At 46.5% G+C, this 126504-nt stretch overlaps 1 protein-coding gene across 1 annotated transcript; it reads right to left on the bottom strand.

Moving 5' to 3' along the window:
* Nucleotides 1-15887: 15887 nt before the first annotated feature.
* XPO6 (exportin 6) lies at nucleotides 15888-123889 on the bottom strand. The gene is made up of 24 exons (XM_047780235.1): nucleotides 123286-123889; nucleotides 88536-88626; nucleotides 84651-84763; nucleotides 82993-83190; nucleotides 77816-77975; nucleotides 76423-76500; nucleotides 69987-70440; nucleotides 66596-66722; nucleotides 59721-59830; nucleotides 50966-51074; nucleotides 49477-49569; nucleotides 48254-48323; nucleotides 41417-41576; nucleotides 38214-38306; nucleotides 33496-33640; nucleotides 31178-31324; nucleotides 30083-30272; nucleotides 25481-25636; nucleotides 24464-24578; nucleotides 24122-24293; nucleotides 22337-22498; nucleotides 19916-20014; nucleotides 19535-19765; nucleotides 15888-16595 (listed from the first exon to the last, which is right to left on the bottom strand). The coding sequence occupies exons 1-24, from the start codon at nucleotides 123286-123288 to the stop codon at nucleotides 16494-16496; spliced, it is 3378 nt and encodes a 1125-aa protein (XP_047636191.1). The 5' UTR covers nucleotides 123289-123889; the 3' UTR covers nucleotides 15888-16493.
* Nucleotides 123890-126504: the final 2615 nt, after the last annotated feature.

Genomic DNA, 126504 nt, shown 5'->3' with positions numbered 1-126504 from the left:
CAGAGTATCCCCAGCCTCCAGGCTCTGCTAATTATAGCAGGGGATTAGCCAACTTCCAATTACTGGGGAGGTTTGTTTTGTTTTTTTTTTTCTTTTTCATTTCTTTGGATGAAGTTTTTTTTACACATTGACTCCCAAGGTATGTAAGCCTAATGCACACTTTACTTCCTGGTGAAGAGGCCGCTCTAGGGCTTTGGTAAAAGCAGGGCCCGCACTGCTGGCGTGTTTATGAGGCTGCCTGCCGCTCAGGGCCCGTGTTCCCAGGGGAAAAAGGGACCCTGGGGCTCAGCACAATCAAAGAAGTCCCAGGGGGTGGGTTTTCTGGAGGAGAAAGGAACCCACTTCCTTAGCAAGTGATCAGCTGGAATTTCTTTGAAACCGTCCTGGCTCTTCCAACAACTATGCCAGAGGAATCCATCAGGCCCCGGCTCTGTGCCAGGCATTTGTCTCTGGCAGACAAAGCCAACCAGCTCCCTGCCTCTGTGGGGCTTACATTCTAGAGAAGGAGACAGTGTTGAACTGAGAAACGGCTCACATATTCCCGGATTGCAGAGGGTGAAACAGGACAAGGGAAGAAGCCCCCAGGGCCTCGCTGAGGAGGGGTAGTTGAGCTGGGTAGTGTCAGCAGCTGTCCCAGCATTTAAGGCTGGCTTTGCCACATGTGGGCTGCCCCTGTCTCTCAGAGCCTCAGCTTTCTCAGTTCTAAGTGGGGTGGGGGAAGGGCACTGAGTGTCCTCACTGCGGGAGGGGTCTTCCACCTCCTGTCACTCTCAACAACCCTCAGGGGGCTAGTTGCCTCCGTTTGACAGATGGGGAAACTGAGGCAGCAGAGGACACATGAAGAGAAGAGGCTTGGAGGGCAGGGGGCTGGGGAGGCTCCTATCCCACAGCTCTGAACATCAACCCAGCTTAGCTCTTACTCCAGCAGCAGTGAGGACCCTGTGATGGCTGTGGAGCCAGGAGCGTGATAGACCCAGGGCTGTGTGTCTGGAAGGGCACCCACGGGGCTGGTGGGGTGGATGGCTGGAAGGGGAGGCATCTCAGAGATGGGTGATACGTCAAGAGGCCCCTGCCATGGTCCAGGCCAGGCACCAAAGCCTGTTCTGGCAATGAGAGGGGAGCCTGGTCTTGCTACCTGGCTGCAGTTACAGAGACCAAGACCAGGGCATCCACTCAAAAATGTGCTCAGAAACCACAGTGATAACTATTCACAGTCGCCAAGACAGGGAAATGACCTAAAAGTTCATTGACAAGTGAATGGATAAAGACGATGTGGTACATATACACAGTGGAATACTACTCAGCCATAAAAAAGAATGAAATCATGCCATTTGCAGCAACATGGGTAGAGAGTTACTAGAGGGTCTCATAGTAAGTGAAATAAGTCAGAAAGAGAAAGACAAATACCATAGGATATCACTTATATGTGGAATCTAAAATATGGCACAAATGAACCTTACTACAAAACAGATGCAGACTCAGGGACATAGAGAACAGATGGGTGGTTGTCGAGGGGGAGGGGGATGGATGGGGAGTTGGGGGTTAGTTGATGCCAACTATTCCATTTAGAATGGATAAACCAGTGAGGTCCTGCGGTACAGCACAGAGAACTATGTCCAGTCTCTTGGGATAGACCATGATGGAAGATCATATGAGAAAAAGAATATTATATATATATAACTGGGTCGCTTTGCAGTACAGCAGAAATTGGCACAACATTGTCAATCGACTATCCTTCAAAATGTTTTTTAAAAAGAAAGAAAGAAACCACGGGAATAGGATGAACAGCAAATCAGCCTTGGCTCCGCCCGCTGTCCGGGGCAGGGGGGAAGCGAGTCAGGCCTGGAGAGAGGACAGGAGCGCCTCCCACTGGTCCCCACCATCAGTTGTGACGTGTCCTCTGGATGACAAGCCAGGGAAGACCTTAGAGGGAGGGAGCATGAATGCATCACAAGAAAGAGCCAAAGAACGCTTATTTGGGACCCCTGGCATGTCAGGCACTTTGGCCAAAAGGATACAGCTGAACCCTTACAGAATTCTCACTCAATCTCAGCTGGAGAAACTGAGGCTCAGGGAGTAGCCAGGCAGAGGCAAGGGTCCAGGTAAACGCCTCACAGCTCGCTGACTCCCTGCCTTGTTCCCAACACTCAGTGGGATTTTTCTCCGTCCTCCGGGGCTAGAGCTGGTCTGTTTTACTCCTGTCTTGAGGGGGAACAAGGAGGAAGGTTGGGGAGGAAACACATTTTAAGGTGTCTGCAGAAATCAATCAGCCCGTCTTGTCAGTTTTTTTCCCCCAAGCTGTTTTTTGCTTCCCTCTGCTGCCCCCTAGCGGCTGAAAGTGGGGCCACCGGTCTTGCTTCCCTGGACCAGGAAAAAGAGCCCGTTCTCTCCCCATCCACCCACTTGCAAGAAGCTAAAACTGCCCCATCAGCCACCTGAGGGATTCCTGGGACTCGACTAAGTGATTGAGAACAGAGGTCTCCAGTTGGATATAAATATTTATAAATTACATAACGATGCACAAATATATTATGAACAGCATGTTTAAAAACTAGAAAAATTGGGCGTTCCCGTTGTGGCACAGCGAAACGAATCCGACTAGGAACCATGAGGTTGAGGGTTTGATCCCTGGCCTCACTGAGTGGGTTAAGGATCTGGTGTTGCTGTGGCTGCGGTGGCCAGCAGCTGTAGCTCTGATGAGACCCCTAGCCTGGGAACCTCCGTATGCCACAGGTGTGGCCCTAAAAAGATTAGGAAAAAAAAAAAAAGACCAAAAACCTAGAAAAATTTATAGAAGAACAAAAAGGTTAAATAAACACGGTGTTTAAATGTTTTTATTTACTAACAGTATAGTAGACCTTTTGGCCCTCATTTAAACTTTCTCGGGAATACTTTTTTTAGAGCTAGCAAAGAAATAGCATATGCTTTTTTTGTTTTGTTTTGTTTTTTGAAAGGCATGGGTTGTGGGGTGCCGTGACGATTCAGGGGTCTGGTTCTAGATAAGGTTTTTCCATACTTGATTTGAATGGCCGTTAGAGCTGAAAACAGTGCTGAAATTTGGATTTATACAAAGAAAGATTTCTAAATCCACATGGAAGAAGCGCCTCGTGGGGTCTGCTTTCTAAATATCAATATTCATATTTAAGCCCCTTCTCAAAGGAGGGAACTGTTTTTTGGTGAAGTCTGGCTCGTAAACCATCCATCTTCCTTATTTCTAGCTCTAAATCTTGCAAACAAATCAGAAGATTGGCATTTGTGCATTTTAAACAAGCGGGTTCAAAACCCCATGGAAGTTTTCGTTCGGAAGCTTTTTGAAATGGGTTGGAATTTTCCGTTTTCAAGTTCTTGATGTGTGCGGACTTGGGGTGGTTTTGAGGGAAACCAACTTACCTTGCTTTTTGGCAACAAAAGCTCCTAACAATGGAACCATATCCAAACATCTGTTTTCAAAATGCTCTTTCCATCAGGAGTGTCTCTCAAAAAGCAGTTAATATTCTCTGCATTGTTTTAAAATTCTCTTCCTCTTGGAGGAGCAGATTGGGTGCTTTATTTGGGGAGGGACCACACAGTCAACAGTCACATGTCACTCCAGAAGAGGTCCGCAAATGCAGGTGGCACTTGTCTTTTTCACAAAAGAAACCCAGGAAACTCATCTCCAGGCTCGGCACCTGTTTGAGGTGCCACTCAGTGTAACAACATATCGCTGAAGAGCCTTCTGGGCAAAGGTCTTGCTCTTAGTAGGAATAATTTAAGTCATAAACATGATGATAAAGAACACGGGAGTTCCCATAGTGGCTCAGAACCTGACTAGTATCCATGAGGATGCAGGTTCGATCCCTGGCCTCGCTCAGTGGGTTAAGGATCTGGCATTGCCGTGAGCTGTGGTGTAGGTCACAGACGTGGCTTGGATCTGGCGTTGCTGTAGCTGTGGTGTAGGCTGGCAGCAGTGGGAGCAGCCCTAGAAAAAGACAAAAAAAAAGACACATCTTCTGGAGCCCCTTAATCTTTAGCACACAATCTGTTAACCAGTGGAGATGGACACACACACACACACACACACACACACACACACACACACACACATGCTCCTGACACTCCTTTTATTGATTTAGTCTCCCAAGTAAAGCAAAGAGAAAGACGATTTATTGAATATATGCTAAGTGCCATTCAAGGTATCCAGACTTTTTTTCCTTTCTTTTTTTGGCTTTTTAGGGCTGCATCTGCGGCATATGGAGGGTCGAAGGCTAGGCATCGAATCAGAACTATAGCTCTCAGCCTACACCACAGCAACAGCGACACCAACACCAGATCCGGGCCACACCTACAACCTACACCACAGCGACGCCAGAGCCTTAACCCACTGAGCGGGGCCAGGGATCGAACCTACAACCTCATGGATACCAGTCAGGTTCTTAACCCACTGAACCACAATGGAAACTCTAGCCCCATTTTACAGATGACCAAACCGAGGCTGAAAGAGGAATGCCCTGCCCAAGGTCAATGGTCAAGTCAGGGTTCAACCCCAGTCGTGTGACTCCCGTTCCAGGGGCCCAGGATGCTCTGACCTGGCAGCCATCACCTCTAAAAGTCCCACCCGGGAGCTCGCTGCGTGATCAACTCCATTCTGTGTGTTGGGAGGGGGGGTTCTTTATTTATTTGTATTTTGGGGGTTTTTCTAATGGAATAAATATTTCAGGTACCATTGTGTGGAGTGTTTGAGCAGGAAAGAAATCTATTGAATTGAAAGAGGGTTTTGTTAAAATAGGTGAAGGCGGTGAAACGTGGAGAAGTGGGAAGGATGGGACCTCTTCCCATCCTGCCCCTCCCTCCCCTGCCCCCCAGGAGTGAGGCGAGCCAAGCATTGGGCTCAACCCCGTGGAAGGGAGAGAGGCTGCCTTGTCGGGTTAAGGATACTAGGGCGAGAAAATCTACTGCCTGACCAGCACACATGGGGGGAGGCTGACCCAGGAAGGGATTCGGCTGGGGTTTGTGCATGGAGCCACGGATCGGCACACAGGGCTGGATTTAGGGTCTTGGGATGAATCAGTGAAGTCAGTCCCATGCTTGGCTTCCATTCTTTTTTCTTTTTCAGGCTGCATTTGCAGTATAGAGACGTTCCCAGGCTAGGGGTCCAATCAGAACTGCAGCTGCCAGCCTGCGCCACAGTCACAGCAATGCTGGCTCCTTAACCCACTGAGCGAGGCCAGGGAGGGAACTCACATCCTCACAGACACGGTGTCGAGTTCTTAATCCACTGACCCACAGCGGGAACTCTTTGCCCTCCGTTCTATATCCACCCTGTATCTGTGCCCTTTGCCAGTTAACACTGCCCTTCCCATGGGGGCGGGGCCTGCTTCTTTGCCTCTGAACTGTGAACGTGGCTTTGCCAGTAGCATGAGATAGAAATGTTGGTGGCTCCGTTCTCAGTCTAGGCCTCATGAAATTTTTTTTTCTTTTGTCTTTTTAGGGCTGCACCCGTGGCATATGGAGGTTCCCAGGCTAGGGGGTCAGTCAGAGCTACAGCCACTGGCCTACACCACAGCCACAGCAATGCAGGATCCGAGCTGTGTCTGCAACCTATAGCACAGCTCACAGCAACGCCAGATCCTTAACCCACCGAGCAAGGCCAGGGATCGAACCCGCAACCTCATGGTTCCTAGTCAGATTCATTTCTACTGTGCCACAACAGGAACTCCCGAGCTCCAACTTCTTTAAAAAAAAATCTATAAATACACCCCCAAGTGTATTTGTGCCTCAGCTTGGAGGGAAGTGAGTCATTTAGGGCTGGTTTAAACCATTCAAAGGGGACTCATTGAGAAGCCCAGTGGGAAAGTCTGGTCAGGTATGGCTTGATCTAGCAGCTCAAAGCTGTCGAGGACTTGGGTCCTCTCTACCCTTCTGGCTTACCTTCCACAGTGTTGGCTTCATCTCTCCAACCTCTGGGTGCACATGGAAGTCCCCCTGAAGGGACTTCCCAGGCAAAAAAAAATTGCTGCCTTGACTCCTGACCTCACAGTCTCACACCACACCAGCTCTTTCCTAGATGGTGGGGAAATTTCTCTTTCTCAGAAGTCCCAGCCAATGGTTTCTAATGTCTCACTGTAGACAGAGAGAATGGGATGCTCCGATTGGCTCAAGGCAGTCAGGACCCACCCCTGGAGCTGTGTCCGGGGTCAGGACCTGCCCAAACTTCATGGCCGAGACTGAGAGAGGTGGCTGCAACAATTATTAAAAAAAAAAAAAAAAAACTTGCAAAACTTAGCAACAATTACTGTTTCTCATGCTTCCGTGGGTTGGAATCTAAGCAGCTATGCTATGCTCTCCTGGCACCACTTCTGATGGCCCGACTGGGGCGATAGGATCCGTGATGATCTCACTTGCACACCTGGAAGTTGGTATGATGCTCGTTGGAGTGCCTCAGTTCTCCACGTGAGCCCCCCACCCCTGCTCAGCTAGATGGGGCTCCCGTTTTGCACCGAAGTCTTGGGATCTTAGAAGGCAGAGGCGGAAGCCTCAAGGCCCCCCCAAGCTCTGCCCTGGACACCCACGTGGAGTCACTTCCATGCATTCTATTGGTCTAAGCACCTCTGCTGAGATCTAAAGGGAGGGGACCCCACCTCTTGAGAGGAGGGGCCTATTGCAAAGGGCTACGAACAGTCCCCAGGGGTGATTAGGGCAGAAACAGGGGTAGCTTCTGGACAGCCAAAATGGCCAATGACTGCCACAAGAGGGCAGAGGGAGGCAAAGGCAGAGAGGCCTGGAGAGAGTGGCTCCTTCTGCCCAGGGTGCCCCCCAACTCCCAGAAACCTCAGCAGGAGATGCCCCTGAAGACAGCACTTGTGTCAAACCCAGGAACGTTCCTGGGACCAACGCCCAGGGATAATCTTTGCGATCAGGACAGGAGGGGCTGGGATTACATGCCTCCCTCGCTTAATTGAGTCATGAAACTTTTATTAAGGGATATAGTTTTTCAAAGCCGAGAAAGCACGGCCGTGCTGGGCAGACCCATTGAGAGTAAATCCTTCTCGCTATGGCAATCCTTAGTGCTGAGGTCCTTGCGAAGGGACAAGGTGAAGACAGGTGGGGGATTTGCAGAAGGCGAGTCTGGTCCACGCATTGCATGCCAAGTGCTCTCCCAAGCCCCCTAAGAATGCGGCCATAGCAGCCAGAAGAGCCACATCCAATTTCCCCCGCTTTCCTTGCAGGAGGGCTGCCTCCTCCATGAACAGGCGTGACGACTGCTTCCATCAGACACGGGAGCGGGTGCCCGGTCCCATCCCTGTCAACCAAGAGGGAGGGTCACAGGTGGCTTTGTCCCTCCAGGAACCTGAGCATCACCTTCCTGCCCCCTCTGACTGAAGGCTTCAGGAAGCCAGCCCTCCTAGCTGGAGAGACCCTTGGAGCCCCCCTCTCTAGGGAATGGAGCCACTCAGAGCCCCCACTCAGAAGACCGTGAGGTCACCCCACCCAGACAGGCCATCTCAATGCTGTGTGCTATTCATCAAGCAACTTAGCACCTCTGAACCATAAGATGCCTATAAGAGGGTCCACTTAACCTGTGGAAAACTCCTGGCATGACTTTTTTTTTTTTTAATGTGAGCCAAGATTTTATTTATTTATTTATTTATTTATTTATTTATTTATTTATTATCTTTTTAGGGCCGCACCCGCCACATATGGAAGTTCCCAGGGTAGGGGTTGAATCAGAGCTACAGCTGCCAGCCTATGCCACAGACCCAGCAACGCCACATCTGAGCCACATCTGCAACCTACACTGCAGCTCATGGCAATGCCAGATCCTTAACCTACTGAGCACGGCCAGGAATAGAACCCGCGTCCTCATGGATACTAGTTGAGTTCGCTTCTGCCGAGCCACGATGGGAACTCCTGAGCCAAGATTTTAAATCAGGAGTTTGCATATAAACAATTGGACTCTCCAACTTCTTAGAAACAATCTGAACGTCTGCTGGCACTGGGCCTGCATGCCCAGCTGGCAGACTTGGCTGGAGCTGAGCAATTTCTTTAGATAGGAGACAGTCTCCCCATTTCACCACAGTCCCCACCACTCCCTATTGTCTTCCATCAGATCTGCTCGCTCATTTCTATCCCTAGTCTAATCCTGGCAGGCACTGGAGGTTGCCACCACAGGGTTAGAGTTTCAGCTCCACTGTCCTCAGGGCTCCACCAGATCTTTATCCTGGGATCCACTCTCACTAAACCCACAGCTCAACATCTCATCATTGTAGGGAGACGGTGTTGCCCCCCTCTGCGTGCTCCATCTCTCCAGCTACCAAAGCACTGACCAGCACTGAGGACCTGGAAACAACCTCTCTAGCCAGGCATCCGTGTGGTCTGTCAGCCCTCAAATGAGCTCAATCCTGCCCGTGGCTGAAGATCTTGGAGTGAGGGCTCTGCTTTTTTTAATTTAATTTAATTTTTTAAATTTATTTTTTATTGTTATTTCCCCCAACACACTTTTTTTCCCCCCACTCTTCTTTAAGAAGTTCCCAGGGCCCCAGAACCCAAGTCTCTTTTGAGATGTTTTTGTTTTTTCTTTGTAGGGCTACACATGGAAGTTCCTGGGCTAGGGGACAAATTGGAGCTGCAGCTGTTGGCCTACACCACAGCCACAGCCATGCCAGATCTGAGCCGCATCTATAACCTACACCACAGCTCTTGGCAACACCAGATCTTTAACCCAACCGAGTGAGGCCAGGGATCGAACCTGCATCCTCCTGGATACCAGTCAGATTCATTTCCGCTGAGCCACAATGGGAACTCCCCTAAGTCTGTTCGAAACCTTGGGGCACTTAGTCCAGAAATGGTTTTATCTCATCTAAGTCTCTGGGCTACTTGACTGGGCGCATCCAGCTGTCACCTCTGATGCTCCTTCAACACTTCAACAAATATCCATCCTCCGGTTCGACCCCTAGCCTGGGAACCTCCATGTGCCAAGGGTGCAGCCCTAAACAAACAAACAAAAAAGACTCATCCATACCAATTAGCCAACAGGAGGCAGAGCTGGGAACCAGGCCCTCATAGCCCCATCGCAGGCCTTTCTTTTCTTTTTTTTTTTTCCAAATGTTTTTTGTTTTGCTTTGTTTTGTTTTGTTTTTTGACTGCCCTGAGGCATATGGAGTTCCTGGGCCAGGGATCAGATCCGAGCTGCAATTGCGGCAACCCCAGATCCTTTAACCCACCGTCCTGGGCCAGGGATCAAAACAGCATCCTGGCAGAGTTCCCATTGTGGTGCAGCGGAAACGAATCTGACTAGTATCCATGACGATGTGGGTTCAATCCCTGGCTTCAGTGGGTTAAGGATCCAGTGTTGCCATGAGCTATGGTGTAGGTTGCCGATGCGGCTCAGACCTGGCATTGCTGTGGCTGGGGTGTAGGCCGGCAGCTGTAGCTCTGATTGGACCCCTAGCCCGGGAACCTTCATATGCAGTAGAGCAGCCCTAAAAAGACCAAAAAAAAAAAAAAAAAGAAGCAAGAGAGAGAGAGACCAAGGATCCAGCATTGTCGTGAGCTGTGGTGTAGGCCACAGATGTGGCTCAGATCCCAAGTGGCTGTGGCTGTGGTGTAGGCTGGCAGCTGCAGCTCCAATTTGACCCCTAGCCTGGGAACCTCTGTATGCTGCAAGGGCAGCCCTAAAAAGACAAAAAGAAAAACAAAAAACAAAAAAACCCGCATCCTGGCCCGGCAGAGATGCTGCCAATCCTACTGCGCCATAGCGAGAACTCCCCAGGGCCTTTCTTAAAGCAGAAAAAGAAAAGGGGAGGCTGCTGGGTTTGACAGAATCAAGCCTCACCCAGACTGCAGAACAAACTCGTTTTCTCCAACAGCAGGAGGCTCTGGAAGCTCGGGAGGGCCAGCTGGTGGTCCTGCTTTGACTTTCAAGGAGGTCAATTATCACAGAAAAACGGCTTTCACAGTCAGAGCCGCAGCGGGCAGGCGGCAGATCTGTCGTCTGTGGTCTTGCCAGGCGGGCCAGCATCAAAGGACACAGAGCTTTGCAAAGGACATGGGGTCCGAAAGCAGGGAATCCTGAGGTGGGTGCAGTGGGGAGGGTCTGCCGAAGGAAGGCAGTGGGGGCTTGTCTCCTCCTGCAGAGGGGGAGATGGGAACCGTTTTTGGAAATGCCGCAGTGCAGATCAGCAATGTCACAGAAGCCCCCAGAGCGTCCTCGGGGCTCCCGGCCCCTCCCCAGGCGGGCTCGGGGCGGGGGGAGCAGTTTGAGATGCTGGGCACATCCTTCTCCGGAGTCAGAATCACTTCTACGCCAGCGCCCTTTAGAGGCTGGAAGCAGGGTCACCCTTTAGAGGCTGGAAGCAGCGACTCCAGGGGAGCTCAGGAATCCTGGACCGGGGTGGGGAGAGGCAGAGCGAGGGCTGGTGGCAGCCTCTGGACCTCAGCCCCACCTCTGCGAAACGGGGATTGAACCCTCCTCGAGGGCTCCAAGATTGGACGGTATCTGACCATCTTGGCTTTTCCAGAAGGAGCCGTGCCTCCAGATGAGACTCGGCCTCAGGCCCCAAGCTAACCCCAGACACCCGTGTGGCTCTGGATATGCGGCCAGGGTTCCTTCGCAGGGTTCTAGGCGCTGCTTCTAGACAGCTGGGGTCTCTAGGGGTCTGTGACCCACCAGAAGGTGTATGCAGAGGCCTGAGGGTACAGAACAGTGCCATGCACGCAACGTCATCTTATTCACCCTGAAAGGGGTGTCTGGAGGGTGAGTTCATGTGTACATACATAGGAAGAGTCTGAAGGGAACATATATTATTTGTATAATAGAAGGAAAACGAATTTGTTTTCCCCTTTTAGGGGGGCTGCACCTGCAGCATATGAAGGTTCCCAGGCTAGGGGTCCAATCCGAGCTGCTGCAGCTGCCGGCCTACGCCACAGCCACAGTCACAGCCACGCCGGGTCCTTAAGCCACCGAACGAGGCCAGGGATTGAACCCGCATCCTCAGAGATAGGAGCTAGATTCTTAACACGCTGAGCCACAACAGGGACGTCCTAAATTTATTTTTAAAAAGAAAATACACCTGGTGCCAAAATGCCCACCCATGTCAGGCCTGTGGCGCTGCTGGATGTGTTTAAATAATTCATTTTCCACCTTCCTTGTCCTCCTGGCCGGCACCAATGAGGCTCTCAGCTCAGACCCAGGAGGCTGCCTAAGCCACGTCTGTGGTGAAACCCACCATCCCACCAAGGGCCTGAACCAATCAATTAACATGGCTTTTAAAAGATGTTTCCTTTTTTTTTTTTTTTTTTTTGTCTTTTTAGGGCCACACCTGCAGCCCTAAGTTCCTAGGCTGGGGGTCAAATCAGAGCTGCAGCTGTCGGCCTACACCATAGCCACAGCAGTGTGGGATCTGAGCAGCATCTGCCACCTACACCACAGCTCATGGCAACGCCGGATCCTTCACCAACTGGGCGAGGCCAGGGATGGAACCTGCGTGTCCTCATGGGTACTAGTCAGGCTCATTACTGCTGAGCCATGATGGGAACTCCCTAAAAGATGTTTCCAAATGATGCAGACAGGGAAGAGCGGAAAAGGGAGTCCTTGAGCTAAAGAAACCCTTCACTGAGGAGCTATTTACCTGAGTGCCATCCCCCCAAGGAGCCTGAAAGTAATGCCAGGCATTCTGAGCAGACGCCAAGGACACAGCTTAATTATGTCAAAAATTAGCCAGAAGTTGTTGCCACAGCTGTGGCACAAGTCACAGCTACGGCTCAGATCTGATCCCTGACCCAGGAACTCCTACACTGCGGGGTGGCCAAAACAGATAAAAAGAAATTGAACTGAAAGAGACATCAGTGTGACTCTAGCTTTTCTCTCCCAGGAGAAACTCATTTGGATAAACCTGGAAAATTCTCATATACCACTTTGGGGCTACATGCTCCAGGCCAGGCCCTACACTGAGTGCTGGGGACACATGCTCCCCTGCCATCAAGGACATTTCATTCCAGTGAGGGATACAGGCGAGCAGAGGGTTGGGGTAGGGGGTGGGAGTGTGACGGTGAGAAGGCTTGCAGGAGAGCTTCTGAGGAGGACAGCCAGCTCAGGTCCAGAGGGTCAGGGAAGACTCCAGCCTCCCCCGCAGAGCTGGTGTGGAAACGACCCAAATTGGTCAAACTGCATCCACCAAAATGCTCGCTCTGCAGAATACGACTTTGCCTGTCATCTGTTTGTCTCGGTGCTTGCGACCAGCTCAGAGTCCATCTGTCCATCCCAGTGAGTCAAGGAAAGATGCCGGGGTCACCTGTCTTCCATGATGCAGCAAGCCTCGAAGGGCCAGCCACTTTTTTTCTTTTTTAATCTTTTTTAGGACCACACCCTCGGCATAAGGAAGTTCCCAAACTAGAGATCGAATCAGAGCTGTTAGCTGCCAGGCTACACCACAGCCATGCCAGATCCGAGTCGTGTCTGCTACCTACACCACAGCTCATGGCAACGCCGGATCCTTAACCCACCGAGTGAGGCCAGGGATTGAACGTGCATCCTCATGGGTACTAGTCAGATTCTTTTCCGCTAAGCCATGACAGGAACTCTGCCAGGCACTTTCTCCTCCAGGACTAGGGGAAGAGAAGTCCCAGTTTACACCTGTTGTCCCAGAATTACTGCTGATACTGTCTCTTTTGACTCAAACCTTCCTGATTTGGAAAAAATACAACTAGAGTCACCTCTTGTGCACCCAAGCTTCATGGCAAACTTCAAATGTCTCCATTCAGGGCCAGCTTGCTCGCCCGTCTTAAGATGCCATCCCATCTATCTTCGCCCTTTCTCCACCTGCTTGCCCACAGGTGACCTCCTCCACCTCCTCAAGGAACCTGCTCAGATGACCATCACCTGCCATGAAGCCTCCCCGGATCCTCGGCCCTCCCCTGGTTCCCTAGTCTGCAAGCCTCTGTCCATTTCCTGGACTCCTAACCCCTATCCCAGTCCTTGGTACTTAGATTCTGCAACAATCCGAGTCTGTGTCCTCATTGGTCTGTGAATTCTTTGCAGACACAAGCTGTGTCTTATCTCAAGTCCAGCAACCTGGCTGATGGAGGCCGGTGGGACGTTTGTGAAACTGATGAGCCGCCATCAGTCATGGTTCCTGTCAAGGCCCAAGAAGTCAACTAGAAGCTCTTTCTTCTGCTTGGTCCCAGTTACCTCGTAGAGGTGTCACTCGGAGACAGTGATATTGCTCAGAGGTGGGCAGGAGGCCTGCTTAGCCCACCCTGAACCAGCCAGGAGGCCCTGGGGCTCAGAGTCCCAGAGATTCCCAAAACTAGGGGCTGATTTGCTCAAAGGATGTTGATGGAATCTTACAGCTCAGACATCTTTCAACTCTAATTTTCATCCTTCTTTTGAACAGATGATCAGGCTCCAGTGGTATCTATCGCAAGTGTCAACAATTTTTCACCTGTAGGAGCTGAACCTATGGAAATATTTGCACAAGCACCAAGATTTATGTTCAGGGATGTTCACTGTAGCATCATTTGTAGTAAGAATGAGCGTAAATAAATCATGGTGTAGCTATATGATAGAATACTATCCACAATTAACGATCATGTTTTAGGAGTTCCTACTCTAGCTCAGTGGGTTAAGAACCTGGCTAGTATCTGTGAGGACACAGGTTCGATCCCTGGCCCTGTGCAGTGGGTTAAAGATCCAGCGTTGCCACAAGCCATGGCTCAGGTAGCAGAGGCAGCTTGGATCTGGTGGTGGTGTGGCTGTGGTGTGAGCCGGTGGCTGCAGTCCAATTTGAGCCCTAGCCTAGAACCTCCATGTGCCATAGGTGTTGCCGTTAAAAAAAAAAAAAAGAGAGAGAAACCATACATATTCACACAGCCATAGGTAAATGTGGAAAGAAAATTCGCCAAAATACTGAGTGGTTTTCTCTGGGCACTGGGACTAGCAGACTCTTTTTAAAAAAAGTTTTCTGCATTTTCCCACATACAACATTTTATGGTCAAAGGGGAAAAAAAAAGACTGTTCAAAAAAAATCAACCCTCCACTGTGTGAGGCCAGTCGAGGAAAATGCTGGAAACTGTGAAAAGGAATGCTTCATCAGATCCCTTCCCAAAGCCAGCAGCTGTGCCCTTGGTGGACCTAAGGACATAAACCAGAGGAAAAGCCGGATATGGACACTAAATGGAGCCGGGACAGCCTCCCCCTCATTGGAAACCCCCAGCTGTGGCCCGTCCCCGGCTGATAGTGACCTAAGGGCTCCCTCTTGCCCACCTCCATCCTTTCCTGTCCCCTCTCTCAGAATGCAGAGACTGCTTCTGGATTTGCCATGGGCCCGAGAACTCATCCAGTCCATCCCATGCTGCTTTTTTTTTTTTTTTTGGCTTTTTTAAGGCTGCACCCTTGACATATGGAGCTACCCAGGCCTACATCACAGCTCACGCTGGATCCTTAACCCATTGAGCGAGGCCAGGGATCGAACCCACAAGCTCATGGTTCCTAGTCGGATTTGTTTCCGCTGCGCCATGACGGGAAGTCCCACCCGTGCTTCTTAAGGCCTGCTCTGCACCAGGCCCCACATGGAGCACTGCAGTCATGAGGAATCAGGTCAGACAGATGTCTGACCCCCCTCCCAGGGGAGGGACCCTTCCTGCAGGTCATCCAGCCACTTCCTATCCACCTCCAAAGACAGGGAGCTCACTAGAGTCCCTATGGCTGGGGCCGTGCCCATCATTGGAATAAAACTCCTCCAACCCCAGCCCACCTGACTCCTCAAGGCCTTTCCTCTGCCATCCTGAGCCCTGCCTCGTGTTCGGTCCAAGGGTGGGCCTCACAGGCTCCATCCCCTGACTCCCTGCATCTCTAAGCCTTCAGAAAGCCCTTTCATAGTCTCAGGCATAGACAGCATCCGCCTTGCCTACTAGGCAGGTGAGGTGGTATTTACAGCTCAGGAATAACTGGGTGTTAATTCTCTGGGGAGAAGAGCACCTGAGGTTTCAAGTTCCCTCCGCGGTGAACTCTGAAGCGGGGCGAGCTGCAGCCGGGAGGCTGTGATTGATGTGGAGCGAGGGGCTGGTGTGCACACACACACTCACACACACACACATGCACGCACACACGATGCTCAAACCCAGCCCAGGTCCCCACGCCCATCAAACTGATGCTCATAAAGAAAGGCCTCAGAAGTAGAAGCCATCAGCCCCAACTCCGTTCCTCCCCAGTGCCACCCAGAAGCCTTCACCGAACACCCCCCCCCTCACTTTTGGGGAAGCAAACCTCTTCCCCGCCAGGGGTGGTATTCACCAGAAATGACCCGGTCCTGTCCGGTCCCTGGGACATCTAAAGCAGAAGGAGCTGCTGATCTGTTGTCCCAGAAACTTTGAGGACAAGTGCCGTTTCCACATGCGAACAGCTGGTCAGGGCCTCAGCTCTCGGACATACCGGGAGCCCCAAGTCCCGGTCAGGCCCCCCCCCCGCCCCCCATTCTCAAGACACCCCGTCAGGAGGCCCTCACCTCCCTGCTGTCCCCAGGCAGGATGTCAGTCACTGAGGGGTCCACCCTCGGAGGGGAGGGGAGGGGAGGGGAGGGGAGGGAGCCCGCGTTCTAAAGAGCAGGTGGATGGACAGCCGGGCTCCAGGCCCACCTCCACCATTAGGTCAACTATGAGACCAAGTCCCCCTGCCCGCCCTGAACCTATAAACAGGGACCCTGTATCTTCTCAGAGTTTAAGCTGTCACCTAGAAGAGGGCGGGGTGTAACCAGACCCCACCCAAGCCAGGCCCCCTCCGATGGGGTCACCCAGGGCACACACACAGGCCTCACCCTCGCTGCCTGGCTCCCCACCAGGGTGGTCCCGCCGCCACCACCTGGATGCTGGCCCTTCAGGAAGTTTTGAGGAGAAAAGAAGCTCCCTCACCAGAGTTTATATAACAACAACATAAGCATTTTATTTCTTCCTTAAGCTTCTTAGTTTCTTAGTATCACAATGGAATGATGAGAAAACAAAAACAAACAAAAAAACCCCCCATGAGTCTGCAAATCTCTGACAAAGAGCAGAGACTTCAAGGCAATCGAGGGGAGGGAGGGGAGGGGAGGAGAGGCTTGACAGAAGTGCCAGAGGAGTTCCACATCAGGCCTCTCCTGGGCCGGCTGGGCCGGGGAGGGGTGGGGAGGTGGAATGGTGAGAAGGTGGCACTGTCACAGCTGTCCTTGGTGTTTCTGCCTCGTGACTGATACGCGCATGATCCGCACGGACCACCCCGCAGGGTTTCCCGGTGCCTCCCTGGTACCTGGCCCCGCGGCCCCGCCTGCTCCAAACGCACTGTGCGCTCCGGCCAGGGCTCAGGCACCCTGGGGCCGGTTCCGCAGGAGCAGAGCGTGGAGCAGGGCGGGGCAGGCGACACCGCTCCGGGTGTGAGGCTCCGAGGAGTGGCCGAGGTCCGCCTGGGAGAGACCTGTGGCAGCAGGCAGAGGTGGTGCAGTGGCAGCGGCAGGAGTCCTTGTCCCCGGGCGGCGAGCAGGCCGTGCCTAGAGCTTCACGGTGCCGGGGGGCAGGCTGTCGTTGCAGAGTCTGTAGTAGCGCAGGTCGTTGACCAGCCGGTGCACATTTTGGGTGAACGAAGGCAGGTCCTGGAAGGCAGGGGCACAGCTGCAGCCCGGCCCCACCCGACGCCCCCATCACCGCCGACCCCACCAGCCACTTCTCCCGGACGGTGCACCCTGGAGTTCTGCGAACATTTTACCGAACTCGAAACTTTACTCATTCTTGTCCCACGTGTCCGCAAAGGCACAGTGGGAGGAAAAAACCAACAGCAGCTCACACTCCCCTGGTGCCCACCAGGGGCCAGGCGCTGTCCCAAGCGATTCAGAGACAAACTCACTTCATCTTCGCGTCGGCCGGCAAGGCAGGCTCCATCACTACCACCATTTTAAGGATGAAGAAAGCAAAGTGCGGAGAGATCGAGAAGCGACCTAGAAGCTCGTTGCAGGTTATGCGGATGGGCGGGGCGGGGATCCAGGCTGCAGTCGCTCTGAGCACTGGTACGGCTCCCTTGCAGCGCAGCCGGCCGAGCCACGCGCGCACAGGCCTTCGCCTAGGGCTCCGGGCAGGCCAAGAGTCACACACGGGCAACAGCCCATGTGCCACACGATACCTGGCCGGCTGGGCCAGAGGGCACAAGCGGAGAAGACCCCGGCCGCTGGAAGCCCCAGTTCAACCAAGGACCACCTGCGGTCTGCTTCTTTATCTTCACATGGGCATTTCTGAACGCCAGATGGCAGGGCCACACGCAAAGTAACATGAACGGTGCCTGTCCACCCCCAGGGCGACCCAGCTAAACCCTCTTCTTCATGCTTCAGCACAAAGCCCGCCTCTTCCAGAAGAGCCTCTCAGATACCTCCTGTTTCCCAGTCCCAGTGGGCCAGGCCTGGGCCTCTGCTCCAAGCTGGCTAAGGCCCCCGGCTCACCCTGCCAGTGGACAGTGAGTGCCGGCTCTACAGCCAGAGCCCCCGGCTCTGGATCCTGCTTCCTGGCGCTACCAATCCCAAGTTCTCTAACTGCCAACTAACTGCTGACCTTTCAGAGCCTGGGTTCCTCTGTCACATGGGATTAACAATCGGACCTACTTCAGAAGGCTGTTGGAAGGCACACAAGGTGCTTGGCTTAGTGTGGTCCACAGAGGGCGCCGTTGCCTGTCTTCCCAGAAAGAGGGGCCAGCTGGCACATCCAGCTTCACACACACAGTGGATGAACAAAGGTGCTGATTCCTTTACTTATTTCATCCTCAAGAAAACAAATCAAGGGATATTTTTTAAATTCAGTGGCTCCCAAATGCCAAATTCAAATTTCTTGAGCAGAACACAAGAGTACATTTCTGCTTCCACTTCTCCTTTTTTGCTTTTTAGGGGGCCACACCCTTGACTTATGGAAGTTCCCAGGCTAGAGGTCAAATCAGAGCTGTAGCTGCCGGCCACAGCCACAGCCATGCCAGATCTAAGCTGTGTCTGAGACCTACACCACAGCTCATGGCAACGCCAGATCCCTGACCCACTGAGTGAGGCCAGGGATCCAACCCGCATCCTCATGGATACTAGTCGGATTCATTTCCACTGTACCACAACGGCAACTCTCATTTCTGGATTTTAAATGAGCACTCCAGGTGCTTCGATGCTTACCTAGATTTGGAAACCACTGCTTTTAATCAAGAAGTTGACTGATGATGACATCATCAGAAACTGATCGTTAGGTATTAGGACTTGGATTCCAGGACAAGGATGACAAAATACCCAAGTGACTGAAGTGAACTTCAAGAAGCTCAGGAGAGGAGTTCCCGTCGTAGCACAGCGGAAACGAATCTGACTAGGAACCACGAGGTTGCAGGTTCAATCCCTGGCCTCGCTCAGTGGGTTAAGGATCTGGCGTTGCCGTAATCTGTGGCATCAGTCGTAGACATGGCTCAGATCTGGCGTGGCTGTGGCGTAGGCTGGCAGCTGTAGCTCTGATTTGACCCCTAGCCTGGGAACCTCCAGGTGTGGCCCTGAAAAGCCAAAAAAGAGAAAACAGAACAATCCCAGGAAGAGAAAGATTCCAAGACAAAGGAGAACAGGAGCTGACTCTGAGAAAGAACTATCCTGACATATATCACAGATGAGACAAGCACGGAGCTCTTATTCCACCAAGAGCAACACATCACCCTGGACCGTGAAGTGGAACTCTGGACAGGCTGTGCACGCACAGGAGTCAGATCAGTTCAGCAACATCAAGAGGATATGCGAGAAACAGAAGATGTCACTGCATCAGTGTGAGGCAGTGAAAGATGAAATTTACTTATTCTATGGGAAGAAGGCCAGGAAAAGCCTCTTGACGAAGGGCAGAGACTCAGCAGCCCAAACAGGGAGGAGGAAGGCAGGTGAGGGCCCAGCAAGGAGGCCCCAGGACAGAGGCTGGGCACCAGGGCATCACACTAGCAACAATGGCTTCATGTGCATCAGAGACCTCACCACCCCAGGTCCCTCCCAAAGGGCTGCCCAGGCAGAAGAGCTGGCCTGACCTTCCCTGAGAGGACAGCAGGGGACCAGAGCGTGAGTGCTCCTCCCAGACATGGCAGCAGGTCAGCCCTGCCGAACCTGGCATCTGGGAAGAGCCCAGGGCCCACCTCTAAGCCTGGGCTCCCAAGCACCAATCTTCTCAGCCTGTCCTAAGTCTCAAGTCTGGGCTGTACGGGCTCACGATCCAGGAGGAGACAATGGCTGGGCCCGTCAGAGGTGCACCCGACGGGGTGCCGTAAGTACAGAGAAGCTGAGACAAATCAGACGAACGGCTGGGGCCGAAACTGGGCCCAGGGCCTGAGACAAAGAACATAACGTGCTGCAGAGGCCACGACCGGGGGAGAGCTTGCGCCCCTCGATCCAGCCGCAGCACCAAGTCAGCCACGGCCGGCATGGGCTACAGCAGAGCCACCGGGGGCGGGAACCATGCACGAGACAGCCTGCCCCCTCCTCTCGGAACAGGTGCCAGGCCCGAGAGCCCACAGCTGCCCTCCCTGCAAGCCTGGCCCCTCTCTCCTCACCCGATCCATCTTGAAATTCCGCCCCAGCACATTTTTCTGGTTGGCATCCACACCGTCGCAGCTGGTCAGGAACTCGGGGAGGAAAGCCGCGAAGAAGCCATCGAAGTCCACGGAGGCCATGTTGTAAATGGCGATGCCGATCTCCTCCTGCAGGAGGTCGTGGGACTTGTGGACCAGGACCTGGAGCAGCACGTTCACAAACTGAAACAGCATGGCGGTCCGGAAGATCTTCTGCAGACAGAGAGCGAGCGGTGAGGGTGGCGGGAGGGCGCCCAGCTACCTCCCGTCAGGCTCTGCGGCTACGACCGGAGGAGGGGGGACTGGGCCCGAGCCCCCGACACCTCTGGGGAAGAAACCCTGATCTGAGAGGTGGGCACTGACCTTGTGGTACAGCTTCTGCTTGGTGTTGAGAGTCTCCAAGTAAAAGAGATTTTGTTTAAATAGGTGGATGTCAGGCTGGAGAAAGGACTGTCCAAAAGCCTAGGGAAATTATAAGCAGCATTTAAACACCCTCAGATCCAGTCCTTCTGGGCCACCTCCCGACACCCAAAGAACTGCCACATCTCGGGGGCTCCCCATGCCGACGCAGGGCGGGGGTGCCCACTGCCTCGTTCTCCTGACCAGTCCGGTCAGATCTTTGGGACGCTCTGTGCAGTCTCAGCTCCTAAGTCCCCCACACTGGGCCTCACTTCTTGTGGTCTCATCTTGCACCTTTTGTAATAAACCCCTGCACCCCTTCATGGATCTGGCTTTGAAGGAAGATGCTAACACCTCTAGGCAAATACCTCAGCCACCTCAGCCGACACTGCGGGCTGCCCTCCCCACTTCAAACCAACCACTGGCCCCTAAGCCCCCTCCCTCTGGCATCCTAGGTCTTATAACCACAAATCCCTGAAGGCTCCTTCATAATCGGCTGCCTCTGCCTTGGCGTTAAGCAATAGCAAATGTTTAAACTGCTTTGCAGTTTCTGGGCTGTGGATGCTACTGGTTCAAAAAGAAACATCCCCGCCCCAAACACGAAGAGCCCTGCTCCTACGGAAAGTGACGGAGGAGGGGTGGGGGAGGCCAATGACGCAAACTCAGCGGGCGGGACCCTCCCCAGAGTAAGCTGATGACGGCCTTGGCATTCTGTCCCTGGCTCCTCAACTACGAGGAGGGTCTCATAATCCCTGCTGCAGGGATGAAACCTGCGGGAGGCCCAATGGTTGTGCTGATTTTTTAAAGGTGGGTTTACTGAAGAGTAAATTTTACAGAAAAAAATTCACCCTTCTGAGTCACCTCTGTGCAATTCTGACCAATGCACAGTCACAACCATCGGGAACGGAACACGTCCCCCTCCCCAGAAAGTTCCTTCGTGCCCCTCTGTAGCCAGTCCTCTCCTCTGCCCCTGGGCAAGCGCTGCTGACGCCGTCCCTCTAGATTTGCCTTTTCCAGCACCTGTGACACAGGACGGGGCTGCTTCTGCCTGGCAGATCTCTTTGGAAGTCATCACGTTGCTGTGCGATGGCTACCACGTTCCTCCACACGGCTGGAGGGCACACGCCACAGTCTGGTACCCAGTCAGCGGCTGATACCTGACTGTTTCCAGCTTTTGGCAGTTATGAAAAAAGCCTCTATAAACCTCTGTGTATAGGTTGTGGGAATAGATATCTCCATTTATCTTAGGTAAGATTAGAAGTGGGACTGCTAGATCCAGTTTAACTCTGTTAAGAAAGTGCCAGCTTGGGAGGCTGTTTTCCACGGTGGCTTGACCAGTCTCGAGTAGAGGACCAGGCATCCATCTACCAAACCGTCTTGAAAGCCAGAACAGAGCTGAAGAGGGAGAGAGGAGGGGAGGCGAGCAAGCACTTGAACTCCAAACCCAAGCCCGCAACGGGGTGTCCGAGACGGAAGGGCAGTGAGATAACTGTGGGAACCAGGGGTGGAACACGCCCTCTTCCACAGAGGACTCTCCACACAGGGAGTGTGTGTGTGTGTGTGTGCGCACGCGCGTGCACAGGGCATATGCGTGCGTGTAAGGGCACGTGTTGTGCCGGCATGGAGCTGAAGGGAAGAACGGTCGACTCCCTCTGGCTTCCCTATGAGGAGAAGCCAACACTGCAAAACCAAAAGTTGACATAACCCTCTACTTCCACGGAGGCGCCCGACTAAGAAGTTGTGCAGCCGAGTGCAACCCAAGGAGAACATCCGGAAGCGGTGACTGCACAGCGCGTTCCCGAGAGGGCAGCAGCCACGCTCCATCTGAGAGGGGGCACGGCGTCAGGGCAGTGCTGCTGCCGATGTGGGACGAGCCTGAATCATCTTTCAAAAATGAAGAGCCACTAACATGGTGCTGCGAGTCGGGTCCACTTCAAGTCTTTTTTTCAAGGCAGCTCCCTGCCCCCGACCCTGACGCCCTGCGGGCTTGCTGGTGAGGAGGGGCCCAGGTGGCCCCCATGCAGGCGGTCTCCTCACACGTGGGGAGGCTCTGCTGTAAGGCGGGGGATCTAACATCTGTCCAGCATTCCAGGTGCCAGGAACATGCATCTGCTCGTCCTTAACCCCACAACAAACCCACGAAATAGGGGGTGGGAGATGGAGCGATTAAGGCTTCAAGAAGTTAACTAACTTCACAGGTACTAAGAGGTCGAGCTGAGCTTCGGACTCAAGACCACGAGGCTTCAAAGACGGCACTTACTACAGTGGCCGTGTCGGAAGAACTGGAACCGCGCGCCAGAGAAGCAAAGCAAGGGACAGTCGGCCAGTGGACCCAGGTGGCATCCAGAACAAGGCCTGTCTGTTCCTGCAGCTCTGGCACATTACCTGCATGATGGCACTGAACTGAGGCTCATTCTCCATCTGCTCCTCAGCAATCCCCCTCTGCACGCTGGCCAGGACCGTGGACTTGAAGAAGTACCTCCAGTTGTGATGGAGCGTCCGGAAAAGGAGCTCAAACAGCTCAGCCTTCACATCAGGAGAGGGGCGCTGTGGAGACACACAGACCCTCTAACCCGCCTTCCTGCGGCTCCAGGAGCCACTCACAGCCTGAGCCCAGAGCGGCAAAGAGGCCTGAGACATCTGGTAACAGTCAGCAGCGTGTCACCTTCCCGGCCACCCACACGCTCGTCCTTCCGAGCCCCCCGGGGGCCAGGTGTCAAAGGAGGGAAGCTTCGGCAGAGACAGGGCGGCAGCTGAGACAGACTGCCTGGGTCAGTGCCAGGGGCTCTTTTTCCGGTGGAAGCCCTCAGCTTTTTAAGCTAGGGGAAAAGTCTACTCAATGGAAGGACAATTAGGAATATGGATTTCCTGCTTAGAAAATATCTGATTTGATCCGTCACATCTTCTTGGTTGGTTGCTCCTTTGCCAAGATTAAAAAAAACAAAACCCACTGTTCCGGCTAACCTGTTGGTCTTATATGCAACCTCTGAGGATAAAGACAAACAAGAAGGCTTCAAAGCAGTCCTGCCCTCTACAGCAAAGGATTTAAAGAGCACCGAGACACCACGTAAAGCAGCACCAGAGGCAGCGTGCGGTGCTAACTGCCCTTCCAGCCTGTCTCCTCGTTCACCGGCAGGAGGAGAGGGGAGGGAGGCAGGCGCAGCAATATTTTCTTTTGTTAATATTTTCTAATTTATCCAAAAATCTCCAAGTCACTGAAGCGCATGACAGGTCACATTATTCTAGGTGTCTCGGCAGAATTTAAAATTATAAGGCCCAGCTCTATTAAATTCAGCCTTGATTAAAATAAAGACCAGGGACACCAGCTTTCATGGCAGGAATCCTCGGAGGGCACAGGTGTGTCTACTGAGGCAAAGCAGCGGGACTTACCCAAGCCTTGGTTTGGGCGGTGGGAAAGTTTAGCCCTTACTTACTAACATTCTGGACTTGGTCATGCTGAGTGTCTGCTTTCTAAAAAGGACAAAGAGCTTTCTAACAGCCAAAACTTTGAATGGTTCCAAGACCTTGTTTTGTATCCTGGAGATCATGAAAGTTCTTAAGGAAAGTATTATAAAACATTGATATTCTTACAACATTTGTTATAACGTTTGCTGGAGAAAACCACACGGTCACCTAAAATTATAAACTGTTTGCCACAGGAGACTGATCTTACTTAGCAACCAGCTCTGTGATGACCTGCTGTCCTCACACTAGACTAATGCTTTTTTTTGTCTCTTTAGAGCCACACCGGTGGGATATGGAGGTTCCCAGGCTAGGGGTTGAATCAGAGCTACAGCTGCCAGCCTACACCACAGCCACAGCCACGCAGGATCCAAGTCACATCTGCGACCTACACCACAGCTCGCAGCAATGCCAGATCCTTAACCCACTGAGAGAGGCCAGGAATCGAACCTGCGTCCTCTTGGATGCTAGTCAGAATCATTTCCGCTGAGCCACGATGGGAACTCCCACACTAGACTAGTTCTAATAAACTCAAGAAACACACAAAAAAATTGCACCAAGCTAATGGCATTCTTCCTTGGAGGAAAAAAAAACTATTTTACAAGAAAAATAGCACATTAGCTTTACAACACATTTCCCTCAGCACTTCATTCCCTCCTCAGTGGCAGACGGGGGCGGGCAGCACAGGGACCACCTCGGCCCTCATACCTCAGCGATGATGGGATACACCTGCTCCATGCACAGGGAGATGATGCTGGGGAGGAAGGGCTTGAACACCTGGCCAGGCTCCTGGACCACCACCTGCAGGATCTTCAGGAACTTCTCCACCACCCGGCAGCCGGTACTGCCTTCGTGGAGGATGCTCTCGGCCAACTGCTCTCTGCAGACAAGAGAAAGCACGTAGTAGCCAAAGCAACATCTCTCTGGGGAGCCCCAAGCCAACGCTTGTGGCAAGTGAAGAAAAGGAGCAAGAAGCCCCACGCTTTGCAGCCAGGTCCCACCACTTGTCACGTGGAGTCTGAAAACCATGGACAGCGGGGCTGCGGTTACCTGGTAAACATGTTGAGGAAGGTCTGTATGATCTGTTCGGTGAAAGGCACGCCCATCTGTACTCTAAGGCCTCGAAACAGAGTGAGGAAGAAGCTCAGCATCTCATCGGTCACATCTAAACAAGGGGACAAGTACACAGGGATGAACAGAAGCCCTTGGCTTGACGGCCTCCCTTCTGCAAGCGGCACCAGCTTCTCTCTAAGGCTCCCTGCTGGGAAGAAATGTCCCCAACGCCATCAGAGCCAATGATGGAAAGTGGGAAATGATTGAGGGCGTGCTGAGAAAACTGCTCTGGTACAGTGAGCTCGGCCTGACGGCTCAAACGAAGGTCCTCTCTGAGCCGCTCCCTGCTCAGCACCCAGGGCGGTACACAGTCCTCACTGCAGGGGGCACGTTGTGCTCACTGATGCGACTACTGAACCGGGTCAGCACCTGAGGGCTTCAGCCATTTCTCCCTATGACCGTAATCCCTGCAGGTGGTCAGGGGTTAAGTGGCTGAAAGTGGATAATGAGGGTGTGCTCAGACTGCACGGCCCCGGGCTACTGAGTGGATGAATTGCAGAGAAAATGGGTTTCATTTAGTGTGGCTTCACTTTCCCATCTAAGCAAGCATCTTGGACAGTATGTTCTGGCTTGAACCGCACACACTCAGGGGAAAGTCAGTGAATGCATGCTCACTGAGAAGCCCCCAATCTTTCTCTCATGAGAGCCAGGCGAGCCCATCCAGAGGCCCAGAGAAATCCTGTCAGGGACCGTGACCGAGTGCAGGGAGGGGCGGCAGCTCAGCAAAGCCACCTTGCCATGTAAGGAAGTAAGTGGAACTTATCAGAAAAGGGTCTCTGTCTGCACCTGCAATTCTAGAGTCTCGGCCCTACTACTCTCACCCACGTTCCCAAGTGACAGCACCACGCGACACACTGCCCTCTGCCTCCCCGACAGGCCTGCTCTACGGAGCTAAGCAGTCAGCCTGGTGCTTGTCAGCCCCACCCAGCAGTGGGGTCCGCCGCCGGCGCCTACCTGACTGATGGATAAAAGCTGGAAAGAGGGCCAGGGAGACCTGAACGGACTCCTGCAGCGACTGGTAGCAGATCTGTCGGGACTTGGTGGATTCCCCAGAGATATTCTCCACGATATCTTCTAGGACACTCAGCGTCTGGTGGATAATCACTTTGGCTGCAAACCAAGAAGGAGTTGCACATTATGACTTGTCTGAGGATGAAGCAGAGTAAGAGGGCAAGGGAGGAAATCCGCAAAGGTATTCGGATGGCAGCCACACGCAAGTCTCTGACTGAGCCATCAACCGCTCTCTGGACCTTTCTAAATCCTTTTCTTCCTTTTTGGTTCCCGTTTTACTGTCAGGGCCCCAGCTGCCCGCCTGCCTGCCAGGCTGCTCAGTGTTTCGCCGCTATCCACCTGAAACGAGTCCAGAAAAGATGAACTGTCCCTCAAGTTAGGCGTCTTGGACTGAATCAAGACTCTAAGATGGTGAATAGACGAGTGAGAATAGAAGCGTCACAAGTGTCACGGGAATATAATTACCACAGGCAAGAATGGACACCTGCAGGTCAGACACTCCTTCACCTGCAGATGCAACTGCAGACTCGACTCCAGCCTAGTAACCTACACAGCACCGGCCGTGCACACCTACTGCTGCTGTGTTAAGGGATCAATGGCCTGATCAATCTTTGGCCTATTAGGCCTGTGGCCTGAAGAAATATGTACTTTGTGTTGTTATTATGTTGTCACTATATGTTATTGACGACAAATACTTCTAGCAATACCCTGATGTAAGAGCTCACAGGTACGCCACGCAGCACACGGGGACAAGAGAGGCCGTGGCCAGCAAACAGGCAGCGCAAAGGCCCAGGTCAGAGGAGCCTGGATGTGAAGTGCACGTGGGCAACGCGGCTACACACCGAAGGCGGGGTCCTCATCAGTACACGGGGTTGGCCAGCAGCCCCCGCCTCCGCAGGTGCTGTGAGGGTTAGAGACAAGGTTCGGCGTGATTCTGGCAAAGCGCTTGGCATATCAGAAAATCCAGCACCAGTGAGATTCTTTTTCCCCTTAGCTGCCTCAAGAAGCCCCCCCCCCCCCAGGACTCAGTCTGAGCTCAGCTGATTCAACCCTGGCAGAGCTCCAGCGGGAAATCCGGAGCTGAGCTGAGAGCCAGTCTCCAGCTGGCAGGGCTCCGCGTGGCCCTGACCCCCCCAGAACCCCAGCCTCTGTGGGAGCTGCAGCAGTTTCCAGGGAAGGGGAGAGCAGAAAGAATCCACGCCTCAGAGGTGGATGGAATCAGGTTTGACTCCTAACTCTGCTTATTCTGAATCTCAGTTTCCTCATCTGAAAAATGTGAAGAGGTAACACCACCTGACTCACACGACCGGGCATGAAAGGAGACAATGGCTCACAACAGGCCTGGTCCACTAAAGGCCGGTCACAGGGAGGCCGGAAAGGGAAGGAAAGGCACCTTCACTCAACACTACCGAGCCACAAACTGCACGGGGCAGGCACTTCCCCCAAAACACACAGGGCACAGGGAAGGCAGCTCGGGGGAAAGCGAACACAATCAAGAGACCACAATCTGACCTTTGGTGTGTAAGGAAATTTAAACAAGAACCAAAACTTAGTCACAAAAACGTGCAAGTGGAAAACCAAAAGCACCATTAAATATGCAATAGGAAAATGGATTAAATATGCACACATAGGAAAAAACAGGAACATGTCAAAATAGGGACTATGTAAATTGCTATTTCCACAGGACAGAATGTTCTAAAAGCACTGAAAACAATGCCGTCGAGAAGAAAGGGGCTAGGTGGCAAAGAGCACAGCATCATTCAGACCCAAGCCTGACGCCTGACACCACCACTTTCTCTAGGATCCAGAGCAACTTACACCTGCCAGGCCTGGGGGTGGAGGTGGGGGGATTTTTACAGTGGAGAGACTGGCAGACAGTGTCTGAAGCTGGTGATCACACTGAGCATCGCCAATAATGGGACAAAGAGAAGTGATGCAGCAAAAGCCCAGGTCACTACCCAGGCGGTACTCCCGCCAAAAACTGCTGGTAACCATCAGACAGAAGAAGATTACAGGACAGTCTATAAGAAAACAGGTCTGGACTCTTAAAAATGTCATGTTATATGGAGTTCCCGTCGTGGTGCAGTGGAAACGAATCCGACTAAGAACCATGAGGTTATGGGTTTGATCCCTGGCCCTGCTCAGTGGGTTAAGGATCTGGCGTTGCTGTGAGCTATGATGCAGGCCAGCGGCTACCACTCTAATTAGACCCCTAGCCTGGGAACCTCCATATGCCACGGGTGCAGCCCTGAAAAAGACAAAACAAAAAAAGTCATGTTATGAAAAACCAAAAAATAGGAGTTTTTGCTATATTTAAAGAGCTGAGACAACCCAATATAACTCACGATCCTTTTTATAACAATTGGGAAAAGTTTAAATGTGGTCTATATGTTAAGCGACATTACTGTCACAATGTTCCACAGCCTGCTTAGTTGTGTTAATTGTGTCCTGGTTATATAAAAGAGAGTATCTCCTTCTCAAAGATAACGGGTAAGTATTCAAGCATAAAATGCTGATGTCAGCAACTTCCTTTAAATGGCTCAGTTAAAAAGTATGTGAGATTGAGGAGAACATAAGTGTGGCAAAATATTAACAGTCGGTGAAAGATATACCACTGCTCATTCATCTTTCAACTATTCTGTAGGTCTGGAAATTTTTCAAAGTATACAGTTGGTATAGGAAAAACTTTCCAGAACTTCATTTCTTCACTTGCAGAGTAGGGATAATTACACTTACCTCAGGGGGCCATAGGGAAGGAGAGAGACAATAATACATAAACTTAAGCTAAAACGGGAGTCAGGACAGGCCTGCAGGGGGAGCTATCACATCCCACCACGTATTGTCAACTACTCCAAATAGGAAGGTATTGCCTGCTTTACTCAGCAGGAAGAAGAAAACTACTCTTCCACCTGAAGATGGTCCAGCCAATCAGACTGTAGCAGCCCAACCAATGAGAAGCCTTCAAACTCTGTGGACTCCCAGCTTCCACCAATGGACTGTGGTTATTACAGGCTCTCCCAACACCCCCTTTCGCCCTACAAAAGCGAGTTCCCCTTAGGAGTTCTTTGGATTTGCCTATAGTCTGCCACAGTCCTCATATCCTAACTCGCAATTCCTCTGGCTATTCCTGAATAAACTCACTTTCCCTGGTAAAATTATTAAGGTTGACAGCAATAACAAGAGAGTTAAAATAGCTATTTTCCACGATACTAAAAATGGGGAGATTTAAGCATTTCTTGGGAGTTGCTGTTGTAGCTCAGCAGGCTAAGGACCCAGTGTTGTCTCTGTGAGGATGTGGGTTCAATCCCTGGCCTCATTCAGTGGGTTAAGGATTCGGCATTGCCACGAGCTGCACTGTAGGTCACGGATACAGCTCAGATCCAGCGTTGCTGTGGCTGAAGTTGCAGCTGTAGCTACAGCTCCAATTTGACCCTTAGCCCAGGAACTTCCATATGCCAAGGGTGTGGCCATAAAAAGACGGGAAAAAAAGTTTCTTTTTCCTTCTGTATACTATTCTAGTATTTTTGTACAATGAGCATATGTTCATATTCCTAATCATAAACGTAATGTTTCAGTAAAAAAGAATGTTAAGTATGTTAACTAACATTTCACAAAGCATTTTTGTCTACATTATCACCGAACGTGTTCTGTTATTTTCTTTCTATGAAAACAAACTGCATTTTCAAAGTATTTCTATATTTGTTATTTCAGGAAGATTTTCTTCAGAGAAATCTGATGCCTGCTACTTAAACTACTGAGTTCTCTTGATTCATTTTTTTTCTTCTTCTTTAATATAAACAATCAAACTTGAAGTGTCATTTGTGACGATACCAAGCTCTTTCAAAGTCTCTAAAATATTTTTATTTGGAGAAAAGTTTAAAAGTTTCAAAATTCATGTTTCCCAGTGTGTAGAAGTGAACACCTTTGATTGCTTATACGAATATCTGAAATGAATCAATAATCATAGGATTTTTATCCACAGAAAGCATTTATCAATAGTGCCTTCAAGAGTTCCCATTGTGGCGAAGCAGAAATGAATCCAACTAGGAACCATGAGGTTGCAGGTTCAATCCCTGGCCTCATTCAGTGGGTTAAGGACCTGGCATTGCCATGAGTTGTGGCAGAGATCACGGCTTGGATCCTGCATTGCTGTGGCTGTGGTGTAGGCCTGCAGCTGTAGCTCCGATTCGACCTCTAGCTTGGGAACCTCCATTTGCCATGGGTGCTTTTTTTCCCCCCCAAAAAAGCAAAAACAAAAAAAAAAAGAGCCTTCAAATGGATGATTTTCCTATTTTTTTTTTTTTTTAACATTTTAAATAAGAGAGGGAGCATCCTGCATTCAGGAAATAGGTCTGGCTGATGTGTTCACTGAATTCCACAGATAAGCAGGATTCTGCCACCAAGTCCCACTCTTCTGCTTAGCTGCTGTGTGACTCTGGACAGATGACTTTGCCCCCAAGCCCCAGATGCAAATTCCACCTGTCACAAAGGAAGAATGATGCCTGCCCTACCTTTCCTCGCTGGCCCTGCCTAGGGGCCACTTACTGTCATCCAGTGGCATCTTCCTCTGCGGGGCAACAGCATTGGGCTTCAGGTTGCGATAATCCCGGGACAGGGCGGAGATGAGGCTGGCGTGGTTGATGGAGCGCACAGGCCACTGCTGCTCATTCTCTGGGAGGTTTGGCCATGGAAGCAGCAGGATGTTAGAGAGGGCTCGGCACACCAACACCTGAGCCTGAAAGAGAGCCCCCGAGGCACCATCAGAAGTTTGCAGCGATGTGAACAGCAGAGGGGCTGCACCTGACCCAACCTTGACACCCACCACACATGCTGAGCTCAGGCCTCAGGCTTCTTTCTTAAAACCTGGGCCTAGGACCTTGGTCCAGTCCAGGGAGGAAAGAGAAATTGAAGCAGTTAACACCAAGTCTGGGTCAAGCACATCCAAGGGTCAGCATCAACCATCATTCTTGGTGCTGTCACTGCTCCAAGCCTTACAGAGGGAGAAATCACAGACACTGAATCTAACTCGTCTTCGAGCTGCCGGCTTCTGACGCCCTCGGAGAAGCTACTCAGAACAGTGCTGTTAAGAGTCTCTTACAGTCAATGTGCCCGTGGCGCCAAGTCTGAACCAATACATCCCTGTCCCAGGTGCTCGTAAGTAACTTTTTGACTCCCCTCTGACCCCCACACCCATTTTGTTGTTTTTAAACTTCTGGCCTCAGCCTCCTGGAGGCTTTTTGAAGAGTATACTTGTCTGGAGTGTCTCAACTCTAAGAAAACAAACATTTAACAGCAAAAGCAGACTCTTAAAGCTGAAAGAATGCAAAGAGGACTCCCACAGCCCCAGCCAAAATGCCAGCTTTCAAGGCAGCACACCCTCCATGCCTGCTGGGAGGAAGATTCTCTGACCGTGTTGGGAGGGGCCTAACAAGAGAGCACTGAGGCTGCATGGACGCCACACATGAAGAAACCCACCTAAGAGCAAGGGCAAACCTGTAAGCTCTAAGGGCAAACAGAAAAGCCAGCCTCTTCTTCCTCAGCTTCCCTGAGTCCAAGCCACAGGGCTCTAGGGACCCCAGGGTAGCCCTTAAACCAAAAGAATGCAAAGAGGCCCCTCAGAGCCCCAGCCAAGGCCCTCACCTTATCAACAAGTCGCTGGGCAGAGGCGTCGGTGATTCTGCTGAACACTTTCTGTACTGCAGGGATGCTGATCAGAAAGACAGGTCGCACAGTGGTGGCCAGTGAGACCAGTAAGTGGCACGCAGACAGCAGCAACTTGTCTTGGACCTGGAGAGGGAGGAGGACAGGTCAGCTCACGACCTCTCCTGTGAGGCAGGAGTAGTAGAACTTGACGAGGCAGCCACAAGCTAAGGGTGGTTCTCGGATGCCAAATGATAGCACCTAGGCTCTATCTCAGAGAAGCCCCAGAACGATGCCCAGTGAAGGGCGTCCTCTTCCTTGCCCTGTCCACAAGCCAAGAGCACCACCTCCGGTTCCTCCGGTTCTTAGTCACCGGCATCTCTGAACGCAGTTACCAATCCACAGTGGCTCCCCATCAGCTCTTAAATCACCAGGCAAACTCCTTGGCACATCATTCAAATAACGTGAGGCTGTTCATCTCAATCCACTTGCTCCAGCCCAGCCACGATCTCTCTCCACCCCCCACCGTCTGTACTCCATCCATCACCCAGGCTCACCTACTTCCTTCACCTCAACATGGCCATCAAAATTCTCAAGTACCATTCTATCCTTTTCAAATTAGCAAAAGAGAAAGAAAGAAAAAAAAATTTTTTTTAATTAGAAAAAAAGAGAAAACTCTTGGTAGACAGGACCTAGTGCTAGTAAGACTGTGGTGATAAGAGCCCACCAAAGAGTCAGTGGAATGCAGAATAATTTAGGGGAAAAAATTACCATGATTTCCTAGAACCACAAAATATCCCTAGACCTTTAATACTATAATCTCACTTACTCGAAGAAAATTACCTAAAGGGATAAAGCTACATTCATAAGTACACACATCTCAAAATTATCTGTAATGACTTTTTATCAAATGGAGGCAATTTAAGAGACCCACAATGGATAGGTCAATTTTGAAACAACCCCCTCACAGGCTATCATAACTCATTTACAAATTACAATTATACACACAACAAAAATTACAGAAAACAATTACTGTTCTGTCACTAGGGGTACAGAATGCCATGTATGATGAAAACTACAAGAAAGAAAGAAAGAAAGAAAGAAAGAAAGAAAGAAAGAAAGAAAGAAAGAAAGAAAGAAAGAAAGAAAGAAAGAAAGAAAGAAAGATAGAAAGAAAGAAAGAAAGAAAGAAAGAAAGAAAGAAAGAAAGAAAGAAAAAGATAGAAAGAAAGAAAGAAAGGAAGGAAGGAAGGAAGGAAGGAAGGAAGGAAGGAAGGAAAGAAGGAAGGAAAGAGGGAGAAAGAGAGAAAGAAAAGAAGGGCAGGGAAGGGCAGGAAAAAGAGAAAGAGTTCCTGTCGTGGCTCAATGGAAACGAATCTGACTAGTATCCATGAGGACATGGGTTCGATCTCTGGCCTCACTCAGTGAGTCGGGGATCCGGTGTTGCCATGAGCTGTGGTGTAGATCGAAAATGGGGCTTGAATCCCATGTTGCTGTGGCGTAGGCCAGCAGCTGTAGCTCCAATTCAATCCCTAGCCGTGGGAACTTCCACAGGCCGAGGGTGCAGCCTTAAAAAGCAAAAAACGAAAAAGAAAACAAGGGGGGAGGGGGAGAAAGGGAAAAGGAGAAGAAAAAGAAGTATCTATGTGCTTTAGTAATGTTTAGTAATAGTACTGGCTGTCTTCTTGGAGGCCACCCGAGAATCTATCAAATTTTACATGGATATAATCTTCAACCTGGAAATTACACGTCCAGGAATCCATCCTGTGGAATGTACATATGAGAATCTAATTTCTATCGACAGAAAACTGATCCTTCCCCCCCCACTACAGAACAGCACCGGTCGGTTTGAAAAACTGAACTTGCTCTATGCATGTAAAGGTCTCCAAGGCATGCTGTTAAGCAAAAGAAGATCTGGCTCCAGCTCTGTACAAACTTTACTTACGTACAGGAAAACAGAATGACGTCGGATTTACTACAAACTGTTGACAGTGCTTCCCTTGGCAAGGAAAATGTTTGGGAGGAAGGGATTCTAGAGTGCCTTAATTTTTCAGTCTGTGCATTTGAACAGTATGGTACTTTTTCGCAATGAGCACGTAGTCATGTGGGACGGAGAGAACGGAACAAAGAGAGTGACACCTGAATTTGCAGGGACTACAACTAAAAAGGAAGGTGAAATGACACAGAGTTCCATCCCAGTGGTAAGGCACTTGGGTCTAGTGCTCTAGCTCACATTCGAGTGTTATAATAAAGGGGCAGGGGAACAGAGGACAGACACAGAGTTAAGGGAAAAGGTGCAGCCCTCGCTGTCTCAAGACCTTGGTGCTGATCAGAGGTGTGACTGCATCCATGGTGGTGGAGATGAGCGAGACGAACTGCTGCGTGTTCTGCCGGTGGGCCTCGCCGCAGTACTGCGCTAACCAGTGAGAGTAAGCCTGCAGGGCAGCCAGGGACTGAGCATGCCTGTGAAAAGGAGAGAAGATGCCGCGTTAAAGGCTAAGGTCAAGCTCTATTAGCACGAAACTTGCTTCCATGTGAGGTGAGCACTCCATCCATCGCATTCACTCTTCCAGGACACATGTGAAAGCCCAGACACCACTTACTTACCATGTAGGGCCTAAAAGGTAACACCCATCATCTAAATGTGCCGCCACTGCCTGGCACACAGAAGGCAGTCCGCTAATGTCTACCAGATCTCACTCAGTCTTTCGGTGGCACATGTGAGTTCACCCAAGAGAAGGAGAAATAACAAAAACAGAATCAAAGAACTTAAGTGGTGATGTACTGCCTTGGGAACTCGTAAAAAGTTTACATCCGTAACTACAGATCAGGTTAGACCAGGAATTACAGCTTTATAAATACGCTTTGGTATAAGACTCTCTATTTTTTTCTTTTTTTTTGCTTTTCTTGCTTTTCAGGGCTGCACCCGCGGTACATGGAAGTTCCCAGGCTAGGGGTCGAACAGGAGCTGCCGCTGCCATCCTACGCCACAGCCACAGCAACACAGGATCTGAACTGAGTCTGTGACCTACACCACAGCTCATGGCAACACCGCATCCTCAACCCACTGAGCAAGGCCAGAGATCGAACCTGCATCTTCATGGATACTAGCCGGATTCGCTTCTGCTGCACCACAACGGGAACTCCAGACTCTTGATTTTTTAAAAGTTTTTTTTTTTTTTGGGGGGGGGGGCTACTCCTGTGAAGTCCCAGGGCCAGAAATCAAACCTGCACCACAGCAGCAACAATGTTGGATTCTTAACCCACTGCGCCACCAGGGAACTCCATGAGCCTCTCAAGTTTAACCTCCCATCGCACTATACATGGTATCTAGCTAGAGGCTTGAAGCAACAAAGATTACTGTTTGGTTTTTGCCAATTTTGAACTGCACTATACACGCAATAAAATATACATCACAAAAGCTCATAATTCATCAAAGATAATAATAATATACCTTTTAAAAAGTGAGGCAGTTGTGTCAGAGCTTATAAACACCAGACCTTCTAAGAAACATAAATGGGGTGGAGTTCCCGTCATGGCTCAGTGGTTAACGAATCTGACTAGGAACCATGAGGTTTTGGGTGCTATCCCTGGCCTTGCTCAGTGGGTTAACGATCCGGCGTTGCTGTGAGCTGGGGTGCAGGTCGCAGACGTGGCTCGGATCCTGCGTTGCTGTGGCTCTGGCGTAGGCTGGCGGCAACAGCTCTGATTAGACTCCTAGCTTGGGAACCTCCATATGCTGCGGGAGCGGCCCTAGAAATGGCAAAAAGACTCCCCCCACACCAAAAAAAAAAAAAGAAGAAAACATAAATGGGTAATTTTTCCTTTTTCTGAAAAAATTAGTAAGTAATCTGTGGGACGATACTTCGAGACTGTACAAATATACCTGTTCCCCAACAAACACCAATTGAGGAGCCCTGCCTAAATCATTCTAACACTGGTGGCTGCAAATCAGTGATTTTTCAAATTCTTTCTTTGCTGTTCATTAGCTGTATTCTTCTGTTAAAAAAAAAAGCTCTCCCTCCCTCATCTTGTTTTTAAAAATTGTATGATGGATTCTTTATACTCCACTTATCATCATTCATTATCATCCTTCTTTCCTGATGATCGAATTGTCGAGAAGGACCAGGAAAAACCCTTTCGAGCTACAGCCCACTGCGTCCTTTTTGTATGTTCCCGACATTCTTTACCAACTTTACAAGATTTTACAGGGTCAACCTGCCCCAGACTTGGAGCATTTCTCCAAGGAGCTCTTATTCCTTTAACTGGAGAAGGTATTTTAGAAACCAAGAGCCTAAGTACTAAAGGCAGCATTGCTGCCAGGGTATCATTGCTTCTAAGACCTTTCAGCAGACAGAGCGAGGATACAGGGAGATATTATTTAAAAGTCAAACTTAGTATCAATCATAACAGGGCACAGTGACCTCCAGTGCTTCTAGATATGATGCAAGGCTATCATCATGGATGCAGGATTCCTGCTAAAACGTTTAACCTCAACCTAATACAGAGAAAAACCAACCAGACAAATCCAGATTTTTTTAAAATGTTCTTAAAAAAAACAAAAAAACAAAAAACCCAAAAAGCAAAAAATCCTAAGGTCTGTATTCCAAAAAGTCAGTCTTTCTCCACACCCCTCCCAAACACACACGATTTGGGGAACTGGTCTAGACTACAGGAGACGAACATAATGTGTGATTCACTAGTTAGAACTTGTATCCAAAAAATATATATCTATTGATATATATGTAAAAAGAACATTCTTGGGACAACTGGAAAAATCTGAATATGGAGTTTTTATTTTAAGAGTACACACATGTTCTTGAAAATATGAAATGATATTACTGTATCTATGAAAGTTTTTGAGCGTTGATAAAGGTTATCATCATTACACAGGAGAATGTCCCTAAGGAGATATGTGAGGATATAAAGGTAAAATAACATGTAGTCTGCATTTTCCAGCAGTTCACACACAAAAATGGATGTGTGTAACACGTATGTTTACAAAGAGAAGGCACAAGAAAAAAATGGGGCAAAACATTTATCACTGATGAATCTAGCTTGAGAGGATATGGGTGTTCACTCCATTTTTCCCCTTTTCTATAGATTTAAACTTTTCCAAAATAAGACGTTAGGTAAGAAATGGTATTATGGGAGTTCCCATCGTGGCTCAGCAGTGAACGAACCCGACTGGCATCCATGAGGACTCGGGGTCAATCCTCAGCCTCGCTCAGTGGGTTAAGGGTCCTGCACTGCCGTGTGCTGTGGCTCTGGCGTAGGCCTGTGGCTACAGCTCCAACTGGATTCCTAGCCTGGGAACCTCCATGTGCCAGGGGTGTGGCCCTTTAAAAAAGAACGAAAGAAATGGTATTGTGTACCTTAAAGTAAAGAAAATGTAACTACTGGGAGTTTGATGTTCCTGTTATGGCTCAGCAGTAATGAACCTGACTAGTATCCAGGAGGATGCAGGTTTGATCCCTGGCCTTGCTCAGTGGGTTAAGGATTCATCGTTGCTGTGAGCTGTGGTGTAGGCTGCCGACACGGTTCAGATCCCACACTGCTGTGGCTGTGGTATAGGCTGACGGCTGTAGCTCTGATTCGACCCCTAGCCTGGGAACTTCCATATGCTGCAAGTGTGGCCCTAAAAAGCAAATATATAAATAAATATTGGAAGTTTGAAATTCATAGTGACAGCAGTTATTTTATATTTTATATTTAGCATCCACTGATCAAAAAGTATCAGGACATGGAATTCCTTATGGCTCAAAGGATTAAGACCTATCACTGTCAGTGCAGTAGCCTGGGTTGCTACTGCGGCTTGGGTCTGATCTCTGGTCTGAGGAGCGTCACATGCTGTGGGGTGTCCCCCCCCCCCACCCCAGCCACCTCCAAAAATGAGGAAGAAGACATTAAAGTCTGTCTTTGGCACATCTAAGCATTTCAGTCAATCGATCAAATTTACAGCGCCCCTTATGGCTAAAGGGAAGAGCGCTAACCCTTCCTCAAATTGTGTGCAAGGTGTTATGTTTATGAGCAAATTAGCATCTTTCTTGGGAGAAGATTTCTCTAAATTCTTCAAAAGGAAAGCAGTGTTAAAAATGTTTTCAACCACCACAGTAAATGACACTTTCTTTCAATTATTTGTCTAATTTGAAGCTCAAGAATGCTCTAGAAGAGGGATTAGAGACTTTTTCTGCAAAAACCAGAGTGTAAGTAATTATTTTAGGTTTTGCAGGCCATCCACTCTCAGTCACAACTACTCAACCCTGCCTCTGCAGTGGAAAAGCAGCCACAGATATAACCTGTGAATGAATGGGCACGGCTGTGTTCCAATAAAACTTTATTTACACAAGCTGGCAGTGGGATGGACTTGGCACAGGCCACAGTTTGCCAATTCCCACTCTAGTCTAGAGCAAGCCTTCTGGGCAGTGTGATGTCCAGTCCCCATTCTTCTATTCCCTCCCTGTGTCACTTTCCTGATGGGCTTCCCACTGTCTATAAAGTTTCTCCAAGTGTGGTCCCTGGATGTCCTGCTTCAAAACCACCTGAAGCTCTTATTTAACATGCAAATGAATACCCGAGCCTTATGCCATCCTTCAGAGGGAGTATGTTCTCCAAGCAATTCTTCTGTACCCTGCAGTTTCAGTCACTAGTCTAAACGACAAGATTCAGGGCATTCAAGGTGAAATAGCCCGAACGTGCCTATCCAGCCTCGGCTCCCACCACACAAACTACGTAACAACCTTCCCAGCAGCGGAACTCTGCAACACTCCCGTGTCATGGCTTGTGCTGTTCTTTCTGCCTGAAATGCAGACTCCATATATACCCTCTGCTCCCAGCTCTCATCTGCCCAATGAATTCCTCTTACTCCAGCCACCTCTGCCCCCCACCCCCAATAAACAATCTTTCTCTCTAGATTTGGAGATAGGAGTTTTTCTTCTTTTCACCGCAGCCGCTAAGTTCCTTTTTATCTATAAAACCATCTGGGGCCAGAGGACAAGGTCTTTCTGAGAACGCACAAACATCTAACTTTACTCACACATCAATGAGATCAGGCTTCAGCACCGAGGGCACAGCAGTCTCAATGTTGTACAATTTGATCTGAGATCCATACAAAGTGACTTTGACCAACCTATTGGCAAAGAAGAAGATAAGAGAAAATATTCACCTTAGGGACTAAGATAGACAAAATAGACAAGGTACCAACAAAAGTCTTGAGGACAGCCTTTTATTCAACCAAAAAAGAATCAAGATCAGGTCTTCCCTTTTATCCCAAAGATATAATCTGAGACATGCACAAAGATTTATACACTAAGATACCATCTAAAGCATTACTTACAGTCTCAAAAATTTTTGCAAACAATATAGATATCAGATACAGAGAACATAACACATACAATACAAATGATTAGGACATAAAATTTTATGTGTATTTTGCCACAATAGAAAAAAAAAAAAACTGGGAAAAAAATGTTTCCAGTGGATAGATATATGATAAAGAAAATACACCAAATGTTCACTGTAAAATCTAGGTGGTGGGTATATGGGTATTTCCTAAATAATTGTTTAACTTTCTGAAGATTTGAAAATGTTCATGATAAAACACTAGGGTGGGAGGAGGGGGACGCAAGAGCTTCTAAAACATTAAGGTATTTTTAACTCCTAAAACAATTCTTTGAGAAGCAAATTACTGAGTCCACCGGCTGCCCCAGGACTCACTAACTATACACAAAGGTTGCATAATAACTAAAGCCAGCTCTAATGAAAATGAAAGAGGCATTTCCCATTTCCCAGTAGAGACTAACACTCCTTTCTGAGTAAACATTAAAAAACAAACAAACAAAAACCCTAGAGACCTGGCTAAAACTAGAGACCTCTCAGGGCCTACTCTGTAAGGAAACAGGGAAGTAGGTCTGAGAGGGGCAACCGGGAAGACAGTGTGTCTCTCTCCCTCAACCCAACAGGGCAGAGGGCCTCAAACTCCGCGGAGCATAAGAATCAACTGGAGTTGCTACCCCACAGACTGACTCTTGTTGCTTTGAGGGGGGTCTGGAAACGTGCATCTCTGAGAAGCATCCAGGGGACTCTGATACATGTGGTCCATACTCTGAAAAGCACTCCTCTCTGCTGGGGCGAGAAAGCAAGACTTTACTCCAAACCACAAGCTGGAGGCACAAATTATTCAGGATTGGGGAGCAGTCAGAAAGAGCTATGTCCAGTCAGTCAAGGAAGTCAGGGTGAAAGAGCCAAGGGCTCCCAATCTGAAGTCCTAGGAAGAGGGACGTGCTGACGGTGATAACCAGACACAAAACAGTTACCATCAATAAGTGAGACATCAGTGCACACACGGTATTTAACTCTTGGAACTCTCCTACCCTCCTCAGAGTCACACAGTCAGTGTACATACAGTTCCGCCGTGGTCAGTATACTCATCTTGTGCAACCATCCCCACCTTCGATCTCCGGTGCACCTTGCATCCTGTAAAACTGACCCTCTGTATCCATGAAAGAGTAACGCCCCATACCTCCTCCTGCCCCGGGCCACCGCCATGCTACTTTCTGTCTCTATGGTTTGACCACACCGAGGACCTCACAGAAATGAAATCGTACACTACGTGACTTTACGTTGCTTTTACCTTCAACAACACTCTTTACTGTTCTACACTAAAAACGAACTTCTAGGTGTCTTTTAATACGTCTATGTTTAAGAGTCTTAACATTAAGTTTGTTTTACGTAACCTTTACGTTCCTGCTCATCAGACTGGCTACTGAGATCACATAGCCACATCAAGGAGGCTTCTCTCGTACTTTGTTCTAAAGGAAGACAGCACAGTATCTTTATGTACCAAAACCTGCAAACCTACGCAGTACAGAAAGCTGTGTGTGTGTAAATGTAAGGACCTACACAGTGACAATTCAGGATCTCGGATCACTTATCTCGCTATGAAGTTGAGATGACTGGTGGATATAACATATTGCTTAAGTTTAAATTCAGAAAACACAGATCTCAGACAGAAAGACATGTTCTATTCCTCCTAATGATCAGTAGAAATAGGCCTTGCAGGAAGAAGAGGAAAAAGGACCCTGGAAGTAGCTCTATGGTTTGGAAAGAGCACAGCATCTGGACTCAGGAAACTGGTTCAAGTGCACGTGCTCCCCTCTCATGAACTGTGTGACCTGAGGAAAGGTGCTCAGCCTCTCTGGGCCACAGTTTACTCAAGAGAAAATGCCAACACTTGTCCCTCAAAGGATAAAAATGAAAGAAATGTACAAAACTACTCTACAAAATTTCCTACTATACTGTATGCGGTTTTATTATTAATATTAATCTGGCCTTTAAAGATTTAATTAAAACTCCTAGTCATCTCTGCTTTCAGCAACAAGCTGGTATGCCAGTAACCTTGGCGTGGGGCCTGAGCTCCCCCACCCGCCGCCCCAGTTACTGGGCCACCGAAAGCACCCGTTGGCTCACCTTTGGGCTAGACCCACACCTACCCGGTTTTGAGCCATCTAATCAACTCCTACTAGCTTGAAACGATCTGACCCGCCTGTCACATTTTAAGCATATGACTTTTTAAGCCTATGAGTTCGTGAGAGGGGAGCGGAGGGACTGGGTGGTATGACATGCTCCTCAGCAAAGGCAGCCATAAACCCTGTGAGGGACCCCGAGGAAGAAGCAGTAACAGCAGCTTGGTGGTGGGGAGGCGGGGAACCACCTCTCAGGCCAGGCTTGGAGGCTGCCCAGCTTCCACTCCTTAGGACACTAGGAGGACTGGAAAAGCCAGTTCTATTCTAACAGGACCAAAGTCCCACCTCTGAGATCTCAGATAGTGCCTTCTGCTTACTCCTTGGTCCTTTTACTGATGGGGCTTTCTTAATGTCTCTTTATCCAATGAGCAAAGACCTATGACTGACCTCACCTGGTTTCTTCTGAGGTTACTCCCATCTTGATACCTATACAAAGATCTTCCAGGAAATAACATCTATATTTACACTCTGCTACAGGCGAGGCCCTGTGCTCAGTGCCTGACCTCATTCAATTCTCAAAATAAGCCTGTAAGATGCTACATCTACTCTGTTTTATGGATGAGGGACCTGAAGCTCAGAGAGCGTTAAGTGACTGCTCCATCAGATATGGCGGAGGGCGCCTTGATTCACCGGGGGGAACAGAAGGTGCCTGGCAACACGCTGCCCCTCAGCCGGGCAGGCACGGCTAAGCTCCCTGCTCTAACTGCCGACCCACCTCTCCACCACCGTGAGGGCGTCGCTGAAGCGCGCGGCGAAGACATCCCCGATGAAGTACTCGGCGAGGCGGCCCACGGCCTGCAGGAGGGAGCTCAGGTCTCGCAGGGAACAGTGCAGCCGCCGGCAGTCGTTCTCCGCTGTGATGTTCAACCTGTGTCCTGGAACACAGCGCCTCAGATGGTTTGTCACAGAAAAACACGCTTTAATCACCACTACAGAGAGCAGCTCATCCAGGCAGGCTACGTTTCGCACAACCAATTTTTGAAGCACGGCGACCTGCAGGCTGCTTCCCAGTACCCAGCAGGGCAACTGGGCAGGCTCCACCTACAGCCAGACCCACATGCACCCCAAGGCCACAGGGAGAGACAGATGGAGTGGAGGGAGAGGGACAGAGAGCCTGGGGCGTGCCCACACGGACCAGTCTGATCCATGACTGCCCCCTGCACGGCTGACAGGTAGGATGCGCCCTGTTCAAAGAACAGGTGCACCGGGCACTCCTGCCCAGAAGACCTGTAAGGAGCACCGTGTGGCACAAGGGCGCAGGACCTGGATCCCTAAGACACAGATCCCCTGCCACTTGCAGGCTCTCTACCTCAGAGGGCCCTTCTAAGCCTCAGTTTCCTCATCGTTAAAATGGAAACGAATGCTACCATCTAAGTCACTACAGGAAGGGCTGAATGTGTAAAAACCCTGTAAATTACAAGAGCCTTATTCCACGGTTGTACTGATGACGAACAACAAAGAGCGAGTGCTTTTCTAAGGCCTGGAGCTTTCCTTCAACTTCATTTCTTCGAGCTGAGCAGGGAGGACGCAGGATGAAGGACAGGATCGTCCCCGATGCCGCCGCCCCCCAGCCCTCCGGAGCTCTCCCCACAAAGGTCTACCAAAGCCAGGAACCGCTGCCGAGCCGGACGAGAGCGCTCAGTCTGACCTAGCGCCCCTCCTGCGTCCAGGAGGAGGGAGGGAGGGTTGGTCATAGTGAAGACAATGGCCACAGGGCACCTCCACTCACTCCCTAAATACTTTTCAAAGCTGCTCCCTTCCCCGCCACAGGATTTCACTCCGTCGGGAGGCAGGAACCTGGTATCACCAGCCCTCTTTCCATGGCGAACCCAGATCTAAGCAGCAGCTCCCCAGAAGCGAGGTGCCACACCCTTCGGGGGCTCCCTCTGGCCCAAAGGGAAAAGCCCGACCTCCTTGGCGTCACCGCCAGATCTGTGCGACTTCACCTCCTCCTCTCCTTCCACTCTATCATTTGGACCCCTGAGGGCCCCCGGGTGCCTCCTCTGCACCTCTGCACGATTGGGGTCTCTGCCTGAGTCCCCGCGTCACCCTCTGGCCCCGCACACCTGGCGCTCTCGCACAGCCCGCAGGCTCACCCAGTACCACCTCTCCCAGGATGTCAAGGATTCCTGCCCCGCTACATCCTCCCAGGGCACCCTACACACACAAGGAGATAATGATGTACGAGCCTGTCTCCTCACTGACGCTGAACTCCTCCGCAGTGAGGGGCTACGCCCTGCATCCAGCACAGCACCTGGTACAGAATGAGCGACTACAAAGGACACGTCAATTTGATACAATGGAACAGAGAGCAAAGCAGAGCAGGAGAGGGAGCCTGGGGTTGGTGGGGGCGGCAATGGTGGCGCTGAATTTCCTCACCCTGCCCTTGGGAGCATTCGCCCAACTGTGTAAAGGTGAACAGGGGCATGCAACACTGGCGAATGGGAGGGGCGTGCAACACTGGCGAATGGGAGAAAGAAGCGCTGACACCGAAGGGGAGGGTGCCATGAAGAGCAAGGTCAATGCTTCAGCTCCCGACTTCCAAGTGATGAGGCTGGAACAGAGCCTGTGACAGCCCCAAAGGGAGGACAGGAGCCTGGAAAATGGGACACCGTGTGAAGGGCGCTGTTACAGTGGGTCACACATCAAGAAGCCGGAGAACAAAAAGGAAGGGGCAACTCCAGGAGAGAGCCGGTGACAAAGCTGGCTCTGACCTGCCCAACCACACCCCAGGCCACAGAAAGCAGAGCTTTGGGGCAGAAACGCCCAGGGGGATTCTCAGCCTGCAGGCAGCCCTGCCAAGGCCACTGAAGGGGTCTAAGGAGGGTGAGAGCACCCACACCACTGGCCGGAGGAGCTCAGAGAACACACAGAACCAAGAAGCGGTTCTCGTCGTGTGTGGTCACGTGAGAGGGAAGAGTGCCTGTCTCCTCTCGCAGGGAACCCAAGTGCCACCATCACACCCCTTCTGAACGTCAGAGGTGTTCAGGGCTACTGCTAGGCAACCGGAGCCCAGGCTACACTCAAACCTGTTGCTCCACCGGTTGGCACACCATCCAAGCCTTAAGGTCCTGTGGGAATGGAACCCGTCAGAAAAACAGACCCTGGAACTAGACGGGGTGGTAGTTCAGGCTTCAGAAAGAGAGAGGCCAGCTCATCTTTCGAAGAGCAATGGGGACAGGTTTTGAATCCACATCAGTACCCCGAGAGTCTCCCAGTACACACCCACCCTCTCCCGCTCCATCTCCCCCATCTCGATGACTACTGTTCCATGTATTTCACGGTACTTATTAGCCAGAATTGGGTCCCCTTCGGTACAACCTAAGAACTCAGTTCTTCAATATTTTAAGCATGAAGGAAACCTTTCTGGGTTTCTCTTTTAAAAACCAAACCGGAGTTCCCATCGTGGCGCAGTGGTTAACGAATCCGACTAGGAACCATGAGGTTGCGGGTTTGGTCCCTGCCCTTGCTCAGTGGGTTAAGGATCCGGCGTTGCCGTGAGCTGTGGTGTAGGTTGCAGACGCGGCTCGGATCCCGCGTTGCTGTGGCTCTGGCGTAGGCCAGCGGCTACAGCTCCGATTGGACCCCTAGCCTGGGAACCTCCATATGCCGCAGAAGCGGCCAAAAGAAATAGCCAAAAAAAAAAAAAAACCAAACCAAAACACCACCCGAAATCAGGTTCCCCTAGCAGGTGGTAATGACAGCTTAGAAGACACGGTGATGCAGCCCGCCTGTCCTCCCCTTTGCCGCCCGCATCCACACAGACATCTGATGCACGGCCTGCCCCAGCACTGCCCCTGCAGCCTCTTCCTGGAGGCCTCGAGCGAACACAGAGAGCCCGCTACCGCCGGAGGGAGTCCTCCGTCTTTGAGGGGCCTGGTCAAAAACACAGGGAAAATCTGCCTCCTTAGAGTCCCTCCTCATTACCCCTGGCCCCAGCCTTTGAGGGAGAAGAAAACACAAGCCGGAGCCTGCTGACACATGACCGTCTTGGGGGGTGGAGAGAGGGCTCACGTTCTTACACATCTCCTCTTGGCTGAAATACACCCCGGGCCTCATCCATGTCCCCTGTCACCCTCCCTCTGAGAATCCTTGCCATCCTGATCACCTGCCCTAATTTGTCTGACCAAAAGCTGTGCCTAGAATGAAAAACAGCTTGGAACTGCTATGTGTGATTTAAACTACTGGTTTGAACCATAAGAAACTGCTGATATTTGACCAAACTGCAATTCCATATAATTCAATTTAATACTGAGTGCCATCGGAACTGCATATTAATCAACGTTGCAGCTGGTTCCTTCCCACTCCGTCTCCAAGGCAGACAAACCCACAGGCAGTAAGTACCCCAAATCGGTCTCCAGGCCCTGCCCCCCACCGAGAAACCTCATACTACCACCACCGCGGAATCAGGAGAGGTACCACCTCAACTTGAGGAAGCAGGCCAGAGTTCCCGCCGTGAAAAGCTCTTCAGATCTACCCACATTTTCTTCTACTTGGTTAAGGTTTAGTTCCCTCCCGGTTCCCACCAGTAGCACAGAACATTTGCAAAGAAATGAGAATACTGCTACACATAGGTTTTAGAGACAAAATATCAGGGCCACACTAAAGCCCTAACCTCCATAAACCAAGTCACCCTGCACCTTAAGGGCACCCTCAGCCACATCCAAAGAACAGATCACCAGCAAATCTCTGCCCTGGAAAGAAACATCTTAACTTTAAATATAGTTCAGTCTTTTCTCTCTTTTTTTGGGGGGGGGGGGGGGGCTGGGAGGCAAAGGTATAAAAATGAGCATTTAGGAGTTCCCATTGTAGCTCAGCAGTAACAAACCAGACTAGTATCCATGAGGACGTGGGTTTGATCCCTGGCCTCGCTCAGTGGGTTTAGGATCCGGTGTTTCCGTGAGCTGCGGTGGAGGTCGCAGACTGGTTCGGATCCCACGTTGCTGTGGCTGTGGTGTAGGCCAGCAGCTACAGCTCTGATTAGACCCCTGGCCTGGGAACCTTCATATGCCTCGGGTGCGGCCCTAAAAAGACAAAAAAATAAAATAAAATAAAAAGGAGCATTTAAGGTATTCCACCCTGAGAGAACAAACACATCATAGATGAACCTAGGCAGAACAAAGACTCTAAGTCCAAAAATCTATACATTGCCGATGAAGCAATCTCTTAAGCAGGGAAGTTTGCAGAGCTAAACAGAAAAGTTAAGAGGGCTGCTAAGACTGGGACTACTGCCCCAAAGAGGGAAGACCCCAGCAAGGAGCGGCCAAAGCCAGACCCCCGCCCCGACAAGACGGATACCTGAGGGTCACGTAAGGACACAAAGGCCACACCAGGGGCACAACCACCAATGAGAGGATTTCTCAGGTCACCAGTGGTGAGAAAGGCAGACGGCGAGAGCAAAGGATGACTCGAGGGGGTGAGAGAGGCACAGCGACGGGTGAGCGAGGGCATGAGCTGCCTTGGCTTTTACTGAGGCGGTGGGAGCAGGAAGATGAGCAGGGGGAAAGAGCAGGACTCCCCTCGCACAGGCTCCAGAGGAGACCCAAGAACTCGGGCCAGCCTGAAGGTAAAGGCAAAGGGAAGGACTGGGCCATACCTGGGCCATACCTAACCCATCGGGGAAAAGAGAACGTGGTTTCTGGTAAGAGGCAGTGAGGCTGACGAATATAGCTTGGAGGTTACGTGAGGGGTAAGTGGCCATGGGAACCAAGGAACAAAACCTACTCAGAGTTTCCATTTTTTAATAGCCTTTGCGTTGGAAACTTGGCTTTTGCTTCGTCAGGGATAAGAGAGCGCCTTTTAAAACATGAAATAAATCTCTCTCGGGCCCGAGAGGTTTTGCCACTGGAGTATATGCACTGAGGACCAGTGCTGGGGACGAGGTTTAGAAACTATCTGGAAGAGCAAACTGTGCTGTGAAACTGCCCGTCAGTGGGCTTCAATGAGAGCAGGTATCTGAGGTCTCATTTAGGGAAAAATCAATCAGATTATACTTCTCAGATGAGAAGCTCTAAGTTATCAATTATTTCTCAGAAAAAGGACTTAAGAATCACTGCAGATTTTCATTTGAAGACAGACTCGGTGCAATGTAAAAAAGTCAGCTACTAATACTAAAAAAAGTTTCGGGGTCAATTTTGGGGGAAAGGAGTACATGCTTGATCTTTTTTTTTTTTTTTTAAGATCAAGAACAATGTCTCTAGGGTCTTGAGTATAGTCTAACTTGAATGGTGACCCTGAGGGAGACCATCCAGTATGATTCTCCTCAAGAATGGATTCTAGAAACATCTACGGCATATGTACCCAGTCAAATGACCTCCATTAATGTTGACAGCATATTTTTTGTAAAAAAAGGTGCATTTGTTTTGAAAAATGGTCTTTTGAAAGTTCTGTATACGCCGTTCTTACCCTCTCTACACAACCAGGGCCCGTGGCTGGGGCATGCCAAGTCCCACCAACCCCCTGGGGCCCACTAGCTAACACAGTCATGGAAATAAGTCATCACAGGCCACCAAGAAGGGCAGCCTCAGAAGGAGCCTCCTGGGGAGGCTCTGCCACAAATAATACGCTCAGTCAGGCAATGGGCTGTACCCTGGGCAGCTCTGTGCCAGGCTGGAACAACAGTTACACAACAGAGGAGCAGCAGGCCAGGGCCACCGCTCCTGTACGGAAAACTGTGTGTGAGGAAGAGCAGTATGAAATGACTGTGTGTGTGTGTGTGTGGCACAGGTGTGTTGGCAAGCACGTTAAGTTTCTGGTGTTTTCAGCTGGCAGAATGAATGTCAGATTTTGACTCATTCAACCGGTTATCATCCCCTATTACACCGTTATGGGCGGGTCTAGCACCAACAAGCCATGTGACCTTGGGTAAACTAACATCTCTCAACATCAAGTTCCTCTTCTGTTAAACAGGGTAACATTATTAGTTCTTACACCTCACAGGACACTTGAGGGAATTAAATAAGCTAACATAAGCAAAGGATACAGTGCTTGGCATGTTTATTATTTATTATTAACAAAATAACCAAAAAATGCTAACCCTGACCCCAAGCTGGGGAGACCAAAGCATTTCCAACTGGCTACCGTCAGAGCCTCCCTCGGGCCATTTACAAGGAGAGCTAACAAGCCCTGGGATAGGTCCCACCAGCTCGCCTGCTGCGGAGCTGCTCCTGCATCCTGACTCAAAGCCAGAGAAGAAAGAACACACTGCAGGAAAGTCAAGGCCATGTTTCTAGCGTACTAGCTGGTTTAAAGGACAGGGGGAAATATTCTGATTGTTAGGGTTTTAAAAAGTCCTACCTCTTCATTCCAAATGAGTTCCTTTTCTCTCACTGAAATACCTCTTTGGAATATACTGTCACGGCCTCCCCCACAGCTCCTTTTTAATCATAATTTTTTTTTTTTTAATTTTCCCTGTTTAGAAATGGAGAGAGATGGAGCAAGCAGGGAGGAGGCAGTGGAGAAAGCATGTTCTGACAACAAAGAAGGCAGCAGTTAAATATTACTCCAATTTTTTTCTGAATTGGTTAAATGAGAAAAATAAAAGCCAGTTTACCTGACCCTGAAGTCACTATAAACTGCTGTAACCCCAGATAAACTTCTAAATTGTCCTGAAGAACTGGGAACTGAAACAAAAACAAAAACAAAGATTAAAAAAATAATAATAATAAATGTGAATTTTAACCGCATTTCAACATTAAAAGAAGTACCTCTGGGGGCAGGGGCAGGATAAAAAACTTTCCTCTGGGGACCTTTACATGCAGCTAAGAAGAGGTGGTTCCCTTCAGTGTCTCCCAACCCTGACAATTTCTACAACTGAAACCACCCGTTAATACTTGGAGTAAGTGAGAAAATATCAGTTCGACACTTCTTCTAACCAAAGCCCTGGATGCCGAGTATGATTATTATGACGCTCATGTTCCTAAAAGAGGACATCAAGCCCTCAAATCATCTACGCCTTCTAGAGCTCTGAGACAGAGCCTACCTCCCCTTCCGAGCCCAAGGAAAACCCTGCCCTTGAAAGAAATAGCAGCTATGCCCTGTTAAAGTATATGGATCTGCTAAGTGAAAAGACAGTCAAATTATTTGGAAGTCAATTTGCCTTACTCAAGTCGCAGACAGGACCGCTATAACCAGTTGTATCTTTTCTTTCGAAAGCTGCTAACTCACCATTAAAATAAAATTAAGACTTTAATACCACAGGTCCCTGAGAAAGACAGATGCAAAATAAAATGACTCTCTCCATAAGAAGAACACACGATACAGCTGGGCTGGGCAATGCAAGTCTATCCCGATAAATTACCTTGCCTTTGGAGGAGTGATGGACTTCATGAAATTGCCTCACATAACAAGCACCACTTGTGAATGAAATCAGCCTCTGTGACAAGATTCCAGCACATAAACAAGGAGAGTGCCCGGCAATTTGCCAAGAGTGAGATTTACAGAGGTTAGCTTTGCAGCAATGTAATTTTTATAAATTAATCTAGTTGGCTTGGCCTCCTCTGAACTGATGAAAGCATGAAGGCATTGGTCAAATTCATATTATACCCAAGAGCTTAGGAAAGAAAAACAGGGCTTCCAAAAGTTGATTTTAAAATATTTTGGGAAACTGTTAACATTTTAAAATTTGAGGGTGGGTTATGGTAATTTATTTTTCTCTGTTTAAGATGTATACATTTTATATATTTAATAGTGGTGAGCCAAAAAAGCCTTACTACTCATGCTATATATATGCAGGGAAATAATTAGACGCTCTGTCCCCTCCAAACGGTGAGTTACCAGTGTTGAGAAGGCGTGTGTGGGAAGGAGCTCCATCACTTTGGCCACTACCTCCAAGCTCTGGCGTAAGTACCGCTGCCACTCTGTCTGCTGCTGCGGGGGGAACACAGAAGGATCAGCTATCCCAGGCGGGCAGAGTCTTGTCATCGTCCCTGACAATCTGTCCTCAACCTCAAGTCCACTCCCAGACATAAAAATGTGAAGAAACAGCAAACGACAGAACCAGGTTACTTGGTACTTTAAAAAGACCAAGGTTAAAAAAAAAAATTAATCCAATGAATTAATTTCTTAGGGAAGCTATTTCCTCAAAAAGCAAATGATCCACATAGCATGACCTACTTTTCTCCCCACTGTCACAGAAGTAATGGATTTTAAAAAGCCCCTTGTGAAATGCTCATTCCCAGCTACCGAAATCGGTCATTCAGCACCTTCTGAGTCAGCCCATGACTAAGTTTGTGTAAATTTAAGGGCCCACACCAGGGCCACGCGAAGTACGGTCTATAGATGGGGCAGCATCAGTACCCCCCGGGGGGCTGGTCAGAAACGCAAATACTGTGCCCCGGCCCCAGAGCTCCTGAATGAAAATCTGGTTTAACAAGCTGGCCCAGTGATTCTTATCCATGCTCAAAAGTGAGACGCACTGGCCTACAGCAGTGAAAAGGATGTGAAGCTGAAGTTTACCAAGCACCTACTATCCATCAGGCACATAGCCAGTACGTCCACGCCTGCTGCCCTCACATAACTAACTGTCAACACAGGGCAGTCAGATAGATCCCTCCCCTCCTGTGAGATGGGGAACTCAAAGCTCAGAGAAATCCAGTGACTCAAGGTTGCAGAGAGTCAAAGCCAGGCCATCGGGTTCCAAGCACAAGCTATTTCTAACTCAAAGATGGCTGCCCTCGAGGTCTTGACCACACCACAGGCAGTGATTTTGAGAGTCATACCACCAACTCGGCAATTTTAAAATGTATGGTGGTTAAGAAAAAAAAAGAACGCCGAAGTTGTGTCCTTGAGGATATTTTCCTTACCAGTGTTGGGCACATCAACATTGATAAATTCAAGACTGATTGTTAAAAGACACCAGTTTACAAAATACAGTCAATAAAGACTTCCTTTCATGCTAGCTTTACCATTTAAATCTCTCTTTTCCCACCAGCATCCAGCAAGCTTTGGTTTGCTGCCCAGAGTGTGGGTGCAAGGCAGGGAAAGAGGAGGGCTGCAGCGTTCTTACTAAACCACTTTTCACAGTACGTATGGTTTCTCTCTTACATCTGCAGTCCATATAGATAAATGCCTATAAAACTTCTCTCTGCGGGTAACGAACCCAGAGAGACCAGCAGAATGTAAGTTTCAAAGACATAACTCAAACCGTAAGACTCCTTTAGCTTAAAAAGAGTCTCCAGAGCAAAGGGCTATGGGTTCCAAGTCTTCGTTCTGGCTCCTATCACAGCCCGGCAGGGATGAAGGTCAGGCAGGGTGTGCCGCTTACATCGTCATCCAGAGTCTCGTCATCCAACTCCTCCAACTGGGCCTGGTTGTATCTGAACTGGATTCGATTCAACACCTCCGTGAGCAAGAGGACTAGGGCATCTTCGTACCTATGCGGCAGGGAAAAATTCAACATCAGGTGAAAGCAGGCTTTTAGCCCAGGGTTTCAAAAAGGCCTCCGCACTCTGAGGGGAATGGTGTCTCTGCCGGATTACCATACAGAAGAAACACATACACCAAACTTTGTTTATGGGTTGGCAAGTGTTATGTGGGAGTGGAACAGGAGCAAGGGATGTTGCTTTATTTAACTATGTTCCAGGCATCTTCCTGATGGACTGATCCGTCTATCGTCATATAATGTCCTTCTTTGTCTCTGGCAGCAATTTTTATCTTAAAGCCTATTTTGTCTGATATTTATTTTATTCTTCCTGTCTTTTTAAGGCCATACTTGAGGCATAGGGAGGTTCCCAGGCGAGGGGTCCAATCGGAGCTGTAGCCGACGGCCACAGCCACAGCCATAGCCACAGATCTGCACTGTACCTAACCACAGCTCACAGCAATGCCGGATCCTTAACCCACTTATCAAGGCCAGGGATCGAACCTATGTCCTCATGGATAATAGATTCATTTCCGCTGAGCCACGACAGGAACTCCCTTGTCTGATATTTAGTATAGCTAACCTTGGCTCTCTTTTGGTTATTGTTTGTATGGAATATCTTTCTCTATCCTTTTACCTTAAACCTATCTGCTTCTTTAAAATTCAAGTCTCTTGGAGTTCCCACCATGGCTCAACAGTTAGTGAATTTGACTAGCACCCATGAGGACGCAGGTTCCAACCCTGGCCTCACTCAGTGGGTTTAGGATCCAGCGTTGCTGTGAGCTGTGGTGTAGGTCACAGAGGCAGCTTGGATCTGGTGTTGCTGTGGCTGTGGTGTAGGCCGGCAGCTTTAGCTCCGATTCAATCCCTAGCCTGGGAATCTCCACATGCCACAGATGTGGCCCTAAAAAAGCAAAAAATATTTTTAAAATTAAAAAAATTAAATTCGAGTCTCTCTTAAACAACATATAGTTAGATCATGGGTTTTTTTTAAATCCATTTTACTAATCTCTGTTTTTTTTTTTTTTTTTAATTTTTAAAAACTTTTTTTATGGTTGCACCTGTGCCATATGGGGCCAGGGACTGAATTCAAGCTGGGGTTGCGACCTACGCCCACAGCTGTGGCAATGCCAGATCCTTAACCCACTGCACCAGGCTGGAAATCGAACCCACAATTCCCCAGTGACCCGAGCCACTGCAATTGGATTTTTTTTTTTTTTTGCTTTTTAGGGCCGCACCTTCAGCATATGGATGTTCCCAGGCTAGGGGTCAAATTGGAGCTACAGCTGCCGGCCCACACCACAGCCACATCAGATCTGAGCCACGTCTTCGACCTACATCACAGCTCACGACAACGCCAGATCCTTAACCCACTGAGCAAGGCCAAGGATCGAACCTGCAACCCCATGGTTCCTAGTCGGATTCGTTTCTGATGCGCCACGATGGGAACTCCTGCAATCGGATTCTGAACACACTATGCCACAGTGGGAACTCCCCCAATCTCCTTTTAATGGGAGAAGTTAATCCTTTACAATTAATGTAATTACTGATAAGAAAGGGCTCCTGCCATTTCACTGTCTTCTATGTCATATCTTTTAATCCTCAATTCTCAGTATAGCCACTTTTGTGTTAAATAGATATTTTCTAGTGTACTATTTTCATTCTCTTGCCTTTCCTTTATTTATTTATTTATTTATTTATTTATTTATTTATTTTATGGCTGCATCTGCGGCATGTGGAAGCTCCCAGGCCAGGGATCGAACTCGCACCACAGCAGTGACCCAAGCTGCAGTGGCAACACAGGATCCTCACTGCTACACGGCAAGAGAACTCCTACCATGTATCTTCAAAGTTTTTTTCTCAGTGGTTTTCCCTGAGGATTACAAGTACTGTATATAAACGTCAATTAATTCAATGATTCAATCCTTTTAACAACTGTGAGAGGTAGGTAGTATTACTGGCACTTTTCTGATGAGGAAACCATAGCTACCAGAAGTTAAATAAACTGCCCAAGGTTACGAAGCTGGCTCATTTGAACCCAGGGCTCCCTAACTCAACATCTCATGTTCTTCTCTCTACATGTAAACCACCAGCAGGCTTTGAGCCTGCTCAGCCCACTCCCTCAAACCTAAATTTTAGTCAACTTTTAAGAACACTTAAAATCTCAAAGAGGAGGTGGAAAAACCCTAGGGAAACCCTGACTCTTTGATCTATGTCTAAGAATAATTTCTCAGAGAAAACATTTGGAGCCCCAGGCTTGGATATTTCCTAAGTGAGATAAGAACGTAACTCAGAAGACACCAAAGTTATGTGCAACAACCGCTACCTCAAGGGCCAACAAACCACTGATTTTCAAGAACAAATCATGCAGCCTAAATGCTTGCCTGTCCTGATATGTTTCTAAGAGAAGTTGAGGGCTGCTTCCACTCACAAAGCAAACCAGGCACACTGGTTATTCAGCGCTCAGCGCCAGTCCACTGTCCCCACGCTGTGATGCTGGGACTGAGACTACGCAAAGCCCATTTCTCCTCTGCCTGCTGGGCTCTGTCAGTGAGGGCACTGGAGAAACACCAGGAGGCAGAAGGGGGGAGTGGGCAAAGGGACTCCACTCTTCCTGTGGGCTTGTGTCCTGGCTGTGTCACCCAACAACGATCACCTGGCAGTAATAACTGGTTCCAGTTTCCAGCTTGCACACTGCCCGAACCAGTCCCATCAGGCACTCAAAGAGGTGCCAGCAGCAGCCAGGTTATATCCTCTCCTCCTCAAAAGCCCCTCTCCTGGGCTCCTGTGGCAGCTAGGTGGTGCCCTCTCCTCAGAGATCTGAGCTCTAGCTGCATGGGGGCCGTCCCTCTGACAGTTTAGATTTTAATGACCTCAACACCTCTTTCCTTTGCACCCTGGGGGGTGGGGTGGGGGGGGTGGAAGTGCTTCCTGTATCGTCTGTGCTGTCTCAGTGTTGGTTTTGCTTTCCACTCCTCTAAAACTCGCTTAATCAATTCCTTACATTGAATTCTTTTTTTTTTCTTTTTGCCTTTTTCTAGGGCCGCTCCCGCGGCACATGGAGGTTCCCAGGCTAGGGGTCTGATCGGAGCTGTAGCCGCCAGCCTACGCCACAGCAACACCAGATCCAAGTTGCGTCTGTGACCTACACCACAGCTCACGGCAACGCCGGATCCTTAACCCACTGAGCAAGGCCAGGGATCGAATCTGCAACCTCATGGTTCCTAGTCGGGTTCGTTAACCACTGCACCACTACGGGAACTCCCCTACATTGAATTCTTAAAATAATTCAGTGAGGTTTCTGTTTTCCTGATGGGACTCTAATAAAACCACCTAATCTTATAGAGGCGAGTACCGGGACGAAAAGATATTCAAAGCTAAAAGGTATCCGGGGCCAAGATCCAACAGAGTCCATCCAGTCTAAGAGCTCAACGTCTGTCATGAGACTCTCTAGAGACAGTCTAAAGACTACTTACAAATCCTCCTGACCTGTCACATTTCAAGGCCTGGTGGGCACAAGAGCTGACTTCATTCAAGACAGAAGCATTGGCCACCCTCAGTGTTTGCAAATGACTGAACAATGGAAACAAAGGATCTATAGATTCGGCATCCACTCTTGACCATAGGTGACTGTGGAGATGGAAGCCCTGCCTAAGGCTGATAGAACAAACAGGTAAATGGATCCAAAACATTAGCTGACATACAAAGAATGAGGAGACACTGAACACACGTCAAGAGAAAGATAATCAACAGGTTGTCGCAGATGACACACACGTGGGAATTACCGAAGATTTTTAAAGCAGCTGTATGACTAATACTTATAACTAATACTTATATCCAGCCTCCAGGAGGTTCTTCAGGTGGAAGGTGTTTTGGACTGAACTGTCCACTCAAAACCGTTGAAGCCCGAACTCTCAGTGTGACTGTATCTGGAGAGAAGGCCTATAAAAGGCAATAAAAGTTGGGTGATGTCATAAAGGTGGGGCCTTAATCCCCTCATATGAAGAGGTGGAGTGCGCTGCTCTCTCCCCGCCTCCTCCCTGTGCACGGACAGAAGAGAGGCCGCGGGAGGGCCCAGAGGAGGCAGTGTCCACAAGCCAGGAAGAGAGCCCTCACCAGAAACTGAATCTGCTGGCACCCTGATCCATGCCTTTCAGTCTCCAGAAGTATGAGAAAATTAATTTCTGTAGTGTAAGCCACCCGAGCCAGTGGTATTTTGTTACGGCAGCCCGAGCTGATTAATAATACAAAAGGTAGATGGTATTGAGAAAGAAACCTGAAACTTCGAGAATTAAGGGAAAGCAAGAGAATTGGCAAATGTCTGGGCAAAGACAATAGACTGTTTCTCTAAAGATAAATTAGGGCTCAGGTTCAATCACTGGGTGCTCTCAGTGGGTTAAGGATCCAGCACTGCCGTAAGCTGTGGTGTAGGTTGCAGATGAGGCTCGGATCTGGCGTTGCTATGGCTGTGGTGTAGGCCGGCAGCTGTAGCTCCAATTAGACCCCTAGCCTGGGAACCTCCATATGCCATGGGTGCAGCCCTAAAAAAAAAAAAAAAAAAAATTGAAAAGAATTAAAATTACAAAAATATGTTTGCAGATCACAATAAATCTGAAAACAATAACAAGACATATGGGAAAATCCTCAAATATTTGGGAATTAGTTAATAAAGAAGAAATCTCAAGAGAAATTACAAAATATTTTAGATGAAAAGGGAACTGTGACACATTGAAATTTGATAGATAAGGCTAAAGCAGTGCTCAGAGGGAAATTTACAGATTAAATACTTAAAATTACAATGGAAATAAACCCATACACCTGTGTGGCTCAAGTCACAAATGAGATTCCAAAAGCACTCCCAACTTCTTCTGGGAGTTAAAATTATACGTGTGAAGGGGACACATAGCAGGTGCTGAGTAAATCTAGGATGAATGAAAGAACAAATGAACAAAAAAATGAATACACAAGCAGGCAATAAACAGATAAAATTCCAAGTCAGAGAACTGTAAGGCGCTGAAGCACAATCCTGGATGACTTTCTCAGCTCAATGAAATCTCTGGGAGGCCATTCACTTGGTCTCTCGGGCAGTCAAGAGCATGAATTTCTCTTGGCAGGAGCTAGAAATCTGCCAGAGCCTTCGTATAAACCTAGTTACTACCTTTTATTAGTTGTATCAAAATGCCATGCGTCACAATGGCACTTCCTCTTTATTAAGCGGAAAGACCCAAGCAGAATGAGAGGGCAGCAATTTTTCTCACGCTTAGTCACATTTGTTTACAATCCAATCTCATGTCAACCTGGCAGGTCTGTGGCCAGCCTTTGCCAGTTCTCTCAGGCAAGAGGGTTCACAGGACATGACTCGATAACTTTAGGTTGCTTAACTCACCTCGAGTTTCCTCACCTTCCCGTAAAAATAAGTTTCTGCACAGGTGTCTCCCTTCACACTGACAGGCACAGAGAGAAGGGTGTGCAAGAGAAAGGGGAAGAGAACTAATGCTTACTTACTGAACAGCTACTGTCAGCCAAGGTACTTGAAACATACTGGCTCAGTTAATTTTCTCAACAACTTGTAAAGGAGGCACAACCATTCCCCAAGCCAAAGAGGAAAAGAAGACTGAAATTCAGTTCTTCCCACACCACTGCTTCAAAAATGGCAAACCTGGACAAGGAACCCTATTAGCAATTTTGCCCCACTCAGTATGTTACAGAACATTTATTCCCTTAACCCTGGGACTGGAGTTCTCTAAGTGCCCAGCAGCTCTGATCAAGAAACTCTTGAACGTCCTTACTGAGCAAGGAACATGCAGAGCTCCAATTTCCAAGCTCCTAGGACCAAAAAGAAATCCACGAACATTTGGGCTTCTCAACTCATAGCCTACAATCCCTACCACTTTGTTGTGATGAATGATGCAAAACCCTTAAACCACAAGGGACAGGAACTGAATGCTGCCTCTGTGACTTAACCACACCTACGTTTCCCATTTAAGACACCAAGAAAACATTCTTGACGACTTCCTGCAAGATCAGTTGCTTCTGAAATTCTGGCTCAAGCCATAAAAGCCCCTTCCAATTTCTTTCAGATATATTTTATCAGCTGAAAAACAGTTGATTGCACTTACAGGCTCTTTGTTGAAATGAATGAATGTGGTAATTATCAGAAGCCAGTCCTCTTTATCAGCTGCATCTACGAAACAGTGCATCTCTAGTATGCTGGGATCGCTAATTTAACCTAGAAAAGTGGTTGCCAAACTTTCAAAACTGTCATGTAAAAATCTTTGGGTACACACTTGTATAAATACACAGCATAAGAGGTGAAAGGAAAACATCAAAGTTCAAAGATTTTCTGTGCACACAGCAGCGGACTACCTTACACACCTTACACACCCTTCTTCGTAGTCTCTACCTTAGACCACTGGCGGGGGGGGGGGCGGTGTCTGACTGAGAAGCAGTTCCCCAGATGATGGTTACCATTTAACGGCACAAACCACACACCAGCTTTGAAGGTTCAGGGTTTGCGTGTGTGTGTTTTGTTTTGTTTTAAGGCATAAAAGTATTATACGTGTATTTTTTTTTTAAGTCATGAAAAATTAGAAAGCCTCGTTTAGGATAAAAATCAAATGATCAAAAAGAAAAACCCCGAGTGTTTAAGGCGGTTAGCCAGACCCACTGACAACTATGCTAACAGATGACAGATACCTGGGCAGGCAGGTCAAGATCAAAGACTGAAGGCCTTTGCTGTCCAGAGACCCTGTCACTTAGTAACATGGTCACCGTCTCAGTCAAATGGCAGCAACATCTTCTATTACTTATTATTACTGTTGCGACCATTTATTGAGGACGTAATACATGACAGACACTGTAGCGAGTATTTTATATACACAATTTCCTTGAATCCTAGCCATTCTGCTCATTTTGCAAGAGGAAATGTGATCAGCATACAATCTGACCAAAAGTAACAGTGCTACCATGAAGCAGCAGATATTTAAACTCTGCACCACTGCCCCTTCTATTGGTGCAATAATCTGCACAAGTGTGTACTTCCTCAATCAAACTATAGTCTCCACACCTAAAGCACATGTATACTGTGCTTTAAAAAGCATTTTCATATCATTTCCTCAGTTTATTCTTCCAACAAGCCTGAGAAATGTGGGGAAAAAATCCACCACTTAAATACAGCAAACTTAGGCACAGTCCCAGAACCAAAGAATGCGACTGCTCGGCATATAAGAAAGAGAACTTGGCGGAAGTGCCTTTTCTTTGAAGAATCTCATTCAAAAGCACAATTACTCAGAGCTGGCAAATTCACCAAAATCAGGATCTATTATTGTGTAAGAAGGTTTCTGCTACACAAATAAACTACCCATAACCACATATGATCTGACACCGTAACAACTTGGAAGCTATTGTGCAATCACGAAAATAGTTTTGGGAACAAAAGTACATATGCTTAAACTTGGAATACAAATACTCCATTTAGAATTTTTAAAACTCATAGGACCTCAGCAATGGGAAGGGTTCCAGAGGTTCAGTCCAACTCTTCCCAGACAGGGGTGGTGGGGGTCTCCTCGCCACCTCCATTTAGTAGGTTTCTGGCGGAGGCGTGTTCACTATCACCACCATCAACCACTGATGCTATGTACTGAGCATCTGCAACATGCCGAACATTCTAGGTAGATTAGATGTCTACACGTAGCTTTAGATAATTAGATGCGTAATGACCGCAGTGTACAGGAAGCATCTTTCTGTGCAAAACGAGAAAAACGAGCTTGAGAAACATGTGGGGGAGAAGAACATTTCCCCATTTTTGTTTTTTAAAATAGCGTAAGAACAAAACTAATTATCTCTGGATTGTGGGATGATGGATCATTTGTCTTCTTTATATTTTTCCACCTTTGCTGGTTTTAAAATGCTTTATTTTCCTCACAAGTTATTTACTATTTTATTTAGGAAATTTTCAAGCACATACAAAGGAGTAAGACAATAATGAACTCCAAGTTCCTATCAACTAAGTTCAAGATCGATGATCAACATATGGGCAACCCACTTTCCCCAGGGAATTATTTTAAAGCAAATCTCAGGCGTCGTATCATTTCATCCAATAAATACTTGTATCTCTAAAATAAGGGCCATGGGGGTGGGGGGAGACACAAAAACATCATTGTATCTAAAAAATTAACACACATATTACTTCTTTAATCAGAAAAAAAATTATTTTTACTTTTATTTATTTATTTTTGTCTTTTTGCCTCTTCTAGGGCTGCTTCCTCAGCATATGGAGGTTCCCAGGCTAGGGGTCTGATCGGAGCTGCAGCCCTGGCCTACGCCACCACCATAGCAACACGGGATCCAAGCCGTATCTGTGACCTACACCACAGCTCACGGCAACGCCAGATCCTTAACCCACTGAGCAAGGCCAGGGATCGAACCTGCAACCTCATGGTTCCTAGTCAGATTCACTAACCACTGAGCCACAACAGGAACTCCAAAAAAAAATTTTTTTAAATGAGATATTTAAGGGGAAAAAAGATGAAATGCTCAATGGCATTACTACCTATACAGCTTATGTGATTCAGTTTCACTAGAGGTCTGACTGTGTGGTTGCCTCTGACAAAAATGACAAAAATGTCTATTTCTAGTTATTAATGTTTCTGCGGTTTACCTGTTGAGAACTGCTTCCTTGTCTCCCAGACGACTTTTAATTTTACTTGTCAGATAGTCCAAAAAGAGCGTCCAGATATCCAAACAAGAGAAGTAACCTTCATGAGTAGGCTATGGTGCAAAAGAAATCCAGACAATGAAATTACTTAATGCAACTACTCCTCAGAAACACACCCACCAGCTTTTACTTCCACCAGAATGTTACAACCATAAGCCTAGGTTCCCTTGGGTTCTGGGTAACCACAATTGGTGTCTTTTATTTGGTCTTCACAACTGGGCCCTACGGAACCTAACAAGACAGGGGTGTCCATGGAACACATCATTAAGGAGATACTATGCTGGACAAACCAATTTACAAAATAAACCGAGCAAACTTCTAAAAATCTGAGTCGGTGATGCAGAGAGCTCTTATAGATCATCCCAATTCAAATCTGTTTCAGAGAAAAAGAAATTGAGATCCAGAGACATGTTCAAGGTCAGGGGTAGGAGCATGTCCCTTTACCCAAAGGCTCTTTCCACTACATGCTATTACAAAACCAAGTTTCAGTGGCTCCAAAGTGACAGGCTTACACATTTAAACATTAGGAAGGAAAGTAACACTTGCAGCCTTCCCGCGCAACAGACAGAAAATAAGCCTGTTAAATCTGACCCATAGGCTTGGGCCCGTCTGCAAAGCAGAGGTGTCAAAAAGTCTAACAGCAACCTCTAGGCAGGTGTTGCTAAGGACAAAGTGAGGAAAGAAGAGCAAGTCTCTCCAGGGTCCTAGCGCCTGGACCCCTGAACTGATCAACTTTCTCAAGAGAGACTGAGAGTCTGTTTCATGCAAAACCCAGGCCCCATACTCTCCAGCATCTACGCCTTCTCATACACATTCAGTTTCAACTGTGCCCTGCCGCCATCCTTATACAGCCACTCAGATTCTTGCTACCTACAAGAAGTCTTTGGTTTTACTTGCGATTACTTCACTGAACCACACCTTTGGTGGCAGGATTAGGTTTAGAAAGAAATAATACCATCATCTTCTTGGATCCGTTTCCTTCCATTTCTGACCCAAGGAAATCCAGAAGTTTACAAGGGCACCTGTGGAATCTGTCCAGAGACAGCGCTGGTGAACAGTGAAGGTTTGAGGCAGGGAAACTATAAACGTAAACGTGGCAAACTTCAACCTCACAATCCCCAGGGGAGCCCTGGTCCTCAATCAGGACCACTAGCAGGGCCATCCTCAGAACACAAAATGAACCCAAAGAATAAGCAGGAAAAAAACGATTCCTAAGGCCCATGGAAATAACATGGGTAAGCTTGTGGACAGGCCCTCAACGTGCAGCCAAGAGATGTAGTCTTGGCCTGTGCTTCCTGTAAGAAGGTCACCCAGTTGCCCTTCCTTGGTTTTAAGTAAATACCTACCAGTCCACTCACCAAAACATATAACCCATCAGATGCATGTGGAAGTGTTTTGAGAAAAACCACCACATAAATCCAAATTTTAAGGCCACATCAAAGTACTCTGCAATTATACACATCTTTCTCATGCCTTTGAATTGAGAATTTACCATGTGGCTCAAGGGTGGTTTAAAAAAAAAAAAAAATATGCAGGGCAGATATACACCCGCTGCAGGATCTGAAACACCACCATTCACATCCTATGCACAGGCCCCACTCTGAAGTCTTATGTGCTGCCCACAGTCTGGCCTTTGACCCTGCTGTGGGGACAGACCATTAAGGTCACCAAGACTAACTGCACTTTTGGAGTCATACAACTTCACAGAGTCCTCACAGACCCTTTATTTATTTTTTTTAAAGGCCAAGCCCATGGCATATGGAAGTTCCCCAGTCAGGGACTGAATCTGAGCAGCAGCTATCACCTACACCGGATCCTTTAACCCACTGCACCACAGTGGGAACTCTACAGACCCGTATTTTAAATGTACCTGTACTCAGATTTACTTTTCAGATTCGGCTGGTTACTCATTGAAGATCCCAGCAAGTCCGTTCAAGAAACAAATGATACCACTCTTATCTCCAAGTGGTTTGTTTGCATTTGCACTGGTCTATTTGATCTTCAAGGTAATCCTGGAAAGTGGACATTTTTCCTCTTCCCACTTTACAGATGAAGAAACCAAGGTTCAAAAGTAAAGTCACTGGCCCAAGATGACAAGATAAGGAACAAAAACAGAACCAGAATGTGGATCTTAAAGACTCCCTGGCTAATACGTATAACTGGATGACTCTGCCGTACAACAGAAATTGATGGAACATTGTAAATCAACTATAATAAAAAAATTTGTTCTAATAAAAACAAAAATAAAGTCACTGTTTAAGAAGAAGGAAAAGGAGTTCCCATCGTGGCGCAGTGGCTAACGAATCCGACTAGGAACTATGAGGTTGAGGGATCGGTCCCTGCCCTTGCTCAGTGGGTTATAACGATCCAGCATTGCCGTGAGCTGTGGTGTAGGTCACAGACGAGGCTCGGATCCCGCGTTGCTGTGGCTCCAGCGTAGGCCGGTGGCTGCTGCTCCCATTAGACCCCTAGCCTGGGAACCTCCACATGCCGTGGGAACAGCCCAAAGAAATAGCAAAAAGACAAAAAAAAAAAAAAAAAGAAGGAGGAAAAAAGACTCCCATAGGCCACACTAGTTCAGGCATGTTTTAGGAAGAAGGAGCAAAATGGTAACTGTGAGACCAAAAAGGAACTGGTGATGATAGAGCAAGAGAAGGAGCAGGAAGACAGAAATCATATGCTTATACAGACACCTCAGAGGCAAGCAAGGAAAGTAACAGTGGAGACACACGCCTGGGGAGGACGAGTGGCAAGAGGGACTGACTGTGCAGGACACGTGGGTGAAAGAAAAAATGCAGGCCAAGAATCAGAAGACAGGAAATGGTTAAAGGATGATACTACCACCATCTGTGTCTTATGACCATTGGTTTTTTTTGCTTTTTTCTAGGGCCGCACCCTCGGCACAGGGAGGTTCCCAGGCTAGGGGTTGAATCAGAGCTGTAGCTGCCGGCCTACACCACAGCCACAGCAACGCAGGCTTCAAGCCGAGTCTGTGACCTACATCACAGCTCGCGGTAACGCCAGATCCTTAACCCGCTGAGCAAGGCCAGGGATCGAACCTGCAACCTCATGGTTCCTAGTCGGACAACAGGAACTCCATGAGTATTCTTTAAAAATATGTTGACCAGTCCTAAAATGTCCATGAATCGTAGGAACAAAAGGCAAAGTACATTCACAATGACCTTCTAAACAAGAACAAAGACCCATTTTCCCACTTTACAGATAATTAAACTAGGATAAAGGAAGAATACACTATATTTGTTTTGGTTTTTGCTTTTTATAGCCACACCCATGGCATATGGAAGTTCCCAGGCTAGGGGTCAAATCAGAGCTGCAGTTGCCGGCCTACATCAATGCCAGATCCTTAACCCATGAGCGGAGCCAGGGATTGAACCTGAATCCTCATGGATACTAGTCAGGTTCATTACGGCTGAGCCACAACAGGAACTCCTAAGGCTACACTGTTAATGAAGAGATGAGTGTTTAAAGCTCCCGCTTGAGAGCAATTTTATTTTTTATTCTTAACTTATCCCAGGGAGTTCCTGTCATGGGTCAGCGGAAACGAACCTGGCTGGTATCCATGAGGATGTAGGTTCAGAATCCAGCGTGGCTATGACTGTGGTGTAGGCTGGCGGCTACAGCTCCGATTCAACCCCTAGCCTAGGAACCTCCATATGCCATGGGTGTGGCCATAATAAAAAAAGACCCCCTCCCCCCCAAAAAAATTTTTTTTTCTTATCCCAAAGAACTCTCCTACCAGCTCCTGAGCCTAGAGTGCACCCTGCCATCTTTTTCCTGCCCCACCTCTCCAGCAAAGGGTGGCCTCCTCTCTGGTAAACCTGGAGCACCTTCCAGGTTCCTGCCACTCTGGCCCCTCTAGCCCCTCCAGCTAGAATCAGCTTCTGCTTGCACCTCAAGGCCACTGACACCCACAGTTAGGAGTCTATACCCAGAAAAGCAGTCTTCACACAGGAGGCCAGCTGACAATGACCTGCTGGTGAGGGAAGAAGAGAGAAGCTTGCTGTTTGCTTCATGATCAATCTATTTCTTTTCCCGGTATATGCATATAACACATTATATATATAAAACCACTGCTTTCAGTTCAATAGAAAACTAACCCATAGAATTCTAGTGGAAGAATCATAGAAGAGAACACAGAAAGACCCTAACGACATCCACTGCAGTCCATCTCCTTAGGAAATTTAAAAGACTTGTCCAAGGACAGAGATCTAATAGAAAGAACCAGAACTTCTGGGTCCATGTCCAAAGAAGTAGGCATAAGACATGCAGCCTCCAAAACATGTTTAGCTTTCTTCTATACCACGTATGCTAAGATCCTATTTTATTTTTATTTATTTATTTATTTTTGTCTTTTTGCCATTTCTTGGGCCGCTCCCGTGGCATATGGAGGTTCCCAGGCTAGAGGTCGAATCGGAGCTGTAGCTGCCAGCCTACGCCAGAGCCACAGCAACGCGGGATCCGTGCCGCGTCTGCCACCTGCACCACAGCTCAAGGCAACGCCGGATCGTTAACCCACTGAGCAAGGGCAGGAATCAAACCCGCAACCTCATGGTTCCTAGTCTGATTCATTAACCACTGCGCCACGATGGGAACTCCTAAAATCCTATTTTAAATAGGGAGCAAAACTGCAGGACACTTTCATTCTGTTTTTCCAAATAAACCCCTTCTTTCTGACCTCAGCATTGGCTCCTTCGATCTCTTTCATTTCTGCTGCACTTATTCTAAGGGACCTATCAAATCCTTCTTTTTTTTTTTTTTTTCCTGGTCCCCTTTAAGATTTCTCTGGATCCATCTCGAAACTCTCCTACCTCTGATGTTTCTCTCCTTCCACCTCACCTCCTTTATCTCATCACTTCTTCTCTCCCTTCTTTGGCCTGATGAGCTCAGAGTGTTTCCTTCTTGCTCCACACTCACTGGCCCTTCTATCAGGGGTCTTGTCACTTTAACCTTTAACCCTCCTCCTCCACCCAGGCCTTTCCAAATCCCCTATTACTTACACACACACACTCCTTCCTAGCCTCCATCCTTGCCTCTCCTCTAGCCTTGTTGTATCAGTGATATTTAAACAACCAAAAAAAAAACCTATAACATCAGATGCCCTCACTGATCCAGCAGCTTCATCTCCAATATATACCAACAGAAAGAGATACACATGACACCAAAAGGCAGGTCCAAGAAAGTTCACTGTAACAGGATTCATGATCACCAAAAACTAAAAGTAGCCCAGATCAGCATGGCGTGGATTTTCTGACTTTCTATAAAACAATGACAACTACTGCCACTCACAACACAGGTGCATCTTGTAAAGGTAATGCTGAGTGAAAAAAGCCACACACAACAAATATACATTGTATGCTTCCATCTGGAGAAGTTCTAAAAGGGGCACAACTAAGCTGGGATGCTGAAGTCAGGTTACTCCTGGAGAGGAGGAAGGGGAAGTGATACGGAAGGGACACGAGGGGGTTTCTGGGGGTGCTGGTCATGTTCTATTTCTTGACTTAGGTCGTGGTAACACGGTTGGTTCATCTGGGGAAACTCATGAAGCTGTACGTGTATGATTTATGTGCTTTTCCATATGTGTGTGATACGTCAACATAAAGCTTATTTTAAAAAGACACGCAAATGGACACAAAAGTGACAGGACATGACAGAAATGTCCAAAACTGGACTGTGATGATGGCTGCACAAGTTTATAAATCTACCAAACATCACTGAATTGTACAATTAAACAGGTGAATGTCATAGTATGTAAACAATGGGTGAATGATCATAGTATGTAAACTGTATCTCAATAAAGCTGCTAAAATATATGGAGAAATAAAAAATACCGGGTCACTGGAATGTAAATTCAGAGAAGGAAAGTACTTTGCTTATGAGGGTTCTATGTCTAGTTCCTGAAATACAACAGGAGCTCAAAAAACATCTGCTGAGGAGTTCCCGTCATGACACAGTGGTTAACGAATCTGACTGGGAACCATGGGGTTGCAGGTTCGATCCCTGGCCTTGCTCAGTGGGTTAAGGATCCAGCATTGCCGTGGGCTGTGGTATAGGTTGCAGATGCAGCTCGGATCTGGCGTTGCTGTGGCTCTGGCGTAGGCCGGCAGCTAGAGCTCCCATTCGACCCCTAGCCTGGGAATCTCCATATGCCGTGGGAGCGGTCCTAGCAAAAGGCAAAAAGACAAAAAAAAATCTGCTGAATGGGGGAGACAACTGGACCCACCAAGGCTTAACTCCTGAGAGCGTCACTATTTATAATCTCCTCGTGGGACGTCGTAGTGACAGTTACAGATTGGAACTACTATACACTTGAATTTCAGACATTTTCTATATTTGGCTTCTCCAACATACTAGTGGCTAAGAGCACAGATTCTATGGGTTCAAATCCTGGCTCCACTGCTTACACTAACTGTACGATGCTCAGCAAGTTATTCTTTGTGCCTCAGTTTGTGGAATGGAGATGATAATAATACCCACCTCATAGGGTTGTTACGAAAGAGCAATGTGTTCCTCTTCACACAGTGAGCACTATTATGATAAATTATGATAAGCACTATTATGATAAATTTTTTTTGGAGGGGGTGGGCATGCCCACAGCATGTGGAAGTTCCCCAGCCAGGGATCAAACCCAGGCCATAGCAGTGACCCAAGCCACTACAGTGACAACGCCAGATCCTTAACCGCTACACCACAAGAGAACTCCGAAAGGTTTGAGAAAGTGCACAAAGACGTTCTTTCTCCCGAAAGTAACAAAGCAGACTTTGGGGGGTGGGAAGGGACAGGCAGCTCTGGTGCTTTACCTGATGAAATGTGTACTTGAACAGAAGTGTCAAAAACTCCACCACGGGGAACTGGGAGTAGGACTCAATTCTTCTTAGGTGAACACTCACAAAGAGCCGCAGAAAGTCAGTAAACTTCTCGATGTAGCTAAATAAGACAAGAAGACAAAAGGCACCAGTCAGAAACTCGGCCACCTCGGGAGAAGAGAACTCAAATTCAATCCAAATTTCTTTCAGTACACAACTGTACAGATTTATAACATATTGTCAGTTAAAAATATAAAGGCCTACAACAATTACCTACAGGTCAGGCAACCCTTCATTCCATTACCACCTGAAACATAGCAGAAAAGCAACTTTAATCCTCAGGCACTATCTAGAAAGGCATCTTATAAGCTAGTGCTCTCATATTTTCTAACTCAGTGTTATGCCCCCATTAAAGTGAAAGGAAATGACACTAAAAAGTCAATGGGCAGGTCATCTGTCATTTCAATGCGGCACGTCTAGAAGGCTGCTTTTCTTTGCTCGGAGGCCGAAATATTAAAACGAATGCACTAAAAAACCCCAAAACAAAACAAGGCTATACAAAAGGCAGGGTATCCAGGTAAGGCATAGTCAGGCTTGCTAAGATATTCATATATTGCGAAGATATTCAATATAATTCTCGTTTCATCCCCACCCTCTGGCTCCTGATGCTAATTAAACGTAGCACATCCCAATCCACTCTAAAACTGAGGTCAAAGGTAAGGGAGGAGGGCTGTTTGTCAGAGCTGGATAAGACCCGGGGACAATTTAGTGCTGCTTCATTTTACAGACGAGGCCCAGAGAGATAAAGCGACTGGCCAAGGCCACTCAGCCAGCTCATGGGACTCCCAATCCAGTGCTCTTTCTTTTCACATCCCAGTGAATCCCCAATTCATTTGTACTCAAAAATCATTTCACAGAAGAGGGTGGGTCACAGCTGCAAGGATAAAAGACCTTTGTTATTAAATTCACAGCACATCATCACTCTCACATGTCAGAAACTGTCATTTTAAGCCCCTAAATACCAAAAGGTGATTAGAAAATGAGATGGCTGTACCTCCATAAATCGTGTATCAGAGACTGATTAAGAACGAAAAACTAGGCCTTAGCCAAAAATTAAATGATCCCTAAAAGCAATTCTGAAACCCTAACTGCAAAAAGCTGGTTTTTTTGTTTTGTTTTGTTTTTGTTTTTAAGCAAAGATCTATGAGATAATAAAGGGGAAGACGATGACTACTACTCAGAAGAGCAAAACCGGCCTGTAAAGAAAATGTCCCATATTGTTCCTGGGACCTATCACCCTGAGGGAGGCCAATCTGTGGGAGCACCACCCCTAGGTAAGCTTATCTGCAGCTTAAAAAAAAAAAAAAATTTGTTTGATAAGGATCATGGGACCAAATACTTGAAAAACACTAAGGCACTAATCAACTGTTTTTAGAGATAGTTAAGTACAAAAAGACCTCTCTCCGAGGCCTTCAATCACTAATACTCAAGAGCAGGAACCTCTTTCCTTGCTCAGCTTATTCAAAGTCATCAACCAGTTTACGGCTTTCCAGGAAGATGCACTCAATTCCCTGCCACCCATAAAAGAATAAGGAGAAGTCCTGGGCCAAAGAGTGCACAATCTCAGTTTTATTTTAATCTCCAACCCAATTAAAAAAAAAAAAATACAAGTAAGACTGTTCAGTGGCTAAAACTCCAGATTTTATTTCACCTCATTTTCTTTCCCTTGCCCACCTTCTGGTACAGGTGCTAATGAGCAGTGGAAAGTTAGGAAAAAAAAGGCAGTAGAGAAGAGCAGCAGCAAGAAACCTGGTTAAGCAGCGCCTAAACAACTGAGAATGGACTTAGCTGTTTAGAATTAGTGGTAAGGGACCCAACAGCCAGGAAGCAAGCACACAGTATTGTTCATGTCACCTTTCTGCTTCCAGGTACCTCTCAGCTTTCGCAGGGCAATAGGAAGCATAGGATTAAAATATAAAACCAAGAGCACAAAAGTTACACGAGACAAAATCAGTACATAGATCATCCATGATGACATTTTTACATGACCCAAATGTAAGCCATAACAAACATTAGACTACAAGTAAAAGTGAAAAAACAACTGCTATCTGAGAGTTCGTATAAGCAGTCAGGTTACTGTTGTGGTTTTTTTAACGTATGAAAATATAGCCTTTCTTAACCAAAGCTGGAAAGGATGTAATATAAAGCTGTGTGTCTGAATGTTGATGCCTTCGAATTCAAATAGAAAGCAACACCAAATGATGAAAAATAAAACATATTACCATACCAGATTATGAGTTCTTTTGGGATTACACAAAGAAAATTTTACATAAAGCTTGTTTACAATGAACCAAACCAAAATAGTCCTATGTACCAATTGTTTTTAACTTTAGGAAGTTATTAAAATTGCTAAGTTTAAAAAGCACGAAAACTGTCTTAACGTTAGGCACTCGACTTTATATCCCGCTACTTACTTACTCTAAGGAAAAGGAAACGGCTTAACTCTGTACTGGGAAAAGTTGATTACGATACTAACAACTTTTGCTGCCAATCTGTAGTAAATATTTACTAATTCAATACAATTTATCTGTTTGAAAGTTTCTGAACAGTCAACATAATGCTCTTAATATAAATTTCCAACTTCCCCTCATTTTCACACCGCAGTAGTGTCATAGTAATGAAAGCTGTAAGACAGATAAACGACAAATCGTCTGTAAGGGAAACAAACAATGAGACGGGGGCCTCAGCATCCTGAGGGGTCATCGTTTGGCGTCCTCCGTGAAGAAAAGCTAGGGGATGCTAAGGCTCTGAACATTCAGGTGGACAACAAAGCAACGCAGGTACATGTGCCCACATTAACTTCTTCCTTGTGAGGAGAACTTGCCGCCAGTGTAAAACACACAATTATGACAACATTCCTACACACTGCGCGATGTCCCCTTGGGGAAAGTCAAAGAGTAAGAACCGACAAGCAACCTCAGGCGAGGAAGGGCGAGTACAGCTCCTGTACCTCCACAGGCCTCCTCTCCCGCTCTTGGCTACACATGAGCAGCAGTCTCAGTTTCTGCACCAAGTCAGACCTGCAGGCAAAGAGTGAGGAAGAGGGCGGACCAGGGTGGAAGGGAGGACAGGAGATGGATGGGCAAAGAAGACAACCAACCTACACACTTCACAAGCACTTTTCCAACTCAACTCCTTTCCCTTGACCACCCTAGCCCTTCCAGCTAAGCTCAGACTTACTGGTTCACACCTACCTCTCCTGTTCTCACCAGGAGCCCCAGATTCTGAAACCAAAGAGGATTACAGACACTAGGCAGCACACAACGGGATCAACAGTCAAGGCCCATTGTCAGGGCACAGCTGACTCCACACCCGTCTGCATTACCTCTCATCGAGTTCTTCTAGCCTGCTCTTCACTGTGTGGGCATTGTTATCCTTGGTGATTTTCTGCAGGAGGTAGAAAGTCTGCTGGAACATACGCAGTAAGTACTCCTCGAATTCCATAGGCACGCAGTTCTTGGACATGAGTTCATTGATGCAGGACATGGCCAGGACCCCAAGCCGGCCGCGCTCCTGACCCAACACACAGTTCTGGCTGCTGCCGTTAACTGATGCCATCTTTCTGGCCCGGATGTCGCAGCCAAAGCGCGCAAAGTGGAAGATGGTGGTAAGGAGGGACGGGGTGATGCTGGCAGAGAGAGGAATCCAACTGAAGAGGTGGGCCAGGCACTCCAAGGCCAGGGAACAGATATACTCACTCTCCACGTCAAGGATGGGGATTGGCTGATTCAACAGTTTGGCTGAACTGGGACTCTGCAACAGGTTACTCAGTAAGTCACCTGAAACACAAAAGGCCTTTGAGATACACACGATCAACTCGCTTACAAACCAATGTACGTAATTCTTCTTTTAAAAAACAAAAAAAACCCACAACCAAGCATTAATATACAGTAGAGGTTCTCCAGCACCTCGGGGGTTCACAAATTCATAACTCTTTTTAAGAGAATACTATTGTCTTCCTCACTTTTATTATCTTACAAGTGTACCACGGAGCTTTCCAGAGGCGACAGTCTATGTGATATGCAACAGAGAAAAAGCAAAAGTTACCTCATTAAGCTACGTAAGAAAGAGAATGACAAAAGTGTAAAGTAATACCGCTCTTGTCAGTACATCTTTTTGTTTACTTTGGAAAAGTTATTTTTCATTAAGATATGTTATCTGTTAAAAAAATAAAATAAAAAATAAAAAAATAAAAAGGTATGTTATCTGTACATATGTACTGAGTTCATCACAGTTACTTTTAAGTACTTCCGAACTGTCTTAGTTTTAATATCAATAGATAAAACCCAGAAAACTCTTTGAGGGCCTCAATAATTTTTTTTAAAGTAAAGGGGTCCAGGGTGGGCAAAAGGGGGGAAGGTGGTAAAAAGGTACGAACTTTCCTTTTTAAGGCAAATACGTCCTGGGGATGTAATGTACACTACAGTGACTAGAGTTAACAATACTGACCGTATATATTTGAAAGTTGCTAAGAGAGTAAAATAAGAAAAAAAAAAAATGTGTATCTATGGGTGGTAATGGATGTTAACTAGATTCACACTTGTGATCATTTTGCAATATACACCTACAGCAAATTATTATGTTGTATATCTGGAATTAACACTAACCATGTTATATGTCAATTATATGCCAATTTAAATTAAAAAAAAAAAAAAAAAGGAGGGACTTCCCATTGTGGCTCAGTGGTTAACCTGACCAGTATCCATGAGGACTCGGGTTCAATCCCTGGCCTCGCTCAGTGGGTTAAGGATCTAGCATTGCCATAGCTGGGGTGTAGGTCAGAGGCGCAGCTCGGATCTGGCGTGGCTGTGGCTGTGGCGTAGGCCAGCAGCTGTAGCTCTGATTCGACCCCTAGCCTGGGAATTCCATGAGCCACGGGAGTATCCCTCGAAAGCAAAAAAAAAAAAAAAAAAAAAGACCCTATTCTTTAGTTCAGAGGAATTTTTCCAGAATGGGAGTCCAAGGAAAGGGAAAAAAGCAAAACATCAATGATAATAAGGTGTTTACTATTAACATCTAAGACAGTGATAAGAACCACTTCGTATGCTCTTGTTATTTGCTTGGTGCTGCACTTAGCACTTTACACACATGTTCTCATTCAACGCTCCCAGCTCTAACGTAAGTATAATTATTATCTGCATGATTTACACAATGTTAGTATAACTAAAACACAGATAGATTAGTTTTTCAGCTAGTCAAAGGCAGAGCTAAAACTAAAACCCAGGTCTGGCCCAAAGACTATGCTCCTTCCCAGAAGCCAGGTCAGGAACAATTATGCAGCCAGGAAAAAAGATTAGTCAGAGAGCTAATATTCAGATATAGAAAAATATATAAAATCTAAAAATCTAAAGTTGTAAGTAAAACAGTATGTGTACACCAGGACCCAAACTGTAAAAGGATATAAGCATGAGGACAAAGACGGAACAGGATTACGAAGAGGTAAAGCCTGTTTATGTGGGTAGGATGATCTCTGATTTTCTTCCCTCAAAACAGGTATCTTTTCTTTTCTTTTTTTTTTTTTTGCTTTTTTAGGGCCCCACCCATGGCATATGGAAGTTCCCAGGCTAGGGGCTCAATCAGAGCTGCAGCCACAGCAACACAGGATGCAAGCTGTGCCTGCAACCTACACCACAGCTCACGCCAATGCCGCACCCGACCCACTGATGGAGGCCAGGGATTGAACCTGCATCCTCATGGATACTAGTTGGATTCATTTCCACCACACCACTACGGGAACTCCAAAACAAGTGTCTTTTAATGTTGTTTCTCAATAAAAATGATTTTACTCAACTTTAAATGTCTGGAGGAATTTTAGTAAATCGTAGGTGAATTTTTCCAAAATGGTATCATGATCAAAGTGAAAGAAACCACCAGGGAAGAGAGAGCCTGCTTCATGCTGCGACATCTCCAGAGCAAAGCTGAGGGAGCTCTAACAAGCTCCTTGTGCACCAGGACACACTGATCACAAAACCTGTGAGCGACATCATGGTCCCTGAACGGGGCCAGATGCTGGTGGTGATAACGTATCCACTCCCACGAAGGAGTACGTGGGCAATGCCAGGGCATTTACTAACTTGGAAATGACCCAGACATGAGTGGGACACTGGCTTTTCATGCAAAGATCCCCTTTTTAATTTTCTTAATTACTGAAATTCTGTATGTGTTCTATTCAGTTCTACGTGACTCACTCAGAGCTGCTCAACCTCAGCACTATTCACATTTGGGTAAAAGATTCTCCAGTGTTGTTCTGTGCACTGTAGGATATTCAGCAGCAGCCCTGGCCTCCGCTCACCAGATGCCAGTGGTACCCTCTTCCTTCAGTTGTGTTAACCCACAAATTTCTCCACATTGCCAAACATCCCCTGCAGGGTAATAAAATCACCCCGACTGAGAGCCTCGGACCTAACTGTAGCCTCCGTCCAGTCAAATGGGGGGGGGAAACTCTTCAAGGAAGCTTTGGGAGGAGGAAACAAGATCACCGGGGTTGTGACTGACCTTCCCAAGCCCTACTTTTCTGGAGGTGAAAAGATGTGCAAGTGCACAAACACGTGCACCTTGGAAAGTTTGCGAAAAAATCAGGAAGGTGTAAACTGGTCTCACGGATTCGGGCTAAGACATCTTCACCCTGAAAAGCTTACCATCACTAGCGGATGCACAGATCTATATTTACAACTAAATACCACGTGGGCAAGGAGAATATGGCCCCTGCATTTTTAGCACCGAACCATCAAAGCTAACTCACAACTACAGTATCAATGTGATTTCCCTCGGTTCACTTTCTTCCCATTTGCCAAGCAAAGAGCAGTGAGGACAAGAGAGGCTGAGGGAGAGGCTGAGGCTGCAAGGGTGCGGAAGGCAGCCGCAGCCTCCGCAGAGGGCGCATCCCCACCTCCTAGGCTCCCTCGCTGCTCAGGAGGGAGCCGCTCTCTGAGAGTGACTGAGACAGCCAAGTGAGGACAGAGTGTCCACGTCCCTGTCCCACCCCTTCCTGGAGATGTGACCTCGGGGCACGTTACCCGCCCACCCCCACCCCGGCCAGGAACCCCAATTTCCTTATTTGTAAATGAGTAGATGAGGAAAGTAAACCATCACCGGCTTCACAGGACTCGGATCTACTGAGGTGAGTTTCGGAGACGAGGCAACAATTCGGGGAACTATTCTGAGACGTAAACTACACACACCTGTCAAACCTTGTTCTACATCCAGACTGTGAGAGCAGCTGTTGCAGGGATTTTACTCTTTGCAAGTGAGCAGACAGAATATGACATTACAAAAAAGTATATGAGAAAAGAGACCAAAAGCCCACAGGGCCAAGCCTGAGGGGCAGCTGGGCAGGCCAGTGAGAGACTGGCAGGGGCTGCTGCGGGGCTGTGTTTAGGAATTCTCTGGCTTACTCTCTGGGCCCTAAGATTCCTCAGAATGAATTTTCTCCATAAAACTGAACTCAAAGTCAAGAAAGCGAAAGGATTTTCTAGAATTTGACTGCTTAACTTGGTGTCTTAAGGACACCAAGGCAATTTAGTAAGCAAATAAATGTTGATTAAATCATCAGCATTGCCCAAACCAGTGGAGCAAGAGCTGATGACTTCACTTGCAACTGTCATAAAGAGGAAAAAAAGGTAACGAATGAACATGCAATTCTCTTTCAAAAAAAAAGAGGAAGTATACCTCTTAAGTACACCAGCTTAAAAGATTACTTAACTCCCTAGTCCACCCCCTGGTCTCAATTTATTTTGCTTTTTCTTGATATTAAAAATCAAGACTTCGGAGTTCCCGTCGTGGTTAATGAAATCTGACTAGGAACCATGAGGTTGCGGGTTCAATCCCTGGCCTTGCTCAGTGGGTTAAGGATCCGGCGTTGCCGTGAGCTGTGGTGTAGGTTGCAGACGCGGCTCGGATCTCGCATTGCTATGGCTGTGGCGTAGGCCAGGGCTGCAGCTCCAATCAGACCCCTAGCCTAGGAACCTCCATATGCCACAGGTGCGGCCCTAGAAAAGACAAAAAAACAAAAAGACCCCCCCCCCCCAAAAAAAAATCAAGACTTCAAACAAAAAAAAAATTTTTTTTTTTTTTTTTTGCTTTTTAGAGCCACACCCACAGCATTTGGAGATTCCCAAGCTAGGGGTCGAATCGGAGCTATAGCTGCCAGCCTATACCACAGCCACAGCAATGCCAGATCCAAGCCTCGTCTGTGACCTATACCACAGCTCACGACAACAATGGATCCTTAACCCACTGAGCAAGGCCAGGGATCAAACCCACATCCTCATGGATACTAGTCGGATTCGTTTCCACTGAGCCACGACAGGAACTCCAAACACCCTCCTTAAAAATGAAGGGTTGGAGTTACTGTTGTGGCACAGTGGAAGCAAATCCTACAAGTACCCATAAGGATGTGGGTTCGATCCCTGGCCTCACTCAGTGGGGTCAGGGACCCAGGAGCTATGGTGTAAGTCGCAGACATGGCTGGGGGCCCACATTGCTGTGACTGCGGCATAGGCTGAGAGCTGTAGCTCCCTTTCAGCCCCTAGCCCGGGAACTTCCACATGCTCTGGGTGTGGCCCTAAAAAGCAAACATAAATAAATAAATAAAAATCAGTAAAAAGAAAAAAAAAAATTAAAATGAAGGGTTACCACTAAGGACAAATAAAATTCAATTTTCTGTAGGCTTTTAATATATTCTAGAACTCTGTAACAGTTTTTGATCTAAGAACTATGACCAATGACTAACAGTTTTTAATCTAAGTATGACAAACAGAATTGGAGTCAGGAAACTATAAGCAGTCCTCAAAACTTCAGTAACTGCAAGAATTTCAACTTCCACATATTAACAACAGGCAACATGGAACAGTCTGGGCTCAGAGAGGTCTGATTTCAACAGCCTATTTCCTTAAGGTAAAAGAGAAAGGTGTGGAAATACTTCTCATTAGCCACATCAACCTTTACAGTAGAGGAAGAAGGGCCGTTTCACAGGATGTACTCTACTTGAAAAGCATTTGTGTTCACTTAGTGTAAACAGAAGCCATTTAGAAACTAAAAGTTCCTGCTCAGACACAATTTCCTCTTTCCATCCATCCTTGAAAGGAGCCATGTTTAGGTGAACTGCACTCTGACTTCTGAAACAGATATTAATACAACTGTGGACAGCAATCAGCCCCCAGTAAACTATTTAATGGCCACTCTAAGTATGCCCACGCTTTATCAAATGCATCTCAAGGGCTGTAAGCCATCGCTGATGACTGCACACTGGTCTCCCATCTCTCTAGGCCAACATGACTTTTCCCTGAGCCCATGGGTGAGAAACCACTCCACGCTCCCAGGTCCCCACCCCCTTCGGGCTGCCACCTGTGGCCTGACCCCTGCCTAACTGCAAAGCAGACCCATCATGCCCACAAGCTCCTATCGACCTCAGCATGAGTCATACAGCCACGAATTTGAGAAAAAGGAAAAACCACACCAGGGGGGACAGCAGTCAGAAGCTGAAGGGGACGGGAGTAGATGACGGAAGATCAAAGGCATCATCTTCCTGATGGGCAAGGAAGAAACAAACTATGTTGAACTATGCTGTTCAAAATATAATATTAGAAACACAAGTAACTCACAAGGAACTAAGAAAGCTACTCAGAAGACAAGGGGCAGAGAGGCCAAAAATAGATTAAGGAAGAATCTGCATCTGTATCTGGCATAGATAAGCAATTGCTACCCTGCTGAGACCCTCGATTGCATTTAAAAAGAGGAACACAAGTGTGTGCAGACCATACCACTTTCTCCTGAGGTCGGGGATGGTGGTGGGGTGGCGGCAGTCACGCTGTGTTTGTCCCAGACAGTCTCCAAGATACCTACCAAGAAAGGAAAAACTGAGTTTAAGAGAGAAATAAAACCCAACATATGAAAATCAGATTCAGAAAAACGATGTGTTGATACCTCTGATCAAACAAACATCAGTATTTAGGAGTTCCCATCGTGGCTCAGTGGTTAATGAACCAGACTAGTATCCACGAGGAAATGGGTTCAGCCCCAGTCTCACTCAGTGGGGTAAGGATCTCAGCATTGCTCTGAGCTGTGGTGTAAGCTGGAGGCTGCAGCTCCCATTCAACCCCTAGCCTGGGAACCTCCATATGCCGCAGGTATAGCCCTAAAAAGACAAAAGACCAAAAAAAAAAAAATCATATCACAATTAAAAATATCTTAACGCCAAGAGATATCAGACATGGTCCCTAACTCTAGAAATTTAACACCTGGTTGTGGATGTCAATACATATGCGCTGAATGAATAAATGCTCTGAGGTCTGGGTTTCCCCCGAAGCATTTGGGGAAGGATGGGGGGTACAAATGACAAGGTTACCTTTAATCAAGCACTCTTACAACCAATTTTAAGTGCTTACTACATGCCAAGCACTTCTGTAAACACATGCAAAAAAAAAAGGAAAAAAAAAGTTCCCAGACATCCAAGAAGCCTGTATAGAAAAAGCCAGAGATATAACACTTCTTTTCCCTACATTTCTTCCAACAGCATGGCTCAGCCTCATGGCCTAGCGATGCCCTGCTCCTCAGAACCAGCAGCTACACGGGCAGCTCAGCAGGCACAGCCCGCTCTCCGTGCAGGGGCTCCACCCTCTCCCCACCTTTCTGTCTCACTCTGCAGTTTGCTTTCTGCTTATTCTTACCCCTCACTCCTGGTCACGAGGCTCTAATACAACAGACAAGATGACGGAGCAAATGCTGCATACGACTACAAGCCGGCTCCACACCTTGTCTCACTTCCCTACTCAGCATCTGAAATGTTCACATCTTCTTCCTCCCCTTTCTCCTAATCTTAAATTCAAGCCACCTTAAATAAATGCTGCTTGCCATCCACTTTGCAATGCAGCAGTCAGAATTTCAATCACATTCCTATGACCTGGTCCATACCTCATTAATCGCAGCCATAGTGAGGACCAAATAAAAGATTTTAAAAGGAAAATAAATCACATTTTTTGAGGTCCTACTGTGTGCCAGGCACTGGGCTAGTTGCTGGAAATATGGCACCACTTTCTTTTTTTATGCTTGGTCTCAATAACAGCTAAAACAGCTGCTCAAAATGTCTCAGTGCCAAGGCCTGGGTTCTGGGCATCTGCAGGCAGCCTGCCTTTTGGTGCCACCCCAACTGCTCACCTGTCAGTAGGCCAAGCACAGTCTGCACCTGGTCCAGCAGCAGCTTCCGCAACTCCTCCTTCCGAGCCACGCTGAGATCCTCACGGGGACAAGCCAGCTCTTCTGAAGTTGTCTTCAACATAATCAGCCCAAGGGGAGTTGTCACAGGGGACTGGATCAACTGCCAAGAAAAGACAGGTTCTGAGCAGAGTGTTTGGCTAATTAGGATACAAGGAAGAGTGACTAAAGGTAAACCTGTGAAGTACAGTCATCCCTCAGTATCCTCGGTGGGGCAGGGGACCCCCAAGGACCCCCAAATCCAAGGACATTCAAGTCCCTTATATTCAATGGTGTAGTGCAGTCAGCCCTCATAGCCAAGGATGCAAATCCCATGGAAACGCAGTATCAACTGTACCTCTGTGTGTTTAATCTTATATGAACAGGCTACATAAAGTCAACTCTTTAGAAAAATGACAGGGTACACTTAAGTACCTTTTTTAACTATTCAAAATATTCTTTTTTTTTTTCTTTTTGCTTGGTAGGGCCACACCCACAGCATATAGAGGTTCCCAAGCCAGGGGTGGAATTGGAGCTGCAGCTGCCGGCCTGCACCACAGCAATGCCAGATCCAAGTCGAGTCTGCGACCTACACCACAGCTCATGGCAACGCCAGATCCTTAACCCAAAGATCGAGGCCAGGGATTGAATCCACAACCTCATGGTTCCTATTTGGATTCATTTCCGCTGAACCACGACACAAACTCCGATTCTCATCTTATTTTAAAGACAAAATTCTAATACCACGAACTTAAAAACAAGAAAACAATGCTCTTTTTCACCTAACATGATAATTTTTATACACGTCCCTACTCCCAACAGAGCCTTGGTTACTCTGCCCAGGTTAATATATTAGTGATTAAGATATGTGTAAACCAATTTGTGATATCTTTCCAACATTCAGGTGTTAAAACAACTTCACAGTTCGAAGCTTTGCATGCTTCACCAAAGTTCAAGATTAAACATGCAGCAGAGCAGAAACATGCATACACATCACTAAACTATGATAGTTATGATGTCGCAAATACCTACATAGCAAATTAACCTACAATATCCACTATACCACAGGAAAGTTTCCTTAAATAAGAGACAGAAAAAAAGGTCCACTTTCAAGAGCATAACACTACTTACATCTTTCTAATCATTTTCACAAAATTCCAAGCATTTATTTTTTTAGTTTCCAGAAATGGTAAAAGTAATCACGGTTTGATTAAAATTCTGTTGGGTTATATGCTACGATCTATAAAAGAGCAAACAAAAGCACCTGACCATTTTCTGTAATCATAATTTAACTTTAAATGGAGTTCATTCCTTGATAAAAGAGTTAAGTTTTTTTAATGTACTCAATCTGTAAGATGTGACCCTTAGGGAAGAGGAGGACACCCGGGAGTGCGCCCAGACAGAAAGGCTCTTCTCCACTTCAAAAAACACACAGGGCACTTCTGGGCCCTTGAAAACAACCCTCCACACGGCAGACCAAGGAACCACGCATCCCCAAAGAACAGTACTCAATTAACGGGGACCTAGGAGGAATCCAGCTGTCCTCAAGGAGCACTGCATAAAACCATCGGCAAGTAATGATGTGTTCCAAACGGTATTAAATCTGTTCTCTTGAATTTTAAAACTTCAAGTACATCCTCCAGAAGCTTTCCCTTCATTTTCCACAAGCGTGGGCTCTTTCTAACACCAACTTCAACTCAGATAATGCAGCAGAGGGGAAACGAGAACTCCCTTCTCCAACCATTTCTCTTTACATGATAAAGCAGAACTTCCTAAGCACCTCCTTTCACTCCGACCCCTTCTGGGGATTGTCCCTAAAGATTTTCCTGACTTCTCCCCTTTCACTTCTTTCTTTCTCCTCCACTTTTGTCTCTATTTTCACCCAAGACCTCATCCTTACTCTCTCAGGTGGGAATGACTCATATTGCAAATATTCCATGGGGCAATACTTTCCTGTATATGTGAAATGCTTCTGTGCTCTCCAGAAATTAAAAAAAAAAAAAAAAAAAAGCCTATAATATGGGAAATATATCTTAAAGGCCCTCCTTTAGTGGAAGGAAGCCAAAAAAGCTTTCAGATGGTTTAATCAAAAGATCATATGATAGCGAAACTGATTTCAGAACCAGTTTGGTCCTGTTTACCAATACCTGAAGAAAAAATTTACTTTATTATCATTATCAGAAATGTCAGCGATTGAGCATGTTCTTGGCATGGCTTTCATGTCTCTGGTTCTCATGCGTGACTAAGAAGCAGAGAGTGATACAACTGGAAAGAATTATAAAGATTACTTAATCCAATACTCTCATTTTACAAAGAAAGGAGGAGGCTCACATAAGCGGCAGGAGTTGCTAAAATCAAGGTGATCCGGAGTTCCCATAGTGGCTCAGTGGTTAATGAATCCGACTAGGAACCATGAGGTTGCAGGTTCGATCCCTGGCCTTGCTCAGTGGGTTAAGGATCCGGCATTGCCCTGAGCTGCGGTGTAGGTTGCAGACACGGCTCGGATCCCACATTGCTGTGGTCTTGGCGTAGGCCGGCAGCTATAGCTCCGATTCAACCCCTAGCCTGGGAACCTCCATATGCTGCAGGAATGGCCCAAGAAATGGCAAAAAGACAAAAAAAAAAAAAAAGAAAGGTGATCTGTGACAAAAATGGATGCAGACCCCAAACCCACTGCCTCCGGGTCCAGTGCCCCTTCCACTGTGAGGTGTTTCAGTCAGGAAGGCTGCGCGAGCTGAAAGGAGTCATTTCTGGACGGTGCAGAGCCGGAGGTGGGGGGAGAAAGGAGGACAACTCTCCCCACTGAGCCTCCAGGAGCACCTCACCTAAAACTGCTCTTCCGAATTCTCATCTATCCTCATTAATTATACTTAATGAGCAGACAGAAAGGACATGCTCCCCCGCGGGGCCACTGCTGCTTCTCGCGAGACAAGCCACTAACCGGCCCAAGAAGGAACCCCCTCAGACCCTCACCTTCCTGGTCCCGTCCATCTCCATGGAGGTCCTGGCTCCCGCCTTCAGAGCCACGGAGAGTTACTACCACAACTGCTTTGCAACGTGGAGTGAAGGCAACCGTGTCGGAGGACACCCTCAAGGCCCCTGGCCTCTCCTCAGGTTCTCTGCACGGCTATTCTCTCCGCCAACAACGGCTCCCCCGGCTGCCCACCCGGCTCACTCCATCCCTTCCACTCAGGTTTCCGCTCACATGGCTCTGCCTCTGGGAAAAGGCTTCCATGGCCATCCCGTCTAAATAACACCCCTGGTATTTTCCTCTTCCTCACCCCAGATTTCGTTTTCTCACAATACCGTTTAAACTACTTGCAAAAAATTTATTTGCTTATTGCTTACTGATGCCTCCGTCCAGGGATTATCAACTCCAGGAAGGCGGGTCATTTGTTCATTACTACACCCCCGCATGTGCTTAGTACATGGCTAGACTTCAACATGGTTTAGGGGATAAATGCATAAATCTCCTTCACAATATCAATTCAATAAATCGATGAGATTTGATCCATCACGATATCAACTACAATCAATCAACTACAATAGCAATTAAATGAATCACTACAGAAAACGAAATAATCGTAAATGAAGAATTTTTGTGCTGCTTTGAGAGGTAATACGAGAGAAGCAACACGGATGCTATAGGGAGAGCAAGCAGAACATGAGAAAATGGGATTGACTGCTCTGAAAGATTCTGAACCTACAGTCCCTGAGACGATAACCAATTTTCAAAGAATTTTGTTTCTATATTCTGTTCATTATACCCATTTCCTACATGCCCAAGACTTCCTCAATAATATAATAACATTTCCAACTTTATCACAGGATTCAAAGAAACAAAAGCATCTTCCTCTTGGCTTTTTGGCTATTCCCGGATGACTTCCCAATCCTGACCCCAGATCCACACGCCCTCATGTCTCACTAGACATGCACAGAAGGAACACACAAATCTTAACTGCATCTTCTGCCAAACTGAATTCACCGTCGTCTACCCAAACCCATTTCCTCTTCCTTCATCCCTGCCCTGTGAGCCAGGAACTTGGAACGCAGTCTGGCTTCCTCCTCCCCTCAGCCCTACATCCTAGCTCCTGCTCAGAGCCTCTTGACTCTGCCTCCTCCGTGCTCGCCGCCCTCCACCAGGCAGGCCCCTGCTTGGGCTCAGGTCCCCGGGCTCACCCAGACTTCTCCAGCAGCAGCCTACCTGGCCTCCTTCACTCCATCCTCACCCCTCTGAAATCCAGACTCCACAATGTTGCTAGTGCTGTTATACCAGCATCAAAATATGGCCACACTGTCCCCCTTTTCCAAACTTTTCGACAGTTCCCAAGGAAACACTATGAATTAAACAGTGACACCCCCTGCAAGAGCAAGGCCCTTCCTGCTCTGGCCTCGCCCCTCAACCTAGGCTCTCACTTGACTACCTCACATCACCATCACCACTGAAAACGCCCCAGCTCTTCAGTCGAAACGCTGTGCCACCACCGCACTCGGCACAATACTCCCTACGGCCATGAACATATATTGTCGGGTAATTATTATTTGCATCACTATCTTCTCACTAAACTCTAACGTCTCTGAAGGCTTCATCCTTGCACCCAATACCCGGCACCTAACAGGCTTTCAAATATTTGCTGGGCAAAACTTCCCAACAGGTTAAAAGCAGCTAGGTCCCCCACCCCCAGCCGCTTTCTCCACTGCGGAGAGGTCCAACATGTGTCAAGAATACAAAGTTAGGTGAATGAGATCATCTACCCCACGACCCCACCCCTGCAGCTCCAAAATTCCTCATCTTGGAGTTCCCGTCATGGCACAGCAGAAACAAATCCGACGAGGAACCATGAAGTTGCAGGTTCGATCCCTGACCTCTCTCAGTGGGTTAAGGATCCCGAATTGCCGTGAGTTCTGTGAGTTGTGGCGTAGGTCGCAGATGCGGCTAGATCTGGCATTGCTGTGGCTCTGGCTTGGGCCAGTAGCAACAGCTCTGATTAGACCCCTAGCCTGGGAACCTCCATATGCCCAAGTGCAGCCCTAAAAGGACAAAAGACAAAAGACAAAAAAAAAAATCCTCAAGACAAGAAAATAATCACTTCCACAAACAAACTATTTACAAGATAAAGTTTCTATAGGTATCTTCCTACCTGTAAAATGTTAGTAAAAAAGTCATGGTAGAACATAGGCCAATCTTGACGGCCAATGTCAACAATCACTTTGCAGAGCTTGTTCCGGATGAAGTAAGGTAAGGTTTTGTGGTGAGCCAAGAGGAGTTTGGGCAGGCAGCTACGGATTTCCATCTTATCCTGAGATGGGACCCCAAGCCACATTTTATTGATCAGATTCTGAAAAACAAGAATACACCTTTTAAGTTAAAAATCTATACACAAAACAAACTGGTTCTCATCCAACAGCAGCTATATCCCTCATCAAGAAACTCTGCCTTGGAGTTCCCATTGTGGCGCAGTGGAAACAAATCCGACTAGGAACCATGAGGACGCGGGTTCGATCCCTGGCCTCGCTCAGGTTAGGGATCCGGCATTGCCGTGAGCTGTGGTGTAGGTCGCAGACGAGGCTCAGATCTGGTATTGCTGTGGCTGTGGCACAGGCTGGTAGCAACAGCTCCAATTGGACCCCTACCCTGGGAACCTCCACATGCCTCGGGTGCAGCCCTAAAAAAAGACAAAAAGACAAAAAAAAAAAAAGAAAGAAAGAAGCTGTGCTTTATAAACACAGGTTTGGAATAACTTGACCATAAGAGTAATAAAATATTCAAATCCTATGATACAATAAATATTCAAATCCCATTCCTAGGAAGATTGACTACATAATTTAACAGAAAACAAAAAGGTATAGGTGCAAAACTTCCTATCACATCACGGTATCTACCAAAAAATAATGACAGAAACAGCAGTTCCTGTCGTGGCGCAGCGGAAACGAATCCGACTAGGAACCATGAGGTTGCGGGTTCGATCCCTGGCCTCACTCAGTGGGTTAAGGATCCGGTGCTGCCATGGGCTGTGGTGTAGGCTGCAGACATGGCTCTGGCATTGCTGTGGCTGTGGTGTAGGCGGACAGCAACAGCTCCGATTAGACCCCTAGCCTGGGAACCTCCATATGCTGCGGATGCGGCCCTAAAAAGACAAAAAATAAAAAACTTAAAAAAATGACAGAAACAACTTTTATGTCCAAAAATAAGAGAATGGCTTGGTGAATAATGATACAGCCACTTATAGGAATACAGTATGAAGATAAATGAGGGGGAAAAAGAATGCAAAATGGCATGAATGATATGCTTATAATTAGTTTTTTTGTAAGTGTGCAATTGGCACAACATTCTAAATCAACTATACTTTAGTAAAAATTGAACAAAAAGCTGAACAAAATAATAAAATTGAACAACATACTTTTTAAAGTGTGCACTGGAAGACAAAGGTTGGAAGAGAGTTGATATAAATGAAAATTTCTGTGGTTGGGAAGATGGTATGATGGCTATCATCCCGCTTCCCAAACTGTTTTCCTTTAATTATCTTTCTGTTTTATTGATAACATGGAAGGAAACGTTTTATGTCACCACAAAGTCTTCCCTACCTCGCCCCACCTTACCTTTCGGTGTCCAAGATGGAAAGGTACCCTGGAAACCTGGACATCTTGATAAAGGCAGTAGGTGGGAAGAAGTCCCCAAACCAAATTACCACTATTTCCTAGCCATGTATACATCAACTAAAGTCTAGTGCAGTAACATGGCGATGCGACCTCAAAATGCAAAATCTTCACAATAGTAGAAAATTATCTGACAACTTACCTCAAAAACTGTTAAACTGTACATCATTACATAGTCATTCCTAGTGCTGGAGAGAAAATACAGGCAGAACCTCCAGGCTCCTACTTGCTGGGCAAAATTATTAAGAAGTTCCTCTGGAAAAGTTAAATGGCAACAAGAAAAGGCTATGAAAATACAAGAAACTAATAAAAGGCTGGAAATTCTTATTTTTTAACAAGACATTCTGCCTGCCCAAATACTTCTCTCCATATAATATACGTAACATCAAAACCAACTACAAAATCCAGCTGATTCCTTTTTTTTGGCTGCCCTGCAGCAATATGAAGTTCCCGAGCCAGGTATCAGATATGAGCCACAGTAGCTGCGGTAATGCCTGATCCTTAATCCACTGTGCCAGGCCGGGGATCAAATCTGCACTCCTAGGACGCTGCTGATCCCACTGCACCACAGCGGGAACTCCTTAATCCAGCTGATTCTTCAAGTTAGAAACAACAGGGTACACAGTATTTTTGACTCTGAGGTGCCCATGAACACAGTGTATTCTGCCATCCAAAACCCAATAACCTTGCTACGGACACTTTTTTAGGCAGAGAAACTTTCACTGTTGAAGTTCTTACTTAACCTAATGTATGGATAGACAGCTCTAAGAGTATCATTTACCTTAAAAATGATGGCTAAGCGATAACTTGTTTCCTCTGGGGTATAGCTTGGGCGTGCGCGCGCGCTCTCTCTCTCTTTCTATACATATATCCTCACCGCTCACTCAACGTGTGTGTGTGTGTGTGTGTGTGTGTGTGTGTGTGTGTGTGTGTGTATGAGAGAGAGAGACAAGTAGGAAAAGAGAAAGTTAAGACTAACCTTACATACAGGATTGGAAAAAAGTTTTCAAGAGAATTCAGGATGGCTATCTTCATTTGGGTTGGTTTTACTTAAAATACTGCCCCCCAAAATTGGTAAATAAGAGTAGCAATCATGGGGGTTGCCGAGAAGCACCCTGTCCACCTCAATTAATTGGAAATGGTTTTCCTCTTCCTGAAGCTGCTGGTCAGACAAGCAAACATTAGGAACCTGTCACCATGTTTCTGGACAGGCTGCCCTAGTCACCGTGACCTGCTGTGCTGGTCATGAAATATAACACACAGAAGGTGAAAACGCTAAGGCAACAACCCTGAGAGATTCTAGGAAGCCCTTGGAAAAGCAGCAAGCACAGCAGCCCATTCTAATCCTCTAGTCACTGCTCTGCCAGCGCTGACTTCGGCTAAATGCACCAAAGCAGTCTCATTACAAATCCCATCAAAGGAAGCTAACGGCATGCTCTTATAGCCAGGCAAAAGTTCCTATGAATCCCAGAGATGAAGTCTAACCAAAGAGAATGATCTCTGGCCGGAAATGAGGAACCTTGGGCTCTGTTCTAGACTTAGCCACTAATTCATTGAATCTGATCCCAAGCGAATTACTGCTCCTTTTTGATGCTTCAGCCTTCTCTGCTATTAAAATGACCAGACGGAGTTCCCGTCGTGGCACAGTGGTTAGCAAATCCGACTAGGAACCATGAGGTTGCGGGTTCGGTCCCTGCCCTTGCTCAGTGGGTTAACGATCCGGCGTTGCCCGTGAGCTGTGGTGTAGGTCGCAGACGCGGCTCGGATCCCGCGTTGCTGTGGCTCTGGTGACCAGACCGTCTCTTGAGGTTCCCTGCTAATGACTCTGTCAATGTCTGGAGCACTAACACACTTTGGGTGGAGGGTAGGTGGAGCCCCTATAGTATAAAGGTCTCCCTCCTTTCTCCCACCTCGCTAGGAAAGCCTTCAGTTTACCCTAAGACATCAAAAAAGAAGCAAGAAGTGGTTCCAGCCCACACGCTCGAATAAAGCTACAAAGACTAGGTACAAAGAGAACTGAACTAAGACACACCCGCTATCAAACCCCCGGATTCCCCTTAGCCAGCACTGCAATTAAGACATTCACAGCATCTGGTTTTTTAAACTATTTTAAAATCAGACTGGAACACGAACATGTTAAAAAGGTTCCAGTTTTAATTCATGAGTGCTGAAGGTGAGCAACATTTGTTTTGCAACCACAAATTTAGGAGAAAACCAAAAGTATACCAATCATAAGCTAAAAACAGGACTTCCAGAGAAATTAGTTTTGGAATATAACAGAGTGACATAAGGGAAAGATCCTTCAACTCATTTAGTAAAAATCACCAGTGATGTTTTTACTGTAAGGCAGCATGAAACTAATAAAGGACAAAAATGGGTCAGCCCAACTGAGTAATAAGAGAAGCAAGCAGAGGGGATCTTCTAAGCCAGACGCCTGATCATCTACTGCGCTCAGCTTCTGCCAGCATCCCTTGTTTACAAATGCTCTAGTTCCTTACAGCACAGTCCCTCAGAAAAGAAAGACACATACGGGGCAGGCCCAAAGGAGACCACCACGCTTAAAATTAAAAGAGAATACTAAGTGAAGTAAGTCAGAAAGAGAAAGACAAATACCATACGATATCACTTATATCTGGAATCTAATATACAGCACAAATGAACCTTTCCACAGAAAAGAAACTCATGGACTTGGAGAACAGACTAGTGGTTGCCAATGGGGACAGGGAGGGAGTGGGATGGACTGGGAACCTGGGGTTAATAGATGCCAACGATGGCCTTTGGAATGGATAAGCAATGAGATCCTGCTGTGTAGCACTGGGAACTGTGTCTAGTCACTTGTGACGGAGCCTGATAATGTGAGAAAAAGAATGTATACATATGTGTGTGTGACTGGGTCACTTTGCTGTACAGTAGAAAATTGACAGAACACTGTAAATCAACTATAATGGAAAAAACAAAAATCATTAAAAAATAAAAAGCTTGAGGGTTAACGTGAAAAAAAAAAAAAACTTAAAAGAGAAGCCACGTCTACCAGAAGGTGATGTGCAAATGCTCCAAGGATGCAAGGGAAAATAGGCTGCAGCCAAAGACTTCCCGGCCACCTAAAAATCCAAACCCTAATCAAGCTCTGGACCGAGGGCTGAAATCAGCCATAACACACCGGCTAACGTGACTTAGAGAAGCCACATGGGATAGAGAAATGGGTCAGTCTGCAGAGTCATGGAGACACAGAAAAAAGCCTGCAAGGAGGTGAAAGCAATGAAGGTCAGTAGAGAGAAGCCAGACATGCAGGGGAAAGCTGAAGGTCCGGATCAAGGAAAACACTTTTCATCCTCAAGCTCCGGCATTAAGTGAGGCCTCAGAGAGAAAAACAATTAATCTAGGACCTCAGAGCAGCATGTTCCCAAGGCGGAGAGATAACACTTGAATACAGTTTCTAGTGAACAGTATGCTGTAATGAATATTGTGCATGTCAGTGAATATGAAATTCAAAAAGAGGTGTTAGAAGGTGCTGGGGTTCCCAGAAGACCTGAAGTGATACCTACATTTCTCTGGTGTTTGAAGCCTTTATTTAGCCAAACTTGCAAAATGAGAGCCATAGTACTGGTGGAAAAAGTAAGAAGGCTCCAAAGGTAACGTCCATTAAAGGATCTCTGGGCACTCGATGAGGTCCAAGTTAGAGTTCCACACACCAAAAATGCTTTTATGGGTTGTTGAGTTTTTTTAAACTATGTCATAGACTTCTTATAAAACTTCAATACTGCTGAAATCAAGAGCAAAGCAGAGAGCCACGTGTGGCTAAAGGAAAGAAAACCCATCGCTATGGATTAGAGTGGGCTCTCTATAGGGGACTAGAGCCCTTGCAGCCAGATCTGTAGGCCTCACCAGCCACCACCCAGCAGGACAGGGGCCAAGAGAGCAAGAATGCAAGGGGAAACATGCTGGCCTGACCAGCCGAGGCTCCCAACTCCTTGCTCCCCACTGGGGTCTTTCGTTATGACCCCCAACAACTCCACACTTCACTTACCTATCTCGCGTTTTCTCTCATTGGTTGTACAGTCATGGAAAAACTCTGTCATCAGACTTTCCAATGCCCTGAGAGAGGCTTCTTCAGAGGCCTACCAAAGGAATTTGAAAAAAATAATCAGTAACTGTACTTTCAGTTCCACTGTTCCTCAGTTCCTTCCAGGTCACATTCAACAGCCATAGTAATTTACTTCCTCAAAACATCTTGGTCCGACATTCTTCAAATACATGATATAAGCCAGAAAAACTTCAGGGAATTTCCCAGCTGGCTCGAAACCCAAATTTTTCATATACTCTACCAATTCATGCTATTGTGCCATCAATTTTCAAGTACTTATCCTAAGGAAAAGGGAGCAAATAATTCAAAATGCAATTCTGGAAAGAGACTGAAAGCAAAGTAACAGGCCCTGGCCCTGATGACTGAATAGGCAGTCATCTCTCTGAAGAGATCAGAGAGGCTAGGGTGTCTGTCTTACAGACTATCCATCAACAGTGTATCTGTCCCCCAAGTCTGAAAGATTCGCCATATTTTAATTCAGGACAACTGTAGTCAAACTGCTGCATGGATTCTTAGGGGGTTTTGAGGGGACTTCAGGAGCCAAACATCCACTCAACTGACAATCTCACATGAGCAGCCAACAACAGAGATTAAGGTGCTAAGACTCAAGCAGAGCAAGGACTCAAAATGAGACAGCACCTCCCAACCACAGACCCAGAGAGAGCCAGACTCTCAGCAGAACCACTCAGATGGAGAATGAGAGGAGAGGGGCCCTGGGACCCCCAAGGCTCATCCTCTCCCTCTTCCATAAGGCGCCCCAAACCCTTTTCTCTCACTAAAGGAGGGCGCATCGCGTGCAGCAATGAATTTGAGTCAACACTCCCTCACAGAACCAGTCTGCAAAAAAGGTGAGCATTCCCAGTCCCTTTCTGAATCCTCACTGGCATTCACCTACCCAGAGATGATCAAGAGCCCGGAGCGGTTCTGATTTCTGAATTCTCTCTTAATTTCCTTCTTCCCACCGACCTTCACTATATCCTCTCCACTGCCCCCCGCTCCAGTGTGAGAGCTGACCAGAACAAACTGCATTTTAAAACAAGTCTACACTCAAATGTGTCATGTATTAAACTGTAATATTACAAGGGGCCTCCACTTGGTGACTGGCTTGCGAGGGGACTGAGACACTGGGCCATCTCTGTGGAGACACCAGCACTTCTTAGGACTGATACCGATTACAGAGGCTAAATCAGGCTGGCCCATCCACATCAACTCACACACGTACGCACAGACTGCAGCACACAGGGGCCACGTTAAAGCAGTGCCAGGGGCAGCTGTCCTCCCATGCTGCAGTCGTGGTCACGGCTGTAGGGTGACAGCTGAACTCTGACATGCGGAGTGATGAATTACTGCACAACAGTTCCAGGACTTGTGAGTGTGAGGGACTTTCTTGTCTGAATTCTATGATCAAATATTAGCCCTCCTGCTCCTTTTTCAAACCAGTATGTCAGTTTAACTAAAAAATATCCTGGGGTTGTGAGTGAAGCTGTTTTGTTATAAACTATTTTCTCAAAGGCAGAAATAACTAAAATGTGGGACAAAAATAGCATTGCCATCCTTTTTAACCTGTTTTAAGTTTCTGTGTTGATCAAAAGAGCCTCACTGGCGTTCCCATTGTGGCTCAGTTAGGTAAAGAACCCAACATAGTGTCCGTGAGGATGTGGGTTCCATCCCTGGCCTTGCTCAGTGGGCTAAGGATCCAGCGCTGCCATGACTGTGGTGTAGGCACGCAGCTACAGCTCTGATTCCACCCTTAGCCTGGGAACTTCCACACACTGCAGGTGCAGCCATAAAAAGGAAAGAAAAAAAAAGAAAGGAAGTTCCCGGGCCAGGGATCGAACCCACACCACAGACGCAACCCAATCTGCTACAATGACAACACCAGATCCTCAACCCACTGTGCCACATGAAAACTCCTCCACAACTTAGTCTTGTAGTGAATCATTTTAAATAGATCCTGAAAAAGCCTGAGCTCATTACATTCAGGTAATCAACTGCCAAGATTTATTTTGTTCAGATTCCTTTTTCTTTTTTGTCTTTTTAGGGCCGCACCTGTGGCATATGGAAGTTCCCAGGCTAGGGGGCTGAATCGGAGCTGTGGCTGCCGGCCTACACCACAGCCACAGTAATGCCAGATCCGAACCTCGTCTGCAACCTACACCACAGCTCATAGCAATACCGGTTCCCCGACCCACTGAGCGAGGCCAAGGATCCAACCTGCATCCTCATGGATGCTAGTCAGATTCCTTTCCGCTGAGCCACGACAGGAACTCCTTTGTTCAGATTCTTGAAGCAGAAGTTTGTGAACGTGACAATTACCAGTCACACATCAAAGGCCACTGAAGCAAATTTCTGACTCCCCAGAGAATCCAACTCTACCTCTGTTCCCAGTCCCACCAACGGCACCCTCCCTGCTCTAACCTAAGAAGCTAACATTCCCACACAAAGTGGAAAGACGAAAGTATCCACAAAAATCACAGGATGACGTCCTCACCAAATGATGCTTCTATGACAAAGGAAACTCCAAAACCTAGTAATCCAATGGCATCACCAGACGTTTCTCCACAAGAGCAAACAAACAATATGCTGTTTTCATTTTCAATCACTTAACTGCAATATAAATACCTACCCCACAGGGTGTTAAGAGGATCAAGTGAAATGCTCCATGTAAAGCTGCTGTAAACTCCAAGAGTCATCTAATTCACAGTTATGGCTCTATCATTTTTATTTGGTCTCGGATGCCAAATGAAAACAGACCAAAGCAAAATAACCAAAGTGGCTGGGCCTACTTTGAAACTGGAGATCCATGCCCTTAGGCTTAAGGGCTATGTCCCAAACAAATCTGGAGCGGCTTTTCCAACCAGATTTCAAGTCAAAACAACGTTAAGTTTCAGAAGAAAAGGAGAGTGAAACTCTGCCAATGTCGTATAATCAGATGAGAGGTATAAAGACACAGAGGATATGTTCAACCTGCAAAGGGCTGAAGGATACTGGAAAAGTACCTGCATTTGGTAAGAAGGCCACCGGATCCTGTGCCAGCTGTTTTAAACAGGTGGTAAAGTCAAAACTCAGACCACAGTGGGTTAAGAAATTAGTGGCAAGTAAATACGTGGTAATATTTCACGCAGACTACACTTTCAAGTAATAAAAGAACAAAGACATAAAACCAAAAACCAAGTGCCATGGTGTAGCAGGAAGAGGTTTCAATTCCCAAAAGCTATTCAAGCACAGCACTGACTAATTTATGAAGAACATTTGGGATTCAGACACGTCTCACTGCTTCTCATCTTGGACTTGGGATTTAAGACCCAGATCTTGCAGAACTAAGGAAAGATAAGGTCCACTTAAAACCATGCGAGGCACAGACACACACAAACACACAAAATTTCAGTGAGATGGCAGATACAAAACGTGAGAATTAAGGAGTTCCCTCTTGCCTCAGCAGGATGGGGATCCAGCGTTGCCACTGCGGTGGCTCTGGTTACAGCTGTGGCACAGGTTCGATCCCTGGCCCAGGAACTTGTACATGCCACAGGTGAGGCCAAAAAAAAAAAAACAGTGAGAGGTAAAACAATAAACCTTCTAAAGAGAATACAGAACATCCTCATGACCCAGGGTAGCGAAAAAATTCTTGAAAACACTAAATTTAATGGAAAAGATAAATCAGAATATTCATCAGATGGCACAATAAAAAGAGTAAAAGAAAACCGCGAAATGGGAAAAGAGACCACCAATTTAGGTAACAAAGAGCTCCCATCAGAGTATAAAATAACTTCCACCAATCAATAAGGAAAAGATAAACAACTCAATGTTTTCAATAGGCAAAGAGTTATAAAAGAGAATATTCAAAAAGCCTATATATAAAACAAGGGGCCAACCTCATTAGTAATGTAAATTAAAAAAATAATAATAAAAATTTTTTTAAAAAGCACTCAACAAAAATGTAAATTAAAAAACAAGAGAATGTTGGAGTTCCCTTTGTGGCTCAGCAGCTAATGAACCCGACTAGGATCCATGAGGATGTAGGTTGGATCCCTGGCCTCGCTCAGTGGGTTAAGGATCCGGTGTTGCTGTGAGCTGTGGTGTAGGTCGCAGAGGAGGCTCAGATCCCGTGTTACTGTGGCTATGGAGTAGGCTGGTGGCTGCAGCTCTGATTGGACCCCTAGTCTGGGAACTTCCGCATGCCTCAGGTGCGGTTCTAAAAAAACAAAAAGAAAAACAAGAGAGTGCTGTAACTCTACCAGAACGGCTAAAATTAACACATATGGGTGAGGACGCTGAGCAACTAGGACATGCAAGCACTGCTGGTGGTGGGAGTACAAACCGGTACAACCACTTTGGAAAATGAACATATGCATACTTTGTGTCCCGGTAATTCTACTCCTTGACAATCTATCCAACAGACGTTTGCACATGTATACCCTGAAAAATGCACACAAAAGTTCACAGTACCATTATTCTAACATTCAGAAAGTTAAAAGAACCCAAATGGCCATCACCAGTGGAATGGATAAATAAGTTATGGTTTACTCATTGGGAAGATATTATAAGTCAACAAGAATGAATGAAATTACTTCACACAACAACATGCGTGAATTTCACAACCTTGAATAAAAGGAGTCAAAGCGCATCCTTCATTTTCATTTTATGTTAGTCTTTAAAAACAAGCAAAACGAATCCATGGTGTTATAATCAGAATGGGAGTTATTAATCCTTGGGGAGGAGGGTTTCTGGGATGCTAGTAAAATTTTATTTTCTTGATCTGAATGTTAGCTACGCAAGGATGATTTCTTTGTGCACTTTTCAGTAATTGTATATACACAATTTAAAAAACATTATACTTATTTTTAATATTCAGGCTGGTATTTGCAGACTCTGATTTTAGAAACTGTGTTTTTCCCCTATCGGTACAATTATTAAGAGCAGTTTGGGGCCCTACGAGGTGAAGTCTGGGCATGAGACTTCTGGATTCCTAAGAATGACCACCTATTTGTCTTCAAAATTGCAAAGGTGACAACACAAAGTATTACAATCCCATAAGTCTATGTTTCCCCAAGGCTTACCTCAATAGCAAATTAAAATCCTGAGGCAGGATGATGAATTAAACTTGGTTCAGCATATACGCACTCTTGGAGAGCTACATATATACCTAAAATATCTTTTCTGTTCCAGAAAGAGTTAAAATCTGCCAAACGGAGCTTTCAATGGCTATTTCCTTGACGTGCACCTTTTCCCTCACTACCAGGCCCTAACCACCTCCTGCCTAATTACTGTAACTTCTTTTACTTGGTTGTCTTGTTATCTGTCAGTTTTCCCAATTCCAATCCAATGTGTACTTCACTACCAGATAAATTTTCCTAAATATAGATTTTTTTTTTGCCCCAGTTATTCTAAATCTAGCTCTAAAAGAAGCTCTAAATCCAAACCAACTGAGAAACTCAGCTATCCATTCAACAAACAAATAAGCTCAGTATTCACTAAGTAACTGATGCTGCATTACATCCCCGAGATACAAAGATGAGTCAAGAGGGTCCTTGACTTCAAAGAACTGGAAATGGCCTCAGAGGGAGAAGAGCAGAACCTATGAATTACAAAGGAGAGTATGATGGTTTATAGCCTATTGTAGTGACACATGGCTAAATGGCTTTAGGAGCCCAAACAGAAGTAACTCTGTCTGGGGGAGACAGGGAAAGCTTCACAGAGGTGACAGTACACATTGGGCTTTGAAGAATGCAGAGCAGTTTACGAGGAGGAAGAAGGAAAGCACGCCTGATTTGCCATTACTCACCCCAGGAAGCCAGCATTCCAGTCTGAATACTCCTGGTCTCATAACAAATATCTATTCCCATCCTGCATTCACTCCGTGTCTGCAATTCATAGGTCAACCTTCATGGAATTTCTTACAAAGTCTAGAGTACAGATCCCGCCTTGCTTTCATCTTTTGTCCTGTCTTATAATTGGTATCAGAGAGTTTTGCCCATGGCACTGTTCTCTGCTCATTTCAGAAAGGCACAATTAAAGAGCATAGGCTCTGGTCTCAGGAGCCTTGGGTTCGAATCCGAATGCACCTCAACCTCAGCCTAATTATTTAATCTGTCACTCTTTCCCTCTAGCGCACAACTGTGAATAATAAGAGAATCTAACACAGGGAATTGTTGTGAGCGTTACATAAAATAATTTATGTAAAGCATGTGGTAAACATTAATGCCAGGAATAAAATAAGGGCTGGAAGTCCTATCTGTAACTGCTAATAATTCACAGATATTAGGTCTCTATAACCAGAACATAAACAGTCTGGAAAGAGATTCTGTCTCTGCCTAATATGATTGTATTTCCCGTTACATCCAGTATGGGCTGGTACTCGAATATTTCGCAGACCAAATTCAGGACAGTAAAAGGAAGCAGCAGACAATTAGTATCAGTTTTAGTTTCTTGGGAATACTGGTGATTCCTCCAAATTCAAGATACATATGACTCTGTTTAAATTTCCCCCTTTAAGAGCTCCGATCATAAGGACCTTTTGCTCATAAGCACTCCATGAGTATGTTTTAAAAACCAAGTGACTGCTCAAAATTTACCTTAAAAACCCTGAGACCGAAGATGGATAATACGCTGCTTTGTCTTTTAAGACATCTAGCTGACAGTTTCCTCAAATCCTGATTAAACCTGTAATGTTTTACTTAACTGCCTCGAAAACAACCCCCTCTAAAGCATAACCTTTTCACAAAATTGGTACTGGGGAAAAAAAAAAATGACTTTTTTTAAAAAAAGAAGCTTCTTGCCACCTTCACCAGGAGCCACATGTTGCCTCTCCTTCAAGGAGGTGAATCACACGTGCCTTCTGTATTCAGGTTCATGCTAACTTGATAGCAAACTGAAAAACATGAGGCTAGCATACCAGAGTCTCCATGTAGATATTCCTGTGGCCCATCTAGTATCGCTTTATTACTCTATTTGCTTATACATAAAGATTTCTGAGAAAAGCAATTCTATACTAACTGCTGAGCGAAGTTAAAAAGTATGCCAAACATACCTGGTGTGTTACAACAGACGGCCATTAGCAAAGGAATTCCATCTCATATAAACTCTGGAAGCTAACAGGATCACCATGGATGTCTAAACTCTCAAAAGAACACTCACATTCTTCCCTACACCCTTCACCACTGCAAAGAAAACAGATGCGGGAAAGAATCTCTTTGGCCTTTGGGCCTGCCTGTAAGTATGAGATGAAATGCCAAGCTGAGAATAACACACGATGGGAACCAACATGACACCTCTCCATTCCCTCCTAAAGTCAGCTCCAAACGCTAGAAAGCTCACCAAGGAAGCCCCCATCAGAAGGGGACTCAGAACAAGTCTTCTTCCCATCTTTCCTGTCACTGCTGTTTTTGACTCAACTTGCAGATCCTAAAACACACTAAACACATCAGGACGAAGCAGAAATCTCACTTTATTTCTCTAAAAGCAAATTGGTGAAATCAGCAAATTGGTAATAACGCTCAGAAGTGTAGTCACTAAAACCCTGGGGTGTTGAAAGCCTTGCTCACAGACGGAGGGGAGGAGTTCCCATCGTGGCTCAGCAGTTAGCGAAACCAGCTAGCATCCATGAGGATGCAGGTTCGATCCCTGGCCTTGCTCAGTGGGTTAAGGATCCAGTGTTGCCATGAGCTGTAGTGTGGACTGCAGACTTGGCTCAGATTCCAAGTTGCTGTGGCTCTGGTGTAGGCCACTGGCTACAGTTCCGACTGGACCCCTGGCTTGAGAACCTCCATATGCCACAGGTGCAGCCCTAAAAAGACAAAAAGAGCAAAAAAAAAAAAAAGGGGGGGGGGACACTGAGAGTACAGATACATAGTGAAGTAATTAACCTTTAAAGTTGGAGTTTCCTGGTGGCTTGGTGGGTTAAGGACCTGGCTTTGTCACTGCTGTGGCTCAGGTCGCTGCTCTGACATGGGTTCGATCATTGGCTGGGGAATTTCCAAATGCCACAGGCACAGCCAACAAATAATAATAATGATTTTAAAAATAATAATAATCCTAAAAGTTACATACAAAAGTTGCTGGGAAAACAATACTGTCTACTGAAGGAAAAAAACAGAGCCACACCATGTTCCAGGAAAGCAAAGACAGGGCAGATGCACTTACCACAGCTCTGCAAACACATGTCTGGAACAAACCACTGAATTGTACATGTGCCTCTGAAGGGCTCCTGGCTGTCTTGCCTATGGCTTAAATCTGAACCATATTTGCCCTTTGAGAATAACTTTGGTATCATGCAGATACTTAATATTTGATTACAACATATACTTGGGCTCCATCCACACATAACTCTAATCAATACAAGGCACTTTTCTGCTTCATGCTTCAGTCTAAAACTACCATAAAGCTGATCAAGAGCGAGCAAAACAGTCCCTCCCAGTAATTCTTGGGTTTGCATAATGTACCCAGTCAAGACTCTGTCTCTCCCACGAACAAAAGGATCTGTTTACCTCTGAGGACCATGCGTTAACAGCAGGACCGCTACCAGGCATCTGGGCCAGAAAGCCCAACTGGTCCCGCTGTGGTGGTGACAAAGTCAAGGGAGCATATTCTGTCCCCCTGGGGACCAATTAGAGGAAACTTCTTGTACACAGAGGAGGACAGTGTGTTTTATGTTGGGAAAACCTACCCCTGTACCACTGGACAATCTATAAAAACAAGAGGCATCAATTAGCTACGAAGGGACAGGTGCAGGGGTCTCAAAAATTTCCAACAAATCTAAAGAAAACTAGAGTCATGACAAGTACCTGCCTTGTCACTTGATTCTAAAACTAGACCCTGTACCCAGGGGGAAAATGCTATAAAGGACATAACTGGGCCAACTGACAAAACTGGAATACGGATGGTAGATCAGATAAAAGTACTGAATCAATGTTAAATTAATTAAAGCGGACAACTGCACCGTGGTTATGTAAGAGAATACCCCTATTAGGCAACATACTGTATAGGAGCAACAGACCATGACGCAGGCCACTTAGTCTCCAATGGTTCAGAAAATACTGTGAATGTGTATATAGGTATGTACATACACATAACACACAGAGAAAAGGCAAAGAATAAAGCAAACACAGCAAAATGTTAACAATAGGTGACTTTGAGTCAAGAGTGTAAAAATATTCTTGGGACTACTTGCGAGCTTTCTGTCAGCTTGAAATTTTTCCAAATAAAAAGGTTGTTTTTAAATCTCATCTAGTGGATTGGTACCCTCCACCCTGCTCCTTACTGCTCCAAGCTAGCTGGCCAAAGAAGAAAGAAAAAGTGAGAAAAGGGTATAACAGGAAGGAAAGGATTACTTGACTCTCTCAGATGCCAGATTGATCTCACATTGTTTTTGAAAAAGGACATTACACAGCCTAGATGTAAAAAATTTTGCATCTGCTGGTTGGACAACAACCATATCCCACTAGGAGCTAAAATACACATAATTTATATACTTATTTATTTATACTCCAGTCAGAAGGCTTTACTTAGCCAGCCAAAAAAGCAAATCATAAAAACAGTTATTCTGCAAGAAACTGTCTAAAATGAACCAGTAGTATAGCCAAGAATAGGCTCCCTCTTCGCAATCCCATCTGCCTCTCTTTGCCAGGTACATATCCCAGAAGGGTGAATGTTTACATGGGCACGCCTCGCCAACTAAACTCCAAAGATACTTACCGAGCACATTAACACAAGGCATGCTACCAAGAATTCCTAAAACGGGATCACAGAATCTTGAGAGAGAAATAAACCCCAAGGAACAGCGAGTTCGACTTTATTTTACAGATGAGAAAAATGAAGCTCAGAGAGTATCTTGCCCAAAGTCAACCAGCTATTGGTCAGGTCACCAGGCAGGGCCACCAGTGATCACTCCTCTCCCCTTAAAGAAGCAGAGAGAAGTTCTGCTCCAAGGGCGGTTAAAGATGATGAGGGAGTTGGCATTACCTTGCATCTGAGGGAATCAGGTAATGAACAGGTGTGAGGGTGATGAACCACCATATAAAAACATGCTGCAGGAGTTCCCGTTGTGGCTCAGCCGTAATGAACCCGACTAGGATCCATGAGGACACAGATTTGATCTCCAGCCCCACTCAGTAGGTTAAGGATCTGGTGTTGCCCAGTGGTGGCGTAGGCTGCAGATTCCCCTCGGATGCGGTGTTGCCACGGCTGTGGCACAGGCCAGCAGCTACAGCTCCGATTGGACCCCTAGCCTGGGAACTTCCATAAGGTGCATGTGGCCCTAAAAAGCAAAAAACAAACAAACAAAATGCTACAAATGTGAATCACAATTAACACTGCAGCTCATATGTAAATAATTTCAGTTCAGTTACTGTTACCACCTGCACTCTTTAAGAGCAAGTCTCTTGTAAAACCCGTACCACCTTCATCTTCTCCCAGACAGAACTGGCATTTTAAAATAACAGTTAAAATAATGTTTATTTGTGGAGTTCCCTTCGTGGCTCAGTGGTTAACGAACCCAACTAGGCTCCATAAAGATGCGGGTTCGATCCCTGGCCTTGCTCAGTGCGTTAACGATCCTGCGTTGCTGTGGCTGTGGTGTAGGTGGGCAGTTGTAGCTCTGATTTGACCCCTAGCCTGGGAACTTCCACATGCTGCACCTGAAGCTCTTAAAAAAAATAAATAACATTTGTTTGAAATGTTGGCAAAAAACTATCCAGACTGTATTACAGACTGCTGTAATCTGGGGGAGGATGCTCACTTCCCTTCTCTCATCCTGGTTCTAGCCATTAAACTATAGACTTCAAGAGACCAAGTACTGACCAGTCTCCGATGTCTTCATGACTGGCAAAGCTCAACCTCCTCCCCGTTCTGAACCGACCCGGCCCGCCCAGGCCTAGCCACAATGGCAAGGTGGGACACAGAGGAAGACAAGCTTCTCCTGAGGGCAGGCAAGTGAGATGGCACGGGCACAAAGCTGGGCAGTGTTCTGATGCAGTGACCCCGCAGCTGGAAGATGTGAGTGATGGTGCTGGGTTCGCCCCAGTGCACCCGTCATAAATAAATGGGATCAACCACCCCTATGGGAAGGAATAAATGAGAGGAGGAAGACAGGGCCTAGAACAATGTGCTTCAGGACCGCTCCCACTAGGGTACAGGTGACAAGCCCCCCGAATGTGCGTCAAAGCAGGAATGGGTGACACAGAAAAGGTTCCCTCTACACAAGCAATGAGAGGCATCATGGGGTCCTCAGCCACAGCTTGGCAGAGAAAATACAAGGTGAGAGTCAGCCCCAGCTCCAGAGTACACACAGCCTGCCTAACTTTGGGCAAATCCTGCAAGTTCTTGGAGCAGCCTTGATACTAAATGCAATCAATCGTGTGCACTGTGTGTTGATTATAGAGCACTCTGCAGGAGTTCCCTTGTGGCACAGTGGGTTAAGGAGCCAGCATTTTCTGGGCTTCGATCCCTAGCCTGGGAACTTTCACATGCCACGGGAGCAGCCAAAAAAAAAAAACAAAAAAAAAAACTCTGCAAACGCTAGTTAATACAGTCATCCCTCCCTCACTAAAAGTTTCTCTTGGCCCATCCTCAGAGTTTGGATTTGCTTTTATAAAGGCAGTCTCCTAAGCTGTCATCACCTTGTCTCCCTCAATATATACCCAGCACCACCTTAATACATTCATTCTTAATTTATGATCAGTCACATTACTCTAAGGTTCTCAAAGTATCGCAGCCAAATGCCAGTGGGTGCTTATGCATCCCACACAATATAAACAATGGTGTCCCTGAGAGCAGCTGCTGGAGGACCTTTGATGGTGCGACATTCTGCAGGAAGTCGGATGGTGCTGCACCAGCAGAGATCTGCATTCGTAGGAAGTGCCTCTTCCTGGCTGGGGGGGGTGGTTTCTAGATGCTCCTCCCATCACCAGGGATGACTACTAGCCACAAAGAAAGGAGACACACCACATGCTCTGGTGAGAGCAACTCCAGCCAGCCAGGGACCCTCCTGAGTTTCTCGGTTCTGCACGGCACTACCAGTCGATGCGATTTTCTTAAGTTTCACTTTTGATAGTATGGTAATCAAAACTGATTTTTAAAAAACTAATTTTTACAACATGGAAAACTATTACAATATTGAAACTATGCATGATTCTCTCCCTCCACCCCAGTGAAGATTCACTGAGCTAGAAAAGGCAGAAGAGTGGCAGTTTTGGGGGTATGCTTCCTGGAGAGGGGGAGAGCAGGGGCAGCGGAGGTGGGAAGTGCACAGGAGAAAGGAAATGGATGCTCAGCTCCTGCCCAACGTCCGACCCTGCCGGGAACCTTGGCTTGCTCACAGCCCTAGATGATGAAGGGATGACTCAACACACTGCTTTCCATCGGCCTCTCATGCCCGCACGACAAGCACGATTAGCTTGAGAGGGCAGCATGTAATTGCCCTTCCCACAGTTCTCAACCGACTCTGCTAGAACATGGGGGAAAGGACTGGAAGGGAGGTACCATCCTGCTGCTGATTCCTATCCCCCACCTCTGCTCCTTCATTATGAGCACCAGCCCAAAGCCAGAGGTGAGAAATTCCACCCTGTTCCACCTGTCAGTGCCCCTCCAAGCACACAGGTGCCTAGGTACTCCCTATCCTAAGAACGCCTTAAAATGAACTGTCTGTCACAGTATAACCGTGAAGGGCGTGGGCTCTGGGGTCGGCCCCAGATCTGCAGCTGACCTCTAACTTCACCACTTACTTTGGGCATGACCTTGAGCAAATTACTTAACCTCTCTGAGCCCAGGTTCTTCACCTGCAAAATGGATTTACAACAGTACTCCCCCGAACCAGGCAGCTGTGAGAAGTAAATGACACAAGATAAATAAATCCCTTGGCACCTTTAACCATAACTGAGCAAAACTATTTCACTATATAGTTCATTGATGAGTCAGTAAGTTTAAAAAAAAAAGGAAGAAACCAAATAAACAAAAATTTCACCTAAGTTAACTAAATGCTAAAAAAATTCCAAGAATGCCATTGTCTTGACTTTCATTTTTATACAGCTCAACCTACCATGCCACAAAGAATATAAGGCACCACCATCTCCCAGGCTTCTCTTTGTGTTTGTGACAATACCAACATGGGTTGGAATTAGACCCATGATTCCAGCAGCAAAAGCTATTTTTGTTTTTGTAGGAAAAAAAATATTGGCCCAGTGGGTTAAGAATCCGAATGCAGGAGTTCCCAATGTGGCACAACAGGATCAGCACCAGGATACAGGTTTAATCCCTGGCCCGGCACAGTGGGTTAAGGGGTCCGACGCTGCTACAGCTGCGACGTGGGTTGCAACTTCAGCTTGGATCTGATCCCTGCCCTGGGAACTCCATGTGCTGGGGGGCAGCTAAAAAAGGGAAAAAAAAAAAAAAAAAGAATCCAACTGCAGCAGCTGGGGTCTCTGAGGAGGCAGGGGTTCGACTGCCGACCCAGAACAGTGGGTTAAAGGATCTGGCACTGCCACCGCTGACTCTGATTCAATCCCTGGCCTGGCAACTTCCATATACCACAGGTGCAGCCATTTAAAACAAAGACTGGTTTGCAAATTCTCAAGAATCTTTCATTTGCAGGCCCAGCGTCGTTGACGCCTTGACCACCACCTGACAATCACCACATCTCCTGGCCCTGACCTGCCCCTGGGGCTGATTCACTGTCCCCATGCACCCTATGCCCCAGCCAGACCCAACTTTTCCACATAACAGCTCCATGTCTTCACAGATGCCATTCCTACTACCTAGGATACACTCCTCTACCCAAAAAACTTCTACCTATGCATTAAGACTCCTCAAAAATGGCACCACCTCTATGAAGCCTACTCAAGTCCCCCTGGCAGGGCTGGTTATTTTTTGTGGGGTTCTTAACATTACAGTGAATACAGTATACTGAAATGACCCCTTTCACCCTAGATCATAAACTAGTGCTACCACAGTGGAATATGATTTAGCAATATCTACAAATTTTAAATGCAGAGACAGCTTCATCCAGCAAGTATATTTTTAGTGATTTTTTTTTTTTTTTTACTCCAAATGTTTGTATGTGAAAGGATCTTCATGTCAACACCGTTTATAAAACAAAAGATTGGGAATAAACTAAATTTCCTTTATAGCAAGGCTGGTTAAATAAGGTATATCCAGGAGATTCCATCCTGGCGCAGTGGAAATGAATCCAACTAGGAACCATGAGGTTGTGGGTTCGATCCCTGGCCTCGCTCAGTGGGTTAAGAATCTGGCATTGCCGTGAGCTGTGGTGTAGGTTGCAGACGCAGCTCGGAGCTGGCATTGCTGTGGCTCTGGCGTAGGCCAGCAGCAACAGCTCCGATTAGACCCCTAGCCTGGGAACCTGCATATGCCGCGGGTGTGGCCCTCAAAAGACAAAAGACAAAAAAAAAATAATAATAAGGTACATCCATATATCATGGAATACTATGCAACTGTGAAAAACAGTGAGAACGCTCTATAGACATGTATATGAAACTATGTCCAATACATTCCATTTTTTTAAGAAGCACAAAACAGTGTACCAATAGTACAGTATGCTGCCCATTAGTGAGGCACAGTAGGGAATATAAAAATACTTTTCTTTAAACCGGTATGGTGGGAGTTCCCACTGTGGCTCAGTGGTAATGAACCCAGCTAGTATCCATGAGGACATGGGTTCACTCCCTGAGCCCGCTCAATGGGTGAAGGATCCAGAGTTGCCGTGAGCTGTGGTCACAGACATGGCTCAGATCTGGCACTGCTGTGGCTGTGGCATAGGCTGGCAGCTGCAGCTCCAATTCGACCCCTAACCTGGGAACTTTCATATGCCATGGGTATGGCCCTAAAAAGACAAAAAAACAAAAAACAAAAAACTGGTAATGGTGGCTGCCTCCAGAGGAGAATGGAGTTCTGGGGACAGGGAAACAGAAAGACCCTTAGTTTTTTCTGTACCCTCTATTGTATCATTTAAATTTTGTACAATGTTAACTTGCTTTAAAAAAAAAAAAATCAACCAAACAGAGAACTAAAGAAAAAAGAAATTTCCTGCCAATATGCAGGTCTCTCCAGTAGCCTGGAGTGCACAGGCAGAAACTACTTCCTTTTCATCTCTGTTCCCAGGGTCTAGCACACAACAGCCACTTAATAAACATTTGTTGCAGAAATTATTTTAACTCTTTCTATTAAGTGAAACTGTATACTACTCAAAGGTGGTAACTTAAAAAGCGAGTATTTACTTAGCACTTGGTACATACCAGGCACTGTCCTAAAGACCTGACATCAACTCTAATCCTTATAACAATCCCACTGCACAGATGAGGAAACTGAGGCTCAGAGAGGTTAAGTCCATTGTCTCAGGTCACATACTTGGTTAAGCAGCAGAGCCAGGATTCAAACTCAGGCCCTAAAGCCACGCTCTTAAACATGAGGTTATACTATTCTTCAGGTACCTAGGGATCTACTAAAATCATTAACCACTGAATGCACTCCTGACTGAATACCTGCTGCAAAACCCTCCTGTCCTTAACTGCTTAACCATAGGCAATGCTGAAATAAAATGAGTTAGGCCACTGCCAACTTGGGGACTGAGGTATCTCTAATCCAAGCTCTGATCACTGGCTTTGTGACTCACGTGGACCTGACCCCACCCCACCCTCCAGGGGATCAGGCTCTGGGGAAATGATTAAAAGACTAATGAAAATGAGACACTGACTTGCCCACATAAGAATTTAACATGGAAGCTATATTTGGTTCAATAAACAAAATCCTCTGTCTATACCAATCATTCCATTTCAGTGGGTACCTGAGCAAACTCTCAAGGCCTCTGGAAAAAAAACTACCAGAAAAATGAAAAACCACATAAATACACCATTTCCAGTGAAGATGTCAAACAAAAAAAGACACCCCTGGACCCACTCTGGTTGCCCTTGTTGTCCCCAACACCACTTGTACTCCTCAGCAAAAATGCATACATCTCTTGAGGTCTCATTTACTAGATAATGTCTCAAACTTACTCATTTTTAGGCTGGCTATTTTGTTCTTTTGCTATTTTTTGATGACACGGAAGACAAGCTCTCCAAATCCTGCTGCCTGCTCTAGAGGTCAACTTCTAGAAGTTTCTGATATAGTCCCAGCCATGGAATGTGCTGTCATTTCATTGACCTTCATTCTCCAAGCACCACACTCTTCCTATCTTTGTCCCTATTTTAGGTTTCCTTCTCCTCCTAGCCCTCCACCCACCACCAAAAACCATAAACTAGGAATGGGACATCTTGACCAACTAAATATGCTGAATTCAAGATTTCTGCCATGGTCAATATGCAAACTTTAAGATTAACACATAGATTCCATCTAAACTCTACTTAATCTAATTCATTTTTTTTTTCTGCTTTAAAAGAGAATGTGATGCCATGTACTGTATGATTCCATTTAATGTGAAATATCGAGAATAAGCATAGCTATAGAGACACAGATTTATGCTTGCTGGGGGTAGAGAGAGAGATGGGGAGTGACTGCTCCTGAGCACAGGGTTTCCTTTGCAGAGATGAAAAAGTTCTAGAACTAGAGAGTGGCAGTGGCTGCACAACATGATGAATGTACTTTAATGTCACTCAGTTGTATACCTTAAAATGGTCAACTTTCTGTTATGTGTATTTTACCACAATACAAAAAAAAAAAATCATCAACTTAAGACTATGGGGAAAAAATATGTTAAAGGCACCATTTCTAAAATAGTAAAGTAAGTATAAAGGATAATAGGAGTTCCTGTCGTGGCTCGGCGGTTAACGAACCTGACTAGCATCCATGAGGACACAGGTTCAATCCCTGGCCTCACTCAGTGGGTTAAGGATCCTGCGTTGCTATGAGCTGTGATGTAGGTCGCAAATGCGGCTCAGATCCCACACTGCTGTGGCTGTGGTGTAGGCTGGCGGCTACAGCTCCAATTGGACCCCTAGCCTGGGAACCTCCATGTGCTGCGGGTGTGGCCCTAAAATGAGAGAAAGACAAAAAAAAAAAAAGATAATAAACAAATAGTAAAGTAAGCATAAGGCATCTGCCTCCTATAAACAAAAATAAAATCTTACTAAAAACTTTTCCTACCAAAAAAAAAGATATTGAGGAACAATGACATGCTATTTTTTTTTTTTTAGGGCCGCACCCAAAGCATATGGAAGTTTTCAGGCAAGGGGCTCATGGGAGCTACAGCTGCCAGCCTACAACACAGGCACGGCAACGCAGGATCCGAGCCTCATCTGCAACCCACACACCACAGCCCACGGCAACGCCGGATCCTTAACCCACTGAGCAAGGCCAGGGATCAAACCCGCACCCTCATGGATACTAGTCAGGTTCGTTTCCACTGAGCCATGACGGGAACTCCGTCATTTTTTTTAACCTACTAAATGTGCAACAATTTTCTTAAGACTATGCAGTGCTGATGAGTACATTTAATCTATAGCTCGTGGAAGAATAAACTGGCATAATCTTTCTGGAAAAGAACTGATGACATACCTTAACAATGTTTATACTACATCTAAAACTATTTTAAAAACTTAATTTTTTAAAAAAGAAAAATCTCCATACCCCTTGGGCCCTTCTGGGAATCTGGCCTAAGGCAATTTTCTGAAATACAGAAAAAGCTTTTTGCGAAAACATTAATCACATATTATTTGCAATGGCAAAAAATAGAACAATCTAACTGCCGAAGAATCCATGCAATGCAATATTATAGAGCCACTGTAAATATTTATGAAGTATTTAATGATTTGGAAAACCACTTATATTAAGTGGAAAAAGCAAAAGAAAAAATACATTTACAGTGTGATCTCAACCATATTTAAAAGTAGCTGCCAGCTATTTTTATTTTTTTGTCTTTTTTGTTGTTGTTGTTGTTGTTGTTGCTATTTCTTGGGCCGCTCCCTCGGCATATGGAGGTTCCCAGGCTAGGGGTCGAATCGGAGCTGTAGCCACCAGCCTACGCCAGAGCCACAGCAACGCGGGATCCGAGCCACGTCTGCAACCTACACCACAGCTCACGGCAACGCCAGATCCTTAACCCACTGAGCAAGGGCAGGGACCGAACCCGAAACCTCATGGTTCCTAGTCGGATTCGTTAACCACTGCGCCACGACGGGAACTCCTGCCAGCTATTTTTAATACAGTTGTATCATTTATTACAACTATAAATGTAATAAAATTCATTCAGTAATTTTAAAAAAGGCAAAATAAATAAACAAAAGTAAAGAGACAAAAAGACTTAAAGGAAACAAAAAAATTATTTATTACATGTTGAATCAGGTGGTGGTAATTTCTTGTCCATTTTATACTTGCCAAATAGTCTACAGAGTTCAAATTCCTTTTCATAATCAGGAAAAAAAAAAAATGGCAGAGAAGACTCTATGATCGCACCAGTACCTGCTTTAACAGCCAAACAGTACTAGAATGAAGAAGATGCAGAAAGAGCTAAACTACTGGCCACAAATCCTGGAAGGCCTCGGTTTTGTTTTTTGGTTTTGTCTTTAATAACTCCCTATGGGAGAAGGGTATACAGGAAATCCCTATACTATTTTTGCAACTCTTCTACAAGTCTAAAATATCTTAAAATAAGATGTTTAAATTAAAAAAATAAGTCTGTGATCAAAGATCACTAATTTGGAGCTCCTGCTGTGGCACAAGGGGATTGGCAGCGTCTTGGGAACACCGAGATACAGGTTCAATCCCAGCCAGCACAGTGGGTTAGAGATCCAGCATTGCCACAGCTTGTGGCTTAGTTCGTGGCTATGGCGAGGATATGATGATCCCTGGCCCTGGAGCTCCATATGCCACAGGGCAAACAAACAAACAAACAAAAATCACTTATTTGGTTTTCTCTAAATGCAAATCAAAACCACAGTATGCTTATCACCTCACAAGTGTCAGAACGGCCATCATCAAGAAGTCTACAGGCATTCCCATTGTGGCTTGGCAGTAACAAACTCAACTAGTATCCGTGAGGATGCGGGTTCTAATCCTGGCCCTGCTCAGTGGGTTAAGCATCTGGCGTCGTCAAGTCTACAAATAGTAAATGTTGGGGAGGGTGTGGAGAAAACAGAACCCTCCTACACTGTTGGTAGGAATGTAAATTGGTGCCGTCACCATGGAAAACAATATGGAGACTCCTTAAAAACATAAAAATAGTGTTACCATAAGATCCAGCAATCCCACTCTTAAGCATACATCTAGAGAAAACTCTAACTTTGAGACACATGCACCCCAATATTCAAAGCAACACTATTTACAACAGCCAAGACATGGAGGCAATCTAAATGTCCACCAACAGATGAATGGATAAAGAAGACGTGGTATGTACAATAGAATATCAGTCACAAAGAATAAAATAATGCCATTTGCAGCAACATAAGTGGACCTAAAGATTATCATACTAAGTGAAGTCAGACAAAGGCAAATACCATATGAGATCACTTATTTGTGGACTCCATAAAAAATGATACAAATGAACTTATTTACAAAACAGAAACAGGCTCATAGACATAGAAAACAAAGTTTATGGTTACCAAAGGGGAAGGAAGGGAGAGAGAAATAAGAAGTTTGGGATTCACAGATACAAACTACTATACATAAAACAGATAAACAACAGAGACCTATCATACAGCACAGGGAACCATATTCAATATCTTATAATGGAAAAGAATCTGAAAAAGAATATATATTCACTTTGCTATACCCCTGAAACTAACAGAACACTGTAAATTAATTATACTTCAATAAAAAAATAAAAATTAGGGGTTCCTGTTGTGGCTCAGCAGAAACGAATCTGACTAGCATACATGAGGATGCGGGTTTGATCCCCGGCCTCACTCAGTGGGTTAAAGATCCGGCGTTGCTGTGACCTGTGGTGTAGATCCAGAGGTGACTCAGATCTGGCGTTGGTGTGGCTGTGGTATAGGCCAGCAGCTACAGCTCCAATTTGACCCTCAGCGTGGGAACTTCCATATGCCGTGGGGGTGGTGCTAAAAAGCAAAAAAAAAAAAAAAAAATTAGGAATTTCCATTGTGGCTCAGTGGTAACAACCCAACTAGCATCCATGAGGACATGGGTTCAATCCTTGGCCTCAGCTTTCATCTGGTGTTGCTGTGGCTACAGCGTAGGCCAGCAGCTGCAGCTCTGATTTGACCCCTAGCCTAGAAACTTCCATATGCCACACACGCAGCCCTCAAAAGACAAAAAAACAAACAAACAAACAAACAAAAAAACTAGTCTTCCTGTAAAAAAAGAATGGAGAATATGGATGAATGATTTCCAGAGCAGTAATAAAGCAGAGAGCACTTTTTTCTCAGTAATTAAATAAAAGCCTTTCCTGGAGTAGCTGCCATCACAGAAGTCGCCTGCTCCTTATTCTTCAACATTTCAAAGCTTTCATCTTCATCATCTAAATACAGTTTACTCTTCTGTGTTTATCAATGGCTCCATCTGCCCAAACTGAGCCTCTGCTTCCCTACCTCATGCTCTAAATTCTTTGCCCAATGGCTTCCTACGTCTGCTTTAAAACCCAACTCATCTGTCACCTCCTTTGGGAAACCATCCCTGAAACAACCCTCCCATCCCCAATATGGCAAGGCTTTTCTTTTCAAGTATAGTTGTACCTCTTACAAGATTCTTCTACTTCTGTACCTATTCCCCAGCACTATAATCACTTGCTGACTTGTACATCTTCTCTTTCAGAAGTTATAAACTTCTAGAACTTCTAGTCACCCTTTCCATTCAAGAGCTGTAGACCAGCAGAATGCAGTTATTGTGCACCTCAGTTACAAGTGAGCCCCCTGATTCACCAACAATGCTTCCTCCAGCTCCTGACTTTCCATTTCAGCAAAGAATTACAAGTTACACACATTTGGGTGAACAAACTAACTGCAAAAGTTAAGTGCCTTTTCAACTTGCTCTACAATGTTAGCAATGGCCCAGCATTCAACTAGTATTAGGAACTGCTTTCTTTTCTTTTTTTTTTGTCTTTTTGTTGTTGTTGTTGTTGCTATTTCTTGGGCCGCTCCTGCGGCATATGGAGGTTCCCAGGCTAGGGGTTGAATCGGAGCTGTAGCCACCAGCCTACGCCAGAGCCACAGCAACGCGGGATCCGAGCCGCGTCTGCGACCTACACCACAGCTCACGGCAACGCCGGATCCTTAACCCACTGAGCAAGGGCAGGGACCGAACCCGCAACCTCATGGTTCCTAGTTGGATTCGTTAACCACTGCGCCATGACGGGAACTCCTGCTTTCCTTTCTTTTACACCTAGAGTATGGCTGGTTCCAAGACCCCAAAATGTTAACATTCTACTTTTAACTAACTCCTCTTTGCTACCTAAGAACTTTAACTTCCTCATCTCTCTCCATTTGTATCACCAGCTCTACTAGTGGAATTCTGGGGGGCGGGTATCTTTCATAAAGTAATTAAGATTTTCATAACTCTGGAGTTCCTGTCTTGGCTCAGAGGTTAATGAACCCGACTAGGAGCCATGAGGATGCAGGTTCAATCCCTGACCTCGCTCAATGGGTTAGGGATCCAGTGTTGCTATAACCTGTGATGTAGATTACAGACTCAGCTCAGATTCCGAGTTGTTATGGCTCTAGCGTAGGCTGGCAGCTACAGCTTCAATTGGACCCTTAGCCTGTGCCACAGGTGCAGCCCTAAAAAAAAGACACCCCCCCAATTTTTTTTTTTTTTGTAACTCCTAAACCATAACCCTAAAGAGTAAAGAACCCCCAGGCTATACTGAGTTAGATCATCAGCTGGGCCCACTCATTTGCCAGCCAAGTGACTTGCTCCAGACACCTGAAGGCACTACAAGTCATACTTTTTTAAAAATAACAAAAGATTTATCAAAAGCTTTGAAGGTTACTGACATATTAACATGTTAAGGATCAAGGGTCTACTGAGTATGCCAATAAAAGTTGTCTACTCAAAGCTCCCTTTCAATCTATTCACTCGAAGTATAAAGGGGAATTTTCTCAAAAAAATGTTTATATTTCTTTGAGGTCTTTTCCAAAGCCTTCAAGTTTTCTCTTCCTACGAAGTCTCCTTTACAGATATGCCAGGATATGATTTTTTAGCACTTCTTTACTGTGGGGGAGACCAGTCACCCACACAGCAAAACGCAATGAAGGTCACATGGTGCTCCTCAAAGAACATATGTACTTGGATCTTTAATTTGCTTATAAAATTGGGGAGGGAGGGAAGGGAGGAACAAAAGGAGAGAGAGAGAAAAGAAAAAATATATATCTATTCGACTTTTAAACAATAAGAGTTTAAAGGTTTAATGTACAGTTCAAGATTTTTAAGAAACTTCAGGTTTAGAACTACCACATGACCCAGCAATCCCACTCTTGGGCATATATTCGGACAAAACTTTCCTTGAAAAAGACACATGCACCCGCATGTTCATTGCAGCACTAGTCACAATAGCCAAGACATGGAAACAACATCAATGCCCACTGACAAGACGGTTGGATTAAGAAGATGTGGTACATATACTACTCAGCCATTAAAAAAGAACAAAATTATGCCATTTGCAGCAACACGGATGGAACCTGACTCTCATCCTGAGTGAAGTAAGTCAGAAAGAAAAAGACAAATACCATACGATATCACTTATATCTGGAATCTAATATACAGCACCAACGAACCTTTCCACAGAAAAGAAACTCATGGGCTTGGAGAACAGACTTGTGGTTGCCTAGGGGAAGGGGGAAGGAGTGGGAATTTGGGGTTAATAGATGCAAACTAGCCTTTGGAATGGATAAGCAATGAGATCCTGCTATATAGCACTGGGAACTATATCTAGGCACTTATGATCGAGCATGATAATGTGAGAAAAAAGAATATATATATGTACGCGTAACTGGGTCACCTTGCTGTGCAATAGAAACTTGACAGAACAGTGTAAACCAGCTATAGCGTAAAAAATTAAAATCATTATTAAAAAATAAATAAATAAATAAATTTAAAAAAAGAAAAATCTGACAGAATATGGGGAAAAAGAAAGAATGAAATTTCAGGTTTACAGAGAGATGCTATGACTTAAAGCCCCAGGACAAGGGACTTCTCTTAACCAGGTATAGGCTCTCTCTGGCATTAGAGGAATTTCAGTAGAAAATCTGAGAAACCCTAAGCATAATTAGTAAATTCTCCTATGAAGCTACTTCATATATCCTTTAACATTCTAAATTCATAGTCTGGTTCATACACTCAACCAACAGAATCAGCAACAAAAGATTACCAGAAAAAAACACTTCACCAAGATGGGCTCTGCAACTTTCTGGCAGAACCACATTCCTATGATTAAACCTGTTCTTAACATTATGTTATGACAAATAAACATGAAACCAAGTGGGAAGAAATATATGACTTAATTACATCGATCATCAGACAAGGTAAATGAATGGATGGTTCAGGGAACTATTATAGTCCCATCACCAAGATAATCATTTTATTCAAGTCCAAAATATTAGTACACAAGAAATGATAGCAAGATATATATATATAATTAATATATATAAAAAACACAAAAAAATAAATAAAAAAACAAAAAAAATTTTAAAAATTAAAAAATTAAAAAAAGGAGTTCCTGTCGTGGCGCAGTGGTTAACGAATCCGACTAGGAACCATGAGGTTGCGGGTTCGGTCCCTGCCCTTGCTCAGTGGGTTAAGGATCCGGTGTTGCCGTGAGCTGTGGGGTAGGTTGCAGACGTGGCTCGGATCCCGCGTTGCTGTGGCTCTGGTGTAGGCCGGCAGCTACAGCTCCGATTCAACCCCTAGCCTGGGAACCTCCATATGCCGCGGGAGCGGCCCAAGAAATAGCAAAAAGACCAAAAAAATAATAATAATAATAAATAAAAATAAATAAATAAAAAACAAAACAAAAATCTGAGGGAAAGAGTATAACTCAAGAATTTTATACCTAGCCAAGATGTCCTACAAATATAAAGACAGGAAGGATTTCCCATCGTGGTGCAGCAGAAACAAATCTGACTAGGAACCATGAGGTTTCGGGTTCAATCCCTGGCCTCACTCAGTGGGCTAAAGATCCCGTGTTCCCATGAGCTGTGGTGTAGGTCACAGACACGGCTTGGATATGGCACTGCTGTGGCTGTGGCATAGGCCAGCAGCTATAGCTCCAATTTGACCCCTAGCCTGGGAACCTCCATATGCCATGGGTGAGGCCCTAAAAAGCAAACAAACAAAGAGTGAGAAAGGAAAATTTTCTTATTTTCCTATTGTGAAGATCATTGACACTGCCTAGAACTGAAACATGGAATATATTTTTCTTTTTTTGTCTTTTTGCCATTTCTAGGGCTGCTCCCACAGCATATGGAGGTTCCCAGGGTAGGCGTCAAATCGGAGCTATAGCCCCTGGCCTATGCCAGAGCCACAGCAACTCGGGATCCGAGCCGCCTCTGCAACCTACACCACCACTCATGGCAATGCCAGATCCTTAACCCACTGAGCAAGGCCAGGGATCGAACCTGCAACCTCATGGTTCTTAGATTCATTAACCACTGAGCCATGACGGTAACTCCTGGAATATATATTTTTTTAAATGATGCCATCTTTGTAAGGTTTTTCATAATCTTTTCCCCTAACCTACAGAGATTTATTGAGCTAATAACTACTGAAGCAAAGATTTACTTGAAATTCGACAATTCATTTTTCAGTTCACTTCTTTTTCTAACAAATTCAAGTGAGATGGAGACCTCAAAAGCACAATGCTCAAGTAAAAAAAAATCAACAGCAAAAGATTAGACTGCGGATTACATTCATACACCATTTTCAAAATGACAAAACTATAGAGATGAAGAACAGATTAGTGGTTGCTAGGAAAGAGGGAGGAGGGCTACAAATACAAAGAGTATTAGGCATGAGTTAGTCCTTCCGTGGTGATGGGACAGCTCTGTACCTTGATTGTGGTGACAGTTACATGGATCAATACATAGAATAAATTGCATAGAACTATACATACGCATGAAGGCAGGCTCAAAAAAAAAAAGGGTGAAAACTGAGTAAGAGGTGTAGTCTCGTCAATAATTGACATGTACTAATGTCAGTTTCCTGGTTTTGATATTGCAAACAGCTATGTAAGATGTCACCATCGGGTGAATCTGGGTGAAGGATACATGGGACTCCTTGTACTCATTTTGCAACTTCCTAAGTATATAAGTATTTCAAAAAGTATAGGTTTTTTTAAATGCAAATGAGAGTAAGTTAATTGTTATCTTAAAATTAGCACAACCCAAATAATCAGCATGATCACTTTTTTAATAAAAGTGCTTATTTTAGATATCTATCCTCTTCATCCTATAGATAAACAGATACAAAAATAAATGCATTGTTTATATAATGTCCATCAAAATTTAGGGTAGGAGAATTTAGGGTGATCTTTTTTTGCCATGTTCTTTGTACCTTTTGATACTGCCTGATTTTTTTTTTCTTTTTTTTTTAGGGCCACGCCCACAGCATATGGAAGTTCCCAGGCTAGGGGTCAAATTGGAGCTGCAGGCACTGGCCTATGCCACAGCCATGCCAGATCCAGGCCATTTCTGCAACCTATACCACAGCTCACGACAAAGCTGGATCCTTAACCCACTGAGCAAGGCCAGGAATTGAACCTGCATCCTCATGGATGCCAATCAGATTCATTTCCGCTGAGCCACAATGGGAACTCCTGATACTGCTTGATTTTTAATAAGCACACACAATTTTTATGAAAATTATCCAGTTGTTAATCTAAAAAACAAAAAAAATGTATTTCAGGTCTGATTACTAGTCAACTTAGAAATCAATGATTCTCTCCCCCCCAACTGCATTTAATTCATAAAATATCTTTACCTTTTGGGAGTCTAAGGCCAGAGATCTTTTTCATTACAACCTTCATATAAAACAGCAGCAGGCTGCTCTGATGTAAATAAACTACTGCCTATGCTAAGCCTAATGGGCTTAGCTGAACTGAAACACATAAAGAAGTCAAGCAACCTTCCTTGTAACGTGGTCCGCACTACCCTGCCCTCAATAGTGACATTTTTTCCTATTCTATCACATTAGAGCATATGCAGAAATATCTATCTTCTCGTTCACTATCAGCAAACTTTTACCATCTTGCCCTTTCTATTACGAGAGGTAAATGATGCAAGTTTTAAGGCCAGATGACTAGATATGCTGTTTTTCCTGGGATAATACACCCAGTTAGGCTACATTTCTAATGAATATGCCTATGTAAATGAGCAAAGGCTTAAGAAGAAAACTAGTGCTACAGAAAGGACACACACCGTGCAGTGAGAATCTTGGGTCTGTGCCCTGTCTCTAGCAACTTGCTACGTAATTTTCAACATACTACTTACACTACCCTCCCTGAGTTTCAGTGTCCTCACCTTCCTCAACTGTAAAACAGGAACAAATAACACTGCCTACCTTGCAGGATGGCTGTAAGAGTCTAAATGAGGTACAGTATGCAGGATACATGTGGGTCCCTAAACAATAGCTAGCAGAGTTATTTTTATGAAACAAACATAGACCCTTTTTCTCCCTCTCTCTCTCCTCCAGCTTCCTTCCCTTCCCATTCGCCTCTTTCGCCTCCCTCAATTCTCTCTGCCTTGTGGGTTTCCTCAGTTACTGTCCACAGACCTCACCTCACCCCAACCCCATTCGTTCCCCAGCAGTTCTCCCAGGGAGCCTCACAGGAAGTATATCATCTACAGAGCATTTGTTCTAACAACTCCTCTTGCTCACCTGCTCCCCACCTCCACCTGCCCAGAGGAAAAATACCATACTATCTGAGCTTGCTGGCTGCATGGATTTTGGAAAAACAGAATGCTTATTATGTTCATACTCTATTTCAATCTCACTACACTCTCTAAATGATGCTACTATCCTTTACTAACCTCAAGGGCCTACCTTGACCTCCTTGGATTTGTTTTCATACCTCTTTCAATTACCTAAATATCTGTTGAATGCCTACTGGGCAATGGAAATGTAAAGAGCGAGGATCATCCCAATAGACACTCAGAAAGAAAAAGAATGAATCCTCCCCACCCCCAGACTTGGAGGGGAAGGAAGGGAGAGGAAGCCAGGGAAAGGATGGAAGAGGTTCACATTTTGCTCTTCTAACTTCTGAATTATCTGACACTTACTACAAGAGTGCAGTCTTGTAGTTCTTACCTAATAAAAACAAATAACTAAAAGCAAAAAAACCCTAACTTTAATCAAAGATGATAAATGTTAAACTGGTGGCTAAAAAACCTCAAAGAGGTCACGTTCGTGGTAGGAAAGGTCTCACCTACAAAATGAAGAAGGGACACTCAAGCGGGGGAAAAGCACTGACATCTGGCACTGCCAGATCCTGGCATGAGGGATCTGGCACTGTCACTGCTGTATCTCAGGTCATTGCTGCGGTGCAGGCTCGAGCCCTGACCCAGGAACTTCTGCGTACCGTGGGCATGGCCAAAAAAAAAAATTAGCAGCTACGCACTCAGGAGTTAGCACCCTCTTCACCCTCCCTTGACCTGGACATGGATGTCAACAATCTACCTAAATCTTCATGATCTTTGTCCTGCTGATGCCAATTACCTTCCTCTCAACACAGCAGCAACTACCTACTGACCCACAGCCAGAGCCAAATCCCTTACTCTAACAGCACATGGTCCATCTCTTATCAGCTTCCTGTCAGTTTCTTTACCCATCATCTCTTCCATCCCTACCAAATCCAAATCACCAATGACTTAAAATGTCCCACCATTTCCAATCATCAGTTTAGGAGTTTCTGAAATCAGCTTGAGCTCTTCCCTTTTCTTCACCCCTTGAATCTGCAATCAGTTTTAAGTGATGACTCTCTTGGTCAAGTCTGTCTCCACTCTTAACTCCACATCTGACACAAGCCTTTGTCACACCCATATGGGCATGGTGTCCTGTCTGGTTTTCCATACCAATCTAATCTACACACAGCAGAGGGGTTACTGTTCCTATATAAGGAAAAGTCAGCCCAAAAAAAACAAGGCGAAACTCCCCAGAGAAGTACTGGAGGCCCTCTATAACCTAGCCTCTAACTGCTTTTATAAACTTTCTCGCCAACTACTTCTGCACAAAATCTCCACCATGGCCAAACCAGTCTATTAGATGCTTGCTTGATGCTACACTTCGAGTTCCACCTTTCTCTTCTGAAATACCCCCTCTCTGCCAAGTTCTGTTCATCACAGGGAACATAGCTTTCTCCCTTTCTCCAAAGGTCTTCAACACCCGAGACGTCCACAGCATTCCTAACTACAGTGTAACTGTCTACTATGCCAGGAATTGTTCTAGACTCTTGGGACACACTGTAGTGAACAAAGTTTTAGGGAGCTAACATTTTAGCAGAAAGAGATAACAACAACTTGATCTCATAAATAACATTACACATACAAAATGTTTAAGAGTAGAAATGCTATGAAAAGAAGTCCAGCAGGATGCGAAGGACTAGAAGTTCTGAAATGGGATTACAATTTAAAATAAGGTGGCAAAGACTGGCCTGGCTGGGAAGATGAGTCTTGAGAAGGATGGAAGGTCACCTTAATCACGAGGATCTCTAGGGGAAAGTGCAGTCCAAGCAGAGGCAACAGCCAGTTCCCTGAGGCAGGAACACATCTGGGCCATGTGAAGAAGAGTGAAGGAGGCCAGAGAGCTGAACAGAGGAAGCCAAGAGGTGGACAACAGGAGATGGTTCAGAGTAGAACCATGAGCCAGACTATGGAGGAGCATATGGGCCACTATGGCCTTCACTCTAAGTGAGAGGAGGAGCCATGGGAACAAAGACAAGATCTCCCTGAGATTTTTCAAAGGATCACTGGGGCTACTGTGCTGAAAACAGTCTATAAAGCAGCAAGGTCAGTCTATAAAACTCAGACAACAACAGTTAGGAGGCCAGTGCAATAACTCAGGCAAGAGATGATGGAGGCCTAACCTGGAGGGGCAGCAGGGGTGGGAACAAGAAGTGATCAAATCCTGGCTACATTTCCAAGGTAGAAAACAATCAGCCTTCCGATATGGACCAGATGAGGGGTACAAAACAAAGGCCAAGGATGACTTGCGAGATTTTGGCACAAGCAACTAGAAGGATGGGGCTGCCCCCAACTGAGATAGGGAAGGCTGTGGGTGTAAAAGAACCAGAGGGGAAGATGAAGAGTTGAGTTTTAGACATTTGACATGCCTGCCAAACAAGCTTGCATGCCAAGTAGGCAGGTGGATACATGAGCTACAGCTGAGGGGAGAGGTCTGGCCTGGGAGCAGAGTAGGTCTGAGGCCTAGGGCACTCCAGCTGTTCAGAGATCAGTGGGATGAGGAAGAAATATCCAGTAAAATGGGAGAAAACCAAAAGCACATTTTAATGTAATGGGGCCCAACTGAAGACAGACTTAACAGCAAAGGGGAGTATTCAACCTGTCCCAGGACTAACCATTTAACGAAGGTGGGGAGGGAACTTGACAAATGAGCGTGAGAGAGAATGGAAGGTAAAGAATTAGAGACCACTCTTTTCCTGGAGTTTCGCTACAAAGCGGAACAAGGAAATGGGCAGCAGCTGGCCAGGAAAAGAGGAATAAAGGTAGTCACTAGGAGAAAAAAAATCATGTTTATGTACGGTGTGCATGTATGCACATCAAGCCCTACCAAGTCCTAAGAATTCAACAAATGTTAATTCCTTCCCGCGTGTGTACCCTGACACCTACTCTTTCCTATTACCCTTACTGACATACACCTAATTTTTGTATCTGCAAACTTTTAATTAGAAGGCCTTTTTTTCCCCCTTGTCCAACCGTCAAACTCTTCATAATCCTTCAAGACTCAAATATTCCTCCTTGGAAACCTTCCCTGGCCCTGCTCCTCAGTTAAATCTCCTTCAGAGATGGCACCGTTGTACCAATGCATTTGTCTACTGTGGCCACCCTCATCACAGCCTCTTGTAAAGATCAAGAATATAGGTCCCGGGGTTCCCATCGTGGTGCAGCAGAAACGAATCTGACTAGGAACCATGAGATTGAGGGTTCGATCCCTGGCCTCACCCAGTGGGTTAAGGATCTGGTGCTGCCATGAGCTGTGCTGTAGGTCACAGATGTGACTTGGATCTGGCGTTGCTCTGGCTGAGGTGTAGGCTGGCAGCTGTAGCTCCGACTGGACCCCTAGCCTGGGAACCTCCATATGCCATGGGTATGGCCCTAAAAAGCAAAAAAAAAAAAAAGAATATAGGTCCCATTTCCTTCTCAAGGGCAGGGGCAACATGATCCCTCCTGGGATGAAAGTGTAACAGGTCAGAGCACTGACACTTGAGCCAGATTGCCTGGCTCTGAATGCCAGTTCCGCCACTTGGTTGCAGCACAACCTTGAGAAGTTGACTAACCATTCCTGGCCTTGAACGCTCTCATTTATAAAATGGAAAATAAGAAGAGCCTATGACTCCTGGCACTGTTTGAAGTTAATATATGTAAACTCATTAGCCTGGCATATGCTAAGCCCGGTAAATATAGACTCCTTTATGATTATATTGTATCCACAGTACCTTGGATTTTAAGCTTGATGCAGAAAGTCAGCAAATGAATGGGAGTTCCCTGGTGGCCTAGTGGTTAAGGATTCAGCATTGTCACTGCTGTGGCTCGGGTTTGATCCCAGGCCCAGTAACTTGCATGCCTTAAGCGCAGCCAAATAAATAGTTCAAAGATTTTTTTAAAAAAATCAGATTCTCCCACCTAATTAGCCACAGGCTTTTTTTAAAAAATGAGGACTTGCCATGGTGACTCAGTGGTAATGAACCCAACTAGCATCCATGAGGACGTGGGTTCGATCCCTGGCCTCGATCAGTGGGTTAAGGATCCGGCATTGCTGTGAGCTGTGGTGCAGGTCACAGATGCAGCTCGGATCCCACACTGCTGTGGCTGTGGTATAAGCCAGCCGCTGTAACTCCATTTCAACCCCAGCCTGGGAACTTCCATATGCAGCAAGTGCGGCCTTTAAAAAAAGACGGGGGAAAATAAAAAAGAGAAGGCTTTGTAACCAAAGCAATTTTCCAAGCAAGTTTAAAAAAAAAAAAAATGCAAATTTAAGCAGGGGTTCCAGTTTGTACAAAATTTCCACAATAAGCAAAGCCCATTCAAAATTAAGTAACAACTTTTCAGAGAAGTAGTGGCAACCTCAAGGATGTTACAAAATCACTTGAGAACTCATGGGAATTCAACCCAAAATGATGATTTAATCAAATGTAGTTATAATTTAACAATTATAGTAATTCTCTGCTGTAACTACAAACCTTTTTTTAACTAGTTCTAACCTTGCAGGTCTAGATCCCTCCTCCTAGAGACAGGTTAAAGGAAATTCCCATACTCCTCAGCCCATATCACTCTCTCAGAACCAATAAAACACAGCTGGATGACATTCCCAACCCTCTTCTATGTGAGGCAGCACCTGTACTGCAAGGAGCACAGGCTTTGTAGAGCACCTTGGACCCAAATGCCAGGTCCACCACTTGTTAAACAGGTATCCCGCAGCAGGTCTGCTCATCTTCCTCTCTGGTAGTAACGGCAATAATGCAACCTAATCCAGCGAGGTGGGTGTGCTTAACTGATACTGAATGACTGGAAAAAAAACAAGTAAGTGAAACATAACTAGCTTAGTGCAGATACTTAAAGTTGTTTTTTAATTGCTTCATCCTTTTTTAGGCCTCACCTACAGCAATGAAGTCCTTCCCCGGGCTAGGGATTCAATCAGATGGTGCAGTCGCAGTAACACCAGATCCAAGCGGCACCTGAGACCTAGCCGAAGCTTGTGGCAATGCTGGATCCTTAACCCACTGAGCAAGGTCAGGGATCTAACCCACAGCCTCATGGATACTAATCAGATTCTTAATCTGCTCAGCTACAATGGGAACTCCTCGAGTTGAAGTTTTAAAAGAAGACATTAAAAAGGCCCAAACTTATGTGCCAACTCTTTAAAAATGTTAAGTCAGGAGTTCCCGTCGTGGCTCAGTGATTAACAAATCCGACTAGGAACGATGAGGTTGCAGGTTCGATCCCTGGCCTTGCTCAGTGGATTAAGGATCTGGCATTGCTGTGAGCTGTGGTGTAGGTCACAGACACAGCTCGGATCCCGAGTGGCTGTGGCTGTGGCGTAGGCCGGCAGCAACAGCTCCAATTAGACCCCTAGCCTGGGAACCTCCATATGCCGAGGGAAAGGCCCTAGAAAAATCAAAAAGACAAAAAATTAAAATAAAAACATTAAGTCAGTAAGAAATGGAAAAAAGTTCCTGGAATAAAGAAAGAACTGTGATCCCAAGCAAAAGACCCTCCTCCAGTAGGACACGAAGCAGGCAATGGCTTCCTTTCGTTTGGGGACAAGGTCTGCCCTGCCCACACCTGTGAACCTAGGACACCTACAGGAGATGAACCCCTGGTGTCACTGCTGCAAAAAGGACATGATTTGACAGTCCTATTCACCTTATATCCGCTGTGGTCATCCCCTGTGTGCTAAAATAAGTGAGGAGTAGGTTATAAAAAACTTGACTCAAAATTTATCATAGAAAGAAATGTAAATGGTGATGACGAGATCAAATACTTTACAATTAATTGCTCCAAGGTGGTCATTTTCATAGCATTCTACTGACCACCAACTGAAATGAAACCTGAATAGTCGAGTGCTTGGCAGGCTTAAGTCAACATACAATGAAATTCTGTCCGAAGGTTCGAAAGCGATGCTGTCAGCTACCAGAGGAGAGGTACATGTGTTTGGTTCATCTGACATTTCTTGGGCCATGCATATAGTAGCTACTTAAAACTCATTAAAAGGTTTGTATACTCCCCGTTCACAGCAGCATTACTCACAATAGCCAAAAGGTGGAAGGAACCCAAGTGTCTATCAACAGATGAATGGATAAACAAAATCTGGTACACACCAACAATGGAATATTATTTGGTCTTAAAAAGGAAGGAAATCCTGACAGATGCTACAACAGGGATGAACTTGGAGGACATTATGTTAAGTGAGATAAGCCAGTCACAGACAAAAGCTACATGATTCCATGTATATAAAGGGGCCTAGAGCAGTTAAATTCATAGAGACAAAGTAGAGCAGTGGCCACGAGGGGATGAGGGGAGAAGGGAAAGGGAATTACTATTTACAGCGTAGAGTTTCAGTTTTACACGATGAAAATAGTTCCGGGGATGGACACACAACAACGTGAACATACCTAATGCTACTGCACTGGACACGTAAAATGGTTAAAATGGTCAACTTGAATGTATATTCCACTACCATTTAAAAAAAAAAAACCAAAGTCATTGAAAGAATAAAGGAAAGACGGAATACTGTGTACTACTTTCATTATTCACTACATGTTATATCTCACACCTTTAGATTATTCATTAGAGGATTCCAGTCTTCTCCACATCTTATAGATGAGGAAACTAGGACTCAGAGAGCTTAACTGACTTGCCACTATTCTATATACAGTATTTATAATACAGCGCTACCTGGCCTTAATGGTGTGTTTTACCTGACTGGTTGTAAGCCCCATGAAGACAATTATGCCTTAGGTTTTTCTACGTCCAGAACTTAATCACCCACAGGCCCCTAGAATGTTCTGAAAACTCCACTGGGCCTGAACATCTACATCACTGGAGATATCAATGCATCTCTTCTCTCTACGAAACCCCTAACATGGCAGGGGTAACATGGGCAGTCTTAAGAACACCTCTGTAACTGGAGGTGCTCAAACACAGGGGAAGCGATCCACCACTTCCTATGGGCTTACTATGTACCAGAAACTGGGCCAGGTAAAAGTTCAATTTCATCTTTGAGAGAACTGAGTCTACTGCAGTAGACAGATAAGATTCAGAAACAATTACGGTAACAATAAGACAAGTGCTTAAAAATAAATATGACTACACAAATCTGAGAGAGTACAGAGAGCGCCTATGGGTCTGGAAAATGGGGAATGTTATCTCTTCAGAAGAAAGTGGCTTCTGAACTAGATCTGGAAGGATGAAGAGTTCTCCAGGCACTACCAGGCCAAAGGCCAGAGCAAGCTGCAGAAAGAAGAGCTGACTGTGTGTCAAAAGAATAGGGCAGTTCCTGACTTTGCTGAGATCTAGGTTAAGTGACCTCTGCAAACCACAAACCCTCTCAGCTGTTCCATATATAAACCTACAGCAAGATCCCCTCCAGCCTGTGAAGAGAATCAGGAGCTCTGAAATCAGACTGTCTAAGGTGAAATATTGCCACTGTCACTTAAGAGTGACCTTGAACTGAGTACTTAGTTGCTCTGTGCCTCAGTCTCCCCACTTCAGAACACAGGGCCGCTGAGCTTGTTAAATACTTGTCAATTACTTAGCACAGCACCTGACGCACAGTAAGCCCTCAATAAATAAATGATAGCTACTGTCGTGAAGAGCTACAATATAAGAGAGGCAAACACCAGATGCAAGGGTTGTGCCTGCTCCGCGTCCAGGTTCCTCCCCGTCCTGAGCCATCCCTGGGGGGATGGGAGCTCACAGCCCTGCTGCAAACCCTGCACGCATGTGTCACTGCCGGGCTCGGCACGCGCCTCTCCCCGCCCCAGGGAGAAGCGATGGCTCAGCAGTCCCGAGCCCGCTCCCACCGCTCAGGCCCCGCACCCAGGGAGGGAAGGGGCTCAGATCCCACTTACCATGCTGGCCGGGGGAGGGGGCGGCTCAGGTGAGCTGGCTCTCGGGCTTCGGACACGTCCCGCTCGCACAGTTCAGGTCATGGTCCCGGCAGGCTCGGGAAGTCCCCCACCCATGCAAAGACAACCTCTACCCCACCCGGGCCCCGAAGGGACCCTCTAAAAAGAGTGCGGCCCCCCGGCCCGCCTCATCGGGGACCCCTGGAACAATTCATCCAGACCCACCCGCCCCTCCCCAAGGAAAGTGAAAAAAGCAGGAAATGGGGCTCGGAAGCCGACGAGAAGAGCAGCGGCTCGGGGCCCCCCCCCGCCTGGGCCCGACCCCCGAGGGGAGGCTCCGGGCCCAGGCAGGGGCTCCCCGGCCTCCGCGTTCAGAAGCGGCGGTGGGCCCGGCCCCGAGGCTGAAGGGGCGGAGGCTGAAGGGGCCTCGGCGGCGCAGCCCGGGCGGCCGGCTCAAGGGAAAGGCCCGGGGGCCAGCGCTATCCTTGACGCCTCAGCCCACACGGCCGCCACTGCCCCCGACCCCCGGAGCATCCCTGCGCGCGCGCCCTCCCCGGAGCTACCCTCTCGCGCCGCGCGGCAGCCCGCGACCAACAGCCCCAACGCGCCGGAAGTGGTGAGCGCCCGGCGCGGCCCCACGGCGCGGCCGCCGGGCTGCGGCGCTGGAACCGGACCAATCCGGAATCGAGCGGGCGGGGGGGTGGGGGCGCGGGGCGGGGCCGCACCTGACGGCTCCCTCTGGCCCCGCCCCCGTCCGGCCCCGCCCCGCGCCCGCCGCTCTCAGCCTGTCCACGTGGGCCGGTGGCCATGTTGGTAAAGAGTGCGGAGCTGGCCATCTTAGTAAAGGGGCGGTTTCTCTTTCGTTTCCTGGGCTCATTCATTCTGCAAATCAGGAGACGCCTTCTGCGTGCCCCGCACCGGGCTGGAAGTCAGTGACACGCAGCCTCTGCCTTCGCGGAGCTTACAGTCCTGCTGAGGACCACGTGCTGCTGTGCGTGCTAGGGCTAGTGCACTACGCAAGACTGTTGTGGTCGCTGCCTTTGAGGAGGCAGGTGAGCAGCAAGGAGAAACCAAGTGAATAAAGGAATTGTAAGAAACGAGGAGTCCTGTGAGTGTTAGGAACACAACAAACACGCGGGGGCCGGAGATAGAAAATGGAAGGGAGGGCTGGAAATGTAAACTGAGGCCTGAAGGATAAAGTCAGTGATCACAGTCAAAGGAACAGCAGCTGCAGAGATTCTGAGAGGGAAAAGGTGTGAGTTCCTGTTCCCGTCTCAAACCCACTTGACTTGTAAAAGTGCTGGGTATTTGGGGGTTTTTTTTGGGGGGGGTCGTTTTAGGGTCACACCCGCAGCATATGCAGGTTCCCAGGCTTGGGTCTAATCAGAGCTGTAGCTGCCACCCACAGCCATGCCACATCCCAGCAGCATCTGCCACCTACACCACAGCTCACGGCAACACCAGATCCTTTAACTCACTGAGTGAGGCCAGGGATCAGACCTCCGTCCTCACAGATGCTGGTCAGATTCGTTTCCACTGAACTGTGATGGAACTCCTGAAAGTGCTGATTTTAAGAAACAGCAGGAAACCATCCCAAGGAACAGGTGCTGCTAGGATATACCTACGCAGAGACTGGAGCAAGTCTGTAGAGTGGCTTTCAAACCCCAGCACGAAGCAGAATCACCTGGTGGGAGGGAGGAGGGCTGTTAACACACTAATTGCCAGTACCCACTCCCAGAGTTTCTAATTAGTAGGTCTGGGGTACTAATTTACATTTCTAACAAATTCCCAGGTGATGCTAATGCTGCAGCTCCAGGGATCGCCCTTGGAGAACTGCTGATATCACTCATGGCCACAGAAAGCAACAGCTTTCACTTATTCTTTCATCAAATATTTACTGTTCCCTAAGTGACAACCATTGTTGGAAGAATTCAGTGCTGAGCAGAACAGACACATTTGGGCCCTTAATAAAATAGACAAATTATTTTCAAAGTATTACAAAATAAGTAATCACTTATAATTGTGATAAGAGCATCAAAGAAAAATACAAGCCAGCGTTCCCGCTGAGGCGCAAGTGGATCAGTGGTGTCTTGGGAGTGCTGGGACTCAGGTTCAATCCCTGGCCACGCACAATAGGTTAGTCATCCAGCATTGCTGCAGCTTCGACGTAGATAGCGGTTGCTGCTCGGCTATCTGGCCCGGAAACTCCATATGCCGTGGGGCCGCCAAAAAAAAAAAAAAAAGAAAGAAAAGAAACATACAAACCAAGAGATCTAAGGTAATCTTGGGGGTTGGGATGGAGAGGGGGTCAGGAAGTGACATTTATTTAAGCTCCTGCCTGAGAGACGTGCTGTAGTTTGCTAGGCAATGAGAGGGGGGCATAGCAAAGAAGCCATCTCAGAAGATGAATAGGAAGTCTCAGCGGAAATAAATCTTACTAGCATACCTAGGGATGCAGGTTCGATCCCTGGCCTTGGTCAGTGGGTTAAGGATCCAACATTGCCATGAGCTATGGTGTAAGTCGCAGATGGGGCTTGGGTCCCGGGTTGCTGTGACTGTGGTATTGGCCAGCAGCTACAGCTCTGATTCAACCCCTAGCCTGGGAACTTCTATATGCTGCGGGTGTGGCCCTAAAAAGACAAAAGACCAAAAAAAAGAAGATAAACAGGTGATTCAGGATAGAGGCCAAGCAATTTAGAGTTCCCGTCATGGCTCAGCAGGTTAAGAACCCAACTAGTATCCATGAGGACGAGAGTTCAATCCCTGGCCTTGCTCAGTGGGGTTAAGGATCTGGAATTGCCTCACGCTGGGGTGTAGTTTGCAGTCATGGCTGGCAACTGATGTTGCTGTGGCTGTTGCAAGCTCCAATTCAACCCCTTGCCTGGGAACTTCCACATGCCACAGCTACAGCCTTTAAAAAAAAAAAAAAAAAAAAAAGGATTGAGGCCAAGTGACTTCTCCTTTCTTGGCTCAGTTTAGTGAGATGAACAAAGGCTTTGGGATGAGACAGATCTGGAGTGGAAAACCCAGCTCTTACTACTAGCTGACATTTATTGAGCAAGGAACTATCAAAGGCTTAATTTCCTCACTGCGGAATTGGATGAAATAGCAGAAAGTCAACTCACCCTCATTTACAGGTATGCCTTTGGCTCACCTAACTCCCATAACCGGACAACCTGAAGTAAGTCAGCTTCAGGCTGGGAGTGATGGGAACCCTGGATC

The sequence above is a fragment of the Phacochoerus africanus genome, chromosome 5, assembly GCF_016906955.1.
Source record: "Phacochoerus africanus isolate WHEZ1 chromosome 5, ROS_Pafr_v1, whole genome shotgun sequence".
Lineage (NCBI taxonomy): Eukaryota > Metazoa > Chordata > Mammalia > Artiodactyla > Suidae > Phacochoerus > Phacochoerus africanus.
Note: the sequence above shows the minus strand (reverse complement) of the source record. Positions and strands in the feature narration are given on the sequence as shown.

Bases quoted from the DNA above. Each gene is read 5' to 3' on its own strand.
- XPO6 (XM_047780235.1), bottom strand. The intron at 33,641-38,213 runs GTGAGTAAAGTT...TCCTTTTCACAG, and splicing joins AAGCCTGATCTCATTGATGT to GCATGCTCAGTCCCTGGCTG. The intron at 16,596-19,534 runs GTGAGGAGAGAG...CCTGCCTTCCAG, and splicing joins GGAATTTCAAGATGGATCGG to GACCTGCCTTCGTTCACCCA.